Here is a 144,179-nt window from a genome sequence, read left to right as displayed (position 1 = left end):
GTGAAGTTACTACATGTAGCCTCTTTAGTGTAGCACGTTCTGTCTGTTCCGCACTGTTGTCGAAATGCTGAATCGGTTGTTCTCGGATTCCCAGTCGCATAGTCTGATGAAATGTGCTCGCAGCTTATTTGTACTTTTGGCCTCCAGCGTTGACATTCAGTTACAACGCCAGTAGCAGTTGCGGCCCAGTTATCCGTTTCTGTCGGTTCTTAACAAAATTTTATCCGTGCACTACTTACTATTCCACTGTGGAACATACCTCAAAACGGTTAAATCTTTCTTAAAGTTCTAAAAGGGAACTAAAATGGACTTACACAGAAAAAGTGGGGACTAAAAGGACTTGTTGCTACAAAATATGATTTTTAAATAGAATTTCTGATCCAATACTACGGAAGACATTCGCAAAAGAGCTTCTGTAAAGTTTGGAAGGTAGGAGACGAGGTATTGGCAGAAGTAAAGATGTGAGGACGGGGCGTGAGTCGTGCTTGGGTAGTTCAGTTGGTAGAGCACTTGCCCGCGAAAAGCAAAGGTCCCGAGTTCGAGTCTCGGTCCGGCACACAGTTTCAATCTGCCAGGAAGTTTCATATGGAGCTGCTGCTTCATGATAACGCACGTCCCCAAATCGAAAATGTCGTAATGTACAAGTTAACGCCAACGTAAGTGGGAGACACTTGAACACCCGGCCTATAGTCCTGATCTCATCCCGTTGGATTATCACGCCATCGCTCTCTTAAAATAAGACCTTGACAAATGAGCTATACCTGTCGGAGGATGTGTATCAGGTAGTTACGGACTTCGTCAACCAGCAGGACCTGTTGTTTTAGCTAACAATTATCACCAGCCTGATGCGTCGGTGGAATGATTTCCTGAATGCTCACGGCGATTTTTCCTGATCGGCATACCGAATCTGGATTTACGGCTTTTAAGCAGAAACTTTCTAATCGTTCTTTATAAAATTAGATGATTGACAGGCATATGTGATTGAGCTTAAGTTGACATTTTATATGATTACGATCTTATTTTTTTAGTTGCTGTCATCTCCTTAGTAATCGTTTGTTTAGGTAATCCGTTCTAAAAAGACATTTGCTTCAGTACCAAGCTCCACAGCTCACATTACGCGCTCCACTAGTAAGTAGAGCAAACACAGACTGAACCATTAAAGTCTCCTATGGCAAATCTTAAAGTGGACAGCTTTCATCTAGACTTGTGTGAGGATTTAGTGACATCTAATCTGCCATGGGTCGTTCTAAGGAACACAACATTTTAAGACCTTCCTGAAATACACCGGAAAAGTCGACACTGCAAAAATTAGAACTAGAATGGCTCTGTCAAAAATGTAATGACGGTTTCTATGTTAATATTGGAGTCCTTTACACTTTTAATTGGATTCCAAAAACGCTAAAATCAGTCTTACAAAAACCCAATAATGCGGGCGCTTGTCATCACCAATATTCGCTGCTTAGCATCTGTCCCAGGACAGGCTCACAACAATGAGAAAACCGCGCGACGTGACTCTGCCGTTGCTTAGCAACTGTCTGCTTCGAGAGCTCAAGTCATCCGGGCGTGTGTCGGAGTTCTTTGAGAGGAATTCAGTGATTGAAGAGTTTGCTGCCGTTCATAGCACACAGAAGCTAACTAAGGTTTTGAGAGAAGCGTAACTGTTGAAGAGAAGCAGACTTGTGACGAAAAACAATGGAGGTAAGTGACCAATCCATATTCAGCCATCGTAACAAGTCCACGCTGAAATCTGATACTGTAGGCAACAATTTCAAAAGCTGATACTGCTGAATGCTGCGTGTCCTAATGAGAGTAAGATACAGCGTGAATCCGAGCATCGCCAAAACCACTTCCAGAGTCTATACGCGTATTTCCTTAGTGTTTTGGCTTGGGAGTCTGCTGTGAATCGTGCATCACTCTGCTTCGACAGATATGCTCCGCAAACCGCTCTGTGTGTAGCACAGTGTTTCAGCACTCCTGCCTTCCCTCTTGTATTCGCACGTGGTACAGGGAAGTCTCCTGTAAACATCGTAACGACTCCAATTTTTCTGATTTCCCAGTAGTTAGCATTTCGTGAGAATATGTTGCCCATCTTTCTTCGACATGTATGCTCTTGGAATTTCTGCAGTACCTTCGTGATGTACATCATCTTGTGGCGTTTGCGAATGGAGTATGTATTTTGAGCACACCGTAACGTTCTCGCGCCTACTCGAGAATCCTTCGACGAAACGTACCGACCTTAGTTGAATCTTCTCAGTCACTTATATTAGTCAAACCAGACAAAGGCTCCAGAATGATCAGCAATTCTTAAAAATCGGTCGAACAAAAATTTGTAAGCCACTTCTCTCGTGAATGAACTACAGTAATACTGGCCTGCAATTATGTGCATTTACCCGACGACCCCTCTTGAATACGGGAATGTCTTGCACTTCTTTTCCAATCGCTTGATGCGAGTAATCTGTGTAGAATGTCGCACTCTCTCACGCATCAACAATGTGTTTCCTCTGATGAACGATTTCTGTTGATTTCCTGTTTCGTGGTCGCTTGTTTCAAAACTAGCTCTTCGGAATTTGTGCGATGATTCAAAGGAGCAATAATTGTTAAGCTTCGTGGCGTAATATTTTGCGACAGTCAAATGCAGCAATTCGACCTTTATTGTATTCTATTTTTGGGCCAGTAGGGCTACGCAGCAACTAATTAGAAAACTTTGATCGTTTAAGGGGACTTGCGATGAAATCACACATATTCAGTGGATCTACACTTACGATGAACTCAGCACGAGCCTCATGAGACTGACAAAACGAGCAGCGGATACTTCTTCGCTAAACCACGTGAAACTAGCGCAGATGCAGTAATCGAGAATGCACGCTGCTAAATTTTAACTCCAGCTCAGGTGTGTGCATGTTCCTACAAGCAGTAAATATACGTTCGAAGGAAACGGGTCTGTTAAAGGGTTCATCTGCAACCCTCAGACCCTTCGTCACCTTAGATTAATTCTTCGGGATATATGATAAGCAAAACAGATCGCCTTATATCCATTGTCAATGAAATTAAATTTTTTTGAGAATCAGGAGAGATCGATTTCGATTTGTTTTGCGTTTGTAGCGTGAATGTAAAAATGCAGTAGTAAAACAAGCATCCCAGTTAAATAACGTGTTTTGTCACTACGTACGAACCTATTTGTCTGATTACCATTAAGTCCTTTATATTCAGTATACATGAAGGTGGAAGCGAATTAAAATATGTGGTTAGATGCATCTGAAAAGAATTTTACGAATAAGTAATAAAAAACAAACCCAGATACGGAATCATTTTCACTATTGCCTCTCATTATCAGAATTTGCTGTTCCACTACTTAGAACCATTCATTATGTGGTACGGAATAGAAGTGTTTCGTACGACAGCGTTCCTACTGAATATCATTATCAGCTTAGCATTGACATTACCATTGAAGTTTCTCGAAACATTTTATAGAAGTTTGCATGTTCAGTAAAGTATGTATTACATAAGTTTTCTTAGGCATTAGAAAGTAAAGACACTGCACCGTGCATGTCGCCATGGGATGTACCTGTTAATCTTCCTCCATCCCGCAGGATTTTGCATCTAAGTACGAGATATAAGATGAAAATTTAGATTTTAACAACTTGTTTGCATGTTCCTGAAACTACGATCTTCAGTATTCTTATTCGGACACAACGATATATCAGTCACAAGAAAGGTGTAACATGAATATAATTAGTTAAACGTTCTCAAGTCCGATGCGCATGTTCATCACAAGATGGACGCTACAAAGTCACCGAATTTTCTGGTTCTGTTGCGGCTGCAAATTGGGCTGTGTTGTAACACTGGTAACTGTTTACAGTAAACGCAACTAGCAGTTAAATTGCGAATCTCAAGTGTCTGATCATGATGTATTTGCTATCGGACTATTTACTGAAATTTATGACTAATGCAATGAAAGAAACTGTTTAGCTTTGTTGGTCGCAGGAATCGTTCCCTACTTAAGAGACAACCGAGAAAGAGGGACGGATGTGGATGCTAACCATGGCCTATTTACTCCATGACGCACTGCTTCACTCTTTACTCTTCATCTCTAAACAAAATAACGAAATATTTTAGTAAGCTCCAGGAAGGAAGGAAGATAATGCAAATTTGATTACTAGGATCCAAAAATTTACCACCTGATTTCTAGAGCTGCGTTGGACCTTCGGCCTATGCTGTGAAGCTCTATATTCACAGACGTGGAGAGTTGGTTTTGACGTCTCGTCGACATTCGGATTGGGCAAAGGTATACTATTAAATGGATCATAAACATTTCAGGTGAACCAATTCCGTTTCTTAAGTGGCTAAGGAAAATGAATTAAATTTCGCGTGAGATCATTGAATGACGGTGTGAATAATTTTAGACGTATGAAACTCCAGAGCGTTAACCGCTCCGCCAACACTACAACATGGCTACAACTTTACAAGAGAAATCGTTTTGTGTGCTGGAATTTGCGTGAGGTCAGTCCATTGTTCCCGTCCAACGTCATTTCGCCGGCGATACAGCAAGAAGCCACCTCTGCACTTGTATATTTATTAGTGGTACAGAAAATCCTTGAAAGTTGGTTGTATACCCACAGGGAAGGGCATTGGCCGGCTAGGCACGTGTGATGATAACGTCTTGCATATCCGAGACGCTTTCACTCAGAGCCCTCGCAAGTCCACAAGAAGGCAAGGACAGGAATGTAAAGTTCCTCAAACAGTGGTGTGGGTGTTATGAAACAACGTCTGCGTATGAAGGGGGAGGGGGCAGGCTACAGAAGACTTCCCGGGGAGGCCACCCCGGTTAGGCTGACAAACAGATTCCAGGTGCTATCTGCAGCTGACAATGTCTCTCAGTCAGATGCAGTCACTTGTACTATTTCAAAGGAAACCTCTTAGTCTGCAACATCCGGGCACTCACAAAGGGTTGGCTCATTGGTAGCTGGGAGGTCCAATGTCAGGCGCGTTGTGGAGACCCTTAGGGATATGGCTGCCAATAGGAAGGGAAGAAAGCCCGGTGAGGCCAATCCAGATGTGGAACGGGTCCTTCCGGACGCCATGAAGAGCACAGGGTGCAGCCAACTGCAGGTGGCTAATAGAAAGTACTGATGCTCTAATCGTTATAGGTACTTAAAGTTATGCTCAGACGACATTTTTTGCGAAGAACCTAACAGAAAGGATAGGCTACATACAGCTGGCAGTCGCGTGTTTGTTGCTGTTAGAAGCAGTTTATCTTGTACCGACATGGAAGTAGATAGTTCCTGTGAGTTAGTATGGCTACATGTCATTCTGGACAACCGGAATAAAATAATAACTGGATCGTTTTACCGACCTCCCAGCTGAAATAATACACTTGCTGAAAGGTTAAAACAAAACTTCAGTCTAATTTCAGACACGTAACCGACTCATACAGTTACAGCTGGTGGTGACTTCAACTTACCCTCGATATGTTCGTGAAAATACGTGTTTAAATCCGAAGGTACCCATGAAACATCATGCGAAATTGTGCTAAACGCATTCTCTGAAAATTATTTCGAGTAATTAGTTGACCAACCTATTACAATCCTAAATGATTGTGAAAACACTGTTGATCTCTTAGCGGCAAATTATCCTGAGCCAGTAACGAGCATCAAAACGGATACAGCAATTAGTGAACACAGGGTTGTCGTAGCGAGCCTAAGTACCGTAACTAAGGAATCCACTAAAAATACTTCTATTCCAAAAACCGGATAAAAATTCGCTTACCTGTTTCCTGAGAGAAAATTTCCATTCCTCCTTAATTAACAACGTAAGTGTAGACCTGATATAGCTTGAATTCAGACAAATAGTATCGACAGCAATTGAAAGATTTATACCGAACAAATTAAAAAACGACTACACAAACCAGATCATAACATCGCTGCGGAAATAACGAAAAAGCATGCCAAACTTAAACGGACGCAAAACACCCAAAATTGCCGATCTTTTACAAAAGCTCGAAATTTAGCGCGGATATCAACATGAAATGCTTTTATTAGTTACCATAAAGGACCTTTGTCTCGAAACCTGGTAGAAAATCCAAAGAGATTTTGCTCGTATGTTAAATATGTAGCGAGAAGAGACAATCAGCGCTTTCTTGCGCGATAGCACAGGAAATACTATCGATGACAGTACTACCAATGCAGATTTGCTAAACAGAGCCCTCCGAAATTCCTTCAACAAAGAAAACGGATGAAATATTTCATAATTTGAATCAAGAACAGCTGCCAACAGGAATAACTTTGCATTAAATGTCCTCGGAGTAGTGAAGTAACTCAAATCATTTAATAAAAGCAAGTTTTCCGGTCCGTAATGTATGTGAATTAAGTTCCTATGAGAGTACGCTGATGCAATAGCTTCACAATTAACAATGTAAACAACAGCTCGCTCGTCGAAAGATCCATACACAAGGACAGGCAAATTTCACAGGTCGCACTAATTCTCAAGAAAGGCAATAGGAGTAATCCACTAAATTACAGAACCGTAGCATTAACGTCGATATGCAGTCGTATTTTGGAACATGTGTTGTGATCAAACTTTTACCTCGAAGATTTAAAAAACATCGTTCTTATGAAACAGAATTAACTGTATACTCACAGATGTGTTGAGTGGTACCTACAAAGGATTTCATATTGATTCCGTTTTTCTAGATTTCCAGAAGGCTTTTGACACCGTATTTCACAAGTGGCTTGTAATCAAATAGCGTGCTTACTTGATATGGCCTCACGTACGCAAGTGGATACGTGATTTACTGTCAGAGAAGTCACAGTTCGTAGTAGACCGAGCGAGATTGCGTAGTGGTTATTACACTGGACTCACATTCGGGTGGGGGACTGATGACCTTAGCTGTTTAGTCCCCCTTAAACATCCCAACAACCACCAACCGCCATCACATTCGGGAGGACGACAGTTCAAACTCTCGTTCGGCCATCCATATTTAGATTTCCTGTAATTTCCCTCAATCGTTTCAGGCAATTGTAGGGATGTTTCCTTTGATAGGGCACGGACAATTTCCTTCCCCATCCTTCCCTACATAGGGGGCAGAGTTTCAAGAACGTGATACGGGATTTGGGATGGCCATCATTAAATCACAAGCGTTTCTCGTAGCGGCGGGACCTTATCACGACATTTCAGTCACCAGTTTGCTCCTCCGAGTACAAAAATATTTTGTTGACGCCGACATACATCGGGAGAAAAGATCATGTTAATAAAATAAGGAACATTAGAGCTCGCACGGAAAGGTATATGTGTTCGTTTTTTCTGCGCATTGCTCCAGAGTGGAATAACAGAGGATTATTGTAAAGGTGGTTCGATGAACCCTCTGCAAGGGATTTAAGTGTGGTTTGCAGAGTATCCATGAAGATGTGGATGTAGATGTATACAACGAAAGTTTGAAAGTGAGGGTCCTAATTTAGATGCTGGAGCACCTATCTTTAACCACTTCATTGGTCCTGGTTTTCTTACCTGGTAAGCGCTTGCAGATGCTCTGACACTGTTCTAAGGAGTTCCAGCCTCGGCTTTTAGAGACTCTGGCTGGCACATCCTGCAGTATGAGCATACTGAATGATTGCCCTTGCGTTCTGAATATCTCTTCTTGCTCCACAGCACCTGGCCTTTAGGATGTGGGTACTTCTCCCTCTATGTTATAATTAGAACGCTGGATAAGTTTTGACAAGGGAAGGTGAAAAAGCTCTGTTATCTCTGTTTCCGGCCTAGACACCGAAAAGAGCATGTGGTTACAGTGTTGGCTAAAATTAAACATAACGTCAGTTCTAGACTGATCAACAGAATTAACCATCGAGCGAGCTTAGCATTGGTCAGGGAGAGAGTACGTGACATGTGTGACCGACTTGATGTGACAACCAGAGTGTTGCTGTCTCTACACTGTTTTATACCAAACCTTCTAAGCAGACAAGTCTTGGGCCGATTTGATGGCATCTTTTGGTCACTAGCGGAGTACACAAGGAAGAAATCAGCGTCCTGTCAACCAGCCAAGTTTGAACGTCTTGATGACAAGGCGCAGCCGAACGAGGACGCTCGCACGGTCGTCAACCAGAGTGAGAAGGGATTCGACACAACCACATTGAAAGTGCTCAGCAAGGGTCTTAATTTCTCAGTGACCCCCATAAATATTCCTGCGGCGGCCTCCGTTAGTGCAATGGAGCAGGTGGCCGTGAAATTTACTGCCAATGATGCTGAAGAAGTGCGAGGGGAGATTCGCAGAGCGCTCACGAAACATCTCTGGAGATGGGATGTTTTCCCTTAAACAACTCAGGGAAGATGATAGCGCTGTGGTGTTGCCAGCAGATGAAGGGGAATGCTACCGTCGTCCTACAGATGGCAGATTATGACAGTACGGTGCGACACCTTCTGGACGACCAGGTATAAAGACCAGAGGACAGCGACTTCACAAGACAAGGTGGATGAGAAGATCTGGGCTCTTCTATAGGACATCGGCCTTCCAGAAAAGATCGTTAAACAGCTAAGAGCAAAAGCACCAGTGACGCGAAGACCTTATGGTCTGCCGAAGTTGCAAAAAGAAGGCGTTGCTGTACGTCCAGTAGTCAGCAACACGGGCGCAGCTATCTACCTCACTGTTCAACACCTACAGAAGATGCTCTCGCCATATGTGGGAAAGAGTCCCCGTCACATTCGTAACTCAGAGGATTTCCTATAACGCCTGAGGCAGTTACAGGTCAAGGTAGCTGACATCACGGTCAGTTTCGACACGGTGCCCCTGTTCACCCGCGGAGCACTGAATGATTCACTTGATCTGATAGGGAAAAGTTCGACGGTTTGTCTTTCCTTAAACTATCTTCTAAGAGCGGTCATGGGGTCAGCATTGGGTTGCCTGTTATACCTTTCTAAGGAATCCTAACTAATCCTCCCAGAGGATGACTTCTACAAGCTATTCCATTCTTCTGAAAAGAATTCGCGTTAGTATTTTGCAACCACGTGTAATTAAACTGATAGTTCGGCATTGTTCGCATCCGTCAGCACTTGCTTGAGCGCGGATGCACAAAAACGTTTGACTTCCTGCTGGAATCTCGAAGTCGCCAGCACGAAGGACACGGGAGGGGACTGTAGTTAGGTGGCGCCAGACAGGAATGTGGTACTGCTGGGAGGGGCGCCGAGGTTGTCAACGCGGGTGGGGGTAGCACTGTTGTTAACGTAACTGCCTAGCGAGCAGGAGGTCCCAGTCTCGGATACCTGTCCGGCACACATTTTCACTCGTCTTCGCTGACTTGCCGGATGCAGCTGACATCAATATTTCCTTCCCTTTCAGTTAGTTTCTCCGCCTTTTTGTTTCTATAGGAGTGCCCCTTCACGCCGACACCGACGTGATGACCAAACAAAAAGTTCTACTGACACCGCCATATAACATGTTAGTCTTCGAATCAGGAGTCACAGGACGCGGGCTGTGATGTTGTCCGTGCTTCTGGGTAGTATTACTCATTGACATGTTCCATCAGGAGACAGAAAGTGGACGAAAGCGATCGAAGGGTAGCGGTTTGTAAGGGCAGAGGGCAAGAAAGTGCCAAGGCAAGCACCGAGAGAAAAAAAGCCTCTGCCACAGTAGAACTGGTAGTAAGAGCAGTAGCGGCTTTCTAGCTGTGACAGTGCATGCAAGGTGAGGTTATGTTAGTGCGAGGCATCGCGCATTGTTACCTCTGTCGTTGCGGGTGCTCGTTGTAGGGCGCGCTGCAGTAGCTGCGTCCCTGTAACAGGTCGAGGTCGTCACACATTAGTGGGCGATCGGCCATAGATCAGCTCACAGTGTAGGGGGTGTGTGTGTTTGGCTGGTTTGCGTGTTGTGTACAGTACGGCTTCCCTGCGGTTGCCTGTTTTTCGGCGGGTCGAGCATCTGGGGTTGCCAGTGGTAGCTACGTTGCAGGGGCTCGCCAGTACTGTTGTGTTAGCGTGCTATTGCCCATCGATGTTTAGTTCCTTGCCAAAAGTATCTTGGATCTATTATGTTTCCATCTATGGTTGCGGTCGTAGTTCCCCAGAGAAAGAATAAACGGGTTACGCGAGTGTCCCGTGTTTCTGTAAAGTCATGTGGAGAGTTTTTGGAATACCTGCAAGACGGTATATAGCCGATATTCCCGGTGAAGATCTGCGGCGCGTGGGTAACGCGGTGCATTGCTTATGATTCTGAGTACTTTGTTTTGTATGAGCTGCAGACGCCGCAGGCGTGTCGGTGGAGCGTATCCCAGATCGGAGCAGCATACGTCATCAGAGGTCTAATAAGTGTGGTGTACATGGATCTTGAGAACCTCCTATTCAGTGTGCTACGCCTGTTAAGCACAGGATAGAGTTGTTTGAGCGACGCGTTTGCTTTTTTGGTCCCCCCAGAGTAGTTTCCGGTACGGCTAGACAGCAAGGCATTTGATCTTCTCATGGAAACGTATTGGGAGTGCATGTAGTATTACTGGGTTGCAGCGTTGATGTTTGCGCAGTAGTTTCGGTCTTCTAGTGAACAGAACGGCTTCGCACTTGTCGACGTTTATTCTAACACCTCATTTTACCAACCGAGGCTCTGCCTCTCTGAGTGCAGTCTGTATTCGTGAGTTGATGTTGGACCGTTTCCAGTCTTGCTCGAGGATGGCAGAGTCATCCGCGTAGATTGCCACCATCGTGCTGCGTGTAGCTGGAAGGTCATTAATGTAGAGGTTAGACAGTATGGGCCCTAGGATGCTTCCTTGTGGTACTCCAGCGTGGATACCATGTCGTGTTGATTGTTTGCCCTGCACGTCGGTGTTGAAATTCCTGTCCGCGAGATATGAGTGTATGAGAAGTACGAACCCGTAGGGGAACCCTCCGTCGCTGAGTTTCCGTATGAGGCCGTTGTGCCACAGACGGTCAAAGGCCTTTTCGATGTGCAGGAACACTGCCCCAGTTGCTTTATTTGTGTTGTATCCGTGTGTTATGTATTCAACGACGCGGAGTACCTTAAAGCTTCATACCCCAGAAGGAAGAAATAGTAGTCGGCCGGTGCAACGGGTCATCCCACTTGATACTGACCAGGTGGTGAGACTGTTGAGGATTAAATAAATTCTGTATTTGCGATTCATCTCTGTAATACTTACATCTTTGAAAGGAGACGAAAATGAAGCAGTAGATACGACATGTGGTGTCCTCTCAGTTAATACATGATATGTGATTGAGAGTGTTAGTTTGTTGCCTTTGCCAGCGCGTTCTCTAGATTGAAAACGTCTGGTAGTGCGTTGTCGAACGGCTAGCACGCTAGCACTTGCCAGTCACTACAGTGGTTGGACTGTGCCAGTGAGCTGAAGCAGCTCTGGATGATGTGTCCGTATCTCCCCTCTAGGCTCAGTTCAGCACGATGGACGACCGAATTAAAATTAATATCCCTGAGTGAGGAGGCAGATCTGTGTATGTCGCACTCTGTACACCCCCAGGTCACATGCAAATTTAAACGTGTATTCTGGCTGCTCTTGCATATACACGCAATGATTAAAGCTTCGTTACTGGTTAATGTTCCTATCGTTACGATTTTAATGGCCAGAAGTGCACCTTTTTTGGGTGGTTGATTATACCATTAAAGGGATACACTAAAGCAGGGATTAGAAAGATAGCTTTAAACTCTGTAACCTCTAGATGAAAAGTGTTGCTTTTATCATTCGTGTTACGTGTTCTTAAGACTGTATCTTTGTATGTCAGAGGAACGCTTACCAATGGGCATTTAATTTCCCTTATCTCGTAATATACTTATACATGTACCAGTATTTCTGCAACATTTCCTCATAGAAAAATTAAAGACCAGGTTAAAACGTCGAGTAGATGACCATATCTTCGGAGAAATACCACAAGCACGAATTGAACAATGTTGGTTAACGGAGTGAACTGTGAACCTCTTCAGTGGGCCCCGCCAGGCATTGACCGCAGTCGATGTAAGGTACCAAACAGAAGAGCATAACGAGGGTGGTCAGACGAGTGTGTGAACCCTTGTTATCCCGAATGTGACAAAACTGTCCTCTTCGTCCCTTTTCTTGGATAATGCTGACTCATAAGTTCAACAGAAACACTCCAATTAATTAATTAATCATTCATTCTCTCTGTTATTGCGTATAGGCGCAAGTAGTAAGGCCTCGATAATTGCTAATCATCTTGCTGTTGCAATTCTAATGGCCAGCGAGGTTACGTTACTAGCCGCGATTGTGTCAGATGATCTACGTACAATTAGTCTGTGTCTCAAGTTACACAGAATGCGTTACTGCCAGTTTTTCTTCAGTTTAGAAACCATTAATCGATCACCTGGAATCAAGCATTTAATTCCCTGTTTCAAAGAATGCCTGTGAAAGTACGACATTTAGACATTACACGTGTCGACTCATTTTTCTAGCTGGCTACACAAAAGGCGCACGAGTTTTGTAAATTAGTGGGCTGCGGTGTGAGTCAGACGATCGGCAGAAGCGATGTGTTCCTGGTGTGTGGCATTAGCTAGCAACAGGTGGCTGCCAGGATCCACTGTGCTGTTTCGATTTCCTCTGCGGAACTTCTTAGACCGTACTGTCCACGTCTGACAACGCACTCACCCTGTAAGCTACCTGAAAGTAACTTGTACTCGCTCTCCCTTCAGTATTCCAACATCCTTTACATGTTAACCACTTCTACATACCAGATCCCCTTTGTTGTTACAGCTAAATCTATAAACTGTCAGGTCTTCTCATTTTACCGGCGACATTCTACCGGCCCATATTCATTCAAGCAGTTCATCCAGCTTTGATCGCTCCTATGCAGTATGAGGCAGACATGTAGTGAATGGAGCTTACTTATTTATAAATATCATTTTCCTTCTAGTACACACAGTGAGATTATTATTCACTTGCATTGAATTGCTAGTTAAAATATCCGGGCATGGTCAGCCAACTGTAAGACAGCATTAGATATTATGTCACGTGATATGATTAATGTTAGCAGGATAGGCCAACTGAAAGGTGGTGGTGGTGGTTGTTGGGATGTTTAAGGGGGATTAAACAGCTAACAACTGAAACGTTACTGACATAAAGAACAACAATATTGCATCTGTGAATATTGTTCCTTATAGGTATCTCATGTGTTTGTAGTCTGTTTAGCATGTAGTCCAATATTAATATACTGAAGATCAAACAAAACAAGATACGCGAATGATAGCGAATTTTAATCATACAAACTGAACACCTCGAAATGTCTGGGTATGTATTTATTCTAGTGTTCTATTAGTCCACTCCTCCTCCACTTCTGTGTCCACTTTCTCAAAAATGGTTCAAATGGCTCTGAGCACTATGGGACTTAACATCTATGGTCATCAGTCCCTTAGAACTACTTAAACCTAAATAACCTAAGGACAGCACACAACACCCAGTCATCACGAGGCAGAGAAAATCCCTGACCCCGCCTCCACTTTCTCTGCGCCTATCTCCGTTCATCTCAGATTCCTCCCCCCCCCCCTTTTTTTTCAACGTATCTCCTCCTTCCCCCTCTTACTGTCCACATTATTCACCCACTCACTCTTTCCGTATCCTCCTGCTTCTCTTTTCACCCGTCTCCCACGCCCCCAATCTCATCCTTTTGTCTGCCCTTCTCGTCCTCTTACTATGTCCTGGTACTCCTTACCTCTGACTGTTTCTCCATCTCCTCTTCCTCCACCCTTCTTTCTCCGTGAGCACTCCTCAAAATAGTAGGTGATTCCTAGGCCCACAATATTTTTTTTCCAGGTAGTACATAAGTAACATGTGTACCAAGTTTGGTTGACATTGGATTTAGGAGCAGTTTTTACTTGCAGCTTGCGTCACATACATTTCAAATATATTTAACATATTTCATACAAATTGGTACCCGTATTTGACTTGTACCTCTAGTGAATTTCACCCCGCAGTTTCCTTTTCACGAAGTTCAATGTTTTGACGTCTTATCTTCTGAACAATGAGTGATACTATGATATAATTCATTCAACGGTATTTGTGCGTACTGTCCGCAAAGAGTGTTGGGAGTAGAGTTGGTTCTAGAGTAGCAATAAATTAAAACGTCAATCTGTTCACGCACGTCAGTGGATATGACGTCATATGTGCCGTACATTGGTATATTTTGCAAGTGCAGTCGGTGGTATATGTGAATAGTGTATGCGATGTGTGTCACGAATAGAGTTTCTATCAAAAAAGTCATAAATTGAAATGTAATTCCTGATGTAGCTATTTACACACCACGGCGCTTCTTTCCACACAGTGCGAAGTTTGAATCAAATCGATCCAGTGGTTTAATAGCGGATGTGGAATATAGGCAACGATACAATTATCCGTTTTTATAAAATACATGGATTCATTCGGCAGTCAAGGACAGGGTATTTCATTCTGTACCAAGGAAATGTACTGTATGTGGTCACTGGGTGCGCTGCTCGTCTAGTTACACTGAGAACTTAAAATTACATGTGATTAAATTACTTAGCTTCACAGCAACTAATGAATGACTTCTGGACAGAAATTTTCATTAAATTACTGTCATATGGATAGCACACACACACACACACATGCATGCCCATAAGTGTGTGTACGTGTTCGCGTGTGTGTCGGTTTCCTTGCACCGAAAAGTGTCTACTCTAAGAAGCAAATGTCTAAACTTGACAACCAGCTCAGAACACTCGGAGTCACCTGGCGCCGAGTCATCAGATCGCCATGGAATACCGCAAGTGATCACTCATTAACTACGATTTCATAATTTCCTCCTTTGCTCCGCACTCGGCACCAACAGTTTAGAGGAAACCCCACTTCGTCAAAGCGTAAACACATCTCCATTATCCCGTCCTAATGCTATTCATCTTCGATCAAATTTGGCACGGTAGTTTAAATTATCAACTTTTTTCGTTGGGTCTTGAAGTAGCTGAGCGTTGTTGAGTGTACGTTGGCGCCACCCGGATGTCACGTCGAAGGAACTGACACCTTCTGAATCAGCCTAGTGTGGTTCACGTCATTTCATAGGGGTTGTTGCTGGATCTTGTAGCGCATCGTGCGTGGGAGAGCAGGTTTACCGTAGCTGCTTTCCTCCTTAGATATTTTGGAGCAATGTAAGATAGGACAGCTAATACGGGATGGAAGGAATGGGGTTATGGAAACATGTGATAACTGGTGAGCGAAGGAAACGGGAATAAAACCGCTGGGAAAGCTATTCACACTGGGTTGAGGGCAGTTTTAGTTTCTCTTTATTTGACCCGATACAGTTTACAAACAATGGGAAGACCGTCATTTGTATTTAGAAGGGAATACAGTGAATGATTATTTTTAGAGCAATTTAATTATCTGGCACAATCGCATTTGTTCCTAACGAAGTAACCGGTTTCGGCCGACATCGTCCTCCAGTGATACTAAAATATAGACTGTGCTTCCGTTCCACGACTGCGGAAACTATGTTGTCAGTGGTGGGACGTAACCACGCACTGTATTTTATGACCTGAGGATTGCAAATGTCAGCCGAAACAGGTTATTTTGTCAGATATAAATGTGATTATGCAGATGATTTTATTATTCTAATTCTAAAAACAAGTCTAACGTGTGAAAGAAACGTCGGAAGCAGACTGAAGTTTACGCAAAAATTTTTAATAGTAATGTGTTCCCAACTTGCAAGTGCACCATGCGACCCAACCGATTAAAGCAGCATGCTGACTTGCCTAGACGTTCGACCGGTCAGCTCTTAAATTTCAGTGCAAGAGTTAGAAAGCAGAAACTGCATATTTCAATCACGTTTCGGCCAAGGCCTGGTTTGTCACCACACCAAAAACCCTGAAAAAGTTTTATGTAGCCCAGCCACAGGTCAGCTCAGAGAGAACTGTGTGAGTTCTGCCATTGATCGACACGTGCACACATCTCTGGTCATTTTATTGCTTATACGAACTCACGGTAAGAAAGGAGTCCCAATAAGAGTAAATTTTCAGCAGTATTCAGTTTCTGCTAGATGGGCTTCTACACACTTCCAGCTCGACGTTTCTTCCATCATTTACAGCATTACTTACCACCTGCCGTCTTTCCGCTAACTTCCACACAGACATGTTTGACCGCCTGTTCGCCATATGATGGCTGTCTAAAAGGAAAGACACGAAGCACATAGTGAATTTCCGATGTTTTAGCCATACCTCTCATAGTTATTTCCATATTCAGATGTCGTACGTGAAGCTCACTCGAACGTATTAAAATTCACACTCTTCTTTCGTTAGAGACGAGCTGAGGACCATGTTTAGAACATTAAATTTGTGTTACGCTTTCTTTCTTCTCTCCTGCTCTGCATTTTCTTAAATGTCTTTTTCGAACAGTTTTGTCTTAGAAATCTTGCCAACTTTCAGTTCCGCGTGAGTATGGTCTGTATAGAAAAAGACGTTTGGATGGATTACGTGGAAGAGGCGTATGGTGTACAAGCTCACAACATCAGATTGAATTTAGAGGATGAACGGGAAGAAAATGAAGAAAAACGAAGTCCTAACATACTGAAATGTGGATTGGAGAAAGTGAATCAGGAGCTCCGGGAAAAGAAGCCATTGGGCTCTAGCAAAATAAAATCTGACACACACGAAAATCTTAGGTGTAAATTCGACAGCCAGATTTACTAAAGTAGTAAACAAAATTTATGGCATCGGAATCTAGTATCAAGATTTACTTAAGACTATTCTACTACATTTACTTAAAAAGTGCTATACAAAAGAATACAAAGAATATAAGACAATTAGTTTTATCTGTCCAGTAACAAAGGCTATAACGAGAGTCATCCTACAGAGAATCGAAAGGAAAATTGAGGAAAATAACGGGGACAACCAGGTTTGGTTCAAAAAGCGTAAAAGAACAAGAGGTGCTATAGGTTGTATAAGGATGATAAGAGAAAGAATGACAGAAATCAACAAGGTGATGTATATCTGCATTGTCGACTGGAAGAGGACTTCCGGTACTGTCAGCTGGAGTACACGACTGATATTTTTAAAAGAAGTGGAAGGTGGAAGTATGGAAGGTTAATATAGGAGACGAGTACAGAGCAAAAGGTGATAGTGTAGGCAATCTGGTGTCAGAATAGATGTGCACTGAAAGAGTTGTAAGGCAAAGATGCTCACTGTCACCGAAACTATTCGACATATGTGGAGAAAAACTGGCCATAGAGGATACAAGAGGCATTGTAATTAGAAGAGAAAGGAGAATGACTATAAAAGAAGCGGATGGGCCAGCAGTGCTGGCGGAATGAAAAGAGAAGCTACAGAAAATGTTGAAAAGTATTGCAGGAAGGAGGAAAGAGTATAGGATGAAGATAAATCCTGGAAAGAGGAAGTGCTGAGAACAGGCACGAAGGAAGCTCTAGTAAACGTATTCTCAGAGAGAAAAAAGAGAGAACAAGTAAGAGTCTTTCTACACGTGAAAGTTTTTATATCATGGAACTGAAGGTGTTGTTGTTGTTGTTGTTGTTGTTGTGGTCTTCAGTCCTGAGACTGGTTTGATGCAGCTCTCCATGCTACTCTATCCTGTGCAACCTTCTTCATCTCCCAGTACCTACTGCAACCTACATCCTTCTGAATCTGCTTGGTGTATTCATCTCTTGGTCTCCCTCTACGATTTTTACCTTCCACGCTGCCCTCCAATACTAAATTGGTGATTCCTTGATGCCTCAGAACATGTCCTACCAACCGATCCCTTCTTCTAGTCAAGTTGTGCCACAAACTCCTCTTCTCCCCAATCCTATTCAATACCTCCTCATTAGTTATGTGATCTACCCATTCAATCTTCAGCATTCTTTTGTAGCACCACATTTCAAAAGCTTCTATTCTCTTCTGGTCCAAACTATTTATCGTCCATGTTTCACTTCCATACATGGCTACGCTCCATACAAATACTTTCAGAAACGACTCCCTGGCACTTAAATCTATACTCGATGTTAACAAATTCCTCTTCTTCAGAAACGCTTTCCTTGCCATTGCCAGTCTACATTTTATATCCTCTCAACTTCGACCATCATAAGTTATTTTGCTCCCCAAATAGCAAAACTCCTTTACTACTTTAAGTGTCTCATTTCCTAATCTAATACCCTCAGCATCACCCGACTTAATTCGACTACATTCCATTATCCTCGTTTTGCTTTTGTTGATGTTCATCTTATACCCTCCTTTCAAGACACTATCCATTCCGTTCAACTGCTCTTCCAAGTCCGTTGCTGTCTCTGAGGTTCGCCAATGACATTGTAATTCTGTCAAAGTTTTTATTACTTCTCCATGGATTTTAATACCTACTCCGAATTTTTCTTTTGTTTCCTTTACTGCTTGCTCAATATACAAATTGAATAACATTGGGGAGAGGCTACAACCCTGTCTCACTCCCTTCCCAACCACTGCTTCCCTTTCATGTCTCTCAACTCTTATAACTGCCATTTGGTTTCTATACAAATTGTAAATAGCCTTTCGCTCCCTATATTTTAGCCCTGCTACCTTCAGAATTTGAAAGAGAGTATTCCAGTCAACATTGTCAAAAGCTTTCTCTAAGTCCACAAATGCTAGAAATGTAGGTTTGCCTTTCCTTAACCTAGCTTCTAAGATAAGTCGTAGGGTCAGTATTGCCTCACGTGTTCCAATATTTCTACGGAATCCAAACTGATCTTCCCCTAGGTCGGCTTCTACTAGTTTTTCCATTCGTCTGTACAGAATTTGCGTTAGTATTTTGCAGCTGTGACTTATTAAACTGATAGTTCGGTAATTTTCACATCTGTCAACACCTGCTTTCTTTGGAATTGGAATTATTATATTCTTCTTGAAGTCTGAGGGTATTTCGCCTGTCTCATACATCTTGCTCACCAGATGGTAGAGTTTTGTCAGGACTGGCTCTCCCAAGGCCGTCAGCAGTTCTAATGGAATGTTGTCTACTCTCGGGGCCTTGTTTCGACTCAGGTCTTTCAGTGCTCTGTCGAACTCTTCACACAGTATCATATCTCCCATTTCATCTTCATCTACATCCTCTTCCATTTCCATAATATTGTCCTCAAGTACATCGCCCTTGTATAGACCCTCTATATACTCCTTCCACCTTTCTGCTTTCCCTTCTTTGCTTAGAACTGGGTTTCCATCTGAGTTCTTAATATTCATACAAGTGGTTCTCTTTTCTCCAAAGGTCTCTTTAATTTTCCTGTAGGCAGTATCTATCTTACCTCTAGTGAGATAAGCCTCTACATCCTTACATTTATCCTCTAGCCATCCCTGCTTAGCCATTTTGCACTTCCTGTCGATCTCATTTTTGAGACGTTTGTATTCCTTTTTGCCTGCTTCATTTACTGCATTTTTGTATTTTCTTCTTTGATCAATTAAATTCAATATTTCTTCTGGTACCCAAGGATTTCTACTAGCCCTCGTCTTTTTACCTACTTGATCCTCTGCTGCCTTCACTACTTTATCCCTCAAAGCTACCCATTCTTCTTCTACTGTATTTCTTTCCCCCATTCCTGCCATTTGTTCCCTTACGCTTTCTCTGAAACTCTGTACAACCTCTGGTTTAGTCAGTTTATCCAGGTCCCATCTCCTTAAATTCCCACCTTTTTGCAGTTTCTTCAGTTTTAATCTACAGTTAATAACCAATAGATTTTGGTCAGAGTCCACATCTGCTCCTGGAAATGTCTTACAATTTAAAACCTGGTTCCTAAATCTCTGTCTTACCATTATATAATCTATCTGAAATCTGTCAGTTTCTCCAGGGTTCTTCCATGTATACAAACTTCTTTTATGATTCTTGACCCAAGTGTTAGCTACGATTAAGTTGTGCTCTGTGCAAAATTCTACCAGGCGGCTTCCTCTTTCATTTCTTAGCCCCAATCCATATTCACCTACTACGTTTCCTTCTCTCCCTTTTCCTACTGCCGAATTCTAGTCACCCATGACTATTAAATTTTCGTCTCCCTTCACTATCTGAATAATTTCTTTCATTTCGTCGTACATTTCTTCTATTTCTTCGTCATCTTCAGAACTGAAGTCATACGGACGAAATGAGGAGGAAAATATCTATAGGAAAAGAGAGCGTTTGTAAAAGTGAAGCAGTTAGTAATATGTAGAGGAATTCCAACGCAGTTGAGGAAAGGATTTGCTCAATTTTGTGTCTGGATTGTACTGTGTACAGCAGTGAATCATGCATGGTTAAAAGAAAGAAAAAATTTTAGAAAGTTCCGAAATGTAGCTATGGAGAAGAATTTTGAAATCGACTTTAGAATGAGGAAGTTTTGAAGAATATAGGTGATGAAAGAAAATTTATCGAAGGAATATGAAAAGAACGCATAGGAGTTGCCTGCAACAAAGAATTACGTAGGGAAAAGTGGAAGGAATTAGAGGAAGAGGTAGGAAGAGAACAGGAATGACAGATGACATTTGAAGATGACGGACGTTAGAAACAGATGATGCTCAGAACAGTACAGATTTGAAATCTGAAACAATACAGGTACTCTAAAGAAATCGTATAAGAAGCAGCACACTATCTTGTTTGCTGCACAGGAAGCTGATCCAGACTCTAATCGAATTCGCGCGGCAGAGTAACGACCTTGGGCTGGTACACGAATCAGCCTGACGGTGTGTTTTAGGTGGTTTCCACGCTCGTTTAGGCAAATGATATGCTGGTCCACAAATTACGAATTACATGATGTAACACAAAAGCTGTTCAAATACGATAACATACAGAACAAAGTTTACGCGATTCACAGACAAATGGCGCACACATTGCTTTCCTCCCTTATGTTACCGTGACAACTGTGGCATCAGGAAGAGCATTCGTCCACTGAGTTAAATAATAAAAAAAGTTACTAATTCGTCGAATAGGGGACTACGTGATAGATGGTAATAAATGCTGGGGAAATAAAAGAAAGAAAGAAGCTGTTCAGTAGTTGTTCTGTGGGTTCGTACAGAGAGTAAGCTTATAAGGTTTGTCTTCTTTTCCTAATATAGTCCGTAACTATTTCTGCATAATTGTATACTTTTGTATTACATGTTACTTTAAATGTTTTTACTTTTTGTAACACTCTTTCTTTCCATTTCCCTCATTCCTTTTTTTTCATTTATTGATTTTTAGCTCAATGTTTCTGTTGCGTATCGGCATTATGGCCAACTCAATCTTTTGTAATGGGGAGTTTTTGAACATTTGCTTTCTAGACATTTTGTAGTTATGTACGAGTTTTGTTAAGCTGATTGCTAAGTCCATCTTCGTTAATCGTATTCTGGTAACATTCTTTCTCTTCCATTGGTCCGAATACCTTCTCCTATATATCAAAATTTGCTTGTTCTTCGTGTACCCATACATGGCGCTTAATTTTTATCATAAAATTGAGAAATACAATGATAAAATTCACTAAGATATTTGTAGACATTCATGCTGCTGATTTAATTACTCCTAATTATTTTAATGTTACCTCTACGTTCGTGGAGGTACGTATGGCCTATGCAACTAAATGAAAGCGGTTTGTTTATTGCCATTCGCATTTCGCTCCTATTATTTGGGAGGCATCATCAGTGGCAGGAAATACATTTTTTGTATACATACAATAAACGTATTATATGACGGATATAATATGCTGCTATATTACATTTTGTGGTGTTTTTCTCTTGCTTTTTAGGTTAGAAATAACTTCTGCAGCACAAGTTCCGTATAGTGAATGTATCGTTCGGTGTTACTTACGATTTCCAGCTCTGTTAACACATGTGTGTGGTCCTGGAGATGTATTTGTTTGTTTTCGTACTCCAGCTGGCCGATTTCTGACGTTCCTTCATCCACATTTGTCACATCGCATGTTTCACTTTTAATTTCCGTTTGGTGATCAACATCTGTGCGGTTTTTCGTGAGTAGTGTTGCCAACTGTTGTATGTTTGTCTTTTATTTGTGTTGTGTTTCATGTTTGTATTATTGTTATATTTAATAAATATGAGTTCATGTTTCTGTGTGTGTGTGTGTGTGTGTGTGTGTGTGTGTGTGTGTGTGTGTGTGCGTGGGGGAGAGAGAGAGAGAGAGAGAGAGAGAGAGAGAGAGAGAGGTGTGAGGGTAGGATATTCATTAATTATGTACCCTGTTTACACTTCTGTTTGTTATTGTTTTGGTGGCTAGCATGATCAGAGAGTTACGGTTTATATGGATTTGGGCGCTAAGTACCTTCTCTTCCATTGGAATGGCTCATTGTATGTGATAGTTTTCTTGTAATGTCAGGAGCTTTTTGTTGTGGTTATTCACTCTGGTAACTGTCATGTCACATTCCATGTTGGATGGTTGATGTCCATGTTTTAGAAGGTGTTTAGCGAAGGTAGAATGGCTATTTTCATGTTTCCAACTTCTTATGTGTTCTTTATATCTGGCTTTGAAGTTCCTGCTTATCATCCCCAGATATACTGATTTTCGTTTTTGGCACTATAGCTGGTATATACCTGATCCTTGGTATGTATCTGGTTTGTCTGTTGTTCGTAAATATTACTGGAGTGTGTTTCGTGTTCTGTAAGCTCTTTGTAATCCCTTTTTCCTTAGTATATTTGCTATCTTGTGTGCTGCTTTTGTGATTGAATGGAAGAGTGTACCATGTTTTTTTTTATTCATGTCATGGCCATAACTCAAAGAATACATTGTATCTCATTAAGACATCAGATGTGGGCTGCTAGGCATTAGATACATTTGATGCGCCGGTTTCCATTCCCTCTTGGGGTCGTTAATCTAACGACATTCTTGTTAGTCCTCTCATATTAGCCCTCAAGTCGACTTTAATCAACTGGGGAGCAGAGGAAGTAAAGTATGGAGTTACATGAAGAAGGCATAGATAGGACAGTCAACACACACACACACACACACACACACACACACACACACACACACACACACACACACGGAGCCTTTACTTTGTTAAATTTTTATTAATTTTATTATTACTACGCTTGGGTTTACTGAGCCATACTGCAAACTGCGTGGTCCAAAAGCCAACTCATATATGCAGAGAAAACATAGTACAAATAATGGTTTTAAATTAATTTGCTGTTTCACATATGTTCAGTACTTAGAGCTAAGGAATCTTCACATATCAAATGTAGTCAGAAAACACGAAGTAGTATTCAAGAGAGAATGAAATGCATACACACAGAGATTAACAAGAGTATTCACTTATAAATAACACACCATATTTCGTACAACCACACTATTATTTCGTGAAAAGCAAATAAGGGCTTTCTTGAATGACACCTTAGGTTGGCTGCGGCATCATAAAATCAATTTCATTCAGTATTTCTGCGATCCAGCTGTTCCCCATCCTTATCAGAACCCCTGTTGCTGAGTCCTGTTGAAAACTGGTGCCAAGGTTGCAGGTCTTCGTAATACACAGGCCTCTGAGGAGACTTTCGATTCTGATTACTCCGGGAAAGCCTAAAATTTCAAACAGGAGCTTTATTTATTTTCCTCGGTTCTGAGCTTGGGTTTTGCGAACGAAAATTTTGTACTGGTCGTCAATTAAATATTCTGGGACCGAATAAGACTGAAATAACAAATTTTAAAAAATTCTTATGAATCATAAAAGTATTAGGGAAAGTAGACTCATATATGCTACATCATTCATCAAACTCGTTTTACATCCTAATGATGACATACTTTCACGGTTTATCTTTATATATTTTATTTGTAATCTGACAACTGAAATATATAAACATTTTTACGTAAGTACCGCAAAATGTTATTTAATTATAATGTCATAAAATACTATCAGAAAACTGTTCACTCCAGCGCCTTCAGAAAGTACGTTGCGCGTTGTTATGTCACACCAAGTATATTGTATTGATTGTTGCACTAAACTTCAAACAAACACAGATACGTGACAATGTTTTGCAACACAGCTCTGTAAGCAAGACTCGAAATGTTTTAACAGTCGCTCACTTTCTCGACTATAGAAACCCGCTCCTGCCCACGCAGCCATTTCAGAACAGCTGTGTGAATGTCTGTGTAAATTTGTGACTGGCGTGAATCAGCTCCTCGATACCTTCACATTGCCGTCTACGGTAGACGTACAAGCCGATGGCCTCCATTGGCGATCAGCATGACCCTCACCTGTCCGGCTTTGGTCAAACAGTTGGCAGAATTTCACTGTTGCTGAACGCGATATTGAACGTAGTCCATACAGCGTCAGAATTCACGGCTAACCTGTGTGTCAGACGTTATGCCGACAATGATCGTACTGTCCCACCTAATTCAGACTTGGAGTACGTGTCCAGCTGTCACGTGATTTCACTCTCACTTGTTATCTGTATCACTGGAGAACTGTCTCTGCAAGATACCCAGAGCATGTACTGTCTTCTGACAACGCGTCACACTTGTTGCACAAGCATGGGCCGACATGTGTCACTTATCAAGAATGAAGGCTTTCACGACCGGATGGTACTGTTGTTGATAATTCTTCTGGGTTTCTTCTGTTCCTAACGTTTCGTCCAGGGATTTAAATGCGGACGAAGGGGTAATTGTTCTTCCATCTGATAAAGGCAATGCCACTGTGGTGATGAACAAAGAGGACTACATAAGTAAGATTTTGGATCTATTAGTGGCGGGACATTATAATAAACTTAGAAGAGACCCGACGGCTGTTATTTTGAGGAAAACTAATACGATGATAAAGTCTTCTACTTGCATTTCACAGAAGGATAAAAAAGTTTTGCTAAGGAGTGAAGCTAAGTGTCCCAGACTATATGGTCTACCTAAAGTTCACAAAATAAATCTCCCTCTGAGACCCATTGTTAGTGCGATTGATTCCCCTACTTATCAAATATCTAGGTATCTAGTTACTCTTCTACAACCATACATTGGTAAGACTGATTCTTATGTGAGGAATTCACGTCATTTTATTGAGAAAATTGAAGGTCTAACCTTGGCTCCTGAAGACATTCTGCTCAGTTTTGATATTGTATATCTGTTCACTATGATTCCGGTCAATGAAGTTATGGTTTACATAACGGAAGTTTTCCCTGAAGGTTTGACCGCTCTGTTTAGACACTGTCTCACATCTGGCCAGTTTCAGTGGGATGAGGAGTTTTATGAGCAAGTGGATGGTTTGCCATGGGTAACCCGTTGAGCCCTGGGATTGCCAATTTTTACATGGAGAAATTTGAACAATTAGCGTTGAATAAAGCAAATAAGAAACCATGTTGTTGGTATCGTTATGTAGACGACACATTCGAGGTTTTGACACAAGGTAAAAAAGCCTTAGACGAATTCTTTGAATATCTTAATAGCATAAACCCTAAAATTCAGTTTACCATTGAAGTGGAAAAAGACCAGGCTATTTCGTTTCTCGATGTGTCAGTCATGAGACAGACCGATGGCAGTCTAAAACATAAAGTATTTCGGAAGAGCACACATACCGATAGATACTTACATAAGAACTCCAATCATCACCCTCAACAAAAAAGAGGTGTAATCAATAGTTTTGTGGACAGGGCAAAACGGATCTGTACGCCGGAACATCTGGATACGGAACTGAATCACCTGAAACAGGCCTTCGAAAAGAATGGGTACTCTAACAAAGAAATTAATAGAGTTTTAAGTCCTAATTACAGCAGGCCAAAGGACAAGGATGGTACACAGCAATGGAAGAAAACGGTGTCTTTACCTTTCATTAGTAAGGTTACAGATCGAATTGGCAAAATTTTGTTGAAACATAAAGTGAAACCGGTATTCAAACCTACCAGAAAAATAGGACAAGTACTACGTTCTGTTAAAGATAGAAGGCCACCATTACCATCTAGCGGTGTGTATAAAATTCCGTGTACTTGTGACAATGTCTATATTGGTACTACGAAAAGAAGTGTGAATACGAGGGTAAAGATGCCTAAAAGTCTTTGCCGACTGGGAAAAATAGATAAATCCGCCGTTGCGAAACATGCACTTCAGTCAAGTGACCATGTAGTTTAAGTTTTCTGAAACTACAGTTTTAAGTGCTACCACGAACTATTATCCACGACTGTATAGGGAGGCTATTGAAATTTATAAACATGACGATAATTTTAATAGAAAAGAAGAGGCCTTGAAATTAATCGAGATATGGGCAGTGGCGTTACAGAATCGATAAGTGATTTTTATCTATGACAGACTATTATCGATAGTTACATTTTATCTTTGACTAGTTTTCTCTCTGCTACTATGTGCAGGCTAGGCCACGCCCACTTTCCTCGGTATTTAGGCCGCTCTCCGACGCCCGACTCGTCAGTCAGTAGGACTCAGCATGACCTGCCATACCTCTGAGGATGTCCAACGTAGTATTGGACGAAACGTTAGGAATAGAAGAATTCCATGGACCACGGCCATATAAACCGGAAGAATTATCAACAACATGTGTTACTTACTTTTGCAAGTCCCTATGTAAATGGTCCTTTATACTTTTTCTTCTATTTGCTATCTCTCTCTCTCTCTCTCTCTCTCTTCATCCGAACAGGCTATGGAGGCCTACCGGTACCGACCGGCCGCCGTGTCATCCTAAGCCCAGATGCGTCACTGAATGCGGATATAGAGGGGCATGGGGTCAGCATACAGCTCTCCCGGGCGTGTGTCGGATTACAAGACCGGAGCCGCTACTTCTCAAACAAGTAGTTCTTCAGTTTGCCTCACAAGGGCTGAGTGCACCCCGCTTCCAACAGCGCACGGCAGACCGCATGGTCGCCCATCCAAGTGCTAGCCCAGCCCGACAGCGCTTGACTTCGATGATCTGACGGGAACCGGTGTCTTCACTGCGGCAAGGTCGTTGACTCTATGTGTTATGGAACTGAAAAAATAGTTCCTTCTTTCTCTTTCTCTGAAACGAAAACGTACTTTGCATTTAGTGCACTACACAAATGTGATATGAAGAACATCATTACACCAGAGGTTAAAGCTCTCCAGTATGCAGATGATTTATGCCTTTTTCTACACTTAAAGGCCAAATCTCTGTACCTGACTTCAGACAGGTATCCTTAAAACCAGGCAACGCAATCAGAATCAATTTTTACAAGTTTTATTCAACATCTCAGGTAGATGTACAATATGAAACATCCTTAATGTTCCGTTGGCATAGGCTTTGGTGTTCTGGTGCGTTACCTCTTAAGAAATGCGTAATCTTTGTCATCATATTCCGCCTTCTCTTCTTCGCTCTCTTCTACGCCTAGTATTCTCTGCGGTGAATGTGCCGAATGGATACATAGCACTACACCTATAAACAGCATCGCTGTGTTGTTTTGAGGAAATAAATGATCTCTTTCTCTATAGCGCAGGGTATATTAACATTTTGAAGCATTTTCTATAGTCAATCCAATCCAAAAATACAGAAATTACCTCTATTTCTTAAAACCATGCTAACAATGCGATAAACATGTTTCTTCAGGCAACCTACTGGGAGCTTGCAGAAACGAAAGTACGTGATGAACAGAAAACACGTGGTGTGAAGTACAAGCCACAATCGAGGACAGCGAATTTACTTACTTTTCTGAACTGGAAGAAAATAAAATTAGTATGTAGCGTAAACGCATCAGAAGGAGTGGGGACTATATTTGAGGATCCCTATGATATAACAAAACATGAGCACATGTTGGAATGAGAATCATCAATTTCACAAGGTTTTGCACTAAAGAGTTTTGATGTATTTCCAAGTACTTGTAGGTAAACAGATGGTTACTTGCGTCCCCTTCTTTCTTGTGTGTTCTGACACTCGCAGAAACGGATATCCCTGACATCTACCAAATGTAAGTAGTTAGGATGAACTTATGGTTCATACGAATAAGTACCAAGATAGAGACTTTCAGCCTATCAGGAAGCTGAAAACCAAGACAGAAGAAGAACCTTCTAATTGCTGGCTGGATCGCAGTGACGCCCACAGATGGAAATCTGAGGATGGTAGAACGACGTTCATCGCACATCCAGAACCATTGGAAATCTTCGCCAGCTTTGCGACTAAGTCTCCTAAGCCAGCCATACATGATCTGGAGCCCATTGGAACGAAATTCTCATGCCTTTTCGTTTATTTCTCAATGCTTATCGTAAAATTTCAAATACCTGAATATTCATCTTACTGTTACACTGTAGTCTGAATAGAATAGAACACTCTTTTTGATTCCTAGACTACAGCAGGTTCTGGAGCCTCACATAAATACGTAATGTCAGAGCCTCTCGAATCGCTGCCGCTTCTGCAATAAAATATGAACAAAGTGGTGGCAAACGAAGTTCTTAGGAATACCTCAGCTGCGGGAGAAGTAATACGCATCTTTCTGCTCAAGTCTCTTGAAATTAAAAGCAATCACTATAAAAGTGAACAAAGTGCGTCAGTAAAGTTTAAAGGAGGCAATGAAACTGTAACTCATTATGCCAGAGCAATTTTTCATCGTACTGTAAATAGTGACTACCGAGATTTTACATCTGATACCGGAATGGATTTCTAAGTTGGTCTATGGATGTATCTGTTTGAACCTAAATGTAGATACTGTGCACTGAGCCTAATGCTTTCACTAGCAGAGGGCAGACACTCCTCATTTCCAATGCAGACCTTGTGTGTGGAAGACACCCTCATTTGTCGCAGGAGCGTGAGTAATCTGTATTGGGCTGCTGCCCTGCTTGGCTATTAAAATATCTCTCCAAGTACTGACGTCGTCATGCAGCAGGGCTTCGACAACTTCTCCTAGTAAGACATTCTTGTAAGTTGATCGCAGTTCTCCAAGGCCCACAAGCCGGCACCCGAATTCTACCAAGTCAGACTGATGAAGCCCACCTTTCGCAACGGTGTGGTACAACGATCATCCTAATCGATGATGCAGCGGAAGAAGACAGAGTTACAGTCGTCACACCGTCAAGTTCCAGCTGCACGTCTCATTGCGTTAATGCTGCTTCTTTTCGTGGTTACACAGTGGGCTGATGACAACTGTAGACAATTTCTTAGTCAAACTGCTAGGTCGTTGGCAGTGATACAGTCATTGAAGGTGTAAATGGCTCTGCCTGACATTAGGCATAGAGATTTGGTCTTTAAGTGTAGAAGAAAAGAGATAAATCATTTGCATACTGGAGAGATTTAACCTCTGGTGTTCTTCATATCCCGTGTGTATATTATAAACAGAGTAATGCGCTGATCTGAGCGTTTAGGGAGTCCTCTTGAGTTTGTATGAGTAATTTTTTTTTATTCTTACACACTTGGTACCACGCTTTGGAAAGATATGAACACAAAACAAAATATGTCTTTCAAGAGCTCTTTTAGTAAACGCCGACAAGCCGACAACGGGATAGGTATGTAGGAAGTTGGTCTCCCAGGCACCGATTTAGATTAGGGAACTGGAACCATTATTTGAACTGTTCAGGGAAGTAGCAGACTCTAATTCAGATGTCGAGGTTCGTAGAAAAGTCGTGAAGGGACGATTTGTCACGAGAGAGAGCACGAGACAGTGTGTATAATACATTCCAAGGACTGAATTCGTAGAGGACTTCCGTATATAATTTATCTCTTTTCATCTGAGACGGGGGTCTTAGGAAATGATCATATGCGATGACTGCTGGGGAGAATTTATCCAGTTAAGAGGTTTTCACAATTTTTAAAAATGTTAGCTCGAGCATTTACATCCCAGTTTCACGGGTAATCTTCCACAGATGAGAAGATTTTACCCTTCTCACGTTCTAGACGACGTTCGGCAGTCACTGGTGAGTATTCCGTATTCCACCATACCACGGAGTTCTTAACATGTAAGTAAGTTAAATGTCGCTTTTTATACTAGAATTCTTTCGCATTTAATACTCTAAAGAATGAGTAGTAAGATACTTGCACTGAGCCGGTCTCTGGTAAACTTGCTTCAGCAACTGTATTATTACTTTTGGAAGAGTGCCAGTTTTTGTTATTTATGTTACAATGACTTTTAGGAAAGAATTCCACGTCTCTTGTTGTCGCTTCCATGGTCCAAATAACAGGAAAAGTTACCTTATCCTGATTTTTGATGAAATATCGGCCGAGTACAAATATTCACTTTTGGTTGCAAGAATTACATGAGCCACTAATGTGGCGAGAGACTCCAGGACAGGAGAGCCGTCGTTGAGGACTATGTGGTGACTGTCTTCCATTACATTAGGTGAGCTCTGTCCTGGGTCTCTTGTACAGGAATTTCCCTAAACAGAGGTGTAAGCGCTGAAATTCCCGCAGAGCACCAGCGGTTGCTCAAGTTGGAGCAACACTACTTTCCACTCTTACTTCACGTATGTCAGTTCTCGGGTGGTAAAAACCGGCTAACGGGGTGGGTAATACAGAACGTAATTTAATTCGTGCTACCGATATCTGCAGTCCTGCGGTAGGGGAACTAATGTGTATATCCGAGAAAGTAATTCCTGCCGCAGCAGGACAGCGGCACCCCTTTAGAGTCGAGTCTGCCTGACCTAGTAACAAAGTACCTTCTACAGGTGATATGCCTATTTAGTTTGGATCACGTTTCGGAAATCGAAGCAGCACACACATTTTAGATGGATTTCCTGTAGCAGGCTGTCTCTGTTGTCTACGGCTGACCGAATATGCCACTGAAGGATCATGAAAATTATGATTGGAAATAATGCTTAGAGTTAAAATTCTTACGCCTCTAGTGTCTAACTCCGCTCGGATAAGGAAATATACCTCACTTGTTAATATGAAACTCCAGATATTATCTCGGAGTTAACTGCAGCTGCCATTCGTCGTGGACGTCCTGAACACTGACACTGCGTTACGGCTTGGTAATATGGAATTCCAGTTCGCCTGGGATAAATGAAGCAGGAGGATACTGAGTGAGCCTCCATTGTATCTCATAACTCCTCACTTGATGTAACGTAAAACTAATTCGAAAACATATGCATACCCGCACTGTTCGATATTGCACTTGACCACAGTCCCACTGAACGTGAAGCATTGATTGGAGTATACAATTCATTTTTTCTCAACGTTTGGAATAAATACGTCTATCAACGCAGATTTTACAGTTTCAAGAGATTATTCCAACAAACTGAGGCAAGGGTCAAATCTTTGTCAGAGCCAGTCCACAAAAAAAACCTCAACTCTCTGATCGCTATGTAGTCCACGTTTGAGGCGGCGTCGTGGTTGTCTCAATGTATAGGCACTAGTTTACGCGTATAGTGATTTTGTTTTGGCTTCTTAGGTGCTACGCATCATACTGTGCTGTTCGTGTCTTCCCTGCAGGAAGAAAACGAAGAAAACGCAGAAAACGAAGGAAGCGACACCTTATGTGGAGCGCTACACAAGTAGAAAAGAGTAGAAGAAAGACCTTGATGCTGGAATAATGGATCTAAACATGGTGAGCAACTCCAAGACATATCAAAAACGGCACAGCGATGTTAAAGCATTACTGAAATTAGTAACAATGCTGACTCTAGTAGCAAAATCTGTTCTTTTAACTTCCCAATTTTTTTCAATATTCCAACTATTTGTTTTAGTTTTCTGGTTTATATTAAATCTTAAATTAGACCTTACAAACATACACTCATTTTCGGTGTCTACGTCTAATTCTAGAGAACTGTTGTTAGACTTTATTTGATATCTTTACGCTCTCAACGTTAATATAAAATCGATGAGATGGCTGTCATAATCACATTGACTTTCCAGGTGCAGGTTTTTATTTTATGCACTTCTAAGATTATGATTGTTGTATCATATTATGTTCATCTGAACACTCAAGGAGACGCTCTCCTTTATCGTTGGTGGTTCACTGTCCAAATCTCTTTGCCCTCAGCCATCCACGATCACTTCCCATGAAGAGTTTCAGATCTCACCTTAGATAATTTTACTCCTTTATGAAGCGACTATATTTTCATAGCTAATGAACATTTATTTAAATGAGGAGCGTAGTATTATATAGTCGAAATATTTGTCTTATAACAGGACAAATACTAACAATTAAATAAATCCGTATAAATCAAATAGTGGGTGTATTATTAATAACTGCAAATCATACAATGTCTGTTCGCTTTCATTATTAATTTCTACAGCAGTATTATCATAAACATACATTTTAACCGGATTTTGTTTTTAATTTATTTGGCTTCAGTCGCCCTTGAACTTTGCTTCATACGGGCTTTACACGTACACTGATCAGACAGAACATATGACGACCTACCTAATAGCCGGTGTGTCTACCTTTGGCACGGATAACAGCGCTGTCACGTCGTGCTAAGGAAGCGGTGACACCTTGATAGGTCGCTGGAGTTACTTGGCACCACATCTGCACACACAGGTCACCCGATTCCCGTAAATTCGGGGAAGGGGAGCGATGAGCTCTGAAGCCACGTTCGGTCACATCCCACGTGTGTTCCGTAGGGTACAGATCTGGCGGCTTGGGGTGTTCGGCAAGCCACTCCACCACACTCCTGGTCTCGTGACATGGTGCATTATCTTGCTGAAAATCCCACAGCTGTCAGGAAACGTAATCGTCATAATGGGATGTGCTTGGTCTGCGAACAGTGTACTCCCTGCCGTTAAGGTGCCTTGAACAAGCTAAACTGGACCCACGGATGCTCACGTGAATGTTCTCCAGAGCATAATGGAGCCGCCGCCATCTTGTCTCCATCCCGCAGTACAGGTGTCAAGGCGCTGTTAACCTGGAAGACGATGGATTGGCGCCCTCCCATCGGCATTATGAAGAAGGTGTTGGAAATCATCAGACCGTGAAACGCTCTGCCACTGTGCCGACTCCTGTGTCGATGGTCACGTTGCCGACGTCAGGTGCTAAAACTGGAGCACGCATGCGTCGACGCTTGTGGAGGCCAGTCGTTAGGAGTGTTCGGTGCTCTGTGTACTCAGATACACTTGTACTCTACGCAGCCTTAAAGTCTGATCTTAGACTGCAAAACCGGGACAGGTGGCGAACTGTGACGAAACTGACTTCTGTAATGAGGTGTTGCCGCCCAACCTCACGACGTAGGGACATGGTTTTACGTTGGTTTCGCTGCATCTTAAAGTCATTCACCACAGCACTTCTCGAAAACTCGGTAAGCCGTGCAGCTCCCGGCACAGTCATGCGGAGCCTCTGGGCCATCACAATCTGACCTCAGCCCAACGTAGATAGACCGCGCGCCTTCCCTGTTCTACAAACGAACAACATTGTCACTGATAGTACATGCACAAGCGTGTGTCAGACTAGCAGTCACTCCTTGCCGTGTGACGCCGCTATTGCCTGGACGTGTTTATATGTATAGTAGGTCTGTGGTCATAATGTTCTGTCTGATCAGTGTATGTGACTTCTGCTACGGTAAGAACTATATATAAAACCGTCACCTACGCAATACCATAACTCCATGATATTTTTAGGTCATCAGACTCTGCTTTTTCATACGGCTTCCTCCGGTAATATTATTGTCATCTTATTTTATTGTATGCTTTACATACACCCACACTTGTCCACTCCATATGCCTTTTAAAGATTGAACTACACAATTTTCTTTTCGCAAGAATGGAGTCATACTAACTCATCAGAATTTATGGTCGCTCTGCGCCACGTAAGTCTATTATAATCTTTTCGTTCTATGTCCACCCGTTTATCTACTTTCATTGCTCTTTTAAAATTAACTTTTAAAGAACAACGTATTTGACCTGTGCGAATTATGATTTGCTTATTTTAGTGCGATATTAGTTTAGTTTTGAGAGCCAGTTGCCGTTTCTTATATATTTATTGGCTGAGTACACGGGGGCGCCCGAGTATTTATTTCTCCCAGTTTACTATTAGAAAGGAAGAAATACACACGTTTTCTGTCTCCTCTCTTCCATCTGCTAACTCACACACTCTCCCTCTCCCATTGACCACTTCGTCACCATCTCCCTCATGCACACTTCCCGAACGCCCCTTCCCTCTGTCTGTCTACTTCTACCACTTCTCTCTGTCCATCTCCTCTTTCCACCTCACTATGCCCATTTACTAGCTCGGTCTTGCTCCGTTCACTCCCACACTATGTTCATGTACTCCTCCCCCTTTCTCTCTGTTCATCTTTTTCTCACAATATTTCCTGTCCAGTGCGCCTGTCTCTCTTCTCTCACTTCCATCTCTTCTTCCCCTCACTCTGTCCGTCTCCTCTGCCATGTCTCGATGTCCATCTCTTCCTTTCCCTCTCCGACTGCCTCTCTCCTCGTCGATCCTCTCTCTTACACCCCTGGGACACATTCTGACACACACAGAAAAGCAGCAGTGTAACCCATAACACGCGAATAACCATACCCAATGCTTTCAGTATTTGACCTGAGAATGAGACACTCAGTGTCTTGCAAATTTCTCTCGTTGACAACTCCAGCAAATGAAGAAATGAAATTAGTTTGCCGTTTCTACAGTTTCGCTGTTCGCACAGCATCAAGTTTTAATTTATTACTTCTGTACTACTGTGTACGAGACACCTCTTTGCAGGCTGTATTCACAATACCACAGAGTCTATCATCGTTGTACCACATATAATTGAGGAGGCATGATATCAAAGACTAAGAAGCGTGAAATACTGACACATCATGCATGACTTATTGATCTATTTGTCCTTTACTATCAACTCCATTCGCAACACTTGTCACAGACGTGTCCACAAATCCCGTAGAGCGTACTTAGAAAATTATTTATTTGTACGTGATACATAATTCAGGAGATTTGATGTCATAAATAGTGAGCTGTGTGGAAATGAATCTGCAGGACGAACTTCGTTAGAGATACAGGTAAAATACATCTACAGGTACACGTTAAATACAGAGTCCGCAAGAAAAATTTATACACACTTTAAGAAACGAAAAGTATTACTTATGTGTTATTTTACATTTAATAGTTATCACACATGTTTTACAACCCACAGTTTCGCACATTGTTACTTTAATGGTTCAAAATGTTACCGTTGGCGGCTATACACGTAACAGAACGACGAGCGGTCGCCGCAACTACATCAGTCGATGTTACAGTGGCGATCGTTGTACATGTCGCGGTAATGTCCTGGCGAAGTTCCTCCAGCGTGTGTGTGGCTTACGTCGATAGGCGTTACCTTTCACAGTTCCCCACAAGTAAAAGTCCATAGGTGTTAGACCTGGCGACCGTGTGGGGAACTCAATGGGCCCTCTTCGTCTAATCCAATGCTCCAGAAAATTATCATCCAGGAAAGCTCGTGTGGCTAGGTGGTAGTGTGGTGGCACCCCGTCCTGTTGGTAGAAGACCTCTTCATCAGCTCCGTAAAGAGCACATATACCTGGCAAAACTTTTGTGTGTAAAATTCCCAGGTGCGTTTCTCCAGTGACAGTAACATCAGAGAAAGAGAGTTCTACTAAGCCCCTGGTTGATAGTCCACACCACAAATGGACCCCAATTAGTTTGAGCGCTTTATCCACGTAAAACATGCGGATTTTCCGGTGTCCTGCACACTCTGTCATGCAGATTCTCAGTTCCATTAAGTTTAAATGGCGTCTCCTCACTCCACACTACCTTCGTCACAAATTGTTCGTCATCCGTTACCATTTGCTGATACCATTCGCAAAATTGCATTCGTCATAAATCGCGTTCAGTAATCGTGGAACGTAAACTTTCACCTTTGCAGCTTTCAGGATTCTTCGTACACCTGTACTGCTAACCCTCACTTCACGTGCACATTGCGTAGCAGACTTCTGAATAGAATTTACAAAATAATTTCCAACACGAGTGCCGACGATGCACGACTTGTAGCTGTACGCTGTCTTCCTGATATTCCTTTATGAATATCACAAATCGTTTTCCATGCAATTCAAACTTGTCAATGATGCATTTAATTGTTAGGCGGGTTGGCGGTTCCCTTTTCCAACTCCCGCCTGCACTGACGTTGCACTTCAACGGCATTATCAAACCTGAAGAATCACTTCACTATACATTTTCGTTGCTAGAATGTCAAGCGTGCACTGGCCATCTTGTTTTCTCAATTCCAAGATAAAAGTACTAACACCTGTTGAGCCAAAGATCCTACTACACTACACTCGTAACTCAAATCGAACGACATTATCGATATCTCGATAGAGCCTGACAAAGAGTGTATACATCTTTCTGGCGGACTCTGTATTTCAAATAAATGTGAAACATACTTGTCATGTCCATACGCTGTCAAAGACACTGCAAAAATCTCATCCTATCTATATGTTTAACATATTTGGTACACATATTCATTATGATCTAGGAAAAAACATATTGTGAGATGACAATCACAAGCCTCCTATACTTGTGGGAGTGATAACATGGACAGACAAGGGGACAGGAAGATGTGGATATACAGTGAGTGAGGGAAAAGGAGGAGATCGAAACAGATAGTGAAAGGAGGTGACAGACAAAGAGTGGTGGAGGAGGAAATGGACAGAGAGAAGGGAGAGCAGGAGATGGACAGCGAAAGGAAAGAGGAAGAGAATGACTTTGACAGGGAGAGAAAAAAAGGGTGGAGAAAGGGGAGAAGAAGATGGACAGAGAGAGGGGGAGCCAGAAATGGATTGAACAGGGGAAGAGGAGGAGACGGTCAAACAGAAGGGGGGAGGGAAGGATGGGAAGAAGGAGTAAGAGGGAGGGGGTACGAGGAAGTGAAAGTAGAGGGGGGAGCAGGAGAGCGACATAAGGGAAAGGAGTGCATAGATAGAGGGGGAGCACAGAGAAAGGATGAGCAGATGGAAGGAGAGAATGGTTCAAATGGCTCTGAGCACTGTAGGACTTCACATCTGAGGTAATCAGTCCCCTAGAACTTAGAACTACTTAAACCTAACTAACCTAAGGACATCACACACATCCATGCCCGAGGCAGGATTCGAACCTGCGACCGCAGCGGTCGCGCGGTTTCGGACTGAAGCGCCTAGAACCGCTCGGCCACAGCGGCCGGCGCAAGGACAGACTAGTGAGAAGTAGAAAGATGGAGAGAGTGGTGGGAGGAGACAGACAGAGTGAAGGGCACGAGGAGATGGACAGAGAGTTTTGAGTACACAACGTCCAACGAATAATGCGTCCAAGAAAGTGACAGCTAGACGAACTTTGATTGTAAAAGGAAGGAGAGTGCTTCTGCGATTCCATATGCTTCGTTACAAGTCCCCTATATTCTTTCTCTCAAAACCGTTATGGAGGGTAATTCCGATTACCTTAATAATAATAGCCCAAGTGACCCGTTGAGACAAGTGTGATCCGGTAAGCACATTGTTTATTTGCACAGTTTTTATGAAAACGTAGCGAACATGAACTGTATAGGATAAATCGTGAAAAATATTGTTCCGCTTCATTAGAGAGGACCAGAGGTGGCGAATGTTTCACGGTACATTTTCTTGTCAAGATATTGTGTGGACCAAACGGCATGCTACACATACTGTATTACACATAATCAGAAACTGAATCTAAGTAAAGGCACCATGATATGAACATGTTAGTGTCTGATGGCGAACTGTAACCAGATTGTGAAATTTTGTTTTTCGTCTCACGACAGCAGTAAGCTCCTTCGAGGGTGAATTCTTTAATGAACGAATAGGACATTGGGTGAATTACTTTCTGTCTCAGGTTAAACCAGACCTCATTGACGACCCTGAAATCTGCTGAAAGCGTTGCTTGCAGTAGTAGTTATTTTATCACTGTTTGAGCTGAGCTTAACGATAGAAGTGTGATTCAAGAATGGAGACAGACAGGAAATATTTTAGACCATATGCTCTTTCCTAGCCACACGTATCACATAGTGTGTTGGAAATCTCGACCCACAACATCTGAAGATAGCGAACCAGTACAATAAAAAGTTTGTCGGCTTATTCCCCTGATGAAAGCCTTACCTATGTCTCAGACAAGCATTCTGAGTTACCAGTTTCAACATAAAAAGCGTAAACCGTGCAAAAGAGTCACTGTTTCGGAATTGTCATGCTCTACTCAAAGGCAATAGACAGGATATTTCGTCACAAAAAGAACACTGTCTCTGTCAGTCAATACGTATCCCCAAATAGTCTTGTGCTATGACCATAATATCATCGTCAATTCGTCAGCATAAGTGCTGTTAAGGAGCCGTAGCACGAGTGACAGTTAAGATTACTCCCTTAAAGAATACCATTGGTGCATGGTAGAACACTGATTATTGGAAACCCTGTGGAAATCGAAAGTATTACGGAATGATGGCCCCTGGGTCCGATCCAATGGCTAATTGTTCGTCTGGTTTGCATTAGAACGCTCCTTGCATTCATTAGTAGGGAAAATTTGATTGAAAGCATTGGCGCTTACGAATGCTTGCTTGTTTTTCCATTTGATAACACTGCTACATTATTCGTTGGAGAAATACGGCCTTTGCTGCATCAAGACGGAGGTTCTGGAACTATAAACATACAAGAACAATTGCCAATGAAACTTAGATGTTACAAAAAAACTGGAAACCATTGAGGCCATTGAAAGATATTCTGCAACGGTAGATCAAGTATGTTTACTTAGGGAGGTACCTAAACGAAACAATTGCCCTATAATAAAACAATAATTAAAAAAGAATAACGATGTACATAGGGAGTAATATTATGGGGGTGAGTCATTAAAGAAAAAAAAGATATAGTAACTTTAGAGCAACTATACAATTTCAGAAACTATTACACCGTGTGATGAATCTGAATTATTACATGTGGCTAAATTTATTCCATCTAATAAGTTATCAGGACACCTAATTTATATGATATTAACAAGGTATTACATTAATTAATTTAATTCAGCAGATGATTTAGACAGTATTATTAGCATAACTTTATATTTTCGTTTCCAAGTTTCATGTTTGTATTTGCATGCAAAATTTACTATGTACTTAGTGTTCACATCTATGTATACATATGTACTGCTGTAATTAGTAAACAAAACATCATCATATACACACCCTGGGCCGAAGTTAATCAATTATGGTTATGGAACATGAGTTTCTTGACTGGTTCCATTCTTCTTCATGGGCTAATATTTTTATATCAGTAAGTTTACCACATTGCAGTGGCAAAATCTGCTTAATATCTTCTACAGTTAACACCTACACAAAAGTTTTGGTTTCAAGTGGTCGTTAACTAGTTTAGGATTTCTTAGCAGCAGTCCCATTAACCTGCGTCCAATCCTGTTGAGCATGTTCCATTAAAGGCTTACTCCACCTTTTCACTCTTGTACCTCTCATTTCTCTACTTTATTTGATTACTTAATTTATAACCACTCCCTATAACACTATGTAACACATTCTTCAGACTTTACATTTACGAACTGCCTATGTGATATAAAATCCGTTCAAGTGTGGTAAGTCGAATCTCTAGAGTATTCCTATGTGTTAGATATATGCAACACTACATGAGCCAGTAATAGCAAAAACAAAACACCCACAGTTTATGGAGTACGGACGCTTCAGAGAGAGAAGGGAGCCAGAATATCCATCCATCTTCGAGATCTTTCCCTGTCAACCGACTCCAGGACCTGCCACTCGCATCAAGAACGAAGACAATAGTAAGGACGATTCTCGGAAGGACGGACGTGCAGAGGTGAGAAAACATCAGTACTACCGGGTATACATCGCACAATCAGTCACTCTCCCAGACAGCTCTCTCATTTTTACACGTGGGACTAGGTAAGGAACTCAATTTGTTGTAATCCATTAATACAAAATAGCAGTGGTTGCAATATCCTAAAACAAATGTAACATACAACGGAATGATATTGCTCTGGAAAGTAAACTTCCGTTGTAAAATTACAAGGATACGGAATATACCATTCGTTTGAAACAGAAGCTAAACACATGTTAACAGTCGATTCAGTCTTACATGGTTTCCCATTTGCATTCGACATGCTACCTCAAGTGTCCAGTGTCCTTGCTGTACGTATACTTCTGCTACACTGTCGCAGCCAGTGAACAAAGATGTATTACAAGCATTGCACACAAAAAGGATCACAGACAATGTCTATGTTTTTCGAGTCATATATCTATTGACTTGTTTCAGCTTTCTTCATGTGTTGTGTACTACACAGTGCGCGGACAACAATGTGGTGTTGATACACATTGCACACCTTCACATTCTTCCCCTTTCAGGTGCGGGGTTCATTATTCCTAGATGCCTTATCATTATTCGTGTCAACCAACCTTTATTTTGTTAGGTGTGTCCCATTAAAACATTCTGTACCCTTTTCATTCACGTGCCTCTCAGTTCCCTATCTCTATTTGATATATTATTTTTTGACAAACGCCTATAGCATCACATTTGACATTCGTTATTAGTCACAATTATAGTCTGCTGACTTAATATACCGTCTGTTTAACAAAGCTAAGTCAGTTGTCTAACGTTTCCTTCTGTTAGACATATGGCATCCTAGCTGAATAAGCGATAGTAAAACCAAACCATCTACAGAGCCATGCTGTTGGGCGCGTCAAGAAGAGAAAGCCAGCCGAAGAAATACCACCGTCTGATGACCGCTAGCGCAAACACACTGAACAGCGTCGCCGTCGCCGCAAGAGACGTGAGAATAAACTGGTCGCCGCGTCGCAGGAGGGCCCTGCTGGGGTAAGTCAGCGTCATTACTGCCGTGGAGGGCAGGCAGAGAGAGGCGGACAGACAGGTTGAGAACTGAGAAACAACAGGTAATTCTTAAACTACACTCATTGCAGGATCAGCCACTCTGCCAGATCATGTCTATCGAGAATTTCTGATGCTCCAGAGATGCCTCCTCGACTATAAATTCCGGAAGGATAGTTTAAGGGGTTCACTTTATTACAATCAAATGATAGATTGGTTACAAGATACTGATGTAAATATTGGGTCGTACGGATAGTTATTATTGTGGGACAGTAAGGCTCGGTGTAAAATATCCACGGGTTACGATTATAACACTTGTGTGAAACACAGCAGCTTCAAACAGCTTCATGTGCACAAATTATAGATCTGCAGCTGTGCGAGTCACAACTGGCCAGTGACTACTGCCAGTCGGAGACACATCCGCCCATCAGTATCGCAGATTTGAGGTAATAATGTAGGACTAGCGAACGGCATCCAGTGTCGACGAATTCATTATAGGTGTAGTTCGAAGTGTGGAATGACTGGGAATGAAACCGTTTGACTCATTTTAAACGCAAGTATGCCGATAACGGTTTTATGTGATTTATGTAAACACGGAGAACCGCAATCCGATTGGCCGACTTGAATTTAACTGAGCACAAATACTGGCGCCAGGACCTATCACATCAAAGAGAAAACTGCCATGTACGTAAAGATACAGGTACAAGTGATATTACCCCAGACTATTAACGGAACTGAACACTTCAGTAGGAAACCCTCGTACGAAACCACAAGCTGAATATCAATTACGCCCCACACACTATCAGTGGCACTTATGAGACAGTAGGGAACCAATAAAGCACTTGGAGCCAATTACAACAGTTAGGCGATTTATGCCTACAAGAAAGTGACGACTCATCTAACGTACATGGTAGAACCGAAGTGACTACCTTAACATAGCAGAAAACTTGGTAAGAATTAGTCGAAGTTAATCAGACTTCGAGTACATTCCGACTGTATTAATGAAATCCTCTCTGACAGACACAAATGGTATACGGAGAACAACTTAAATTTCTTAAAACAGACCTGACACATGAACAGCATCAGTGCAGTCTTTTCTGGTTTATTAAAATTCCATCAACAATTGTTCACGTGATGAGATAAGCGTGAGTTTGCAACTACTTAACCTAGCCAGACTACTTATGTGAAATAGTAGTAATAACAGCACACACGACGTCAATGGCACAACTCGCAAAAATGTGTTACTGCCTCTCACTGGAGCGAATCAGAGGTGGCCCAGGAGCCTTGGTGCAGCTTCTGATAGGATTACTCCGAAGACGAAACCAGATGTATCCAATCTGTACGTCCACTTCGTCTGCGATCAGCTTAATAACTGAAGTTTTAGCACGTAAAATACTAATTAAGAGCAAGGACAATGTACACAGATATAAAGGGCTCTTATTTGAGAGGTGTGAACTGATAAAATTGTGCTGCGTTAATAATCTTAAAGCAGATATAGGGGCTCTGATACTATACAGTAACAGCGCGAAAATCTGCTACGTATCACTAAATCCTTTCAGTATAACGAGTAATGATCTATCAGGGCAACTGACATATAGGTAATTAATAACTCCGCGTGATTCACTTTTAATTGAACGTAACACTTTTCTTTGGCACAAGATTGAGCATAATAATGTAAAAATAAATTCCGTTTTCGTTAGGAAGCTCCCTTTGTGAGGTTACGACGAAGGCATCGACATACCTCTGTGGAAGTCAGAAGTATCTGTACCGAGTGACCTTACCAATTAACAAATCGCTTCCTATAGGATCACAGGAGTTTAGTTACAGGTATTGGGCAAGGCCAAAATTAATAAATTGAATTTATTTAACAAATTTTGGTCCTAGCGATGCTATGAGGGGTTTTATGATACTACTGAATGAAACAGTGGTCACTATAGGGCTGTATATATTACACTTCGGTACAGACGTCATGTTAAACATATGCACACACGAACAGAAAACTATTATGTTCATTAAGTACACTAATGGCCATTAAAATTGCTACACCACGAAGGTGACGTGCTACAGACGCGAAATTTAACCGACAGGAAGAAGATGCTGTGATATGCAAATGATTAGCTTTTCAGAGCATTCACACAAGGTTGGCGCCGGTAGCGACACCTACAACGTGCTGACATGAAGAAAGTTTCCAACCGATTTCTCTCACACAAGCAGCAGTTGACCGCCGTTGCCTGGTGAAACGTTGTGATTCCTCGTGTAAGGAGGGGAAAAGTGTACCATCACGTTTCCGACTTTGATAAAGGTCGGATTGTAGCCTATCACGATTGCGGTTTATCGTATCGCGACATTGCTGCTCGCGTTGGTCGAGATTCAATGACTGTTAGCAGAATATGGAATCGGTGGGTTCAGGAGGGTAATAGGAACGCCGTGCTGGATCCCAACGGCCTCGTATCACTAGCCGTCGAGATGACAGGGATCTTATCCGCATGGCTGTTATGGTTGTGGAGCCACGTCTCGATCCCTGTGTCAACAGATGGGGACGTTTGCAAGACAACAACCATCTGCACGAACAGTTCGACGGCGTTTGCAGCAGCATGGACTATCAGCTCGGAGACCATGGTTGCGGTTACCCTTGACGCTGCATCACAGACTGGGGCGCCTGCGATGGTGTACTCAACGACGAACCTGGGTGCACGAATGGCAAAACCTCATTTTTTCGGATGAATCCAGGTTCTGTTTACAGCATCATGATGGCCGCATCCGTGTTCGGCGACATCGCGGTGAACGCACATTGGAAGCGTGTATTCGTCATCGCCATACTGGCGTATCACCCGGCGTGATGGTATGGTGTTCCATTGGTTACACGTCTCAATCACCTCTTGTTCGCATTGACGGCACTTTGAACAGTGGACGTTACATTTCAGATGTGTTACGACCCGTGGCTCTATCCTTCATTCGATCCCTGCGAAACCCTACATTTCAGTAGGATAATGCACGACCGCATGTTGCAGGTCCCGTACGGGCCTTTCTGGATACAGAAGATGTTCGACTGCTGCCCCGGCCAGCACAGTCTCCAGATCTGTCACCAATTGAAAACGTCTGGTCAATGGTGGCCGAGCAACTGGCTCGTCACAATACGCCAGTCACTACTCTTGAAGCTGCATGGGTAGCTGTAGCTGTACACGCCATCCAATCTCTGTTTGACTCAATGCCTAGGCGTATGAAGACCGTTATTACGGCCAGCGGTGGTTGTTCTGATAACGGATTTCTCAGGATCTATGCACCCAAATTGCGTGAAAATGAAATCACATGTCAGTTCTAGTATAATATATTTGTCCAATGAATACCCGTTTATCATCTGCATTTCTTCTTGGTGTAGCAATTTTAATGGCCAGTAAGGTATTAACTTACTTTGTACTGTAACTAAAATACCCATACCTTGGCAATGATCGGTTAATTAGTTTGGGAAAACAACCACGATCGCAATAGTTCCACAGTGCTTCCCGAATATTAATCATATATGAAAGGAGGACAGAAATACTCGTGCCTGCACCCATTGTCTTGATTGAGTACATGTTGTGTTCGAGATTACCAGTAAGCTCAACTGAACGGAGGAAGACGTAATGTCAGTCGGAAATCGTTACATAGACCGTGCAGCTTAGTTAGCGAACGCCGCTGTCGCTCACCATACTTAGCGTTACCTGTGGCCGCGGGCGGCTGCCGTAGTGGCTGCAGCACTCTCAGTCATCTGATCTGTACTGAAGACTGCTCTCCTGAGAACCGAAACTCTGTGTGCCTCTCTCAACTGACGTGTCCGCTGGTGAGTCAATGATGGAAGTTTGTTCTACAGAGCTCTGCCAATAAGTATCAGAAATTTTATTTACTTTTGGGAGTGTGCGTTCAGCCAATTAGGCGTTCTCCATGTAGACACATGTGAGTTCTATTCTACCACTCCAGAATTTATTTGCATTATCCTGTGTCAGTGCTCACCCGTCTCTTAGCAGAGTCAACAAAATTTCAGTTAGCTTCGCAGCAGCCTGTCATCTCAGGGAGCCGTGCTGTTAAGCACATAAGATCCAGATGGTTTTTCGTCCCACTCCAGGCTTACATTTTCACCGTTGTGGACCTAGCAGTTCCCATAACATGGGAACACAACCTGTAGCTGATAACTCACGATATGCCCCTCTGCGCCAGTGGACACGCCAAGTTAAAACGTACACATCAGCTTTCCATCGTTTAGGATGCAGGCACGGACAGTGCCTCTGCCGTGGAGCTCACGCCACGTGCTCTGTACTGTGGCCTGACACCGACACACGCTCCCTTCTTCTGGTGGTCTGCGTTCAACACGCAGTCTGTACGATTCCCCGCTACTCATTTAAACAATCGCCCAGATTCAGGAAATAATATGGAAATCTAGTGTCAGATACGAAAATCGCTGACGTCAGTTTCAACTAAAACTCTTATTTCTTGCTGGGAATTGATTTAGATTCGTTGGATTAGTGAAGTTAACGGAGTTTGACTATGGCAACAGACAGGGTTTACGAAAACAATTGCACAACACTCTGGTTTGAGATACATGCTTACTTTACTGTGTATTTGGCATACATGAGTTTGTGCTGTACTGTGGTAAGTAGTAAAGAAAAAACCTTCACGAACATCACCTACAAAACAGGCCACGAAAAATGTCTCATTTGGTTAAATATATCACTTGAGAGGCTGGTTTCACTCCTCTGTGGGAGCTAAACTCATTATGTCAAATGATTCAAATGGCTCTGAGCACTATGAGACTTATCATCTGAGGTCATCAGTCCCCTAGAACTTGGAACTACTTAAACCTAATTAACCTAAGGACATCACATCATCCATGCCCGGGGAAGGATTCGAACCTGCGGTCGCAGCGGTCGCGCGGTTCCAGACTGAAGCGCCTACAACCGCTCGACCACGGCGGCCGGCTCTTTATGTCTTCTCGCACATTATGCACTGCTTCGGTAGTAAATTGTTTCTTATATTCCAATCTAGGCACATCGTCTCAGCGTTTCCTATCAAGTGCCTGCGTAACTATTCATGGATGAGATAGAAATAGTCGTGTCAACCTACCACTAATCGTCGACCTTTCATTCTTGTATCGCACAGTTCTCTACCTTATTTGATAAGTTAGTTTTTAACTGACGTCTTCTTATAGCCTACATTTAAGGGCTGCTAATTTAACATATAATCTGTTTAGGAATGCTAAGTGAAGTATCTAAAGCTTTATCTATGATTGATATATGTCATCCTAGCTGAGTAAGTAACTATAAGATCAAACCACCTACAGGTCCGCGTTATTGGGCGCTTCAAAGTTAATAAGGTCGTAGAAGATAATCCACCGTTTAAGGATCAAGACAGCGACCTGACAACACAAAGAGAGATTTGCCCCAAGGAACGAGATATAACACCGGTCGATGCGCCGCTGGACGGTCCCACTAAGTCGACATTGTTACTAACATTAAGAGTAAGCGTCTCTGATTGTACACACTGCAGAATTAGCAAAGTAGACAGGTGATATCAGTCGAGATAATCTCATGATTTGCACACATCTCCATGACTGCAGTTGTCCCTCAGTATTAACAGACTGATTCACGATATTAGAATCCAATAATATAGCAACCGTTGGTTCGAAGACCCAAATGTAAATATAAAGTACTACTCAGGGAATGTAAGATTGCGTTGTAAAACTGTCACGGGTATGACAAATATTACTCGTGTTACAGACGCTAGCCTACCCCGATTGTGAGTCCGCCAACTGTAGAACTCCGTCGTGACGTGTCTCAACAGTCCGATGGCTGCCACCAGTCGGAGACACATCCGTCTAGCAGTACTGCACGTACCAGGCAATGCTGTAAGATCAGCAGCTGAATTTCAGTTTGCGACAAAGTCGAAATCGAGTTAGTGCAACTTATGGAACTTTCTGTGGAATATCATTTATGACTGGCTTGTCTCTTACAGAGATGTAAGACTTCGGAAAATATCCTACTGAATCATAGCTGAAAAATTATACGGTTGCTAGTGAGGGTACGAACGTCTGGCTACAGTGCGATTGCTGCCGTTGACATTTGCTATCAAGGATAGCGGCAGTTCTTTAGATGCTGCTGTGTAATACAGATCTCGACCACAGCAACATACACTTGTCTGGTCAGTCACACCTTCAACAGTCACATTAGTGCCAAGAGATATCACAATAAAAAGAAAAACTTCCTATGTACCTATATACAAATAAGTACAAGTGGAGCAGAGCACTTCTGCGTGCTACGCAAGAGTCAGTGGATGTGAAACCAGCAGCTGAGAATAATTGACGCCAGGAAAACCACCAAAGAACATGTGAAACGGTAGAGGACGGATAACGCAGTCACAACAGTTACAACACTTAAATGATTGTTGCCTACAAGAAGGTTATTATATCCCATCTAAGACGGATGTTTGAAATAGTATAATTACTACATCTAGTACGTTCGCTTGATAACGTTACTTTTGTATGATCTCTAGAAACAACTGAGTAGGATATATTGGGCCTCATAAACATTCCATCCGTGTAAATAAATGATCGTCTCACCTAAAGAACATAGTCATCTCTCTTCCAACACTGCTCACACAATGAGAGCACAGTTCGATGCAATTTCGTGGGGTTTGCTCTGTTACGACACTTCTTCGAACATTGAAACAAACGTGATCTTTTAAAAGGATTGTCAGTGCATACTATCAATTTAACTTGATATGAAGTGCAGTGGCTCAGGTTATGAGAAAGTATTACTGCCTCTCATTGAGGCGAATAATAGGTTTCCCACGTGTCTCCATGCAGGTTCTGCTAGAGATACTATCCCCACATTAGTTTTCAACACCATAATACTTAGGTTTTGGAACCAAAAGAAACGTCTATGGTCATCAGTTCCCTAGAACTTAGAACTACTTAAACCTAATTAACCTAAGGATATCACACAACACCCAGTCATCACGCGGAAGAGAAAATCCCTGACCCCGGCGGGAATCGAACCCGGGAACACGGGCGTGGGAAGCGAGAACGCTACCGCTCGACCACGAGCTGCGGACTAGGTTTTGGAACCACAAAGATAATTAACAGGGTATTACCACATCTTTAATACATGTTAGTCTATAAAATGGAATTACTTTGTTTTTTACAGATATAGGCTGCTTTAGAATTACGATGATTAAGTTACAGCTATAACAATAGTGAGGATTATACTCTGTTCCAGACTGAGCAACAAGTTTGAGATAAAGCGTACAAATTATGATTTGATGTATTAAAAAAAATTACTTTGACTTAGCTGTCGCGGATTGACAAAAAATTTACTCATAGTAAGATGTTAACAGAGCAATGTGTGCGAGATACACAATGTGATCAGAAGTATCCCAACATCTGGCTAATAATGACTTACAAGTTCATGGCGCCCTTTATCGGTAATGCTGCAGTTCAATGTGGTGTTGGCCAACCCTTAGCCTTGATGACAGCTTCCACTCTCGCAGGCATATGTTCAGTCAGGTGCTGGAAGTTTTCTCGGGGAATGGCAGGCCAATTTTAACGGAGTGTTGCACTGAGGAGAGGTATCGATGTCGTCGGGTGAGGGCTGACATGAAGTCGGCGTTGCAAAACATCCCAAAGGTGTCCTATGGGATTCAGGTCAGGACTCTGTGCAGGCTAGACCATTACAGGGATGTTATTGTCGTGTAACCACATCGCGATAGGCCGTGCATTATGAACAGGTGCCTGATCGTGTTGAAAGATGCAATCGCCATCATCGAATAGCTCTTCAACAGTGGAAAGCAAGAAGGTGCTTAAAACATCAATGTAGACCTGTGCTGTGATAGTGCCACGCAAAACAACAAGGTGTGCAAGCCCTCTCCGTGGGAAAACCGACCACACCCTAACGCCTCCGCCTCCGAATTTTACGCTGGCAGATGACGTTCACTGGGCATTCGCCATACCCACACCCTGCCATCGGATGGCCACATTGTGTACCGAGATTCGTCGCTCCACACAACGTTTTTCCATTGTTAAATCGTCCAATGTTTACTCTCCTTACACCAAGCGAGGCGTCGTTTTGGCATTTACCGGCGTGATGTATGGCTTATGTGCAGCCGCTCGACCATGAAATCCATGTTTTCTCACCTCCCGCCTGTCAGAGTAATGGCAGTGGATCCTGATGCAGTTTGGAATTCCTGTGTGATGGTGTGAATAGTGTCAGCCTATTACACATTACGACCCTCTTCAAATGTCGGCGGTCTCTGTCAAACAGACGAGGCCAGCCTGTACCCTTTTGTGCTGTACGTGTCCCTTCACGTTTTCACTTCCATGTCGCACCGGAAATAGTGGACGTAGGAATGTTTTGGAGTGTGGAAATGTCTCGTACAGACGTATGACACAAGTGACACCCAATCACCTGACCATGTTCGAAATCCGCGAGTTCTGCGAAGCGCCCCATTCTGCTCTCTCACGATGTCTAATGACTATTGAGGTAGCTGATATGGAATACGTGACAGTAGGTGCAGCACAATGCACCTAATATGGAAAACGTATGTTCCTGGGGGTGTCTGGATGCTTCTGATTCAGGCGCTCAGTCCGGAACCGCGGGACTGCTACGGTCGCAGGTTCGAATCCTGCCTCGGGCGTGGATGTGTGTGATGTCCTTAGGTTAGTTAGGTTTAAGTAGTTCTAAGTTCTAGGGGACTGATGACCACAGATGTTAAGTCCCATAGTGCTCAGAGCCATTTGATGCTTCTGATCACACAGTGTAGGTACATTTCTCTCTGTAGCACATGCTAATTACTCAAATATGTACCCATTACCGAACATTTAAAGCGTCTTGCCATTAATTGTTCCACTTTCAAAACTTATGTTGATCTCGTTCTTCTTCTTTGGTCTTTAACTTTCAGGTTGGTTATCAGCAGCTTGCCAAGCATTGCTGTTTCCGGCTTTTTTTCTTGACTGCAGTATAGGTGGTGGAACTTGTGTCGTCCATGATACGGTTGAGGTATACTAGACTAGGTTTGTCTCTTGTGTTCTTCCTTTCTGCTGTCCTTTCAGCAACACCTTTAATGACGCCCTAATATCTCAGCATCTGGCTGACACATGTGGCGTTCAATAAGCTTTAGGTGACATAGCTGCACGTTATCTACCCTGCAGTGCTTCAGTTCGCTTAATACGTTCTTTTCACAGAAAATCTTGAGACTACTGCGACAGAACCACATCTCGAAAGCTATCAGTTTTTTTTTTTCCGCCTCCTCGATTCTCCTTATTTCACATCTGTACAGCGGCACACTCCACACAAAATCTTCATGAGGTCTTCCCTCAGGTATTGGGCTATGAAACGAGATGTGTAAAGTTCCTGCTCCAGTTAAAAGCAGCGGTTGCCTGCTTTATTTGGCTTGCAGTATCCTTCCTTGATCCGTCTGAGGGTGGTTTTACTCCATAGGAAGCAAAAGGATTCTACGGTCTCCAGTCCCTCATTGTTAAGTGAGCACTGGGCAGCGGTATTTTGTCTACTCATCAAGATTTTTGTCTAAACTTTATTAATTTGTATGTTAGGAAGAAATGGGGCTGACTTTCATCTGCATCTTGCTTCTGTAGTTCCGCACATTCACTTAAAACTGTAGTATCATCAGAAATTCTCAACATGTCTGTTATCTTACCTTCAATTTTAATTCCTACTACAAGTCCTAGTGTGTCCCTAAATTCATCTAGAGTCCTCCGGATGTATCCGCTGAATAAGATAGCAGAAATTGAACAGTTCGGCCGTACACTTTATTTAACAGTGGCTTGCTCTTGATGTTATCCGCTTCTTATCGCAGCCACCTTTTCTCTGTAAAGTTACTGCAGTACTCCTCTGTTCTGATACATTACGGCATTCCCTCTCTCAGCATCTCGAAATTCTATCGCTAGACTACACCGTCTAATACTTTCTATTTGTCGACGTAGGCAATACACAGTGTCCTGTGAGGTATGACCAGTATTCAGAGATGCGACAGGAATGGTCATTCGAAGCAAAAGAGACCAGTAAACATGAACTCTAAGACTCGTAGCTTAAGATCTGCAAGCACATGTTTTGTGGAAGAGATGTGTTTCTCAACAGTGAAAGTGAGCACTTTACAGCCCATATTTACAGGAAATATTTTTCGTGATTTGGGCCATACTTACGCCCCTCAAAATATAGAAGGCCAAGACGAGATTTTGTTACACTATCGAAGAAGTGCTCATTGCTGCATTTTAGAACCCATGTTTAATAGACGGTTAAGCTTCGAATGATCGTTCCTGTCATACACCTGAATACTGACCATTCCTCCTACGACACTCTGCTGCGTTCATGGCTCTTGCTTAGGCTTGTCTCAGGTATTAGCCGTAACCCGACTACTGCTTCCCGTGTGCCTACAGCTCCTCTAAAGCGAAATTCATCTTCCGTATCTTGTACACCAATCCTTTCAGTCTGCGTTAAAATGACAGATGTCAAGATCTGGGTGGCGTGTGTTATTAAATTGAGGGTGCAAAATTGTTCACAAATTTTTTGCAGATACATTCTTTTGTGTTGGCGCTGTAACTATTCTTCGAAGTCTGTTCGGTGTTCCCTGGTTTCGTATGTAATTTGTATGAAATGGAATAGTTCTTCATGTAGCTGTTGTCAAGCAGCCTTGACGAGTTTTGCTGGTTTATCACCATCTTCAGCGGCTTTCCCATGTTTTAGCTGCTTGACTACGAGATAAAATTGATCACACGGGGTGCAAACTCCCTCCTCTTCCGGATTGCTTGCCTCAGCGTTCTCCAGTTCCTTATCTTCACTATTTCTTGCATACGGCTTTTCAAGGCATTAGTTCCACCATTCTAGTACATCTTTATGATCATAGAACAAGAACTAGATGAGGGCGTAGCAGGTAGCTTGAAATATATTAAAGGGTTACGAAAATATAATTTTAATATTATTATTTTGAGCTTTTCCTCATTGCAGAGGCTTATCTCCAACATAATAATTTACTTGGGAATTACAATACAAACAATAAACGTGCTTTAACTATAATCTCAAAATATTTCTCCAGGTGTTTCGATCTTGTGTGTCTTCTTCCTCTGCGCCCATTCTCCTCATTATGTGCTGTACATTTTGGAGCCAGGTGGTCATAGGTCGTCTTCTTCTTCTCCCCTCCGGTTCCCACTCAATTTTGTTATTCTGGTTTTCTCCATCCGTCGTACATGCCTGTACCGCTGTAATTTCTTCCTATCCATTACGTCATATATTCTTTATTTTATTTCCATTCTCCTTATTACTTCGGTGTTCCTTATCTTTTCTTTCCTGGAGATTCTTGCCGATCTTCTCCAAACGTCCATCTCTAGAGCTTGTAATTTTTTAATGTGCTTCATGTTAATTGTCCAGGTCTCCGTTCCATACAGAACCACACTCTCTAATATGGATTTGTATATTATTACTATTAAAAACAGTCTTGATCACAATTTATTTTACAAGGTGACCGGTTTCGACCACTACTGTGGTCATCTTCAGACCATTGAGTAGGAACCCCTTTCTGTTGGAGAATGCATTCAAAAGTAATTTGTATATTAATTTTTTAGTTCTGCTCATTACATTCCTGCTCCATAAGACTGAGTTAAGCATCCCAATGACCCTCCGTCGGCTACTAATTCTTTTATTGATTTCTGACTCTGGGATCCATTTTAGAAATCGAGGGAAAATCAAATAACAGAAAGTGTTTATCTTTTTGATTTTCTTTCCTTCAATGTATAGCTCATCTGAATCATTAGTCAAGTATTCTGTTTTTTGGTAATTAATCTTCAAACCCCAAGTTTTGTATGCTACTGCTAGTTGATTGCACATATAGTTAGCATCCTCCCCATCTTGTGCTACGACTACTTGATCATCAGCAAATAATAAATGATGTAGGTAAACTCCATCTCTTATTTCTAATCCCATACTATTACATTTACGAGACCATGTTCTAAGGCAAATATCTGTATAGATTTTAAATAATGATGGTGACATGGGACAGCCCTGTAAAAGGCCTTTGCTTGTTCTACATTTCTGTGAAAGTTTATTACCAACATTCACTTGGCAAATGTTATCTTTATACATGTGTTGTATTATTTTAATCAAGGAAGGGTTTATGTTTGCCATATGTAGTGCTCTCCAAAGTAATTTTCTTGGAACAGTATCATACGCTTTTTCTAGATCTATGAAAGTTAATCCTATATTTTTTGATTTTTCCCTATGTTTCTCCAAAATCTGTCGTAATGTGAAAATATGGTCTACACATGATCTCCCAGCCGTGAATCCACATTTGGATTTACCTCTGACCATTTTTCCAGGTTTCAATCTTTCTGCAGCTTCTTCAATTTCAATTAGCCGTTTATATCCAACAAGGTATGGATATAGGCCGTAACTGCTCCTGGAAAGAAAAACGAGTTTAAAATCTGGTTTTCAAATCTCTGTCTTGTTAATGCACAATCTGAGAGGCTTTGAAAAGGTAAGGAATAAGAGCAAATGGGGAATTTTGCGTCATTTGCGAATCCCCAAACCACATAACGCTTGTAACTGAGACAGTTCTTCGTCGGGTGGTAGTATCATTTTCTGAGTCTATACTAGCACTGCTGAAGGCGAAAAGACCGACATACGTAAAATATGTATCCCGTACTTCAGTTGACGTATACAGGTCAACTGAAGTACTGGATACTGGTGCTAGCTAGACGAAAACAGCGACATGTGTAACATTGATGTGATTTACCCATATTGGTAAGATGAAGTACAGAATACACGCTATAATTGTCATTATTTCCCATTCCCCAATACTAATTAGTATCATATTCTTCAGTTGACCTACGTAGCTCAACTGAAGAATGGGTTACAATTTTGACTGCCATTGGTTTTCTTGACGTCGATAGCAAACCTATGATAAATTTCAGTCGATACTATTAGTAACGAAAACAAAAAAAAATGTATCCTATACTTCATTTGACCTACATCGGTCAACAGGTAGCCAATTTTACGCACGTAGATTTCCTCGTTTTCATCAGCAGTAGTATCTATACAGGTCAACTGAAGAATGGGATGCAAGTATCATGTATGTAGATCTTTCCGCTTTCGCTAGTAATACTATCTACGTAAGAACAGAATGTTCGTAGTAGTGGAGAGGAAAGAAACACCACCTTTAAAATTTGTATCCTGTACTTCACTTGACCTATATAGTTCAACTGAAGAATAGGACAGCAATGCTAACGAAAACGAAGAAATCGACGTACGTTAAATTCGTATCCCATACTGCAATTAACCTCTACATATAGACTGAATTTCGAGATACAGCTTGTACTTCTATCCTTTTTTTCCTTTATTTTCTACAGAAGTACCAGGACTCAAACAAGCGATATCCTTAACATTATGGTCGAAATATTACTGGACGATATATATGTGTACCACCTGTTTCTCTCGCCTGCATTCCTCAGTTTCTGAACACTTGTCTCAGCTGTTAAATCTCTGTGGTGTATCATCTCTGGAAAATTCTGACATAATTGGTCAGAGCGGACGGGTTGTATCCCGTTCTTCAGTTGCCCAAGACTTTTTAGTTACAGACATGCTGCCGGTATGAGAATCTTAGCGCTATTGTGAAATCAGTGATAATGGAAGACTCAGTGTATGGTATAGGAAACAGAGTCATCAGCTTCTAATGCCTGTGCAGTAATAATATTCGAATATCTTTCTTACTACCTGCTAAACATTACCACTACCATTCAAATTCTGAAGTTCTTTTGACTCTGCAGTAAAACAGTGCTCCATATAAACCTCTTGTTCACTGCAATGTCTGAAAATTCTTACCAATTATTATTATTTCATAATGTAAGTTCTAGTGTATAATGTTGTTTCTAGTTTAACCAAGCACCTAACACTATCTTGGTTGCCTAGGTGGACGGTGCCAAGATGGATCAAGAGGAGGAGAGAGTAGCTCAGTGTCTGCTGGATGCTGTCCAGATGGAAGAAACTTGTCAAGATTTAGAGGAGGAGGAACCCGAGAGTCACGTGGGTGCTGCCAAGATGGGTGAAGCGTGTGGAGAGATTGAGGAAGGGGAAAATGATGGTCTCGTGGATGCTGCTGAGACTGACCCAGTATGTGGAGATGAGGAGGAAGAGGCAGCTGAAAGTGTAGTGAATGCTGCTAGGATGGAAGAAGCCCATCAAGATTTAGAGGAGGAGGCAGCTGAGAGTCTCATGGGTGCTGCCAAGATGTGTGAAGCATGTAGTGACACTGAGGAAGGGGCAAATGAGGGTGTCGTGGACGTTTCTGATATTGACCCAGCATGTGGAGATGAGGAGGAAGGGGCAACTGAGAGTGTAGTGAATGCTGCTAGGATGGAAGAAGCCCGTCAAGATTTAGAGGAGGAGGCAGCTGAGAGTCTCATGAGGGCTGCCAAGATGGGTGAAGCTTGTGTAGAGATTGGGGAAGGGGAAGATGAGGGTCTCGTGTATGCTGCTGAGATTGGTGCAGCATGTGGAGATGAGGAGGAAGAGACAGCTAAGGGCCTCGTGAATCCTACCAAGATGGAACAAGCCCATCAAGATTTAGAGGAGGCGGCAGCTGAAAGTCCCAATGGTGCTGCGAAGATGGGCGAAGCATGTAGTGACACCGAGGAATGGGCAAATGATGGTGTCGTGGACGTTTCTGATATTGACCCAGAATGTGGAGATGAAGAGGCAGCTGAAAGTGTAGTGAATGCTGCTAGGATGGAAGAAGCCCATCAAGATTTAGAGGAGGAGGCAGCCGAGTGTCTCATGGGTGCTGCCAAGATGGAGGAAGTCTATGTAGTGGTGGAGGGGGCAGCTGAGAGACCTTGTAACCAACCCTCGGGTGCCGCTTGCACCCACTGAAAAAATGTTCGTTTGTTCCTAAAGTTCTTGTTTGTGTTCCAATTTTGTTCTTTCTCGTTTTGGTTTCGTTTCTCGTTAAAAGTTTCTTTTTTTGCTGTGTTCATTTAATGTTGTTTGTGTTTATTCATTTTTCAATTTTCATTAACAATCCTTGGTTTATTTAAAGAAAAAAATAAATTTTACGTATTTCACCAATTGTTCTCTTGTTTTTTTTTTTAGTGTACATCTGCACAATAGTAGTTGCCGAATTGAAAATACGTTTCATTTTCAGTTTATTCTATAGGTCACTCTCTCTCTCTGTAGTTACAATGAAATCAACAATAGACTAAACCCAGGGCTCAGGCTAAGGCATTTATGAAGCTCATTTCAGTGACATTGAAAGATCTGTGATATATACAAGATAATAGTCATCAGTAAGTGCTACATTCACTTTTGTATTGCAAACATCACAAATGCCGATTTACATAGTATGATTTTATAGTTGTTAGAGAGGGTTAGGTAACCAGCCGTAATATCGTTGGTCCGATGTCTCTAATGACTCTGGGTAGGATCATGGCCTGGACAATTATCCGCACTTGTGACCAATCTCTGTAAGTGTATTTCATGGCTGCAACACGTGTGGGAGTGCGTTGGATGAAAAATGCCGAAAGAATATTGCAGAGATTGTTGTAATCGGTTCTTCCCTATGTAGCTAACTTCTTTTTCGTAGAAGCGTACATCCTTCAATCTGAGAGTTCACAGATTTGCAACATTTTGTTTGTGATCCCCCCTGCTTCTCCACTGAGTTTCTTTGTAGCTTGATTAAAAATACTGCCATGACATGCCGGAATACACAAACTGTAGTCGAGCTGCCATAGCCGCATTATTTTCTGGCACGATTCTGCGCTAATTATACACGCGCAATAAATTGGGTTGTTTCAGTTTTCCGCTCGTTTTAACTCGGGAAAATCCCTAGAAAGGAGAAATAGAGTAGGAGTGGTGCTGTGGGGAGAAGTACAAATTAGAGCACGTATCCTTCTCTGACCAGCTTCTCACCTGCATAGCACGGTAATATGATACGCTATAACGTGAAAGAAATGTATCGTATGCCACTCAGCTTAATTATGCCACTCATTCCTATCCTCAGTGAGTATTGTTGCACTATGTGGTCATCAGTAGTTTGTAAAAGGACCCAGTTATTTACGGTTTTAATGGGCTGCGAAAGTACGTGCGCGAGCAACAAAGATTTTTTCCGTATGCTACTCAAACGTGTATTATTTGGAAGCTAGTGTGTGGTGGGAAAACAAAGCATACAACTTTGTAAGTACATACAGTAGGTGCAGGGCGTGGTGTACCATCTCAGTTACTTAGGACACTTCCATATTCATTGCACTAAATTAAATGAGGCAATGTAGCATACTAAATGGTCGGGTTTATAGCTGGGCCGTAATATAATCACTTTAAAAGTCTTAAGAAATCAATTGGGGCACCATACACCTACCAAAAATTGTGGGCAATCAGAACGGAGACTGAATATTTACAAACGGTACACAGAGAGAGCACACCTACCCACTGATTGCAGAAGTTAAGCAAGTAAGCGTAATAACAAAAAGAAGGTGAGCTCATCGATGTATCAGCGTAACAGAATCCACAACATCTCACAGGCCAAGCAAGAAGAAACCTCATCGTCTATGTAGTTGTGACCACGTGCGAGCGTAGTAGAGATATTTCATATACCTTACTCACAGCTACATCGTCCACGCATCGACTACAGCGCACACAAAAGATTTATATCAAATTCACAATAATACACTGTGATATTATTGGATTCCAGACATTTGGCATATGAGAAAAGGACAGCCATCGAGCTGTAGTTTGTAATGATACTAAGCATGACAACGCGAGAGTAAAGAAACGAAATCTGTTTATAACGTGCGCCTATACCAAGACGCGCGGCCAGCGTTTAAAAGGTACTTTTAAACACTGTAACGTCTATTAGCAAAGGACATATTTTGTAGTAAAGAGAGAACATTGTGCATCATATTCTGTTATTGTATGGAATGATGTATTTTTTTTATTTTTATTTATTTTAGATAATATCTGTGTCGGCGAGTACTGAAACCGCACAGACGATAAATATCATACAAAGATAAGAATATACCACTAGTATAAATAATACAGAACGAACATTAATTTCTCTGTCTTCTTTTTGGAGTTGTACGAGTAAGATAGCCTGTGACGCTGTAGTATATGCTAACGTAGTCTTCTTTTGTCAAGGTCGATAGATGTACGCCATTACGTACTCATTGTAAAAGGTGTGTATTAGTTAACATATTTGAATGTTTTGAATAGAGTTATTTAATGAAGCCTTGCATTATTATTTGTAGTAGCTTGCTTGGAATATTATCCCATCCTTTTGAGATATTTTCAGTTATTTAAATATTATCCGTGGTGCAGAGCTGCGCTACGAACGAACGAGCCGCTGCCGCGGCGCATTCAAACTGCATAAAAATAAATCGATCATACCGCAAAGAAGCGGGAAGGTAATAGTGAAATAAAATCATCTCTTTCAGCTTCCGGACTTGCAGAGCAGAGCAGCAGATTTTATGATGTGTTTTGCAGGTTGACGCGGGCTGCTGATAATATATTACTAACAGCACAAAAAAGATAATTTACCTTCGTAACATAATAGGAATTTCGCTGTGCTTAGTTCTTGTCTGGCAAACCTTATAGTGAAAACGTATTTTTCTCCGACAATAGTCTCATGTTCTTGTGCTAGTCGTGGTAATTATTGGTGTTTTACTCTTAACAAAAATCCACTGCAAAATTATTTTGATGATGAACAATCCTTGCGAACTGTAACATAAATATTTCATAACAAAATAATTTTTCATTTTCAATAACTATAAAGTAGGGAAGATATGTTGACTTTTATAGTGAGTTACAGTAACGAAAAATGTTCCTTTAATAGAAAGCCAGTTACAGAACAATAAGAACCCAATATATTTTCTTTTGTTGAAAATTAATGATTATGAAGAAATTCATGGCACAGCATTAATAAAAGGTATTTCGCGGCTCTTTTCGTATATACGTTGTTACGCAAATAATAATAATAAAACAAAGCAAAATAAGAGAAAAGAGTTTTTACGAAAAGTGAAACGGTCGCGAAACTGGCGCCCATAAACGCGGGGCCCGAATTTGCAGTGGCCACGAAAATAAATGTTTATGTAATTTCTTTCAGTGTCTATTGTTATATATATGTATGTATTTAGTGATAAATGTATGTATGTGTATCATGATTAATGCCATGTATTAATGAATGTACAAAAATTCTTTCATGAAAAACCGCACCACTGCAAGTGAGTCAGAGGAAACGATCCTGATAGTACTGAGAAACTGTAACGACTACATAATCCGGGGGCAGCCGAACCCTGAAATCAGATAAACTGAAGGTAAGACTAAATTGTAGTTGTCCTGTTTGTAGAAGCTTAACTCCAGTGAAGTGATCTCATATCGCTAGTGGTGTGTAGTTTGATGTTAGTGTTTATGACAGGACAAAGTTGATTGTAGATAGTAATTTTTAGTGTGCCATGTATTGTAGATAAATTACCTACTCGAACACAAGATCTGACAGTTTTTTCACTTGCACACAAAATATGTTATTTTATGAATATGGTTAAATTGCGTAGTCAACGTCCGAGCAATATGGATACTGGGGAACAGCCATTAGGTAGTGCAGGAAATGTAGAAACGGGTGCATTAAGTAGTACCAGTACTCTCTTTGAGGATATACCATGCGAAAATGTGGGGGCAGGGGCACAGGAAGTGATGCCACCGCCCACCAGTGCTCAAGGAGAGGTAGATAAAGAAATTACACCACCTCCAGAAAAGCAGGAACCAGAGAGTGGTAATCTGCCTGGTGGGTATTCACTTCAGGCGATATTAGAGCGCGTGCTGGATTACCAGGCAAAATTTGCGCAACAACAAGCTGAAAAGGACGAAAAAATTGAGATCTTTCTCGCACAGCAAGCCGAGCGAGATCGCCAGCAAGCTGAGCGAGATCGCCAGTTAGCAGAAAATTTACTTGCCCAGCAAGCTGAGCGAGATCGCAGGCTAGAGGAAAATTTACTTGCCCAGCAAGCTGAGAGGGACCAGCAACTTGTGCAATCGTTAGTAAATATGAAAAAAGAGATTGCCTGTATGAAACAGAATTATGAGTCGATACCTAAGGCCGTGCAGGAGTTGAGTGTACAGGTCAACAACCTGCAAGTAGCAAACACTAACAGGGTAGACGAGATAGGTGTCTTAGCCAACCGATTAGAAAAGCTAGAAATAGATTCCACACAGCTTGTAGAGCAGAAGTGGAACGAACAAGCAACTATAATTGAAACCGAATTCAACTCATGGCTAGAAGTGAAGGAGAGTGAGATCGAAAAAAATATTAATTCTAAGGTACAAGCAGCCACAGCAGATAGAGATTCCGAATCGTTCAGTACCGCAATAAATAGTCAGGTACAGAACGACGTGCAAACCATCAAACAAATACTCAGTGAGGATATTCCGCAGTGGCAAGTGAATATTAACAAACGGATATCCGACTTGGAAAAGGGTTTAGCACAAAGTAGCAAACATCTTGAACACGAAACTATGTCGCCAACAACCAATGTTTTTGGCAACGCACAAACTTATACGCGACGCAACAATGGTGAATCTTTAGGCGATAATACGAAGAGCTGTAGCTTCTGTTCGGAGCACACAGCTAATGTCCCAGGAACAAACCAGTACAGTCCAAAAATATTAGTTGAAGAAAGTTTGATAAAAAATAGGCAATTTCAAACGTTTACTACTGAACGGAAGTCAGTACACCCAGTAGTATTCATAAAAAGCTTTAAAAATATCTTGCCTAGTGTGTGGAACGAAGCGCAGAAGATTCAATATGTAATGTCATACATTCAGGGGGATGCAGCATTGTGGGCTACGGAAGTAGCAGACAGCTGCATGACATACGAACAGTTCGAGAGGGCCTTTTTGTCGAAATACTGGTCGCCTTGTATACAAGAGCGGCTAAGGAAGGAAGTATACAATCCCGAACCGTACTCACCCCGTCTTGGGAATCTGAGACGGTATTTCGAGAAGTACATAAACAAAACGCGTTACTGGGACGAGCCTATCTCACCAAGAGACATAATAAGACTCCTAAAATCACATTTACCCCTTCATATCAAAGAGAAATTAATACACGTACCAGAAAGCGACATGGAACATTTCCTGTCTGTCCTAGATTCAATAGACTTAATCCAGGAAGACGCAAAAGCAGCGTGTGATCACTCGCGGAATAATGGATCAGGGTGTAAACATGACAGAAATAATAGTGCACAAAACCACAACCATGGAAATGGTGGGAGTGGTAACAAGCGGCAAGAGCATTCGCAAAATTGTAATAATGGTAGAAATCAAAACGGGTATGGTCAGCTGTCTCATAATAAAAAGCGTCGATTTGACGACCGGTACGATTCCGGACTGCCAGGGACCAACCGCTGGAAAAATGCGCGAGGTCAGTGGCATAGCAATTACAATGACGGTAATCGTAATTGGAATCAGAATCAGCGACCAAGCCCAGAGCGGCAGGGTAATGACCGGTACGACAACAACAGACCACCACTGCAAAACGCGCCTATTGCGCAGTCGTGGCGGCCCACAAATCAAAACGTAAACATAGTAGAAGTCGCGGATAATAGCCGTCCAAGTACCTCGCAAGCAAGCCATCCAACAAACTAGAATCGGCCTCGATATGCTCTCCATCGCTGGCCGAGGGGTGGAGTGAGAGCAACACGAATGACAATAATATCCCTGGAATACATATGCTGCGCTACAACGACGGTATCAGTATGGATAAAGATCTACTGACCGAACCGCAAGAATGTAAGATAGATAGCAACGAAAATGTGCAAGCTATAATAGAAGCGAAAATCAATGATGTTGCAGTGAATATAATCATTGACACAGGTGCCTCAGTGAGTGTAATGAGTACAGAGTTGTTTAAAGTGCTAGGGAAGGGACGTAGCATACCGACTTTCCCGGTTAATAATTGCAAGGTGTCTGGAGCTATAAGTGCACAGAGCCAGTTAGTTAAGTACCAGGTGCAGGTGGAGATTTGTAAGGAGGGCGAAGCCATAGCGAGCTCGTTCCTCATTGTTAAAGGGTTAAAGGTGGCCTGCATTCTGGGAGTAGATTTTCTCCGTGAGAGGGACGCAGTGATCGACCTCTCCTCGGGAAAACTAAGCATAGTTAATAAAGGTAGGAGGATTGAGTTGTCTATGATGAAATCGAAGGAGGTACTTGTGCCATGTTGCAATCGAATTAACATCAAATGTAGGAACCCCTGGGTACTACACCTCAATGATTATTCACCTGTGACGGATCTCTATTATCCGAGTATAGGAGATAGAAATTTTGAACCAAATGTTGATGAATTTCAAACCAAAGTACAGGAATCTGAAAGTTTAAGCAACATACAAAAGCAACAGTTGACGCAGCTGTTATCAGAATAGAACATGGTATTTACCGACCGACCAGGAATAGTCAAAGGTTACCACTATCACATAGAGGTGATGCCCCATAAAACATACTGTCGCGCATCTTACTCCATCCCTTGGTCGAGGAGGGAAGTAGTGGCTAAAGAGATTCGGAAGATGTTAGAATGGGATATCATTGAGCCCTCACTCTCCCCATACAGTAGTTCTCTTGTAGCAGTGTTGAAAGCAAACGGAAAAATCCGGCTAGTGTTAGATGCACGGGATATCAATAAAATTATTATACCCGTCAGAACTCGCCCAGAAAATTTAGATGAGCAGATACAAAAATTCCACGGGGCGCAGTACTTGACCTCGGTCGATCTTAAAAGTTCGTACTGGCAAATCCCACTTACACCAGAATCAAGGAAGCACACAGCCTTCATATTCGGAGGGCGAAGTTACCAATTCAAGGTACTTCGCTTCGGATTGAATGTAAGCGCTGGAGTATTTATTACTGCTCTAGACACGGTACTGGGCCCAGACTTGTTAGAAAAAATCACAGTATATGTTGATGACCTTGTAATCGCTACTGCTACTTGGCACGAACATATGGAATTGCTGCATAGAGTGTTAGAGAAATTTAAGCAAGCAGGTGTGACAGCAAATTTAGAAAAGTCAAAATTCGGACGCAATAAAATTAAATTCCTAGGACACTTTATCACGCCGCTTGGTATCAGCCCAGACAACAAGAAACTAGAGGCGATCCAAGAATTTCCGAGCCCCCGAACTAAGAGACAATTGAAAGCGTTCATCGGACTTACGTCTTTTTTCAGAAGGTTCGTACCTAATCAGTTGTTAAATGACGCGTCATGGTTAAATCTACTGCGAAAAAGTGTGCAGTGGGTTTGGACTGACAAATGTCAGCAAGCTTTCGAAGCAATTAAAACCGCCCTGCTGAATGCAAATATTTTGCAGCACCCGGACCTATCAAAAAAGTTTTGTCTTGCGACGGACTCGTGTTCCTATGGCTTGGGAGCGTGCCTGTTCCAGTGGGAGGAAGGCAGCGACCCGGCAACAATAAAGATTATCGGCTTTGCCAGTAGGACTTTAACTAGCTGCGAGAGAGCCTACTCGGCAACCGAACTGGAAGCGCTCGCAGTAGTCTGGGCTGTAAAAAAGTTTAATTACTATCTATATGGGAAGGAGATTAAAGTGTATAGTGACCACCAGGCGTTAAGTTTTTTGATGTCATGCAAGCTATTCCATACCCGACTAAGGAGATGGATGCTTATCTTACAAGAATACCGAATAAAGATTATGTACATAAAAGGACAAGATAACATAGTGGCGGATGCTTTATCGCGACTGCCGGTGGGATTACCGGAGTTAGCAGAAATGCTAGAACAATCCGCCGAGTATAAAGTGCTTTTAGTACGAGACAATGCTTACAGGAAGGATTTTCTATATCTATGTCAAAATATGTCTGAACTACAGAGGTCAGATCCGATGTGGGCAAAAATCATTAACAATATTGAAAATGGTGTCAACAAGAGAGATGGGCAAGGTTTTAAAATTGTGGACAATATTTTGTATCATAAACTTAGCACGAAAGAAGACAGCTGGGCAGTATGCATACCTAACCAGTCCGTCAAAGTCATAGTATGGCACACGCACTTAGCATGGGGCCATGCAGGGATCGGGAAGTGTGCAGAAATCATGGCGAGATACTGCCACTTTCCCCGAATGAAACACCAAATTCAGGTAACAGTTAGGACTTGCGCTATGTGTCAGAAAGCAAAACACTATAATAGGTCCACCAAATTTGAACTTCATCCCATAGTTCCACTCCGGCCGCTTCAATTAGTATCTGTGGATGTAGCAGGTCCCTATCCCATGGCCAGAGGAGGTATGAAATATATACTGGCTATGTACGATATTTTTTCCAAATACTTGGCAATTTATTGTATAAAATCAGCTACTGCCAAAACCATAGTCAGACGGATCAATCAAGAATACTTGCCTCAAGTGGGGAAACCTGAAGCCATAACGACTGACAATGCCACGTATTTAACGGGTCGCACTTGGAAAAATTACCTAATGGAACAAGGTATACAGCATATTCTGGTATCCCGGTTCCATCCAGAAGCAAGTTTAGTCGAAAGAACGTTCAGAGAATTGAATAAGTTCCTTAGAATTTACATAGGGAACCGACACACAAGATGGCCTGAGTTGGTACCTAAATTTGTAGAAATACACAATTTAACACCCCACTCAAGTACAGGATACCCACCAGTAGAGATATTGAAAGGGGTTAACGAGATACAGAATGAATGGCTCACGCCTTTACCGAGACTACCAGCCAGGGCAGAAACAAGAGAGGAAAAGATAAAAAAGATATGGGACAACCTAACCGGCTGTGCTGCAAGAGAAAAAAGAAGTACGACCGAGGTGTAACTAACAAACAGAAGTACAATGTAGGGGACATGGTGCTTATTCGTAACCACCCCAAATCCTCAGCCACCCTAAAGCGAAATAGTAAGTGGCAGATGGTATATTCGGGGCCCTTTGAAGTAATAAGGGTGCCACATGAATGTAGCTATTTGTTAGCACATCCCCAGACGGGGAAAATAAAAGGACTGTATCCACGAAAAGATGTAAAAGTATTTATTTAGTGACATGTCTGATGTAAATAGTAGTAGTAAGAAGATTTCAATTGTGTTTTAGAGTATACGTATGTTAGTTTTAAGAAAGAATGTGTGTATAGTTAAAACTTTGAGGAAGTAGAATCAGTAAACTGAGCAATAACAGGCAAATTGAAGACTTTGTTTACAGACAGTTAGTGTCATTAAAATACGATATGCTCTTCAAGCAATGAATAATCTTTTTGTTGACAAAATAATGATTAATTTCTTGAATCATTTTTCATTTGTAGTAAGTAAGTACAATTAATGATGCAATCTCATATAATTATGTAACAGATGTAATTGTGTTAGAATTAAGGAACCCTGAGAGAGAGTCTCTACTAGCCAAAAATGGACTTTGTAGTACGAAATAATTATGTGATGTAATGTTTACTGCCAATAGTGATCTGAGAACGACACTGGAGCAGAATTCAATCAAAAACAAACCCGTTCCGTGTAACCTACGCTTTGTATGTATCGATGCTTCAATTGAAGCCTGTGTACTCGGTACACGTTCTTGAATATTAATTACGCGGTACGCGAATCAAGTTACGCGGAAACTACACTGTAGTCCGGTAGGACAGATCATTAAAAATAATACTAGTACTAAATGAAGTATGTGTTGAGCAACATGCCCAAGTCAAGCTGTCATGCACATGGTAAAATCTGTTTGCTAGATGGGTGATAACCTGGCAAGCTACACTAAAAAAGGAAAAGAAAGCTATGTACCAAAAATCACACACCTTTAAATAATTACAAAAAAAAAAGCCATATATGTCTAGTAATAGTATTAAAAGTGTGTAATGACAGGGTAACACAATGGACTCAATGTAAATGAGAATGATTATGCTAAGAACAGTTGTTACGCATTAAAAATAAACTGTGTGCATAAACAATCTAGGAAAGGACGGAATATTGTGTGTAGTAGGGACAGAAAATGATTGTTGTACCTGCACCAATATATACGTCGGTATAAGTTAAGTGTTGAGTGACTGTCATAGTGCAGTGCTCAACGAACAATACACTGAGTAAAAACGGTAGTTAATGATCCGTTCGGAGTCGATACAAACAAACATCGCTCAACGGAAACATTTAGTATGTGTGTGTGTGTGTGTGTGTGTGTGTGTGTGTGTGTGTGTGTGTGTGTGTGTGTGTGAACCGAAACATTTTCGCGTGTTGAGAGACGCTTTGGCAGCGAATCGACCGTGAAAACAAATGAAAATGTGTAGTACAATGTGTGTGTGACGAACCCTAAATACCAGTGTCACAAGAGACCCGTTATCACGCCAAAACAGCCTGTGCATACCAGCGAAGCGACGGCGTAATGAACAATAAACGCTTTTAACCAAAGTGCATTTTCTTCCACAGCTAATAATTTGTATCCTTAAAGACAGTACACCGTTGTGGAATATTTGTTTCATGCGTTACGACGGGGAGCCATGCGGAGAAGCAGAGACGGGTGCCGTGCCGCCAGCCAGCCGGTCGCGGAAACCACTGCAACACGCCGACATTGGGGAATGATTCGGCGCGGTTCGCGACTGCTCGGGCGCCACCTCAGCACGCCGTCGCTGGTACTGCGAGCAGGTCGTCGACCTCAGCGGCCGTCGGCACGCCGCGTTCCAGACGACGCTACGCAATAATTGCTTCGCGCCGCCCGCTCCGTACGACATTGTTGACGTTCAACCGAACATTACCAACTACGTTGTTAATGTACTAATATGAAAATGATTTATTGGACACGAAATTACGTGACAAACATTTTTTTTCTTCTTTAGTCTACTGTGTATAAACTCAAAACATTCACTTGTTCAATGATATATGTGATATGTGTTCGTCATATTAGTGAAGCAAACTGACACGAATGCCATACCATGGTAGAACATTTGTCGTGAGTAAGTGTAGAGACAATCCATTACATTACTGTAAAACTGTTGAATGATTGACTTTCATAGTGACACTGTTAAAAAATGTACCTTCTACCCTCTTTCACATTTGTGTTCTGAGAGAGTTTAACATTGGGTAATAAATAACCTTTGTTATCTGTGAACATTAGATAAAGTCCAACCTTTTTTTATGAACAATCAAACCGTGTGTCAAGACAAACCAGGTGAGATGACCATGGCTCCGGCGCAGTTTTCCCAGGTTTTCTGACCGCACGTAGCCCAAATGGGGGAGCCAGAAAACTGTAATGACCCTGGGACTAGGTTTACGGTCACCTCGCAAAGTGTGAAAAAACTATAAAGAGTGTAATTAAAACTATAATATAAAAGAGCAAAGAAGTGAACAGTGAATATTCCAAACAAGGTGATAGACAATGACAAAACGGACGTTAGTGGCAGCATATTGCCGAACATTCTTAACGTTAGTCAATTGCTGCCAGGGGGGCATTGTAACGTCTATTAGCAAAGGACATATTTTGTAGTAAAGAGAGAACATTGTGCATCATATTCTGTTATTGTATGGAATGATGTATTTTTTTTATTTTTATTTATTTTAGATAATATCTGTGTCGGCGAGTACTGAAACCGCACAGACGATAAATATCATACAAAGATAAGAATATACCACTAGTATAAATAATACAGAACGAACATTAATTTCTCTGTCTTCTTTTTGGAGTTGTACGAGTAAGATAGCCTGTGACGCTGTAGTATATGCTAACGTAGTCTTCTTTTGTCAAGGTCGATAGATGTACGCCATTACGTACTCATTGTAAAAGGTGTGTATTAGTTAACATATTTGAATGTTTTGAATAGAGTTATTTAATGAAGCCTTGCATTATTATTTGTAGTAGCTTGCTTGGAATATTATCCCATCCTTTTGAGATATTTTCAGTTATTTAAATATTATCCGTGGTGCAGAGCTGCGCTACGAACGAACGAGCCGCTGCCGCGGCGCATTCAAACTGCATAAAAATAAATCGATCATACCGCAAAGAAGCGGGAAGGTAATAGTGAAATAAAATCATCTCTTTCAGCTTCCGGACTTGCAGAGCAGAGCAGCAGATTTTATGATGTGTTTTGCAGGTTGACGCGGGCTGCTGATAATATATTACTAACAGCACAAAAAAGATAATTTACCTTCGTAACATAATAGGAATTTCGCTGTGCTTAGTTCTTGTCTGGCAAACCTTATAGTGAAAACGTATTTTTCTCCGACAATAGTCTCATGTTCTTGTGCTAGTCGTGGTAATTATTGGTGTTTTACTCTTAACAAAAATCCACTGCAAAATTATTTTGATGATGAACAATCCTTGCGAACTGTAACATAAATATTTCATAACAAAATAATTTTTCATTTTCAATAACTATAAAGTAGGGAAGATATGTTGACTTTTATAGTGAGTTACAGTAACGAAAAATGTTCCTTTAATAGAAAGCCAGTTACAGAACAATAAGAACCCAATATATTTTCTTTTGTTGAAAATTAATGATTATGAAGAAATTCATGGCACAGCATTAATAAAAGGTATTTCGCGGCTCTTTTCGTATATGCGTTGTTACGCAAATAATAATAATAATAAAACAAAGCAAAATAAGAGAAAAGAGTTTTTACGAAAAGTGAAACGGACGCGAAAACACTATGACTCGCTGGGCGCAGATATTTAAAATCATTGCCGCAGCGCTTGATAGCAAGAAGCTGCGAAACAGAAGAAAGAACAATTTATCATTTGTTAGGAAAATTCTAGAGTCTTTATAGTTAGTTGTACTTCTGGTCGCCGATACGTTAACATGTAGTTCATTACCTTTGATGTTTGGTCGCCGACTTGTTAAGACGTGTTGTGTAGCACCGCTACAAGTTATATTTCATTTAGTGTGAAAAACCACGTTACAAAAGCGTTTTTTTTTCTTGGTGATAAACCTTGTGACGATAAAAAATACTTACGCGCACGCCAGGACATTTAATTTTTACAAAATATCACACATACAAAAGCAGCGATTGTTGGACTGCTCCTTGTATGAGAAAAACATAAAAATGTAAGTTTTGTATTCATTGTAAATTTGTTGATGTTTATAGTTTAACGCCCTCATTCTTTGAGAATACATTAATGCTTCACTGTACAGAAAATCTATGCTTATTCTTTTCTTTAAATTAACCACAAATAATGTTTATGTTTCGGTTCGCTCTTTATCGCGGTGTCTCGATTGTATTTGGGAGACCATTAAATGTGTTCAATTTCCGATCTGACAACTTTTTTTTTTTTTTTTTTTACAAAATTTCACTGTTTTGCATTCATTTCCAATTTTTTTTATTATTCAAATAGGTCCCTTAGGTAATTTCATTGAAGAGTCTGATTGCGTGAAAGCAATCCGGGTTAAGAGGTCATTTGAGAAACTATTTTCGCGCAATCAATCTGTACGTCTCCTGAACACAATCGAGAACCGACGCATCGGCGATCATTCATTAATTTTTCTCTCTTTCCAAGTCGTACCAAAAAAACGGCCAAGGAGAACTGCCGTGAGCACGCAATCTAGTGTTAAAGATTGATGATGATAATTTATGGCAATGTTTGCCGACAAGATAAAGAATGCAATGTTATATTTGGTTAAATGTGAAAAGCAAAAAACCTTTTAACGCTAGATGTGGCGCCCGAACAGGGACGTGATAAAAAAACTAATTTGTTCTTTTTATTTTCATGCTATCATCTGGAGGAAATTGGAAGCCAAAACCAGGACGCATATGCAGAAAATCGCAGTAAGAATCCACAACAGCAATAAATAGCAGCGCGGAAGACAACTAATGTGAGTACGATTTTTCCATTACGTTTGAAGCTTTGCGTACCGAGCATTCAGCTCGGCTCGTGACATTCACTCTCTATGCTTTTTTCCTCAACCAATTTAATTTCCAAATTTCTGTTTCCTTTTGCTATTAGATCCGCCTCTATCACATCATTTCGCTTACAATAGTTAGAAATAGTTAGCAAGAATTTCCGTTGTTGCGCATTTTAGTGAATCACAATGGCCGCTATCTGAGCCAGTTTCAGTGCTCTATAAGTGTTTTTTCATTTATCACTCCCGTTGCCATATTGGCATTTTCATGTGTCAGAGTTTCAATTGTTTATAACGCGCAAGCAATATCTGAGAAATCAGGATGCGAAATCAGTGTAACTACTTTAAATTTACGATGGCTGATGACCAACCAAGGCAACTTAGACCACCGGCGGGTGTAACAAACCTGAATCTCGTAGTGAGGGAACAGCAGACGACGAAGCGACACGTGAGCTGTCGGCGCCACAGACCGCGCGGCAGTCACGTGAATGCTCCCTGTCAGATATACTAAAATTGTTTGCTGATATGAAAACCAGTTTTGAAGCAAACATGGCACAGCTTACAAACAAGAGTGATAACATTGAAGCTCACATGGGTAATCTTGAAACGCAAATCAGTCAGTTAGCAAATCAAAGTGACAGCAGGTTCAACAGTTTAGAATCAAGGATAGAGGACACTCAAGTGCGAATGAACAATATAAATTCTGTTATTACCGACATCCAAGCACAAATAAAAAATTCGAATGACACCATTGAGGAAAAAATTAAAGCCATTACCACTGCTTACGCAAGCGAGCTAAACGCAAGCGTACACACAAAAATTGATAGTGTTCTTTCGATGGTGGAATCCGCCGAGACCAATATTGGTAGCAAGTTCACAGATATGCAGGCCCAAATAGATGTGTGTAAATCAACTGCGAGTGACTCTTTGAAACATTACAGTGATGTTTCAAAGAGAGTAAGCCAATTGACAGAAGGTGTCAACCACGTTGGCGAGCGAGTTGAAGACCTTGCTCAGCAAATATCCGATGTCAATATTGACAAAAAGATCGCAGATGTCAACACCGGTATAAGCAATACACTTAATAAGGGAATTTGAAGAGTGGATGCAATCCAAAGAACAGTACATTGTCAGCAAGGTACACGCTGAACTAAAGGGTACGGTTAAATCTGCTACAGCAGAAATCTTAACCGCTCCCGGTCCTTCTGGTGACACTTTAACCAGTGAATTAGGTGAAATCAGACAAGCATTTAGCCACGATCTTCCGGAATGGAAACGTCAGCTAAGCAATGATATAGATCAACTGAAACGACAAGTTACGGAATTGCAAGGTGACAATCAAAGTGAGTATTCGCTACCGCCAGAACACGATAATAGTCAATATCCCGAGTGTCAGGTACAATTCTCACCAACAGTAAATAATACGTGTGACGAAACTTCTACGTCACGTAGTCATGCCGATCAACTGACACTCGTTGAACTAATGCGAGACGAGAGTGTGCTAAAACACAGAGTTTTTCAGCCTTTTATACCTGAAAAACGAAATATACATCCTATGGTATTTCTAAAATCGTTCACAGGTGCTTTTCCAGAACCATGGAACGACAGGCAGCGGATACAGTTCATCTTAGGCTATGTACACGGTGAAGGATCAATTTTGGGTACAGAAATAATAGACAAATGTCACACCTATGCAGATTTTAAAAAGCATTTTTTGAATAAATTCTGGAGTTCAGGTATACAACAAGGACTCCGAAAGGAGGTTTACAAGGCCAAACCTTTCAACACCAAAGGAGGAGGTTTGAGACGTTATTTTGAAAAATATCAACGTAAAATTCAGTATTCGGACACGCCCATTTCAACCAAAGATGTAGTCATGATCTTAAATCTTCCTGTGTCAGTAAGAGAAAAACTAGTTAATGTGAGTGAAGAAGACCTAGAAGCCTTTCTTTCTGTTCTTGACACTTTGGATATGATCTGTGAGGATGTGCGTGCGAGCGCGCGGAATAATTATAATAATGGACCGCCCGCTCCGCAGCAGCACATAAACAATTGCGTCAATGGAATGTCGTACCAACATAACACGGGACAACCAAACGCTCAGCCTTACGGAAATCATAACAGTTTCAACCGCCTTAATGGAAAACAACATAACAAATATCCACACCTGAATAGATACAATCCGATTTATCAAAACTCACAGCAACAGTACGGTAATTCAGCGATAAATCACAACGGTAATTACCAGTACCAGAACAACAAGACGAATAATGGAAATCGTCACAAGGGAAAGAAATGGAACAATTATAACAGACCACAACAGTACAGTCAGCCGAGTCACTTCACTCCCTCTCACCAAATGAATTTTTCACAGCCGAAAAATGCGACATTTTCTCACCAACCCAACCAACAGTTCAGGAACAATAGGACAATTCGTCGCATGCTTTTCCCTACACCGCCGGTCATAATAGCCAAGGAAATCCGACCATTTTATACACACAGGCGAACCAAGGATCAAACACGATGTCAAATAACACGCAATCAAGTTGTATGGGATGCGAACGCAAATTTTCGACCTGGTATGTCGCAAAATACCAGTCAAGTAAAAATAACTGACATTTCAGCTCCACCCCAGTCGGAAAACCATTAGCAGCTTCTTTATGACTCCACAGGGAAGCTGCGGAACGAAATTACAACACCCTAAAGTAACCTTACACGACAAGTTAAGACAAGCTTTCATATCTTTAATCACTCATGCCGACCTAAGAAAAAAGGCGCATGACAATCACATTAGCAAAGTCTTATCGTATCGTATAAATGAACGAGTGCTATTAAAGACCCACTTCAAACCATCTTTGATTCATCATAAGAATCGCAAGTGGCAGCACTTGTATAAAGGACCATATATTATATTAAGAAAGCCGCACATTTGTTGCTATCTATTAGCTGACCCTGTATCTGGACGAATAAAAGGAGTGTTTCATCACGCAAACTTGAAGAAATACCGAGTCAACCATTGAAAATATCTGTTAAGTTAAACTGCTAAAATAAAATATACACACACTATAAGTTGTCATACTATGTGTGAAGTACCAACGTATGTAAGAGTAATGCACAGGACTAACACCCTGTCGACCTGCCACAACAAGATAAGTAGTTTATGTGAGCACCTGAAGTAAAACACATTTATTGTAGGAGAGCAAGATTTGCCTTAGATGTAAGTTAGTTTTAAGTCAATTGAGCCATGAACGGCCACAGCCGAAAGTGCTGACAAATAAATATTATAGAATGGACAGTGGTGACACATTGGTTGTCGACGGGCTATGTTTATTCTCCGCAAATTGCGAGTTCAATTAAGTTTTGTTATGTGCAATTGCAGGACAGGGAACACCAAGCTTCCCAATTTCCCTAATGGTAGTTTGAACACTAACTGTTCATCACGTAAACGAAGCCACATTGACTGTCTTCAAACTAACGACGTAAGAGAGAGAAAATAAAAGAGCTGAACTTGAGAAAAGAGTAACTATTGTAAAAAGAAAAGAATAACAAGATTTCGAACAAAGTGTAAACCTAAAGTACCTTGGAAGCACAAACTGCGAACAAGAGACACGCTTTTCGTCAGGCCTTGTAGTCACAGAGACTAAATATTTATTTGTAAATAATTTTTAGACATTATATGTATACTAAATGTTAACTGTACTTTGTAGTAATAATGCAGTCAGTAATAAATGGACACGTATATGCTGCTGCGTGTGAACCGGCTATAGACAAGTAATTAATGGACGCGTATAAAAGTGGTGCGTGTGAACCTTAACATGACGACCAAATAAATGTGAACACGAATTAATAATAACGTGTTAACTGAAAAGGTGACAACTCCAAGGACACGTGTGAAATACCGCGTGTGAAGTAATGTTATAAGTACTTGTACCACGAAACCACGATGTGGAAATCCGAAGAGTGAATGTGAATAAATGTTGTACTTACCACAAACGGTACTGTACGCCTTTCCACGGACACATTCTTCGACACGGCTGCGGGAATCGCCGCATCTGGCTGCTTCCGTAATCCAGAGTCGATGAAAAGCTGTGTAAAATACTCACACCACGGCTAGTAGACACCAAACGCTCTGCTTCTCGCAGAATACTGCTGCTAGCGTTGTGGAACTGTCAAGTTATTATCACGTGATTGTGACCAACGGACGTAACACTGTGTACGCTGAGCGCTCAACAATCAATTTTTCTTTGCACAACGAGCGTGGATGCCAAATGTGTTTGAAATGCTTCAAAATAAAATATGATAAAGCAATGAATTAAGCACTCCAGTACCTTGTGAAATTATAAAGACACTAATCGGAAGAGTCTTAAGCTCGATTTTGACAATTGCTACCGAATTTACTGACCAGGCCGAGTAATGACGAAAACGTGTCGAACCAAATAAAACCAGAAAAATAGATATATATGAGAACTAAGCATTCCTAAGAGAAAGAGACCTTATGTACATAAACAATTGTTATCCTTACCCAATCCAATTTTCTTTTAGACTAAGTTATTAGTAAGTAAGCACATTCTAATACAGATTTTTTCTCTGTGTTTTTCATGTACGAAAACATAAATGGAAGCACGGACATGTGTCAAGTGAAATAGAGACCGCCACCATACGGCTCAGCAAGTTTCAGAACCAATCTTCCAGTTCCTGACCCACGACGTATTTCCAACGCAACATCACACCCCGACAACTACTCCAACTTCTACAGTGAAAATGATGCCCTACTTTTCCTCCACTGTGAAAGTGTAATCAATTTCCCCACTCAAGTGCAGTGCTATCATTTATACCCGAAGTCCTGCCACTCCCAGTGCAACTCATACCTACCCAAGTGTAGTGAAACATTTTTTTTGCAGGCCATGAAAGCCACAAATAACTAAAGTGCTACGTATTTACTGCAAGAAATCTTCGACGAAACAACGACAAAAATATTCCTGTAATATGTCTTTGTAAAACAAGAACGTCAATTTTTTGTAACATTTTTTCCACGAGTGCACACAGCACCCAGACTTCCTGCGAAGTCAGGTAATTTATTTCTTTGTTATTTTTTAATATTTATTATGCCATGTATAATGTATCTATGTATGTGTATCTTTATCTTAATTTCATTATCTTTTACCGAGAAATGAACATTTGTTATCCCTGTACAATACATTAGAAAGAGCACAGTTCAATTGTCTTGTAGTTACCCTATGGACAAATTACTATCAATTTCAGTCGTACGAATATACTTACCTGATACTCTGTATGTTAACCACTTTGCCTGATGTAATGTGTAAAATCTATTGTAAAGAATTTTTGCAAGTAATACTAACTTGTTTCACGAAAGCAATAATATCACGACTACGCGTGAGTCGCGATTATCCTGACGGAGTCATCGCTCCTCACGCGGGAAGCAATGTGATATTATTGGATTTCAGACATTTTGCATATGAGAAAAGGACAGTCATCGAGCTGTAGTTTGTAATGATACTAAGCATGACAACGCGAGAGTAAAGAAACGAAATCTGTTTATAACATGCGCCTATACCAAGACGCGCGGCCAGCGTTTAAAATGTACTTTTAAACACTATGACTCGCTGGGCGCAGATATTTAAAATCATTGCCGCAGCGCTTGATAGCAAGAAGCTGCGAAACAGAAGAAAGAACAATTTATCATTTGTTAGGAAAATCCTAGAGTCTTAATAGTTAGTTGTACTTCTGGTCGCCGATATGTTAACATGTAGTTCATTACCTTTGATGTTTGGTCGCCGACTTGTTAAGACGTGTTGTGTAGCACCGCTACAAGTTATATTTCATTTAGTGTGAAAAACCACGTTATCACCAAGAAAAAAAAAAACGCTTTTGTAAACCTTGTGAAGATAAAAAATACTTACGCGCACGCAAGGACATTTAATTTTTACAAAATGTCACACATACAAAAGCAGCGATTGTTGGACTGCTCCATGTATGAGAAAAACATAAAAATGTTTTGTATTCATTGTAAATTTGTTGATGTTTATAGTTGAACGCCCTTATTCTTTGAGAATATATTGATGCTTCACTGTACAGAAAATCTATGCTTATTCTTTTCTTTAAATTAACCACAAATAATGTTTATGTTTAGGTTCGCTCTTTATCGCGGTGTCTCGATTGTATTTGGGAGACCATTAATGTGTTCAATTTCCGATCTGACAACTTTTTTTTTTTTTACAAAATTTCACTGTTTTGCATTCATTTCCAATTTTTTTTTTATTCAAATAGGTCCCTTAGGTAATATCATTGAAGAGTCTGATTGCGTGAAAGCAATCCGGGTTAAGAGGTCATTTGAGAAACTATTTTCGCGCAATCAATCTGTACGTCTCCTGAATACAATCGAGAACCGACGCATCGGCGATCATTCATTAATTTTTCTCTCTTTTCAAGTCGTACCAAAAAAAAAACGGCCAAGGAGAACTCCCGTGAGTACGCAATCTAGTTAAAGGTTGCATTCTTTATCTTGTCGGCAAACATTGCCATAAATTATCATCATCAATGTTATATTTGGTTAAATGTGAAAAGCAAAAAACCTTTTAACGCTAGAACACGCACACTGCTTGATCTGAAAGCTATGCAAAAGGAGTGGTTCCCATTGTCTGTACAGTCATGTGCACACGGCTTTTTTAAGACGATGGTATGCACATTACGCACCATTTAATAGATCTTGATTCCGATAAAATTCACACAGTAATATTCTTTCTCAATGTATGTTTTCACACGCATGCTGCCTTAAATGAGAGCCATTGATGAACGATGAGAGCTCATTTTATGTGTAGCCATGGCCACGTGATACATGGAGAACAGTGGCATACAGTTTACTGACGGTGAAATCGTTCTTCATTGGAAGAACGTTCACACGATAATACTTTTATACAGTACACACGAAAACACGCAACTTATTCGGTATGAAATGTCCGAGTTAAAGTGAAAGCTAATTGTCTGTGCGGCCATCAACGACAGCCCATGGAAGGCAATGAGTGATACGTTTCACACAAAGAAATCATCAGTTGATCCTATACAAATTGATGGAAAAATAAGGAAGGATCCACTGTAATTAAATAATGACAACATCAGCAGTCCTGAAGCTAAAGTCTAAAGACTGAAGGCTGACGATTCAATGATTGCACGACGGAAATTCCACCAGACTTCGCTCTCCATATTGAATTTATCAGATATTTAGAAATTTATGTGCATTATAACACTTCGCTACTATTAACAGACTTACAAGAAAAGTGATTAATCAGTTACTTTTGTAAACAACTCATTCTCGTACCCTGGACAGCAACCTGAAGGTGACGCTTGACGGAGCGACCGTTCACTTAAAAGACGAAGATACGATGCCCATCTTGGCATACAGATGAGGCAGTATCGACTTTCTGTTCCACGGTAGAATAAATTGAATCATTTCAGTGACCAACCATGGCACAAGACTTTTCAGACTACTGTATATCTCCTATTTTGTTTGATTTCTTTCCCGGAAACATAGGTAGTTAACAACTTCACATTACACATGCATTTATGGATGCATCAGCAAACATGCATGCTCTTGACTCACTCCACGCTATCTACATGGTAATAAAATGCAGACACATAATGGAAAAAGAGGGTATGTGCTCTAATTAATAACTAAACCTGTTATCTACTATCTTCCTCAAGAGTTTACTGGTTCACTGGATAGGTAAAGTTATTAAAAATATAGTAGTACCGATACAATTAAAAAATGAAGTAGCACTTGTATAATGCAAGTAATACCAAAAGCCGTAGTAATGTAACGGTACAGCATTAATGTAATATTGTAACTATCATCTTATACAGACCCCAAATAATTGGGTCAATTAATGTTTTGACTAAATGAACCTCCTTCTTCCATGATCATGGCCAAATGGTGATTTTTATCCACTGTACACGAACTCACTATTACCGAGATACAGAATTGAGTCGGAGTTCGATACCGACTGATGTATAGAGATATTATGGTTCTGCTAGATCTTATTTATTCGTTGAGTATACCAACTGTGCAGATTTCGCCTTGCTAATCGTTTAAAATTAGAGTGAGGTTGCCTGCGTACGCCTAACCTGCACTCTTCATCAGTAGGAATGTAAGGGGGTTTAAGGGTCAAGTGTGCACACCGTTCCTTCCTCCGAAGACGGTAGGTAGAGACTCCGACTGTGGCAGGTGGAGGTCATGTCCCTGCCTAAGCCGTGCCTACTTCTGTCATTTCATAATGCCTCTGCGCTCCAGTCTCACGCAAGTAACTTACCAGCCATGAAAACTGAAACAGCCAGTCAGAGTAAAGTATTAAACTTGCCTTTAAAACGAAACCGCCAGTCGCTCTCCTTGTTATCTGTACCTTCTAATAGCCAACAATTCTCCAAATTAAGTATTACCTGTATTTTTCAATGGACTGTGTTAAGATATTGATAATATTGGTGTACCTTACAGTACTTTAGCGTCTAAAATATATTTATTATCTATCGAAATGCACATTTCACTATAACTGATTAAATAGCAAAATTGGTTATTGTACACATCTCCTAATTGTCTGTGGTAATTAACAAATTACGAAAGGATATATGCATTGCTATTTTAGATCTTCTTGAGGCAATTAACTCTCTGTACAAAAATCGAATGTTCATCGCCTGACATATTGTTAATCACTTTTATAGAGGGGGAGGGGATGGAAGTTTTACGCTTAAATGTAATCGATGTTACTGAGCGCTAATACTGTTTGTATTACTTTAGAATTTTAACATACATGTGGTAACGTGTGTAACCATCAATGTTTTATTTTTATGGTGCTTAACTACACATGCTACAATAGGAATGATACTTCTTGACGAGATATCTAATGCCTTGTATCACTTGCACTACATATTATCTTAATCTACAAAGGACGTTTCATGTTCCCAATACAATACGCAAACACCCAACATGTCAAAGGATGAGATCGTGTATCTCCCACCTGAGGCCTAAAACCCTAAACGCGTATTCTCAAATTAACAGAAACAGTCATAATACATCTACATCTATAATTGTGATATAACACGTGATGTTCTAAAATAACTTGCTAAGCTCGCAGCTCATAGCTTTTGTTAGCTATACAAGAGACTGTGGGCAAAAATCAAACTGATCAAGCATCATTTTAGGGGAGAAGATTACCGTCTCATGACAAGACCTTTAATGCACTTTATCGCTAAAACTACGTATTTGAGTATTACCGAAGTGTAACTTTGCACTGCAGTATTATGACGTGTAAAGAAACGAAATTATGAAAGGAAATGGTGATGTACTTTACGGATAAATAAATTTTTAAAGTCAACATTTTGATCACTGAAGCACTTTTGCAAGGCACAATGGATCCTAAAATTTGATATTTCCACGTGTATTTGTCTGTATTATTCTTCACAGTACTTCTGGCTGATATGTTGGCATCAGTGATATAACATGCATGTTTATCAACGATTTCATGCCGGCTTTTGTAAAGAAAGCAAGAGTTGTATATATTATTTATCAAAATACGTAGAACTGTTTCCTAGAAGAATACAAAGCACACATGACACATGATCTGACTCAGAGCTTAAAGTGCACTTGTCAGTGGGAATATGTTGATGTTTCTATGCAAGTAAACATTTTAGTCCCACAGGTAAATCGTGTGCATTACTTTCCAAAACATATCAACCAAAACCAATATCAAAGTCAACTAAATGTGTTAGTAAGCCCCAAACAAAGGAATCAGCTGTATCTCCCAATTGACAATTATAACAAATTGCCTCATGTATGACTACGTTTCAGCAAATTTGTAATAGATTACCCCACGTCACAGCAAAACTGTAAGAAGTTGCCCCTTACATCGCCTTATTCACAGCAAAGTTGTTACAAAGTGCTCCAAAAATTAAGTCATTACAGCAAAATTGTAAGATATTATCACAAAATCCGCTCTCCCACAGCAAAATTGTAAGAAAACTATGCTATATTACAACAAAGTTGTAACAAATTGCTCAATATATATAAGAAAATACCATATACTTCAACGTGTTATAACGAATCGTAACAAGTTACACCAAATTGTAACAAACTGCTCTACAAAACACATGCTCCACATAAATTGTAATAACTTGTGGCATACTTCAATGCGCTACTCGAAAACTATCGTAAAATACCCTACACATCCCCATGTTGGATTAAATTGTCCGTCATTTTACAGAAACCTATCGTAAATGGTGTTGACTTCATGGTACAATAAATAGTAAATGATTCTAAGTATGGTGTGAGAAATGTCTTGTAGTCTCCACTGTGCCATGACATGTCACCATTATCACCAAAGGATGGCAAATGTTTTGTACTGCAAGATAATGTTGACTCCCCATCTTGGGGGTCACTATAACGTTTGGATGACCTTCATATTGAGATGAGAAAAAGACCAGTTTTGAAAAATAAAGAATTTTGAAGTGAGAATAACGTTGTTTAGTTTAGCGAAAAAAAATAAAAAAAGTTTTGTACACTAGTGCACTCTAACAGTAACTTAGATCAGTAGTTGTGTCATGTATGTTTATGATGCTATAGAACAATTTTCTACATACTTCGACAAATAATACAAACTCGCCTGACTTCCTCGATACATGGTACAAAGATCGAACTAAGATCATTCGTTACCATGTAACTTATACAGGGTGTTACAGAAACGTACGGCCAAGCTTTCAGGAAGCATTCTTCACACACAAAGAAAATATGTTACGTGGACATGAGCTCTAACATGAAAAGTAAGCGTTTCCAGACACATTTTATTACTTCTCTTCAAATCACATTAATCATGGAATGGAAACACACAGCAACAGAACGTACGAGCGTGACTTCAAACACTTTGTTACAGGAAATGTTCAAAATGTCCTCCGTTAGCGAGGATACATGCATCCACCCTCCGTCGCATGGAATCCCTGATGCGCTGATGCAGCCCTGGAGAATGGCGTATTGTATCACAGTCGTCCACAATACGAGCACGAAGAGTCTCTACATTTGGTACCGGGGTTGCGCAGACAAGAGCTTTCAAATGCCCCCATAAATGAAAGTCAAGAGGGTGGAGGTCAGGAGAGCGTGGAGTCCATGAAATTGGTCCGCCTCTACCAATCCATCGGTCACCGAATCTGTTGTTGAGAAGCGTACGAACACTTCGACTGAAATGTGCAGCAGCTCCATCGTGCATGAACCACATGTTGTGTCGTACTTGTAAAGGCACATGTTCTAGCAGCACAGGTAGAGAATCCCGTATGAAATCATGATAACGTGCTCCATTGAGCGTAGGTGGAAGAACCTAGGGCCCAATCAAGACATCACCAACAATGCCTGCCCAAACGTTCACAGAAAATCTGTGTTGATGACGTGATTGCACAATTGCGTGCGGATTCTCGTCAGCCCACACATGCTGAATGTGAAAATTTACAATTTGATCACGTTGGAATGAAGCCTCATCCGTAAAGAGAACATTTACACTGAAATGAGGATTGACACATTGTTGGATGAACCATTCGTAGAAGTGTACCCGTGGAGGCCAATCAGCTGCTGACAGTGCCTGCACACGCTGTACATGGTACGGAAACAACCGGTTCTCCCGCAGCACTCTCCATACAGTGAGGTGGTCAACGTTACCTTGTACACCAGCAACTTCTCTGACGCTGACATTAGGGTTATCGTCAACTGCACGAAGAATTGCCTCGTCCATTGCACGTGTCCTCTTCGTTCTAGGTCTTCCCCAGTCACGAGTCATAGGCTGCAATGTTCCGTGCTCCCCAAGACGCCAATCAATTGCTTCGAACGTCTTCCTGTCGGGACACCTTCGTTCTGGAAATCTGTCTCGATACAGACGTACCGCGCCACGGCTATTGCCCCGTGCTAATCCATAAATCAAATGGGCATCTGCCAACTCCGCATTTGTAAACATTGCACTGATTGCAAAACCACGTTCGTGATGAACACTAACCTGTTGATGCTACGTACTGATGTGCTTGATGACATGCGACTCATTGCTCTACAGTACTAGCAACACAAGCACCGAAGTCAACATTACCTTCCTTCACTTGGGCCAACTGGCGGTGAATCGAGGAAGTACAGTACATACTAACGAAACTAAAATGAGCTCTAACATGGAAGTTAAGCGTTTCCGGACACATGTCCACACAACATCTTTTCTTTATTTGTGTGTGAGCAATGTTTCCTGAAAGTTTGGCCGTACCTTTTTGTAACACCCTGTATTAACAGTGCCAAATGGAAGGCGTGTATACGCCACAGCTGCCAGAAGCTACCAAACTTGGTTGCCCTCAGTACGGCTCCAGACACGGCTGTCCCACCTACACACGCGCAGTACTCTGCCAGCCCAGCAGTCAGTAGGTTTACTTCTGGGGACTGTGGCGGAGAAGTGCTGTGATTACTCGTGAGGCCAGCCTGTAGCATCTGGTGCGCCGCATTCTGCCTCTTCTCTTTGTATGCTGCACTTGTTCACGCTTATTATTTCTAAGAACTGTGAAGTGGCAGATTCACTGGTTACAATCACATCTGAAACTATACCATTTATGAAACTTCAAATTATGATTAGTGATGACTAAAGCTTGGGGGTTCGTTTTGCAGTGGAGGGCCGGCCGGAGTGGCCGAGCGGTTCTAGGCGCTACTGTCTGGAGCCGCGCGACCACTATTGTCGCAGATTCGAATCCTGCCTCGGGCATGGATGTGTGTGATGTCCTTAGGTTAGTTGGGTTTAAGTAGCTCTAAGTTCTAGGGGACTGATGACCTCAGAAATTTAAGTACCATATTGCTCAGATCCATTTAATCGCAGTGGAGAGAGGAGTCAAACAGGGAAACTGCATCGGTCTAATGCCTAGGTACTTAATTGATGTGACTCTGTCAAGCGCCATTCTACCACTGCTCGAATTTAAATCACTGTTTTCTATACTCGGTATTAACTTATATTTTTCTACGTTTACAGCAAGATGTCACTCATCAAAAAAATTAGAAGTATTGTCTACGTCACCTTGTATCCTCCTAAAGTCACTCAACTTTGACACCCTCCTATATACCACAACATCATCAGAAAACAGCCATACACAGCTTCTATCGAAGACTGCCAGACCATTTATAAGTAAATGTCTAGAGGATACGAGCGTTCCTACCACACTTGAGTGGAGCATTAGTGACGATAGCCTTGTCGCTGATGAACACTGGCCGTTGTCGAGAACGTGCTGCGTTCTTTACTTAACAAGTCTTCGAGCCACTATTGTGCATGCTCATACCTTCATTAACAGTTTTCAGTTGACACCATTTCAAACATATTCCGAAATACTCTGAATATGGGAACTGCATGTTGCCCTTTACCCACGGAACGTAGGACTTCACGCAAGAAAAGGACAGGTTTCGTATTAGCGACGCTTCCGAAATGTGTCTATTTGTGGACAGAAGCTTTTCCGTCTCAAGAAAATTTACATTCCAACTCAGAATTTGTTCAAGAATTCTGCATAAAACCCATGTTAGAGATGCTGGTGTGTAATTTTGTGGGTGGGTCCTTCTGGCCATCTTGCATACAGGAGTCACCTGTCTTAACTTGTAGGCGTTCGGGGCCCTGCACTGGGCGAGCGAATTGCTATAAAAGAGAGCAAAGTAAGTGCCTAATACTACACAGTACTGTCCCTAAAACTAAACTGGACTTGCTTCTGGAACTGCCGACTTACTTTTTTATGTTCTTTGTTCAGTACGCCAAGGATGCCTGTTTCTTGCCAGAGGGACGTTAGTACCACGGTCGAACCACAGTAAGTTTGTATGATTCTCATTGCTCAATGATTTCTTATATGCCTATTTGATTTAGTATTCAAAAGTTCCTAAGAAGAGCGTCGTCGATTGCTAGAGGTGTAAATGTAGATGGATGAGTCTGTGGTTGTAACAGAGGTGCAAGGGGAATTGTAAGAAGAAGAAGAAGAAGAAGAGTGGAAAAAATAAATGAACGCGCTGTTTATTGAACCAAATTTGATTCACGTAATAAACGGGAGAAGAATTTAAATACTGAAACATGAATCAAGTAAAAGAAAAAATTGGTGAAGGAAGAGCAACAAGGGAAATTTCGAAGTAGACCAAAACTGAGGTGGGTCGCTGATCAAAGAGGACCTGGAGACCATGGCAGCCCAGACGTACAGTCGTACTCAATAGTGTCCGAACGACCTGAATTGCATTTCGCCTGATTCGCATGCAACCCGCATAACGCAGCTGTCTAGCAGGTGCTCTAATCGCTCCTCGGTATAGTCGTTTGACTATTGAAAGTGGTTCCAACAAGCCACCACTAGGAAACATCGCCCTGTATCGCAATAACTCAAGATGTAAAGTAATACCACGATACTACAAATCTCAGGGAACACCATATCACAGATAAGACTGTCCTTAAGGCTTGTAAGCTCAAATTTATTACGATAAATGACATACCTGAAATGTTACCACTCTCATTATTATGTCAGATACGTAATGCACGTAGTAAGATCGTCGTATTCATGATTTGCTCTTCAAAGTAACATACCGTACTTATTATTTAATACAAAATGACATTAAAAATTTAAGTTATTCACCAGCAGCTAATTGAGAATATGTATGAACTTCAAATGACACGACAAACCATCTCGTTCTGCATATGGATTCAAACCCAGGTCACGGAGACTAAGCAAAGATTTTCTGACTGACGGAAACTAACAGTCATTCCTGACTGGGCACACAGAGAGTGATATACCTCGTTTTTAGACAGTATCAGTTAGGAAATATCAACTTTAAATTACATAACGTAAACATTTGTAACGTACGCTAATTGCCACCCAGCATCTATTGTCCCTGTTAACGAATTACGAGAGATGTTAAATATTGCTTCTTCACAAGTAACTTACTTGAAATGCCGTGAGGTAAAGCATGTTTGAACTAGAAATAATATGACGAAGAGTTCAGTGCTGACTGGTAATCGAACTACACACGTATCGTTGTTGACTACACACAAAGAGACGTCAGCTACCGAATTTTTCTCCACCAGCAGCTCGGAATAACATCCTTGAACTTACAGTGATCTCGCAAATAGTTCTGTGTCTCTCTGGGAGTCAAAAGCGCCAGATATCGTTAGTGTTGACAACGAATGAAAATACATTAAAAATCAAAATTATTATCCACCAGCAGATTGGTGTTCTCATTTTAGAGCTTGATAATACATAATGAAAACTTAAGTGACGGGCCAGTATTCGAACCCATTCACGCGCAGTATGTGGAGATGCTGAAGAAGCTGCAGTTTTGAACAAACAACAAATTGTAGTCGAGCTGTATTGTCACGAAGAGGTCAAATTACGCGTTGAGGGCGGTCTGAGCTGCATTCCCAGTTCAGAACCAATTTTATCGACGTACAGAAGCTCAAATGAAAGATGGAATAGGTGTCCTGTGATCCTACATAGCGTTTGTATCGACACTAGAAATAAATAAGTAGTATAAGAAAGTTACTGGTGATAGAGTTTCTATATGTCACCACTCCTGACTTTTTGTGGTTCAACCTAACGTTTACTTGGTAGAGAAGGAATATCATGTTTACTGTGAATTTCAGACCACAATTTCACTTGGCGTAGCCAGAAGAGAATAGAATCAGTCTCTCCCTATCAAAAATCATCGGCAGAATATGGAATCAAACCCAGACCATAAGTATATGAACCTACTATCAATGCAACAGACCACCAACTCCTCTTCTCAGTGACTCATTTTTCTATCGTAACGCTATTGCATCACACTTGATTAGAATTCTGACACACAGGCTCCCTGTAGTGGTTTGCAGCATGTTCGGTACATTCATTTACTTGATTGACCGAATCGCCATGAACTAGATGCCTCGGCTACCCAGTGCATACATCCGACTCTGTCTTGTAATCGCCGAAATAAAATCAGGTAACTGCCACCTACACAGAACTGCCAACACTGTAGGATGCAGAAATTTAAATGGGAAGTGTTCCTTTCCACTTGAACTACTCTATTACGCTATCTGTTTGTTGAAAACGTCGTGCAGTGAATAAGAAAAGGTGTAGCTGTCTGTCTCTCAAAAGTCTAGATCCGTCCATATGCATTATCTCACAGCAGTGTGGAATGCAGAAGTTCTGGAGGAATTGTTGTTGACTTCTGGAGCTGCTGTAGCTATGTGTCAGCTGTTAGCTTCATGGTAAGTGCCACGAGTTTGAATACATTCACTGCTGCATTTTTTAAAACGCAATTCTGCTGTCTGCTGAAGTTATCAATGTAATGGAACTTTGAACATAATTCCCCTCACTTCTAAACCCAAAATAGCCGCATGTGGATAAAGGGCCAACTTCTGCGACATTTTGTTCTTCTCAGGTTTAATAGACTGTCAGGCGGCAGATGCATCTCGAAACTTTTGTATTAAGTATGGAGAGAGCGCATCGTGCGAAAATGTGTCAGAAAAGTATTTCCTGCTTTAGCTGTCGTGTGGTAGTGGCATTTTATTCTTCTTCGAATCTTGTTTGACTCCTTTAACTCCGAACAAGTTTTCTACATGCATGTAATCAATAAACTGCTTGTGCATTGTCAGACTGTTATAGATAACATCAGAGAAATCGCATATATCGTTGATGATTAATTTGTCTCTCATGTTTTACTATCGTTTATTATCTTTCACGATGCGTTATGAGGCTGAGCGACCAATATCGTGATGAGAGAAGGGTGCTGGCAGCTGTGTGTCAATAGCCCCATGGTACCGCCCGTTTCTCGTGTCACAACGCTTCAATTAGTCGTCAGTTCTAACCGTGGTAGGGGCCAGCATGTGCAAGCTTTCTTTCTGATTTATTTAATGGAGCTGCGAATTTACAGAAAAAATTCTGTTAGGTTGATAATCATTTTGAATATTTAGCAGTACTGTACGCATTGGTGTTAAACTCGTTTGCAACCAATGATTCCCACAGCTACAGGAACACTACTTGTGATGTCTCTTAGACAAAATACTAATGCAGTGCTATCAGACGAAAAGACCAACCTGACCCCAAACTGTGGGAAGTTTGTTTTACAGCCTTCGTACCTGGATAAAGAGCTTTTCCTATTTGAGATATCTGTGAGCGTTGCTGCATAAGGCGATTTAAGAAGAAACTAAATTCCTTCAGCTACGACAATGTTTAAAGAAATGGTCTAAACGGCACTAAATCATGGTTTGTGAATCGTTTACCCGCCTTACTGTGCCGCATTTTGTTGGTTGGAAGGCAAAAAGCTTACTGACAAATTTCACGGAAGGAAAAGGGGGACGAAAAGTTTCCCACTAGGTCATGTTGTTTTATTTAAATGATTACAAAATCAGGTAAAACGAACAAGGCGGTTGTGAGTATAAGCACATTACTGTTGTCAGTATGATGTTGCACTGATCAGTGCCTTAATGATAAAGGGCCCGTTTAGGTCAGGCATATTGTATACAGAAGTGGAAGAGAGAGCACCACTAAATTCTACAATCCGTATGCATTGCATACACACAGAAATTACTGTTACAGTGTACTTATGGAGCCCAATGAGTGAACTGCCTATTTTCCGGTGAGAAAGAGCACTGGCAGTCTTCGCTACATTAGGTTACTTAAACTGGTGTCAAACTGAGCTGGAATTTATGGTCAGCGACTAAGTGTCAGGTCAATGAGTCGGATGCGGGTTTTGAAACTGTAAAATACTTTCCTACATTATAGAAGCGAATATTAAATTTGAACTAATATTGCGAAAAGTTTGAACTTGAATAGCTTAGAATGAAAATCTTTCTGTTTATTGCAAAGGAAAGCAATTGATTTTCTAAAGCATTCTCTACCACACACAACTTGAAACTGGTCACGTAGACCAAACCATATGGAAGAACTGACAGCGACGTATATCGGAAGGCTGTAAGAACCCTTGGCTTTCGGTTTGGCAGTATTCGACAGCCATTTCTAGGCGCAAGTAAATGAAGAAAGGCAGCGCGTTTTGTTATCAAGTAACGTCTTCATCAATTACTTTAGTTTTAATGTAACCTACGAGTAATTGCTGATGTTTGATATTAACATGAAAAGGGTTCCGTAGACAGAGAAAGAACCTGTTCTTGGGCAACTGCTTCTATAATCACCAAAAGGCATTAAATGACCTTCAAGCACATGTGTTACAGCAGCGGTATGAAGAAAATGGTAGCAATAATGACGGTAATAATCGAATTATCCGGTAACTTGACATTTCACAGTGGATTTTCTCGAACTAAGAAATTTGCTGAATTAGTGAAAATTTCAAAATGGTTTCACATCGGGGCTGTGATGCCTAGAAGAGTCTTTACATCCTGAAAATGAGAATAGTATAATCTCCGCGTCAGAATCTTGCTTCTACTTAACCATTTAATAGACTCACATTTTTTCCACCGTGACTAATTTTGTAAGCTAAGCAGATCATCTGTTACAGCACACTCCTGGGGCTGGGAAATGTTGCCACGATGATCTGGTGGAACGAACTATCACAGGTGCAACGCGTGGGTTCAGGCTTTTACTTATGAGACGCACAAACAGATTTACTTTACCTCTGGTAACCTCAAGAGAAAGACGTTATAATCCAGAACCCGCATTAAACACCACGTTCCTTCGTTACCAACTAGGCAGAGCCGGTTTCCGTTGGGAAACGACATAGGCGGAAGTCATGGTAAACAGAACTACTGTCGAAAGTAAACATGCTTACAATTGGAAAATTTTATTTTATTTGATGAACCGATAGCCATTTAAAGCAACAGGGCTCTTATCATATTTGTACTTGATTGAACTAGAGACGTTGAAAAATCTGGTGCTGGACTGTGATTCGAATTCGTATCTCCTCCTTTGAGGATCTGAATCTTTTGGAACAGCATAGTTCAATTATTTCATTTCTTTCCCCAAGACTGCAGCCTTCTTTAGGTCTCCTCCAAAGGTAAGTATGTGGATCCGAATCCTGATCCAGTACAAAAATGTTCATAATTTCATTTTCACGTACACACCAGCCTGCTAGTGAAAATTAACGTGCATTTTTAATGTCTGTTCATGTGTTGTCAACAATCGCAATAGGCGTCGTTATTTCTGGTCAAACACGCACACATCTTACTGTTGGTGACTAAGCAATTGATACTTACGCTATATTCGTGGATGATAAATGAGGACGGTAGGTGTGCGGTTCGATTGTCGTTCAGGCACAAAAATTTGTATCCTTATTGTAGATTCAAACACCTAGCAGCTGGTAAGAAAAACCGATATGTAACATTTCATTTTACTTAATTAAAAATCCGATTATGACTTGGGTTCGTATCTCCATCACAGAACTTCTCATCATGCACTTCATCTTAAAAAGCATGCACACTTTATAACTTCTGAATAGAAGTATATCAGACATCTTTCGTGGTTAGTTAACAGGAACGAAAGGGTCTTGATAGGAGTCCCGGTTATTACAAAAACTGTCGTCTTTTATTTTCAAGCCGGCCGTGCTGGCAGAGCGGTTCTAGGCGCTACAGTCTGGAACCGCGTGACTGCTACAGTCGCAGGTTCGAATCCTGCCTCGGGCATGGATGTGTGTGATGTCCTTATGTTAGTTAGGTTTAAATAGTTCTAAGTTATAGGGGACTGATGACCTCAGATGTTAAGTCCCATAGTGCTCAGAGAATTTTTATTCTCAAGCTTAGATATGGTTACTGATATTGGCGAAAATTTCGGTAATTCCTGACTCTTCATGGCTAGTCAGCAATATGATATGATTAAATTAGATTAATACTTGTGCCATAGGTCATGAATAGGACATTTCGTAATGATGTGGAACATGTCATTTTAATGAAAGGTTTTTTTTTTTATATATATTTATGTCTCTCTCTCTCTCGTCACACACACACACACACACACACACACACACACACACACACACACACATTCTTTTTATTATTATTATTATTATTATTATTATTATTATTATTATTATTGTTATTATTATTATTATTTGTTTGTTGTGCTCGACTATCGGCCAGGCACGAAAACGTCCTTGAATGAGTTTCTTAGTTTTGAGTACACTTTCGAAAGGAATATAAAAACAACTGTGAGAGTTACTGATTTATGATGCTTAGTTTGCAGTCAGTTCTGAATATTATTAGTAACTACGCTCCAGTCCCTAAACCTAGTTAGAGTAAGCGAGTCAGACGCATTACGTATTCCAGGCCGAGGCAGCTGCATCTTTGAGACGCCAACTACAGTCACTTCCAAGCCCACTGTAGGAACACATCTGTTCGTCCTCTTGCTGCTGGTACTGTAACTGAGATTTAGCAAAACAAGGCAAGGTATCCAGAATGAGAATTTCACTCTGCAGCGGCGTGTGCGCTGATATGAAACTTCCTGGCAGATTAAAACTGTGTGACCGACCGAGACTCGAACTCGGGACCTTTGCCTTTCGCGGGCAAGTGCTCTACCATCTGAGCTACCGATGCACGACTCACGCCCGGTACTCACAGCTTTACTTCTGCCAGTTCGAGTCTAGGTCGGGAACACAGTTTTAATCTGCCAGGAAGTTTCAAGGCAAGGTATGTTTGGCGACTCTGTGATCGAAGAGTTACTTCCTGGTGTGCACGGAATTAAGCCTCAAATTTCACTTGATTTTTCCTGTCATATTAATTGAATAATCTGAGTTATTATCGCTTTAGGTGTAACAAAATATTGTAAATTTACGGTTTTTAGCCCACGAATGTGGTTGCACGTGGAAATCGCAACCAATCTCGTCCTTTAAATAGCGGTTTACGAGTGCTAGACACTATTGGCATCGTAAGAGGAAGCTAAGACACATACCTGTTCGCTAGCTCTGTGTTAACATACTGACCTCTGAGGAACCACCTGTTATGGTTCGGATTTCCAGTCACACTGATTGTAACGATTTTATCCATTCTGTGAAAGATCTACAAGCAGGCAGGTCAAACATTGGTAAGGAAATCGTAAGAAAATAGTTTCGTCTCATAGTGCAATGATGAAAAACTTACAATGCTGCACAACAGGTAACGCCTCTTTCCACTGCTGACAAGCAAATTTTGGGTTTCTGGGAATACTTAACTTTGTTTATGAAATGCCACATTTGCATACCTCTAGCATGGGACACAGCATACCAAATAAACATAGATGCAGTCGAAATCTAAGTGAGTAGTATTTTACTAATTCGTGCTGATAGAGGCACGCTTGTGTACAAATACTCAGTTTTATTAAAACAGTCTTTCGTCGTAAGCTTATCGTGGGTAGTTTTATTTCATTTCTTATAATACAGTGCACAATTTTCGTAATGTTTCTTTTAGCGTTGTTAAAATAATAGTAAACATGAGAGAAATTAACATCAGAGAATTCGCATATATCGTTGATGATTATCTATAACAGTCTGACAATGCACATGTAGTTTATTGATTACACACATGTAGAAAACTTGTTCTGAGTGAAGGCTGTCAAACAAGGTATGAAGAAGAATAAAATGCCACTACCACACGACAGCCAAAGTAGGAAGCACTTTTCTGGTGCTGCCTGACCGTCTATTAAAACTGAGAAGAACAAAATGTCGCAGAAGTTGGCCCTTTATCCACATGCGGCTATTTTGGGTTTAGAAGTGAGGGGAATTATGTTCAAAGTTCCATTACATTGATAACTTCAGCAGACAGCAGAATTGCGTTTTAAAAAATGCAGCAGTGAATGTATTCAAACTCGTGGCACTTACCATGAAGCTAACAGCTGACACATAGCTACAGCAGCTCCAGAAGTCAACAACAATTCCTCCAGAACTTCTGCATTCCACACTGCTGTGAGATAATGCATATGGACGGATCTAGACTTTTGAGAGACAGACAGCTACACCTTTTCTTATTCACTGCACGACGTTTTCAACAAACAGATAGCGTAATAGAGTAGTTCAAGTGGAAAGGAACACTTCCCATTTAAATTTCTGCATCCTACAGTGTTGGCAGTTCTGTGTAGGTGGCAGTTACCTGATTTTATTTCGGCGATTACAAGACAGAGTCGGATGTATGCACTGGGTAGCCGAGGCATCTAGTTCATGGCGATTCGGTCAATCAAGTAAATGAATGTACCGAACATGCTGCAAACCACTACAGGGAGCCTGTGTGTCAGAATTCTAATCAAGTGTGATGCAATAGCGTTACGATAGAAAAATGAGTCACTGAGAAGAGGAGTTGGTGGTCTGTTGCATTGATAGTAGGTTCATATACTTATGGTCTGGGTTTGATTCCATATTCTGCCGATGATTTTTGATAGGGAGAGACTGATTCTATTCTCTTCTGGCTACGCCAAGTGAAATTGTGGTCTGAAATTCACAGTAAACATGATATTCCTTCTCTACCAAGTAAACGTTAGGTTGAACCACAAAAAGTCAGGAGTGGTGACATATAGAAACTCTATCACCAGTAACTTTCTTATACTACTTATTTATTTCTAGTGTCGATACAAACGCTATGTAGGATCACAGGACACCTATTCCATCTTTCATTTGAGCTTCTGTACGTCGATAAAATTGGTTCTGAACTGGGAATGCAGCTCAGACCGCCCTCAACGCGTAATTTGACCTCTTCGTGACAATACAGCTCGACTACAATTTGTTGTTTGTTCAAAACTGCAGCTTCTTCAGCATCTCCACATACTGCGCGTGAATGGGTTCGAATACTGGCCCGTCACTTAAGTTTTCATTATGTATTATCAAGCTCTAAAATGAGAACACCAATCTGCTGGTGGATAATAATTTTGATTTTTAATGTATTTTCATTCGTTGTCAACACTAACGATATCTGGCGCTTTTGACTCCCAGAGAGACACAGAACTATTTGCGAGATCACTGTAAGTTCAAGGATGTTATTCCGAGCTGCTGGTGGAGAAAAATTCGGTAGCTGACGTCTCTTTGTGTGTAGTCAACAACGATACGTGTGTAGTTCGATTACCAGTCAGCACTGAACTCTTCGTCATATTATTTCTAGTTCAAACATGCTTTACCTCACGGCATTTCAAGTAAGTTACTTGTGAAGAAGCAATATTTAACATCTCTCGTAATTCGTTAACAGGGACAATAGATGCTGGGTGGCAATTAGCGTACGTTACAAATGTTTACGTTATGTAATTTAAAGTTGATATTTCCTAACTGATACTGTCTAAAAACGAGGTATATCACTCTCTGTGTGCCCAGTCAGGAATGACTGTTAGTTTCCGTCAGTCAGAAAATCTTTGCTTAGTCTCCGTGACCTGGGTTTGAATCCATATGCAGAACGAGATGGTTTGTCGTGTCATTTGAAGTTCATACATATTCTCAATTAGCTGCTGGTGAATAACTTAAATTTTTAATGTCATTTTGTATTAAATAATAAGTACGGTATGTTACTTTGAAGAGCAAATCATGAATACGACGATCTTACTACGTGCATTACGTATCTGACATAATAATGAGAGTGGTAACATTTCAGGTATGTCATTTATCGTAATAAATTTGAGCTTACAAGCCTTAAGGACAGTCTTATCTGTGATATGGTGTTCCCTGAGATTTGTAGTATCGTGGTATTACTTTACATCTTGAGTTATTGCGATACAGGGCGATGTTTCCTAGTGGTGGCTTGTTGGAACCACTTTCAATAGTCAAACGACTATACCGAGGAGCGATTAGAGCACCTGCTAGACAGCTGCGTTATGCGGGTTGCATGCGAATCAGGCGAAATGCAATTCAGGTCGTTCGGATACTTTTGACCACGACTGTACACCGATCATGGGGACAGAAGCTGGTTAGTACTCCATGGTTCCATATCGTCCTCAGAGAGATCACTTGACGTAATGTTAAGAGTTCTCAAAGAGTTACGCAGTAGCCATGTAGCCTTCTTAATTGCGTGTACAGTCTCCAGCCTAAACTCAAAATCTGAACTCACGAAACCTGGGACTCAACATTAGGGATGGCATATATGGCTGAAACAACCGGTTCCGGTTATATCGTTTTTTTTTTTGTCCTCACCAGTTTTACCTGACTTAATATCGCCCAAAATAACCTGTTTCTGGAATAACTGATTTTCGGTTGTTTTGTTCCTATTATTTCCTGTAATAAACGTAGAAATCGGTCAACGAAAAGTGCTAAGTGGTTGAATACTTGACAAAAAATCACCAGTATTCTCGTTCTGATTCGAATTTTTTGAAACTCTTCTCAGAAGCCAAGCTGTAATCAGGGATCATATTTGGCCATTATGAATAGTTAGTGGTAAACGATGAAAACTGAAGTCCTAGAAGTCTTCTTTCGTGTTAATTTGTCTGTTTTCAAAGGCTACACGCAGATAAAGGCACGCTTTGTGCACAGCAACAGCGGAGCAGCTACGTTCTATTTTTATTGTGCATTATAAATGAATAGTTGTTAAGTTTTTAATTTAATACTGTTACCATGATCTTCCTCTTCTATTATCTCAGAGAAATGGCAGACAAATCTTTAGTCCTTCAAAGCAATGTTACGTCACTTAGTAAAACTATTTGCAGTGCCGTTCTGCAATGCAGCGGATGCCCGGCGACGACATCGACGAACTGCCGTACAGACCAGGTGATGGCAAGTCTTGCGCACTGGGGGTGATACCACACAGGACAAGGGGGACGTTATTGTTTCGTCAGCGCTGTAGCATATGCCATGTGTTTGTTGCTCGTTTCTGTCGGTATTGTTAATAACAGCACCAAGCGATTTCCCTATTTTCCGTAATAACACAATATTTCAAAACAACACGAATTTTACGTATAAAAATTACTTATTTTTAAGAAAGGTTAGTTTAAAAACGAAAAATTTTGCAGTGTTGCTGTGGCTAATTGATATTTCATTTTTTTACTGGGATATTATTAAAAAACACTTATCTACCCGTGACCAAACTAATAGTGAAATATACTGGTAAATGAGACCGAAAATATGCCGGCCGGAGTGGCCGTGCGGTTCTAGGCGCTACAGTCTGGAGCCGAGCGACCGCTACGGTCACAGGTACGAATCCTGCCTCGGGCATGGATGTGTGTGATGTCCTTAGGTTAGTTAGGTTTAATTAGTTCTAAGTTCTAGGCGACTGATGACCTCAGAAGTTAAGTCGCATAGTGTTCAGAGCCATTTGAACCATTTTGAACCTAAAATATCGGTGTCGGTTTTCCCATCCACACTCAATACCAAATGCACACTCCATTGCTTGATGAGCATGAGAAAGCCTTTAATAAAAAAAATTCATTTTTCTCATCATCAGTGGCTTTACATTGCGATTAGGGTCGCATAAAGTTTTCCATTCTGTGTTCTGAGAAGTGGTTTAACTTGTGGGATATTTAGAGTCCCGTCAGTCATCTTATTTCATAATGCTAAATTTGCAGAAATGTTAGCGTCAGTAAACCTTCCTATTCAATCCACGTCTGTAGAAGTAAATTTGTTAAAACCATTTATAATGGATCAAATCAGACAAGTAAATTTGTAATGAAGATCAGAAATAGGCATTAAGTTTCCAGAGAAATGCTGTCCATAAATGAAGAAAGCGGATAACAGAGGATTTCCAAGGGTCAGGAAGTGTGCTGTCGACACCTCCAAGACAGCTGGAGAACTGTCGTATCCTTTCAGAGCTGGCGTGCTGTGTCGTACGAGTAATGCAGGGACCTGTTTCTCTGCTCCTCCATGGCGCTGATGTGTGCACAAATTTATCGGCCGACAAACTGACCAATTTCGTTGCAGCCCTGACGACACACATCGCGACCGACTGTACTTACACAAGCAAAGAACTGAGAGTTGCCTTGGCTGTTGTAGAACTAACAAGGCCAAAAAGGCCAAGAAAAAGCTGCGGGTAAAGAAGTGGATAGTACAATGGAAGAAATTTACCTACGCTCTCTTACTTACGAAACTGAGATCCGATGGTTTTTGAAACTATTTAACAAAAGATGAAACATTCTTTTCGGAGATTCAGAGTGTCAACAAACTATATTTGACGAAATGTACTACAGTCGCGAGATAAGCTGTAACTTGGGAGGAGAGAGTGTTTAGCTACATTACAGGTTCTAGGCACTGACAGGAGTTGTAAGGATGTCGAATTCAGCGCAGTCGTATCCCCACAATTATCTAAAATGATTCCGGAAGCTACAACGTGATTTATAGTTGCGTGAGAAAATACATCATGATAAAACAAAGGAAATAAAATACGTATGATGAGCATGTAAACTTTATGAACTTTGTATGTGTAGAGTCTTGTACCGCAAGGAAGCAAGGGAGAGGATGTTGTGATGGATGGCCGATATCCTCTTTCTGCAACTCGAAAACAAACTTACATCGATACGTTTCTTTATTTACTTGAACATTTACTTAATTGGAATAGAGTCCATGAGTTGTGGTACACGCTCATCAGTAAAAGTCCTCTTGCAGACAATATCGGTAATTTTGCTATTACAAACTTTAGTCTCTCTCTGGTCTACATTGAAGAGCCAAAGCAACTGGTACACCTGCCTAATACCGTGTAGGGCCCCACGAGGACACAGAAGTGCGCAACACGACTTAGCATGGATTCGACTAATGTCTGAAGTAGTGTTGGAGGGAACTGACGCCATGAATCCTGCAGGGCTATCCATACATCCGTAAGACTACAAGGGTTGGAGATCTCATCTGAACCGCACTTTGCAAGTCATCCCAGATTGCTCAAGAATATTCATGTCTGGGGAGTATCGTGGCCAACGGAAGTGTTTAAACTCAGAACAGCGTTGCTGGAGCCACTCTGTAGCAATTCTGGACGTGTGGACTGTCGCATTGTCCTGCTGGAATTGCCTAAGTCCGTCGTAATGCACAATAGACATGAATGGATGCTTACATACGTGTCACTTGTCTGAGTCGAATCTAGACGTATCAGGGGTCCAGTATCACTCCAACTGCACATGCCCCACACCATTACACACTCTTCACGAGCTTGAACAGTCCCCTGCTGACATGCAGGGTCCATGGGTTCATGAGGTTGTCTCCATACCAGTACACGTCCATCCACTCGTACAATTTGAAACGGGACTCGTCTGACTGGGCAACATGTTTCCAATCATTAACAGTCGAATGTCGGTATTGACAGACCCAGGCGAGGCGAAAAGCTTTGTGCAGTCGTGCAGCTCCGAAAGCCCATATCGATGATGTTTCATTGAATGGTTCGCACGCTGACACTTGTTGACGGCCCAGCATTGAAACCTATAGCAGTTTGCCGAAGGGCTACACTTCTGTCACGGTGAACGATTCTCTTCAGTCGTCGTTGGTCCCGTTCTTGCAGGATCTTTTTCCGGCCGCAGCGATGTCGGAGATTTGATGTTTTACCGGATACCTGATATTCACGGTACACTCGTGAAATGGTCGTATGGGGAAATCCCCACTTCATCGCTACCTCGGAGACGCTGTGTCCCATCGCTCGTGCGCCAACTATAAAACCACTATAAGGGATTAGTTTGTGTTGTTGTCCCGGATGATGACTTCACGAACATTTTGTCAGGATTTGTAAGCAGTGGGTCCTTGAGGCACGGCAATACGCGAACCCGAGGAGTAAGTTTAAACAGTTTTATTAACAAAGGCGGATTATAAAACACGAACGCTACGCGCACCCATCATGACTGTGTCTGACATCCTAACACCGGCTAATTACGTTAGCATCGAAAGGCTCCACGGTGACCTAAGAAAAGAGGCGTATTCGCGCCCGAGGCCGCGCCAGTTAACACCGCCCGCTGCGGGCGGCAGCCTGTCACGTACTCTCCGTTGCAGTGCGGTCGGACGCGCGTCTGCTGACCAAGCGAATCGTCAGCATTCCAGGCAGGTCGGCTAGCGATTGCGTGTTAACGTACCGTATGGCTATGTGCAGTCCGTAGGCCCTTACACCACGTTCAAAGTAATTTAAATCTTGATAACGTGCCATTGTAGCAGCAGTAACCGACCTTACTACGCTGCTCTTCAGCCACAAGTTTGACAATGAAAATACAAGTAAGACATAAGATACTGAACAAAGTGGCGGGCAAAAAACAGTAGACACAGAAACAAATAACACGAAGCCGTTCACACTAGACGAAAAACAGACTAAAAAACTGTCGGCACTGTGCACAAACACTGACGACGTAGATGGTACAGGTGAACGAAGGAGCGTGACGGCGAAGAACACTAAACCACAAACACGTTGTCACACACACGAGAAACTGATGGCGACGATCTCCGGCGCGCAAATGTCCACTTAACCTGTGCCAAACTGGGGGCCTGCCGAGAGGGGAAGAAGGGTGTTGGGGGAGAGGGGAGAACAAAGATGCCAATGGCAGAGGAGATGGTAGGAGGAATGGAGTTATGGGGGTAGGGGAAGCCCAGGGGAGGGGTCTGGAGAAAGGGAGGAGGGCGGGAAGGGGGAGAGAAGGGAGAGAGGGTACCCTAAGGAAAAAAAAACACAGGAAGTGGGAGGGGAGGATCAAAGTTGATAGGAGTGGTAGATGGAGGGGAGGAGGGCATCATCAGGGAGGGGGAGCTGGCAGAAGCCACCTTGGGAGAGGGTGTGGAGAGTGATGGAGAGCAGGTGGCACGTGGAAATACAGGTGCGGCAGCGGACGGGGGTGGGAGAGGATGTGAGAGACAAGTGGGTGAGGGGGATCTAGTTTACGGGAGGTGTATAGGATCCGTATCCATTCGAGGAAGCGGAGGTAGTGGGGGAACGGAATAAGATAGTACAGGATCTGCGTGGGGGAGGGGAGACGGATATGATAGGCGAGGCTGAGAGCATGGCGTTCAAGGATTTGAAGGGATTTGTAAAAGAAAGGAGGGGCGGAGATCCAGGCAGGATGGGCGTAGCAGAGGATAGGGCGGATGAGGGATTTATAGGTGTGGAGGATGGTGGAGGGGTCCAGACCCCATGTACGGCCAGAAAGGAGCTTGAGGAGATGGAGCCGGGAGCGTGCAAAACAACTGAGCCAGACACTTGTCTTATATAGGCAGCACCGTATTCTTCCTGTTTACATATCTGTGTATTTGAATACGCATGCCTAAACTAGTTTCTTTGGCGCTTCAGTGTATTTTACGTGTTGTTGTTGTTATTTGTTATGTGGTACTGAACAATGTCAGAAGGAAGTTCGTCGAAAGTTTTGAGTGGAAAAGACTTTGAGACTGGGAAACTTAATGGTAGCCTGTTGCCTGATACCACTGCGGCAGATCTGAGTATAAACAAAAGCACTTGTGAAGAGTGGCAATTAAATGTTCGAGAAAGTAAAGCAAGCTGGAAAAATATTAAACCTCGAATCTCTGGGGGGAAAGGGGCTGGGAGCCTTGTATGGATAAGCGGATTATCAATATAGATTCAGTTGCTGACGATGCGATGTGTCCTAGCGGAAAGTAGCATTTGTCACTCAGCAAGTTGCTGATCATGATCAAGGAGTCTTTTTTTTCCCTTCCTTCAGGTTTTCCTAGTTTCAGGCGACCTAGCATGTCCTATTGCCATTTCTGTGGCCGTAATGTGTTGGTGGAGAGGGAGGATGTACTGCAACGCGATCTCACGAGACAGGAACAACGCCGACCAACATACGTAAGCATCATGGAGAGTGTGTGGCAGAATGAAGCCATTTTGGAAAATTTAGTGCAGGAGATGACTGTTTCGTCAAAAATACCAACAGTGATAGTTACAGTGATACTTCGAGCATCTGTCATAGCATCGAGAGTGAGGTCAGTAGAGTTCCATTGTCACGTTAGAAATGAAGTACAGTGTAAGGGGATTCAGATGAATTTTTGAAGTACGCAGTTTGGAATGGGAAGTAGCTACGTAACAAAACTGGATTTTCTTAAGGTTCCACATATTACACAGCAGCTAACTTCTCATGAAGAACGTCTCAGTATTTCAGTCTGTATTACATATAATAAATATTACTATTTATAACGTAATTGCTATAATTCTGAATTTCTTTTTTATGTACTATTGTTCTTTCTCCCAATAACGTTTGTATTTATGATACATCTCAGTCTTAACCTTTTGCTATGTTAGAAATAACCAGTCGGAGACGTTAGTATTTGACGCGCGAGCAGACCACTGAGCATCAAGTTTAACTGAAATTATCTCGTGTTACGAAAGTCTGACACAGTACCGGTTTGGTGTAGATGAAAATAAAATCTATTCATAAGATCTAATGCCTTAATGTCATCACCTAAACCTCAATAGCAAAAAAATTTCCCGCTTGTCAAAAATTCGCTTATGTCGTCAGAAAATGCATTTTCGTTAAAAGGTACGTATATCGCCTTGCTAATTTGTTGCCGCAAATAAAAGTAAAGTGAAAACAAAGTGCACCTCTTACAGAATACACTGATGCAAGTTGCATGTTTAGATAGTGGAAAATAAGGCTGGGCGAACTGTAGTCGCGTTCGAACGTGCTTGACATCTGTCGACACGCCGCATCTTTCGATACAGTTTCGAGCCTCTTCGAACAATCACGTGACATTCGGCTCAAGCGGCCCAAGTTCAAGGGAGGTGAGAGAAACAACGAACTAGCCGTAACATCAAGCTATGACTCTGTTTCAAATTGACAGTTTCATGAAACTCGGAAGGAAATAGTGTTAAATCTTACCAGAGAACAAATTCCTGTTGTATTTGAATAAATTTGGAGTAAGAGTTCTCATACAGTACCGCAATATACTTAGATAATTTTTAAGTAAAGGTAACCTGGAAAGACGAAAATGTTGTCCTCCAGAAATATTACGACACTGAACCCAGTACAATATTCCATTTGTTTGTGAGAGACTATTGATTTTTCATACAAAGACTGAAATGCTGTTTTGCAATCCACTTGGTAAATATCATAATAGCAGGTGAAAATTTTACAAATTAGTTTGAAAACAAGATGGCAACATTCAACTGAAACAAGGTAGAAAATTAATCAAGAATTAAATGTCCGAATATATGAAGTATATTGCGTGATATTCTATTGACTGTTTTGTTCAGAATTACGATGGAGTGTCCCTTTGGAAACGCATGCACCCATATATCGTAATTCTGAAAAACACAGGCACTGTAATATCGTATTTACTAGCCAACACCCGGCAGGCGACTTGCAATTAAAATGCCTCCCCAGTCCGGGAATGTACGTAATGAACGTACGAGTCCAGGTTAAAAACATATTGGGGTTTGGGTCCCACCGCGGGGCGTGCTCGGATCGCCTGATGGTACAATGTCACACATGAGCAGACAACTTAGAAATTAGCAGCTACAGAAATGAACCATTTGTACTTACCACTTCTTGATTTTGTCTTGCCAGTATTTAATAAGTTAAATAAGCAAACGCAGAGTGGACGTAGAGGTATTCAAATTAAGATGTCTAGATTTCTACATTGAGGCCATAGTTCAGATACGACAGCTCTGAAATGCGAAACAGTCGCTAACGTAAATATTTCCGATTGCTGCTAACCAGTGCCCTCCTACGTGTTGTGTTGGCCGTTGTTAATTATTGTTCTGCTTTCAGATTTCGTCCCCAGTTGTATTGGGAAGCCAGCAGAAAGTGTCCGTCTACAAACTTACACACAACGCTTAGTTGGAACTCCAAGTCAGTGTCAACATTCACACATTTCACGTTTACGTACAACACCCGATACTTTAGCAGAAGAAGCCATCCTAAAAAATGACGTGTTTTGGACAAATGTTTAGTGCGGTATATCACTGTTTCCGCATTTGTACTTGCGTATTACGAAAATACGTAGTTTTAATCTTATATGGCATGTTAATTTTGCACAAAGATGAATGAAAATGTGATTAGTGGTCCGAGAACCTGTTACAAAGGCAAAGATGAAAAAAATAGACAGCAGCACGCGAACCATCGTCCATTGACTCCACACGCTTCTTATATGTAGTCGGCAACATTATAAAGGCAAAGATGAAAAAAATAGAGAGCAGCACGCGAACCATCGTCCATTGACTCCACACGCTTCTTATATGTAGTCGGCAACATTATTATTATTCATCTCTAGAGTTCCCGGAAGGCTTTTAACGCCAGTGCTTTATTAATTATTGGCAGTCAATCATAAGAAATCGTACTACGGGTGACGTGTGTACAATAAATCTCCAGTGCGCCGAAAACAACGTTTCAGGCACCAATTTATGGGCCGACCGACCGATTTCGTGTCGGCCTACACACTAGCCGACGGCCGCACTCAGCGACTGCAGAGCTGCCCTCTTGTTATTTGTTTCTCTCAGTTTACGTTCTACGAGATCCCGCTTGGTTTTACACAGAAACAAAACCAGGGGTCTGTCTTGATTGTGTTAGTGGTAACAAAGCCAAAGAAAACCGAGAGAAACCTGTGAGCAAAGAAGTGGCTAATGGGAGAAAAGAAAAATTCACCCACCTTCTGTTATTTCAACAGCTGGGAGCCGATGATTTTCGTAATAACTTAAGAATGGGCGAATCATAGATATCGGAGCTGCTGAACTTCTGCCACGATGCATTACTTTTCGTTAAGAATGGTTGGATGAAGCTGTAGGCTCTCACTAGAGGCTGTTAGCTACGATTTCTAGCCACTTGCAGAAGTTTAAGAGGGCCTTAGATTCAGTGCTGTTGTATCCCCGCAATTATTAACTAGAATTATTCCTGAGACCTTCTTACGTGATTTATAGCTGACTGAGGAAATGCTACATGGTGAAAAAAAATAATAAAAGCCGGCCGGAGTGGCCGAGCGGTTCTAGGCGCTACAGTCTGGAATCGCGCGACCGCTACGGTCGCAGGTTCGAATTCTGCCTCTGGCATGGATGTGTGTGATGTCTTTAGGTTAGTTAGGTTTAAGTAGTTCTAAGTTCTAAGGGACTGATGACCTCCGAAGTTAAGTCCCATAGTGCTCAGAGCCATTTGAAAAAATAAATAAAACAAATCACGTTCATGGTAATGTTATTATGAATTTATTTATGATTGTAGCATGAAAGATGGCTTGTTAATTTAAGAAACTCATTTCATATTCGAAGAAGAAAGACTACATATGGTGATGGCATACATCATCTAATAAATGTAACAACAGATTGTAACATTATGTGATTGCCTTATCATTTTAAATCATTCACTAATCGAGCAGTCGCTCGGCAACAGCCACAGTTAGCAAATAATGTTGCGAGAATGTAAAAGGTGAACGACCTGTGACGTAACTTGTTTATTGTCGAAGCGCCGTCAGAGATGCTGTGAGTTACTGACTTTGAAAACCGCGGCGCGAAAAACGGACAGAAGAAGAACACTTTTAGACATTTTTTTTTGATGTACGAGATATTCTCGATGAACAGTTACTCATTCTTCTCTTGTCTCTTGTAACTTGTGTCGGACGCTCATGTCTTGCCGCCGTATTATTATCGTTAAAAATAATATTGTTTTAGTGTAAAGTAAATGCGTAGTACTAAAAGTGCCTAGCAGTAGATTTATTGTGCGACGTGTATGTGAAAACGTCAAAGGAATTGTTTTCATTACGAGAAGTGCCAGTCAAAACGGCATCCATGTTAAATCCTTCATTGCAGTATAAGTTCATCTATTAATTACCATAAATTCAGCGTTGAATGGAACTGGTGTATGGACTATTTATTTATTTATTATAGAATCTATGTCTCACTCTTTCATGAATTTATTTAATTTTGTTTATGTTTCTGCTAAACAGAGTACACAGTCACGAATTCTTTCGTCGAAATCGGACGGAAGATGCAAACGGCAAAATTTTTTCTTCGCGCCATATTCCACTGGTAAATACATGATAAACTACGGTCCCTTAGGAAATTCATGTTGAGCTATCCAAAAATAATTATATTTTGAGCAGGCATTTACTCTTCTCTGCAATGCAACTTCCGACTGATCAGACGATCCGACAAGAAACAGCCGCACACGGTCGGCGTTCGCAAATATATTTCCACCGCTGATTATAGCTTTATGTTACAGCACGAAAGTAAACATATTGTTATAATTAGCGACTACGAACGGGTACATTTATAACTGTATGTTTATGTATACACATTACGTAAACATATCGTTATAAGATGGATAAGAAGTGGCACATTAAGCAGCTGTTAGAATTGAAAACACACATACACACACACTTTGTTCTTCATAACAGAGGGTTTGGATATATGTTGGACTATTTAACACTCACTACAATGAAGCAAGTAGATTTTATGAATTAACGTCCATGCAATGTCGGTTTTTGCTTTTCAGACATCATTTCGACTAGTATCGGAAATAAAATATCTAAAAAGAGAAATACAGAAGGTCGACAGACTTTTCATCTATGTGCCGGGCCCCGCGTATTAGGGAGGGGGTCCACCGCCTGAGCGCGAAAACTCTTGTGAAGTTAGAGTTTGTTTGGACTCTGCAACTCACTCCAAGTGCCATCTAGTGGCAGCTTCCAAACCGGGCAGGTCAGACTGTGCAGTATAGTCTGCTCGCTGTTGGGAGACCTTGTAACCAACGTGCAGAAGTGGATCTCCCAGGTCCTTCGTGTGCACAGGTAAGATTAGCAGTTGTAACGGCCGAGCAGGTAGCTTCGAGACTCCGTAGCGGGCGGGCGTGTATGTCTCTCAGCCAAGCCAGCATCTGCAGTTGGCGCGCTGCCTGTGCACATCGTAAAGGTTACTAGAGTAAACATTTATACCAGGTACAGTGCTCCGTCTAATTATTGCGAGTGAAAATAAGGTGAGGACAGTGAGTCCTCTCGCACTATACGCTCAAAATCAAATGTACCAACATGGGGGGAAGAGCCCGTGGCTACATTTTTTGGTCCTCCGCCGGGCCGGATATAGTGACCACGCGGAATTTACGTTCGCCCGGATTTTTTTCCGGTACGTGTGAGCTGCGCACGTCATCGGTTTCCTTGGTGACCGCTATCGAGTGTCCCAAGGCCTGTTCGGGACTTCAACAATAACAGCCTTAACAACGGCGGTCGGGGACATATTTTGGAACGTTTAATGTGTCTCGAAGTCAATCGCGAGAAGCACAGAAACGCGTCGGTGCCAGAATCATCGGTGACGTCACCCCCTGCTCCAGCCGACACTTCGCGCCGCTGGAGACTGCCGCGCCTGCCTGCCACGCCGGCTGCCAGCGGCCCTGTGACGCCGCTGCTGTTCCAGTCCGCACTGCCTCGTATTGCCGCTGCAGCCTGCTATCATCTTGCCAGTCCTAAAATGGAGCCCTCAGAGAAAACGAATTTAGTCAAGCAGAGAGGTGTAGCAATAAAAGGGAACAGTTTATAAAGGATCAGTATGGGAAAATATTGACCAACAAAAGTGACATACAAAACAGAACTTCTCAACTGCACACTCTTACTTTAAATTGGAAGAACCTGATACATTTGATACAGCTGATACAGTTACTACCCATCAGTAAATGAAATACAGCAAGCAATAAAGAAATTAAAGAATAACAAGGCTTGTGGCGAGGACAAGATATACGCTCAGTTATTAAAGAATGGAGCCCCACAACTGGAATTAGAAATACAGGCGTTAATAGAAACTATTTGGGAGACGGAAACCATTCCTGCAGATTGAAAACCGCAATTGTGTGCCCCATGTTTAAGAAGAGTGATCCACTAGTTTGCGACAACTACAGACGAATTGCCTTACTGGATGTCACCTACAAAATCTTATCAAGCTGCCTATTAAACAGGCTGATACCAATAACAGAAGAACTTATTGGGGACTACCAGTGCGGTTTACGCGGAAACAGGGTGAATAAGTGATCTAATGTGGATCTAAGACAAGTAACAGAGAAGGCGTGGGAATTCAGTGTAGATGTCCACATATTATTCGTAGATTTTAAAAAGGCCTATGATAGCATACACCGACAGACACTCCTAAATATAATGAAGGAATTTAAAATTCCATCAAAATTAACCAGATTAGTTAAAATGTGTATCGATGAAACTTTATGTCGCATAAAGACACCGGTAGGAGAAACTGAAGATTTTAAGGTGTACACTAAACTGAGACAAGGGGATGCCATTTCAGCTATTTTATTTAACTTTGTCCTAGTGAAGATTGATAGAGAATTTTCTAAAACCAGTCCACAAGGGATCCAGCTACAGGATGTGAACATTATACAAGACTTGCCTATGCAGATGATGTAGCACCAATAAGTAGTTCCAAAAGAGAATTAATCAGAATGATGCAAAATTACTACAAAATTTCTGAGAAAACAGGATTAAATGTTAATGAAGAAAAGACAGAATACCTGCCCATAAGTAAGAAAACCAGAAAAGATGCACCTCTGACTGTAGATGGATTCAGTTTCAACACTGTTGACCACTTCAAGTACCTAGGAAGTATTTTTAGTAATAACAACAGAACAGATATAGAAATAGATGCCCGTTTATCAACAGCAAACAAGACACTTTTTAGTTTCATCAAAATTCTAAGAAAAAGATCACTTAGCAGTAACTTCAAAATCCGCGTATATCAATCGACCATTAAACCTGTGATGTTATATGGATGTGAAACATTAATATTTAGAAAGAAAGCTGAAGAAAAACTGTTAATATTCTAAAGAAAAGTACTAAGGAAAATTTTTGGACCTGTATACGACGAAAATAACATGCAATGGAGAATAAGAAGAAATGAAGAATTAAGAGGGCTGTACAAACACCGTAACATCGTCGAAGTGCTCAAGAGGAGAAGGTTGAATTGGGCAGGCCATATAGCAAGAATGACAGAGAATAGACTACCTAGAATGGCATTCAGCAGAACAATAGAAGGAATGAGAAAAAGAGGGAGACCCAGAATCAGATGGCGGGATAACATTCGGGAGGACACAATGAGAATGAACAGCAGCGGCAACTGGACAAACAGCGCATTGGACAGGCAGAAGAGGAAGAGGCTCATAGAGCAGCCGTATGCTCGATAAGGCCCTTGCCACACGTAAAGTAAGTAATGTAAGAAAGGTGTAGCAAAGGCCGCTCTCGCGCGCATAGTGACCTTTGTGCAGTCTGCGGACAGTGCCAGCATCGAAATGCTGCAATCAAAATTAATTCGATTGACTCGGATTCAGACTGATTATCAGTCGTCTCAAACACTGCTGGAAACTGAAGACGATTCAGTAGATCGTAGTAAGGACAGGGCAGAATTCGAGGATCCGTGGGACTTCGTTGAATCCACTATCAAGGGTTCAATGAAGAGGTACACCAAGATTTGTCAGCCTTTGGGCTCGAATCCGTCAGGCAGGGTCAGTTCTTTGAAACTACCCACTATTAACTTGCCAAATTCTGAAGGCGACTACATTAAGTGGTCATCATACAGGGATACATTTTTGAGTATCATTATGAATAACAATTCAATTGATGACGTTCAAAAACTTCAGCACCTTAATTCGTCTTTGCGAGGTGAAGCTAAAGACCCATTGAAACATATACCTGCCACAGCAGGAAGCCTATCGATAGTCTGGGGACTTACTACGCAGAGGTGTAGTAACCCAAAAAATAATTGCAGCCAGACATGCTAAGGCTTTGTTGTTGTTGTCGTCTTCAGTCCTGAGACTGGTTTGATGCAGCTCTCCATGCTACTCTATCCTGTGCAAGCTTCTTCATTTCCCAGTACCTACGGCAACCTACATCCTTCTGAATCTGTTTGGTGTATTCATCTGTTGGTCTCCCTCTATGATTTTTACCCTCCACGCTGCCCTCCAATGCTAAATTTGTGATCCCTTGATGCCTCAGAACATGTCCTACCAATCGATCCCTTCTTCTAGTCAAGTTGTGCCACAAATTTCTCTTCTCCCCAATCCTATTCAATACTTCCTCATTAGTTATGTGATCTACCCATTTAATCTTCAGCATTCTTTTGTAGCACCACATTTCAAAAGCTTCTATTCTCTTCTAGTCCAAACTATTTATCGTCCATGTTTCACGTCCATACATGGCTACACTCCATACAAAGACTTTCAGAAACGACTTCCTGACACTTAAATCTATACTCGATGTTAACAAATTTCTCTTCTTCAGAAACGCTTTCCTTGCCACTGCCAGTATACATTTTATATCCTACTTCGACCATCATCAGTTATTTTGCTCCCCAAATAACAAAACTCCTTTACTACTTTAAGTGTCTCATTTCCTAATCTAATTCCCTCAGCATCACCCGACTTAATTCGACTACATTCCATTATCCTCGTTTTGCTTTTGTTGATGTTCATCTTATATCCTCCTTTCAAGACACTGCCCATTCCGTTCAACTGCTCTTCCAAGTCCTTTGCTGTCTCTGACAGAATTACAATGTCATCGGCGAACCTCAAAGTTTTTATTTCTTCTCCATGGATTTTAATACCTACTCCGAATTTTTCTTTTGTTTCCTTTACCGCTTGCTCAATATACAGATTGAATAACATCGGGGAGAGGCTACAACCCTGTCTCACTCCTTTCCCAACCACTGCTTCCCTTTCATGTCCCTCGACTCTTATAACTGCCATCTGGTTTCTGTACAAATTGTAAATAGCCTTCTGCTCCCTGTATTTTACCCCTGCCACCTTTAGAATTTGAAAGAGAGTATTCCAGTCAACATCGTCAAAAGCTTTCTCTAAGTCCACAATTGCTAGAAATGTAGGTTTGCCTTTCCTTAATCTATTTTCTAAGATAAGTCGTAGGGTCAGTATTGCCTCACGTGTTCCAACATTTCTACGGAATCCAATCTGATCTTCGCCGAGGTCGGCTTCTACCAGTTTTTCCATTCGTCTGTAAAGAATCCGCGTTAGTATTTTGCAGCTGTGTCTTATTAAACTGATAGTTCGGTAATTTTCAAATCTGTCAACACCTGCTTTCTTTGGGATTGGAATTATTATATTCTTCTTGAAGTCTGAGGGTATTTCGCCTGTCTCATACATCTTGCTCACCAGATGGTAGAGTTTTGTCAGGACTGGCTCTCCCAAGGCCGTCAGTAGTTCCAATGGAATATTGTCTACTCCGGGGGCCTTGTTTCGACTCAGGTCTTTCAGTGCTCTGTCAAATTCTTCACGCAGTATCATATCTCCCATTTCATCCTCATCTACATTCTCTTCCATTTACATAATATTGTCCTCAAGTACATCGCCCTTGTATAGACCCTCTATATACTCCTTCCGCCTTTCTGCTTTCCCTTCTTTGCTTAGAACTGGGTTTCCATCTGAGCTCTTGATATTCATACAAGTGGCTGTCTTTTCTCCAAAGGTCTCTATAATTTTCCCGTAGGCAGTATCTATCTTACCCCTACTGAGATGAGCCTCTAAGCAGGGATGGCTAGAGGACAAATGTAAGGACGTAGTCATTTTGCACTTCCTGTCGATCTCATTTTTGAGACGTTTATATTCAATTTTGCCGGCTTCATTTACTGCATTTTTGTATTTTCTCCTTTCATCAACTAAATTCAGTATCTCTTCTGTTACCCAAGGATATCTACTAGCCCTCGTCTTTTTACCTACTTGATCGTCTGCTGCCTTCACTATTTCATTCCTCAAAGCTACCCATTCTTCTTCTACAGTATTTCTTTCCCCCATTCGTGTCAATTGTTCCCTTATGCTCTCCCTGAAACTCTGTACAACCTCTGGTTTAGTCAGTTTATCCAGGTCCCATCTCCTTAAATTCCCACCTTTTTGCAGTTTCTTCAGTTTTAATCTACAGTTCATAACCAATAGATTGTGGTCAGAGCCTACATCTGCCCCTGAAAATGTCTTACAATTTAAAACCTGGTTCATAAATCTGTGTCTTACCATTATATAATCTATCTGAAACCTGTCAGTATCTCCAGGCTTCTTCCATGTATACAACCTGATGGCCTTAGAACCTCTCAAACCTGATGTTCCACTTCATAAAGTTATTCTTTTGGAAGAGATTTCGTCTAGTATGTGGCCCACGGATCTTCATAAGTGGGAGGTAAAGATGTCTGGGTCGACATTCACCACATTAAATCAACTGATAGATTTTTTGGAAAACAAAATGTTAGGGCTTCGAGTTGATAGAATTGATCGGATTCAGGGATATAACCTCGAGGGATCCACAAGGAAATGCCAATAATTCAAATCAAACGAGAGTTGTGAGGAGGGCTCATCTGGCTAATGCTGATACTGAGGAGTCATGTAATTCTTGTAGCGAACCTCGTGCTATCACTAAACGCAAGGGGGTTTCAATCACTAAATGCCGATGAGGGGCGGGCATATGTGACAAAAGATAAGCTTTGTTTTTCGTTCATCCGCTCTGGTCATTTCTCGACTAAATGCAAGATTTCTCCTTGTAAGATCTGTGAGGGAAGCCACAACGAACTGCTCCACACGCCTGCTGATCCAAGGAATGGGCAGAATACTGAATCTGGAGACCATTCCTTGGCCCATACAGATACTAACGGGAAAGCAAACATCAATTGTTCAAAATGGTTCAAATGGCTCTGAGCACTATGGGACTCAACTGCTGAGGTCATTAGTCCCCTCGAACTTAGAACTAGTTAAACCTAACTAACCTAAGGACATCACAAACATCCATGCCCGAGGCAGGATTCGAACCTGCGACCGTAGCGGTCTTGCGGTTCCAGACTGCAGCGCCTTTAACGGCACGGCCACTTCGGCCGGCTCATCAATTGTAATGTTTTGTTGGCAACAGCCGTTGTTAACACTGAGGACAGCATGAGTAGACAGCAGGTTTTCAGAGGTTTGCTAGATAGTGTGAGTCAGCTATGCTTTGTATCTAAGGGCATGGCAGATAAATTGAAACTGAAATGAAGTAAACATTCGTTTCCTGTTAAGGGCGTAAACAGTGCCTTTGCAGCCTCACTGTCTTATACCTGTAATGTTGAACTGCCACCTAGGCTCAACGACTTCCATGTTAGAACCACTTGTGCTATCATAGACAATGTCACCAGTGACCTACCAGTGACCTACCAGTGAGCTATATAGACACAAGGTCCTGGAGGGTCCCATGTAATCTTCCGCTCGCTGATCCACAATTCAACATGCCTGCCACAGTAGATTTAACTCTTGGTGCTGAAGTTTTCTTTGATTTTGTATGTAAGGAAAGACTGGTGAAGCCAAGTCATCCTTCACTGCTCGAAACAAAATTTGGCTGGATGCCTTCAGCTGCATGCAACATGCCTCATTCTACAGTGACATCGTGTCTTGCTAGAGGTGACAATTTAGATGCCAAACTGCAAAGGTTTTGGGAGCTAGAGGAACTGTCTGTGAGAATAATGAGTAAGCAGGATAAAATATGTGAGGCTCACTTTCAGCGTCACACGGCTAGAGATGAAGAAGGGAGATTTGTGGTTCGACTGCCAGTGAAACCTGACTGTAAACCCTTAGGTGAATCACGACAGCAAGACTCTCGGAGACTGGCGCATCTTCAGAGGAGATTTAAAAGACAACCGAATTGCAGAAATAATATGCTGCATTCATGCATGAATATGTTGGACACATGGAGGTCTCTAATTCTCAAGGTATTGTTGGTCCAAGATGTTACCTTCCACATCACGCTGTCTTCAAGGAATGCAGCTCCACTACTAAGTTGAGGGTAGTATTTGATGGCTCTGCTGCCACTTCTAATGGAGTATCTGTCAGTGAAATCTTGATGGCTGATCCCACCGTCCAGACAGATTTATTTTCCATTGTTATAAAATTTCGCTCCTTTAATGTGGCTCTGTCAGCTGAAATAGCAACACATAGTAACTGTCAGCGGATATAGAAAAATGTATCGCCAAGTGTCTCTCCATCCTGATGATAGGAACCTCCAGAGAATTATTTGGCGGGAATCGCCGTCTGAACCGATGCAAGAATATACACTGTGTGCACTCACTTACGGAACCGCTCCTGCTGCCTTTCTTTCTACCAAATGTCTTCAGCAGTTGGCTTTGGAAAATCAAAACAGGTTTCCAATGGCATCGCAAGCGTTGATGTCTAGCTTTCATGTGGTCGACTTCTTAGGTGCATCAGCTACAGAAGCTGAATCTCAGGAACTTTCCCCAGAAGCAAGTAGTTGAGTTAGCTGGGCTTAGTTTCCACTGAGGAAATGGTGTTCCAATTGTCACAAGGTCATAGAAAAATTCCTGTGTAGGACACAGAAACGTCTTTCCCTTGTCATCTTACTGGTGAACAAGCCATAAAAACGTTACGAATATTATGGCACCCTGGCTCTGACAGATTACAGTGCCATGTGCAGCTGAAGAGTCATCGGATCTCAAAAGCTACCAAGCGCAATGTCCTGTCTACAATAGCATCAATCTATGATGCAACGGGGCTTCTAGGTCCAGCATTCATAAAATGTAAATTGTTCTTGCACTGCTTGTGGCAACTAAGCCTTGATTGGGATGAAATGCTTCCATCCAACCTGACTGATGAATGGAATGCCGTTTGTGTGTAACGGTCTTCCGTAAATGGTATTTTGATTAACAGGAAGATCAATCCTTGACCTCAATATGTTCAGCTAGAAATTCATGATGCTTCACAGTTGGAATATGGTGCATGTGTATACGTCATATGTGCTCCTCCCAATAACAATGTGTTAGTCTCATTGGCTGCAGCCAAATCTCGGGTTGCCCTGTAAAACAATAGTCTCTTCCACGACTAGAATTATGTGGTGCTCGACTAATTCACAAGATGGCCAATGTCTTAGACGTCATAGCTAGTGGCGACAATAGTTCTCTGTTGACTGCATCATAGTCCTGGTCATTGGAAAACTTTTGTTGCCAATACAGTCTCTGAAATTCAGGAACTGAGTTCAGTTCCTGTTCATGTCAAATCAGAGGATAATCCTGCTGACCACTTATCACGTGGTATTAATCCAGTTGCTTTGAGTTCACTTGTTCAGTGGTGGTCTGGCCCATCATGGCTATCCACTTGCGACCTCAACTGCATCACCTGTACTTCCCTTAGCACAGAGGATGCGCCCAACAGAAGGTGTATACAAGTATCCTTGGTGTTGATCATTAAACTTGATGATGAACTGCTGTGTATATATTCATCATTCAAGAAAACTTACAGAGTTTTGGCCCGTGCACTGAGGTTTGCTAATAATACTAGGGTTCAGCAGTCAGACAGGATAACTGGGCCACTCACTCCATAAGAATGCCAAAACGCTATCAAAACGCTACTGAATGTGGTAATGAGATCGCTTTGTTGAAGGCCAGTTCCCTATTCCACATAACAGCAGATTAAGGGATTTGCGCCTATTTGTTGATGCCAAAGGTATTTTACGAGTGGGAGGGAGATTATTGAATGCTGATGTACCATATCATGAGCGCCATCTATTACTGTACCACCTAAACATCATTTGACAAAACTTCTCGTAATATATGAACATGAAAATCTGTTGCAAGCTGGGCCACAACTTTTGTTGGCTATGTTGAATAGAAAGTTTTGGATCCCAAATGGGCGTAACACAATCAAAGCAGTTATCAGGAAATGTTTAAAATGCTGCAGGTTGAAGTCCAAGACAGCAGTTCAACTCATGGGTCAGCCATCTGCAGGCAGAGTAAACCAGTCTCGTCCAATCCAACACCGAGGAGTAGATTATGCAGTCACTATTTTCTTGTTATTCCAGTTATATCCTTCCCTACTTAGAGCACTGTCAACTACTTTGCAATCAAATAGTGACACATAGACTTCTACATCTACATTTATACTTCGCAAGCCACCCAACGGTGTGTGGCGGAGTGCACTTTACGTGCCACTGTCATTACCTCCCTTTCCCGTTCCTATCGCGTATGGTTCGCGGGAAGAACGACTGTCTGAAAGCCTCCGTGCGCGAACGAATCTCTCTAATTTTACGTTCGTGATATCCTCGGGAGGTATAAGTCAGAGGAAGCAATATATTCGATACCTCGCCCAGAAACACACCCTCTCGAAACCTGGACAGCAAGCTACACTGCGATGCATAGCGCCTCTCTTGCAGAGTCTACCACTAAAGTTTGCTAAACATCTCCGTAACGCTATCACGCTTACCAAAAACCCCTGTGACGAGACGCGCCGCTCTTCTTTGGATCTTCTCTACCTCCTCTGTCAACCCGATCTGGTACGGATCCCACACTGATGAGCAATACTCCAGTATAGCTCGAACGAGTGTATTGTAAGCCACCTCCTTTGTTGATGGACTACATTTTCTAAGGACTCTCCCAATGAATCTCAACCTGGTACCCGCCTTACAAACAATTTTATATGATCATTCCACTTCAAATCGTTCCGTACGCAACTCCCAGATATTTTACAGAAGAAACTGCTACCAGTGTTTGTTCCGCTAACATATAATCATACAATAAAAGATCCTTCTTTCTATGTATTCATAATACATTACATTTGTCTATGTTAAGAGTCAGTTGCCACTCCCTGCACCAAGTGCCTATCCGCTGCAGATTTTCCTGCATTTCTCTACAATTTTCTACTGCTGCAACTTCTCTGTATACTACAGCATCATCCGCGAAAAGCCGCATGGAACTTCCGACACTATCTACTAGGTCATTTATATATATTGTGAAAAGAAATGGTCCGATAACACTCCTCTGTGGCACGCCAGAGGTTACTTTAACGTCTGTAGACGTCTCTCCATTGAGAACAACATGCTGTGTTCTGTTTGCTAAAAACTCTTCGATTCAGCCACACAGCTGGTCTGATATTCCGTAGGGTCTTACTTTATCAGGCGACAGTGCGGAGCTGTATCGAATTCCTCCCGGAAGTCAAGGAAAATGGCATCTACCTGGGATCCTGTATCCAATATTTTATGGGTCTCATGAACAAATAAAGCGAGTTAGGTCTCACACGATAGCTGTTTTCGGAATCCATGTCGATTCCTAGAGAGTAGATTCTGGGTTCCCAGAAATGTCATGATACGCGAGCAAAAAACATGTTCTAAAATTCTACAACAGATCGGTGTCAGAGATATAGGCCTATAGTTTTGCGCATCTGCTCGACGCCCCTTCTTGAAAACTGGGACTGCCTGTGCTCTTTTCTAATCATTTGGCACCTTCCGTTCCTCTAGAGACTTGCGGTACACGGATGTTAGAAGGGGGCCAAGTTCTTTCGCGTACTCTGTGTAGAATCGAACTGGTATCCCGTCAAGTCCAGTGGACTTTCCTCTGTTGAGTGATTTCAGTTGCTTTTCTATTCCTTTGACACTTATTTCGATGTCAGCCATTTTTTCGTTCGTGCTGTGACTTAGAGAAGAAACTGCAGTGCGGTCTTCCTCTGTGAAACAGATCTAGGAAAAGGTGTTTAGTATTTCAGCTTTACGCGTGTCATCCTCTGTTTCAATGCCATCATCATCCCAGAGTGTCTGGATATGCTGTTTCGATCCACTTACTGATTTAACGTAAGACCAGAACTTCCTAGGATTTTCTGTCAAGTCGGTACATAGAATTTTACTTTCGAATTCACTGAACGCTTCACGCATAACCCTCCTTACGCTAACTTTGACATCGTTTAGCTTCTGTTTGTTTTAGAGGTTTTGGCTGCGTTTAAACTTGCAGTGACGCTCCCTTTGCTTTTGCAGTAGTTTCCTAATTTTGTTGTTGGACCACGGTGGGTCTTTCCCGTCCCTCACAGTTTTACTCGGCACGTACCTGTTTAAAATGCATTTCACGATTGCCTTGAACTTTTTCCATATACTCTCAACATTGTCAGTGTCGAAACAGGATGCAGATTTCAGACCACCTAACAGATCAAAACGAAAATTTCTATTAATCTTGCTAAACATATAAACCTTCCTTCCTTTTTTACATTCCTATTTACTTCCATATTCAGGGATGCCGCAACGGCCTTATGATCACTGATTCCCTGTTCTGCGCTTACAGAGTCGAAAAGTTCGTATGTTTATCAGTAGGTCCAAGATGTTATCTCCACGACTCGGTTCTCTGTTTAATAATTCGAAGTAATTTTCGGACAGTGCACTCAGTATAATGTCACTCGATGCTCTGTCCCTACCACCCGTCCTAAACATCTGAGTGCCCAGTCTATATCTGGTAAATTGAAATCTCCACCTAAGAGTATAACATGCTGAGAAAATTTATGTGAAATGTATTCCAAATTTTCTCTCAGTTGTTCTGCCACTAATGCTGCTGAGTCGGGAGGTCGGTAAAAGGAGCCAATTATTAACCTAGCTCGGTTGTTGAGTGTAACCTCCACCCATAATAATTCACAGGAACTATCCACTTCTATTTCACTACAGGATAAACTACCATTAACAGCGACAAACACGCCACCACCGGTTGCATGCAGTCTATCCTTTCTAAACACCGTCTGTGCCTTTGTAAAAATTTCCGCAGAATTTATCTCTGGCTTCAGCCAGCTTTCCGTACCTATAACGATTTCGCTTCGGTGCTTTCTATCAGCGCTTGAAGTTCCAGTACTTCACCACCGCAGCTTCCACAGTTTACAATTACAATACCGATTGCTGCTTTGTCCCCGCATGTCCTGACTTTGTCCCGCACCCGTTGAGGCTGTTGCCCTTTCTGTACTTGCCCGAGGCCATCTAACGTAAAAAACCGCCCAGTCCACGCCACACAACCCCTGCAACCTGTGTAGCCGCCTGCTGTGTGTAGTGGACTCCTGACCTATCCAGCGGAACCCGAAACCCCACCACCCTATGGCGCGAGGAATCTGTAACCCACACGGTCGCAGAACCGTCTCAGCCTCTGATTCAGATCCTCCACTCGGCTCTGTACCAAAGGTCCGCAGTCAGTCCTGTCGACGATGCTGCAGATGGTGAGCTCTGCTTTCATCCCGCTAGCGAGACTGGCGGTCTTCACCAAATCAGATAGTCGCTGGAAGCCAGAGAGGATTTCCTCCGATCCATAGCGACACACATCATTGGTGCCGACATGAGCTACCACCTGCAGATGGGTGCACCCTGTACCCTTCATGGCATCCGGAAGGGCCCTTTCCACATCTGGAATGACTCCCCCGGTATGCACACAGAGTGCACATTGGTTTTCTTCCTCTCCCTTGCAGCCATATCCCTAAGGGGCTCCATTACGCGCCTGACGTTGGAGCTTCCAACTACCAGTAAGCCCACCCTCTGCAACCTCCCGGATCTTTTACACTGAGGGGCAACCTCTGGAACAGGACAAGCAGCCATGTCCGGCCGAAGATCAGTATCAGCCGGAGACAGAGCCTGAAACTGGTTTGTCAGACAAACTGGAGAGGCCTTCCGTTGAGCCCTTTAAAACGTCTTTCGCCCCCTGCCACACCTCGAGACGACCTCCCACTCCACCACGGGTGAGGAGTCAGCGTCAATGTGGGCAGTATCCCGGGCAGCCACAGCCGAAGTCCGGTCGGGGGGATGCGTGGGACGAACTGGCAGTCCCCGAAAAACCCCCGTCCGGACTCCCACAGTGATGCCCGTTGGCAACAGCCTCACGCTGTGTGACCGAAGCCAACACTGCCTGAAGCTGGGAGCAAAGGGATGCCAACTCAACCTGCATCAGAACACAGCAGTCGCAGTCCCTATCCATGCTAAATATTGTTGCGCAAAGAACGACTGAACTAATCTACAGAGATCACAAAGAATTCGACACAAAATTTAAATGGTTATAAAAATACAAGATTGCCTAATTAATGCAGTAATGCTGCTACTTGCGCACTGCTGACACACTGCTCGGCGGCAGAAGGAGACTACGCGATTTTACACTATTTAGGTACTAAAATGCGATGCTGCAACTCTCAAATACTATAATATACCCGAAATTTATGAATTAAACTATGCAAGTACCTAAAACACGCAAAGAAATTAAGAATTAAACTATGTAACAAATAAGTGAGCTAAGAGTATACGACTTGGTGCTGGCAGCTGCTTATCCAACGGCGGCAGGGAGCACACTCATCTGGGATTCTAATTTTTTCACCTTATTTAGATAAAATTTCATTGCCCTTGTGTTTTGTTGATACTAATGGACTTGCCAAGACGCTATCCACTGGATTAAACTGATCTTCAAAGTCTGTCTCAAACAGAATTGCATGTTATCATGTAACTTAATGTTGTTTCTTCTCCCTTCACTGTAATTCTTACGAAATCCCTCATTGCGTTCCTTCATAGCTAGCTCGATACACAGCTCAAATAACAGGGACAGGCTGCAAACCTGATTCACTGGTTTCTTTACCACTTCACACTATCGTCGGCTGTTGTCCACTGATAATGGCGTAAGGCTTTAAGGGAAAGTTGTGATTACAGGTATGTGTACTGGGGGGGGGGGGGGGGGGGGCGCGAGGCGTAGCGCAGCGCAGCAGCCGTTGGAGCTGGCGAAGTACTTCGCTCCGGAAGAGATAGGTGCGGCGGCCAGCAAAAGCGACGGCATGGCGTCAATGTTGGAGTCGCAGGAGGAAGTCGTCTTGCACCGGTCGCGAACTGCCGGAGGTGGAGGCTGCAGTCTTACGGAGGTTGTGCGCCGGCTAAAACTAGTTAGTTTTACTGTGCCCCTCTGCCGGTTGTACGGTTACGGGCTGCTGAAATACGCCAGCGTGTCCAGTGTGCGCCCGCAGGTGGATCTCGAGTCTTCGAAGAGGCCGCTGCTTCGCATTCCCGTTAGGCTGCTGCGTGTGCTGCCGTGTAGTCTACGCTGCCCCTGCGTGGAGGCCAGTTCTGTGAAAGCAAGCCTGCGACTGCCTCTGGCGTGGCCACCGTTACATACAGGCCCAAGCACACGTCTGTGAGATGTCAGCAGTGTGTTAACTTTCGGCCGACACAGACGCGTGCTTTGTCAAAGAATTAAAGCTTCTTCGATGAACTTATTTCAGTGGATCTATTACACGATCGTAAAATTTTTATAAGTGTTCGGTAATGGATGCCAAAGAGTAAACAGCATATGTTGGTGGCGAGTGCACTGCTCGAAAAGAAATGCAAACGATAGTGGGTGAAACAGAACATAGGGAGGCAGCAGCTCGAAATGTTCACAAGAATCAGCTTCGTGAGCTACAATGCAAGGACACTGATAATAGGGAAATAAATGGTTTCTATTTAACTTGACGAGTGCCACCCCACCACCCCCAATATTCTCATACACAACTCATTTAGGAAATGCCATTTATTTCGTGCATCATAATCGACGTCTCTGGAAAGCTAGCAATTGTTATTCATGATTTAAATAATAAACCACTGCACTAGTTAAGTATTTCTTCATTATTAATATGACGCTTATCGCGAACCTACCGTCAAAACGAAACACGTAGGTATTTCGTGGTTTTTGTATGTCTGTTCTGCATGTTGCCCTGCAGTTTTATGCTTTACTGCAATCAGATTTTGTCGCATTTCCAAAACCTCACACAAGTTATATAGGTAACTATTTGTACTTGATAGAGAACAAATCTAGCAAAGCATCATGCAAAAATACGTAATTAGTCCCGTGTTTGATTGTTTAAATCATGATTGCTATTTCTGCTGAGGATCGTCTCGTGGCGAAGACTTTTAGCAACAGGCTAATGCTATTCCAGCTGGCAATATAGTACTTGAATCCCCCTGTATCATTTTATGTATTCCAGAAATAAATGAATACATATATCTAATGAGGAATTTATGAACGTTAAATTAGGTTATTTACATTACAAGTAAATACACTTTGCACTTAAGTGCACTTCGAACACGATTGGCTGTTCACATCTCATTCTACATCCTTTTTATATGTAAGCCTTAAATCAGTCACAGGGCAGCAACTTGGAATGCAATTTATTGTCGCAGCTATTTATTTGTAAGAGTCCAATGGTTTTTGTAGTCAGCGTGCTTTGTGTTACGAAGAATTTTGTATTCTTCAGACTTTGCAATGATCAATGTGGTGGTAGTCAGGGACCAAACATACTCTGCTCTGAAGGTTACATGGTCTTAAGCGAGCTAAGCGACATGTTAACGGCACTCGCTCTAGATATTATCAGAGAGCTTTGCCAAAAGCTTTCCTACTACAGTCTCAAAAATTTGACCAAAGGACTTTTATTTATTGCCAGCCACCAACGCTACATTGCTGACGTTACAGGCGTGCGCTCAGGACTATTTGTCGGTGGTCACGGCCTCTGCTAGTGACGTCACAGCTTCAGTTCTATTAGCCACCTTAGCTGAGTGGTTCGTGCGGCTCACTGCCATGCGGGGAGTCTAGGTTCCATTCCTGGCTGGGTCGGAATTTGTATGTGCTCAAGGACTGGGTTTCAACATTTCATCCCTGACACTTAAGTCGGCGAATTGGCTTCAAAGAGACTTTGACTGCCGCCTCAATTCGGGTATCATGTCTGTGACTGTCCCCTACTTATTGATAATTGGGAACGGTGCCACTCTTTAAATTTTGGGACTTCCTCCATAAGTCCTATCTGGTAAGGGTCCCATACTGTATAACACAGTAGCAGAGGACGGACAAGGGTAGAGTAGGTTGTCTTCATTAGACCTGCTGCATCTTCTAAGTGTTCTGCCAACAAATCGCAGTATTTGATTAGTTTACAAAACATCGACTTTGGTTGTTCCAATTTGGCTTGATTGTGATACGTATTTATAATTCACAGCCTCGAGCTCTGTGTTATCTATCGTGTAACTGAAATTTATCGGATTTCTTTTAGTACTCCTTGGATGACTCAAGACTCCACATTATTCTGGGTCTGTTGCCTCTTTACGCATCATATAGATAACTTGGCTAAATTATTTGGTAACTGGCTTTGATCTGACGAGTTTACTAGACGATAAATGGCACCATCGTCTGCAAACAAGCAAAGACGGCTGCTCCGTTTCTCCTAAATCGTTTATGTAGACAAGGAAGAGAGTTCGTAGTAAGCGCCGGAAAATCTGAGTAGGAAGTGATATCTCGCATTCCTGAAGTTATTGTTGTAGGTCCTGTGACCTTTGTTACAGTGTATGACGAATTTACTCGCACAACTAAATTTGCACTCGTCAGACAATTTTCTGAGAAATCAGTTGTGAGAAACGATGTAGGAAGCTCTCTGGAAACCTAGATACATGGAATGGAAGTGATACTTCGTCCATAACACTCATTACCGCGTCACGGCTGCCAAAAATCACTGAACCCCGCCATATTTCACTGTTGCGACCTAAACTGGACCAAAAGCTGGAAACAACGTGCAAGAAGACTGTCCATCAAATGACTTTCTCCCATTGCGCAGGTTTCATGGCTCCAGTGCGAGATTTTCATGTTAGGGCGTTTGCATAGTGATGAGCAGTCTTACGATTCCAGCTCGGCCTTCAGCACCCTGTTTACGGAGTTCCATTCGTATTTAGATGCTGACTGTTCGCGGATGCGACATTGTTCTGCAGCGACGTGAAGAGGTGCCACCCTGGTGGATTTCGTCACATTACTGTTCAGTGTCCAAATGTCCCGTCCGCATCGTAATTTAGCGGATGGTGCTTTTTCCGCTTTCCCTGTGAGTGGTGTGAATCTTCTAGTGCCTCTTGAAACACCAAACACTATGGCTATCTTGGTTGCGGAGACAGCCACCATACGACACCACTAGTTACACTTTACAATTGTTACCTCTGGCATAACGCACTTACAGCTCCACATAACACCGTTGCGACCTCGACTGACACTTGCCGCTTACTGAGGACATTGCACAGGTGTCGTGGGATTGATGCCCTCGCCGTTTAGTCCCATAAACCCTCTCAGTCATCAGCAGCGAGGGCATTGTACTTTCCCATACATAAGGCGCTTGTGAGAGTTCTGCGAAATTGTAACGGTACTGCTGCATCATACTGTACTGTAAGGTCTCTGAATAGTACTGAGTAACGAATGGGTTTGTCGTTGATTCATAGCACGTTCTGCTACGGGACAGTGCACATACGACAACGCCACCTTATGGACAAATAAACAAAACCTGCATAATGACTTCCTAGTGATCAGGCCCATCCTCATTGTTTCCTTGCATTAAATAATGTACATGTTAATAAACGGCACACTGTGTGTAAACCAGTACGCATGTTAGTTGTAAATAATCTGGAAAACAGTAATGCTAGACTAAGCAGTAGACAAGTTTGCTTCCATACCTCCTTAAGCTGGCTTCGGACTTCCAGGTTCCCTATTTCAAATCGTTCAGTGGAGTATTCTGAAATGGTTGGAACGGTTTTACTGGACAGCTGTTTTGTTTAAAGTTTAAATCTAAAGGGGGTTAAGATTTATTAGCTACCCAAAACAATCTGATAAAATTTGACGGGCGCCACTCGGGCAAGATTATTTAAGAGACGTTCATTACGTATAAGCAAGTTATTTATTAACAAACAACTCTAGTTAAGACACATTAAGACCCTTTCGGTTTTAATAAATACGTTTTAAGCTTTCGTGATAAACTTGGGCGATCTTGCAGAGTGAATCAGGAAATTATTCAAATGCCCGTTGATTTGTAAGATGGACTTTTAGGGCATAGGACGTTAAAACCTTGTACAATGATAAATGTATAACAGAAGCAAGGTCCAAGCTTGTAAGGCCGGAGTTTAACCACAAACGGTGGAACCGACTGAGAGACGTAACACTTAACTTCGAACCAAGATTTGGCTCCGTTTGCAACCCCACGTTGAGGAGACCACCAAAATGTGAACCAAGCAAACCCTATCGAAGAGGAGCAATCAAGCTCAGGCAGAGACCACCGCCCGTAAGCCACTGTTGTAATCTAAAGGGAAGCCCTGCGCTTCGATTGCCCGCTGCCTCAGCTCACTGAAACACAGACCACACGCGACAACAGAAGGCAGAAAAACCTTTCCTCACCTTAAGATTTAAGACTGACCAAAAAAAGAACTCTATAAAATCAAGGCTAAACAACAAGTAATTTGACTAGGAAGTGCTTCCTTTAATTGAAACAGTACTTGATAAACAAACTAAGAGTGGGAAATCAACTGGCTCTTGGCAACTGACACTCACTAGAACTTAATGACACACATTCGCAAATACATCAATATTATGCGGAAGCAGAGGCTTCAAATGATATCGAACAAGCATCACATCGCACGTCGTGCAACGTCCTACTGTACCAAGAGCGATCACAAAGTTGACTACGCGCTCTTAGCAATTGGCGTACTTAACTGGGTGTCTTGATGCTGAGGCGATTTTTGCGAAGATGCCAGACCATCACTTCGCAAGACCATAACAGCGTGTCCCTCCAAGGAAGCAGGCACATCCACAGCTCGCGAGGTTGCCAGAGAATGCACAGCGCCTGCCAACTCCCGCCGACTCCAGCACAACCACGCGACAACCGCCGCCCGGCCTCAGACACGCCGTCTTCGCTTCTGCCCGCCAGCCAATCGCAGACTCCCGCACCGCCGCCTTCCGTTCTCAAGCGTTGTGTCCTCCCCCTACTCGCGGTCGGCACTCCCTTATATCTCGAGCCGGCCCAAGCCCAAAGACAAACCTCTGCGCTGGGAAATCGATGGTACTCACGTCAGAGATACTACTGGTGCCAGTCCCGCCACGGCTCACATTCTGTAGTGCTAAATTTTTGCACACTCTTAAGAAACTACCCCATATATCTCGAACCACTTGTTGAACGATGTTAGTGTACGTACATTCGGCTACAGACGTGAATATTATGCGAAATTTATTGCGAATAGGTAGCACAGAAGTAATAAATTTTTCGTGCGTGATCCGGAATGTCAGGCATCTCATTGTTTGACGTCACATTTCCTGAGTTGAGAAGCTGATAATTCTTACTGCTTGACAGTGAGAGAGGTTTACTAATTTTGGCTGAAATATGGTCAGTGGTTTAGGAGGATATGTGGGACATATTCACATAAATACCTAAATTTCTGTAATCTGTGTATGGATGTCTAATAGTGTGGCTCAGTGGTCAGGTGACCCACTACAAACCCAAGTCTCGAGTTCGATGTCTGGTCAGCGCTTGATTTCGTCTTCTCACCACTGGCAATGTTAGCTGGTGTGACATATTCCGAGGTGCATTGTGGTTCGGATTCCACGTTGAACTGTAGATACCTGAACAACTAGCCAGGTAAGTCGCTGCAAAGGTTGGAGCAACACAAAGACGTATCGCCTCCACTAGGACCAAAGCACACACTTCAGCTTGATGATTGCTTTGCTTGCTTCAATGTCTAACAATCTTTCGTCAAGATCTCTTTCCTGTTTTAAAGAAGCAGGCCAATGGAATCTTCATTTACAAATGCTGCATTTACTGCATTGTCATGTAGCTTGTACACTGATACGCTAGAACATTTAGACTACCTGCCTAGTAGCATGTATGTCTACCTATGGCGCGGATAACAGCGGCGATGCGTCGTGGCATGGAAGCAGTGAGGCGTCGGTAGGTCGCGGCACCATATCTGCTCACACGAAATCCAAGTCCCGTAAATACTGGGGAGGAGGTCGATGAGATCTGACGTCACGTTAAACCATATCACAGATGTGGTCGGTCGGGTTCGAATTTGATGAGTTGGGGGGCCACCACATAAACTCCAACTAGCCAGTGCTAGACGAACCACTCCATCACACTCCCGGCCTTGATATCGCCCATTGTCTTGATGAAAAACCCCACTGCCATTGATAAACATGGTTACCATGAAGGCGTGCATGTGGTCCGCAACCAGTGTACGATACTCCATGACCCTCCACTGAACCCTTGGATCCCCATGTCAATGCTCCACAGAGCATAATGGAGCCATCGCCATTTTGTCTCTGTCCCGCAGTATTGTTGTCAAAGTGCTGTTCCCCTGAAGACTCAATCCCCTGAGGAACAGGGAGTTAGAATAGGCGCAAGGTATTCCTGCCTGTGGTAAGAGGAGACTAAAAGGAATCGCATGTGTTTCAGCCTTTGTGATGGTCCCCTGTAGGGTTTGATCTTCAATTTTCAAAATTTTCCCGAAGAGCGAGCCAATTGGGGAAGGGCACCTTACATAGTGCCACATGGCCATCACGCTCTGAAACCTATTGCATCCTTCATCAACGTGGATCTGCATTTCCGCTCGTTCTCCAACTGTTAGGCGTATTTTTCCATCAACTCTGCAGTATTGTTTTCTATGCTGACAATTATAGTGGATCTGTTTGCTTGGTTGCACCTGATACACAGAACGGTAGCCGGTTCGTTGTGGTGGGGCCGCCAGGTACCCTGTTGGTTGTAGCCCCCTGACCACACAGGGCTTGCTCTGCTGATGCCTGCACCGTTAACTTCCCACATTGCTGAGGAGTAGATGTCCGTCATCCTGAGTCATCAGGACTCCTGGCAATGGCCATCCTGCCAGGTGGCCTTTGCTCCAGCTGGGTGGCTCCCGTGGAGTGTGCCCCTGGTCGGTGTAGGTCGCATAAGGGTGGATGACATGTGATGAAGTGTAGTACATCATCTCTTGCTGGTGGTCAAACACCAGCAGTCTCTAAGCATTCATGGGCTCAATTCAGTGCACAGAAATATGACCCCAAATCGTTCCCCTTCCTGGCCACACCATGGGAAGAATGTCAGGCTAAGGATGGCAGCAAACCTTATTTACCACGATACCTTGTATGTTAGAGAGCTGATGGGGAATCTTTCATGGCAATGAAGCCTCAGTTTTTTGTAGAGCATTTAGAGGACAAGTTGGGGGAGGTGGAGGGCTTGTCCAAAATGCGGTACCCTCTGTCCAGTCATGGGCATTACTCGCTTGTGACACACTGGGGATGTTTCCATCACGCCACATAAGAGCTTAAATGTGGTCCAGGGTAGTATATTCCACAGGGACCTTTTTTAGCAGTCTGACGATGAGTTGCACGCCAACATAGAGCCGAGGTGTTAATTTCGTCTGGCACTTTCATAGAGGTTGCCACCAGTGCCTTCATCTTAGCCCTCAAGGGTGACACACTGGTTGAGGTCAAGGTGATGGTCTATTGCTCTGATGGCAAGCCACTCATCCCTCCCCCAATGCAATGTTGCAAGTGCTGGAAGTTCGGCCATATGTCGTCCTGCTCTACTTCCAGCGTCACATGTCGAGATTGTGGATATGCTTCGCATCCCAAAACTCCATGTGCCCTGCCTCCCATCTGCGTCAATTGCGGAGAGCAGTATTTGCCTTGCTCTCCTGACTTCAGGAGTCTCCAGAAAGAAAGGAAAATCAGAGTAAAAAACCCTGGACAGACTCACCTACACTGAGGCTAAGAGGAAATTTGAACACCTACATCTTGTACATGTGACATATTATGCTGCTGCTACCCTAGCCCCATCAGCTCCACGAACCCCATTCACCTCTGAGCTAGAAGACTACATCACCCCTTGATGGTGGGGGCATTTCACTTCCTGTTGGTCCCACACCACCTACTTCACAAGCAATACCGCCCAGCCATCGGGGATATCAGTCCCCACTTCTGCACCAGAGAAACGTATGTCTTCTTCGGCTCCTCACGCTAGGAAGGGGTCCTTGGGGTCACTCCCTTCCCAGGTTGTGCTACTAGGAAATATGACACCCACGCAGTGGCTGAAGAGCCCAAAAGGAGCTGGTCGCAGGGCTTCACGCTCATCCTCAGTCCCAGAGACTGCTCCTTGGGTTTCCCTGTTTGGGAGGACTTCACAGATTCAGTGATAAATCCAAAAACACCATGGGAATTGCAGTGGCACCCATACTGCAGCTACCTGCAAGCTCTGCATCTGTAGTTAAGGTGGAGTGTGACGTCCACTGAGGACCTAGATCTCGCTGGATCCTCAGACACAATGGATATTGACTGTTCAGGCAATAAGTCGGCGGCAGCAGGTGACCCTCAGGCGTAAATTGCCTCATTGAATGTTCAATGGCTCCCCAGTCTCACGAGATCAACCTCCAGTGGAATTGCGGTTTTTTCCACCGCCTGGCTGAGCTACAACTACTGTTAAGCTTTACACCTGCCATCTGCATTGCCCCCCAAGAAACATGGTTCTCGGCAATGCAGACCCCAGACGCCCACGGCTATAACAGGTATTACAGGAACTCTGGAGTCTAGAATAGTGTCAGGTGGAGTTTGTCACTACAGACTGGATTTAGGAAATAAGAAGCACTGTGCCCCTTAATGCCCCTCTTGAAGTTGTGGCTGTCAGAATAAGGACGATGCACGAACGGTCTGCAATGTAAATCTTCTTCCAGATGGTGCAGTACCCCTGAATGTGTTAGCTGCACTGAATGATGGGTTCCCTTAACCTTTCCTACTCTTGAGAGATTTTAATGCTCACAACCCCTTGTGGGGTGGCACTGTGCTTACTGGGCAAGGCAAAGATGTCGAAACTATACTGGTTTAAAGAATTGTCTACTTTTGATCGTTGACTTCAAACCTGTCGGTCATCAGAGGACTTCCATCTCATGTATGATGAAACTTAACACAGTCCACCAAACGAACTTTGATTTAGGCGATCCCCCAGCCGCATCTTGGTTGTAAAATCGAGAATTCAGCATCATAACTAAGTTCGCGATAGGAGCTTGTGAGGCTATGTGATAGGAGCCTGTTAGGCAAATGTGTACAAGGGGATTGCAACGCCTGACAGATGTGCTGTTTACAGAGTTAGTGATTGTGTGAGTTGTAATTTTCACATGTCGGACACGGCTGCTATGCGTTTGTTTCGTTGTAGGATGTATACCCCGCTACTAACGATCATTTTATATAGGTCTGATGCAGGCATGGTATAATTTCTGAACTGTGTTCGGATTTGAAGAGTGGACACTGTAAGTCTCTGGAAAGCTATATTGTGGTCGTATCATGCAGGGTGTTTTACGGTTCGATAACCTAGTTTTTCGTAGAGAAACCGGGAAGGAGGATGTATGTCATGTGGCCTGAAATATATTTCTCACAAAGGAATATTAACAACGCTACATTCCATACGTCTGATAGGTCGGAAGCGCAGGTGATCTAACATTATAGCCCGTTTTAAGTGCAGAACGTTGTAGCCTTAGGAGTGCGTGTGTGTATGCTCTCTCTTACCAGTATCTTCCACGCATTTTTACGTAAATCAACCAAGCTATCAACTATAAAGTACTGTTCTAGAGTCTAGGATCGGTACCTGGAACTCAATCCGTCTGAAGCTCCATCGCCTATAAAAATCATTCCATTCTTGTTCTTCTTAACTGTCCGCTATTACATCACGGAACTTCTAAATATGTTACTATACATCGATAAGGAGTGCTAAGCTCCTCGACATGTTCGCTTCTCGAGAAATCTCGTTCACTTGGACGGGTTAGGACTCGGAAAGCTCAATTAATTCACGAGAAGTGGAGTGCAGCCATCTTCTTCTGGTCGGTTGCAGATTAATTCGCTAACGGTGTTGCAGAGCTCGTTGGTCAATGACAGTGTGGAGGGTCTTTCACACTCTAATTTTACCCTAAGACAGCGAGAATGCTCTGTGACACCGATACACAGAGAGATAGATCGTAAATTAAACACTATGCTCTAGGTGATGGATAGATGACTGTGCAGTACGTCCATTCAGTGTTAATTCTCGAACACACAAATCTTCAAATGATACCCGACAGCGCTCCACATTTTTCTATGTTCGCAATGATACTCGCAGAGTGGAGGGGGGCTGGTTTAGCTATGATATTGAAATTGTGGAAACTTGCTATAACGTGTTCGGCCAGTGTTGAAGGTATTGTAAAATTCTTTGCGCTATCAAATGTGATGTTTATTATTAGAGTACATCGATGGTGTCTTTTCCATCCCATCCGTGCACTGCGTACCACATAATGATTGACTGATATCGCTTGTTTGAGTTGGGGAACAAGTTTTGGTGGATGGGTAGCAACTTCTTGGGGGTTGCTAGCAGCGAAACAGTGACCGCGTACATGAGTGCAATATGAGGAATCAGTCGAAAGGGAACGCAAAGTCGTCAGCTGCTCCGTAAGTGTGAGAGACGAGTCTAAACGTACAGCTCCTGAATCAACTTTGGATCATTTTAAATAAAAGACATTTACAACATAAGCAAACTGCAACAGTTTTACGGCGTTGGCGTAGGTCACCAAACTACAGCCCAGTGTTATGCTATCCGCCGTAAGAATTATTTACACCGTGCAAGGTCTAGTTTCCTTCAAGAGGCCGTGGATAAGACCTTCTAAATGTCAGTTTAGAATCTGGCCCAGGTCTCTAAGTCGTGGCAGAAAAAAGGAAATCTTTGACGTTGTTTTCTAACACGCCTTTGTACAGAGTTTGAACCAGGACCAGAGGGAGCGTCTCTTGCTACTTAATATAGTTTGTGGGATACGATCATTCGACTAGAGCATAGGTGATCAAAGTTTAAAGTGGCGTCTGCGGTTCCTGTATATTTAATAGGCGGCAGTAGCAGTACAGTTTGAGGTGATGGACTTGGCAAAAGGTTAGGAATGCATGGGTGGCTGCACGCTGCGGTATTCTGGGGGAACATCGCGAAATATCTTTCTCGACGCTGGAGCCTCACCGCAGCTTGGCGTAATTGCGTCAGCATCGGTGTCTAGGTGACTTATATATGGGATGAATTTAGTAGAAGTTCTATAGTTCGTAATCTTTTTATGTTGGGCGTAGAGAATAAGGATGATTGATTTGAATGGACGCGGATCTGTAGTACTTGTGCGCAATGTGCTACGTCCCCAAACTGCATACATTTCCGTCGAATGGTCAAAACACGATCCTGTTGCACTAAGGTCGTTCTGTTTCTACACGGGATGCAGAAGGTGGTGGATCTGTCTTTCTCCGACTTCTGCTCAGTTCCAACTTAAAATAGAACGATCACATGCGTGAAGCTGTAGAAACGGGATCAGGTGCAAGATGCGTAGGGGGTGGCTAAAAGGAGGTTGGAATTTTACTGTAGCATCTAGGTTCGAGGAAGGTGGCTCGTTTTGAGATATGAGAGTGTGAGAAATATGATTCACTTGTGGGTGTGATCGGATGCAGGTATGTGATTGAATGGAAAGACCCTATTCCATCTGATGAACATCATTTCTAGCGGATAGCGTAAGACTAGAGATCTGAAAAAGTTAGTGTACATTTCATACGACCTCAATTGGCACATCATCTACTTCTACAACTGTTTGTGTTCCTTCTCAATCAGTCACCGCCTAAAACTCAGTGGATATATAGCAGAACCTATGACAGAATGGGATAGAAATAGTATGTAATTATCAGTTTGAGAGAGTGTCAAATACCGCTTACATACTACGTTCCTTAGCAGAATCACTTTCAAAATGTGGTAATTTTACCCCGAGGCTGCATCTTAGGCTTACACACTCCTAAGATCACCGTCACGGTATTTGATCGGAAAAAATTATCTCATTCAGAATTTGGATGGAATTTTTTAGTGAAGGCAGGTCAATAATAATAAATAATAATAATAAGTGAATTCCAACAGGATAATGCAAGCAATGACTGTACTTCTCTTTATTATTATCATTTATTAACATTCATTATTTATTATTATTATCAAACTTCCTTAGGTTAGTGGACGTAGCACAATTGGCCTACTTTCCAGGCAAACTTCAAACTTCCCGCCATTTTTTCTTGAGGTTAGGTTAGTGGACGTAGCACAATTGGCTTATTTTCCTGCGAAAAGCCACCCTATTGGATGACGTCATCGCCGCCATCTTGAATAAATTTGGCAACAATGGAGAGTGGGGTGACGCCGGCCTTGTCCCTCCACTGCCGATATCCAGTCCATAGTCAGTGGTACTTAACAATGTTATGTGCAATTAGGACATTGGGTGGTTTTGACCTTCTTGTCGGTGATCTGACGATAGAGACATACGCGGGAGGCCCCAAACAGTGGCGACCACACCACACTTCTTTCCATTTGTGATCTTTACACCACTTTTGCAGGGTTTACAACTGTGAGTACAATATGACCGTATGTCTTTCTCGAGCTGTACCAAGCAGTTTGCTGCTGAAATATTCGTAATTTGTGCGTCTGCAGAAAGTGGCGGGCAGTGTTCTCACACTAGCAGCCGCAATTTTTCGGAAAAATTCAGCAAGAACCAATCAGAACGCTCCATTCATTCACAGGAAGTTCCACGACATCAGAGAGTGACAAGACAGCCTTTGTGGGAGGCATAGGAGTCTGTATAAACTGGTTCGAAGAAAATGAGAGGCGGAGCAATGTATCCACAGAAAGTTCCGTGACGTCAGAAGTCATATTACGTCATCTTTGTTCGAGTGTTCAGAGAGAAGTCCAAGCAGTTCTTCCATACAGAGTCTTGTATCCAATAAATTTGATAAAGAAACAATATTCAATAATTGTCTAAAATCTTTAAACAATGTTACATACATCGTAATCGATTTTCCACGAAATGGTTATTCAACTGAGTATTTTTTCCCCGATAGTTTCCAGTTGGTGGAGGGGATGCAGAGGACTGGGGGATTTTTCAGAGGGCAATTATTCAATCAAATTGATATTAAAAGTGTGCTTCTATCGGCGAGGGAAGTTCCGAGAGGGGTGATTGAGAAAGATGAGGAGAGGGATTGGTAGGTGGAGGGAGGAGGGTGTGGGGGTTTCTTGGAAGGACAGATTATCCCCAGGGGGTCATAATCCAATTAGCAGAACATTGTCAAGGATCTGTCAATCAAAGGAGAATAATAGGTTTGCCCCTGAATGTAGGCAGCCTGTACTAACAAATGTGTTCTTGCCACCAGTGCCCTGCTACTGACAGGACATTATTATGTCACAGTACTCAGGTCAAGTTTTCTTGTGTTGATAGTTCCACTAGCATGGATCTTCTGGTGAATGCAAAAGTGGTCTACACAAATGTTTGAGGTTTCATTCTTCCAACCGAGGTAGATGAAAGTATTATGAGGTGTACCCTGCTTCCTTTTGTGGATATACGACATATTCACAGGGACCGCTGGTCTGCTGAGAAGGTCTTACATCTCTATACTGGCGTTCAATAGGTAGAAATGGTGATAAAAAATATTCCTTCTCACTTGCAGGTCTATGGTTATGTTATCAGTTTTACTGATGCTTATGCCGTAGCCGTCACATTTGGTTATGTGAAGCGGCCAGTAAAATTTTATCGTCTTCCCTGGATGCTCAATATAGCCTACTACAAGGCCATTCCTATGTTGTTATTCAGGAAGCATGGGTGCCTTAACGCCGACAGACGTATTACGTCAACTGTACTATCGCTAGATAAGGTCCTCTACGGATTATGGATTGGCGGCTAATTAAAGGCAAACTGCTGCGGTTGAAAAAATTTCAGTTGGAAGGACTCTGGATAAAATCTTAACCACGCTCCATTTTTCAAAATGAACTGATTTCACTACTGATTTGGAAGGAAGGTCAGCGTTGGCCGTAATATTGATATTTCACTATACCGTCTTACACGTATGCGGGAGGACTGTAAACGTCTTTGATATTCAACCATCGGCGTTAGCAAGGGGCGCAATGCAACGTCCCAGCGAGACATTGTCAATTTAATTTTTAACTACTTTACTGAATTGTATGATCCGCACGTTAAGGTTGAAAATAGTACTGAAAACTTTTTCCGTTTGCTAGATTGCGTCGTCACCCCTGAATTGAATGACGTTTTTTGAGTGATTTTCACAAGGGCGATATACATGATGATGTTACCGGGTTTCAGCGATGCAAGTCACCTAGATTGGATGATATTTCCAAAGAATTTGACATTCATTTTTAGCCTCCCACAGGCGACACAATACCGTTGATGGTTAATGAAATGATATGGGGTATCTGGCTCCACGTTCATTTGAAGGGGTGTAAAACAGGCCTCATTCCAAAAACCAACTGTCGACCTCATCTTGACTCACTACTTCCGATTACTTTCCTGAGCTTCGACTATAAAACTATCGCTCGAGCTACAAACGCCCGTCCCTCTAGGTCGCTCTACAAACTCATTGCCATTCACCGAAGCGTGTGCCTGAATGTGTGACACTAACTTCATTTACCTAATGGGAAAATGTAGTTTTCGTGGTTGAGGCCACTAACGTATTAGGAGCCTTGTTTTTTCTTGACTTTCGCAAGGCATTTGACTATGTCACAGTTTTTTAATGACAGCTTTGGGTTTTACTCACGATACATGCCAAGTCCTAGCGAATCTTTTCACTATTAACCATGCCTCAGTTATTGTGAATGGTCACCCCTCTCTCTCTCTCTCTCTCTCTCTCTCTCTCTCTCTCTCTCTCTCTCTCTCTCTCTCTCTCTCTCTTTCCCCCCCCCCCCCCCCCCCCCGTCAGGATTTCGCTCCGATGGGGGTCAACCCCAGGGAAGCAGCTTACCTATGTTGTCACCCTTTGATTTGCACTTAGAATTCTTGCTTGGGCGTACTGATACACTGATGATCACTACGTGATTGGACAATATTGGAACAACTATTCTCGGTCTGCGCCGACGACGATGACGTCATGGTCTTAGAACGAAATGCCGGCGACATTTATGGGCTCAAGGACACCTTGGATTCCTTTTGCCGCCTTGCCGGTGCCCACATTAATGATCTCAAACGCACGTTCGAGCCGTTGCAGGGATTTAACCAAGTGGTAATTCGTTGGGCGACGGTAGTCAATCGCCACAAGACTTTGGGAATCACAGCAGATCGCAACCCGAACGAAATGGCGGAACTTAACTGTCGAGAGGTTACGACGCGTGTTCAGGGAGCGATTCTCGAACACGAATGTCGTTCCCTTAGTCTCCTTCACCAAGTGGGGGTTTAGACACCTATATTTTCAGTGAAGTGTATTCCATTGTACAGATATTTCCATTTCCCGCGATGGTGGCCTCCAGACTCAGACGTCTAAAAGGCCGATTCTTGCCACGACGACACATCTTTATGGAGTTCACTCCGAAGGGATGGCTAGGCCTCGCAAGCGCGGAGAACTAGGACGCCTTCGCATTAATATCGGAAGACCATCTAGCCTGTACGATGCAACATCTTAACATGCGCACACACATTGTCTATACGTAAAACTACCGACGTTTCGGTCACTGTAGCAAGTGACTCATCAGGGTGATCTTGTCTACTGCCGAATGAGAAAACTTGGTTTCTTATACGCCTGCATATGTTCAACGTGTGACTGAACGCGTGGGCAAAATTCTCCACCGAACAGGCATCAAGTCGATTTTCCGAAGCAGTAAGAGAATAAAAGATGTTTTTCGCCCACCGAAAGATCCAGTTGACAAGCTACATGTTGCTAGAGTTTACGGAATCAGGTGCAAATGTGGTTTAGTGTATGTAGGCTAGACGAGACGGCGCGACCCATCATCACTCGGATATCTGAACATGAGAGATATATCCGACTAAGACAACACGGTCAGCGGTGGCAGAACGCCAGTAGGAGTGCAGCAAACAGACGGATTTTGTGAAGCTCGCGTACTGGCGACAAAGCTTCTTACTTTCAGGAGGAAGATCAGAGAGGCAATGGAAATAGCCAAGTGACCCGCCAACATTAACAGAGAAGATGGGTAGCAACTTCGGACGTCTTGGACGGCAGCTCACGTAAGCAACACACGCGGGAGACCGCAGTGGCCGCACGTACACAGAGTACTGGCGCGTCCCAGCCGCCGCTAAAAAGCAGGAAAACAACGCCACGTCACAACTGCCGCCTGGTTTTCCATTCGCCCATTTCCACCAATCTCAAGCTCTAATGCAAACACCAACCAAAACGGGTTTCCACTGTAAAGACATTGCTTTCCCCAAAAGTCCATTATATTTTTTTTTCTTTCGTGCATTACCTTGTCATAGTACGTATGTATCATTTATTTTAACTATTATTTATTTGTTAATACGTCACATTGTTTCTTCATTCATTTTGCTACTGTTTTATATTTTATATTGTACGAATATGAATGTTCTGGTTTTACATTTTTTGTAAATCTTTGGTTAGGCTAGGAGAAGTACTGTGTCAGAGAGAGAGCGAACGACTATCGATAGAGAGCGTGCGAGTTGTTGTGGTATCGTGGCCGGCTCGCGGGTGGAGAAACGTTGCAAAGTTCGGCGTGAAAGACGGTGATACGCGGAGGAACAATTAATTACAGTGCACCTCTGTGTTAATAGGAGATCGCGCATTATTAAGTCAACAGTAAAGCCTGAAAAGTATATCGAGTTTTTGCGGTTACGATTTTACATACTGTGTGAACTAGTGACAATTAGCCGCGAACCAGACACCATTGTCATGTGGAGACACTAACTGTTAACATTTTGGTTTGTTCCACTTCCACGCAATTCTAAGTAAAAGACCAGTGCTGTGTTTGGATAATATAATAAATGTTTCTTGATCAAAACTGTCTTAAAGACGACGACGTAAATTGAACTGATGTTTAACGGACTGTTATAGTGATAAACACATGTGACTGTTGCTGTGGCAACACGGTGAAAGAACTGTGCGAGGCATTGGCATTAACCGGCTATATATCGTAAATACTAAAGACATTGCATAATTCCGACCTACCCGCACCGCGTGATTAATAAACTGTTAACAATAAAACGTCGCGCGCTTAACGACAACGGACATACTGTTATTATCGCGTCAGTGCTGCCAGCTGATTCGACTACAACGGAGACGTGAACCAACTCCGTAACTGGAATATTAATGAAATAGGAGGATCCATCATTATTTTCACGCCACGAATCAGGATTAACTTCACACATCATCCGCGCGGACCACCGCTGACGTCATCGCACTGCCTGCAGCAACAGTTAAGACATTAATTTTGAAATGAGAGAGAGCGTAATAATTTTCTTTTAAAGAAAATTGCAGTTAAATTATCTATTTTAAAAATACTGTCATAATATCAAGGTTCAATTTTGTTTAGTTGCAATCAGTATTCTTTCCATTATTTCTTCTTGTTGACAGTGTTGAAAACCCGCCAAATTAAAGTTCAATTAATAATTTACTTTCAAAATTCTTCTCAGACATTTTGCTGCTCATCATAATTTTATTTCAATGTTTGTGTGAAAATATGTCCTCCCTCCAAAAGAATTTATTTTTTTGTGCAGTAAAATTAGCTACCATAAAATTACGTATATTACCAGCTGATGCTGTCCGCCATCACTGCTTGAAGACTGACCAACAGTACCCAGGATGAGGTAGGAGACGAGATACTGGCAGAAGTAAAGCTGTGAGGACGGGGCGTCAGTCGTGCATGGGTAGCACAGATGGTAGAGCACTTGCCCGCGAAAGGCAAATGTCCCGAGTTCGAGTCTCGGTGCAGCACACAGGTGCAAAAATACTATTGGTCAGAAACTTCCTGGCAGATTAAAACTATTTTCCCCATTGGCTGTCAGCTTCAAAAGAAAATTACGTATTTCGTGGGCATCTAGCAGATGCGCAATGTCTATGTAGGCCCCTACAATAATTTTTTTTTTTTACTTTTGCATGTTTACTGGAATTGTATTGACTTTAATTGTTCATTTGACCCCCGTTAAAGTGGTTTATCGCATCTACAGGGTGTAACAAAAAGGTACGGCCAAACTTTCAGGAAACATTCCTCACACACAAATAATGAAAAGATGCTGTGTGGACATGTGTCCGGAAACGCTTAATTTCCATGTTAGAGTTCATTTTAGTTTCGTCAGTATCTGTACTTCCTCGATTCACCGTCAGTTGACCCAATTGAAGGAAGGTAATGTTGACTTCGGTGCTTGTGTTGACATGAGACTCATTACTCTACAGCATCAAGCACATCAGTACGTAGCATCAATAGGTTAGTGTTCATCACGAACGTGGTTTTGCAGTCAGTACAATGTTTACAATGCGGAATTGGCAGATGCCCATTTGATGTATGGATTAGCACGGGGCAATAGCCTGGCGCGGTACGTTTGTATCGAGGCAGATTTCCAGAACGAAGGTGTCCCGACAGGAAGACGTTCGAAGCAATTGATCGGCGTCTTAGGGAGCACGGAACATTCCAGCCTATGACTCGCGACTGGCGAAGACCTAGAACGACGAGGACACCTGCAATGGATGAGGCAATTCTTCGTGCAGTTGACGATAACCCTAATGTCAGCGTCAGAGAAGTTGCTGCTGTACAAGGTAACGTTGACCACGTCACTGTATGGAGAGTGCTAAGGGAGAACCAGTTGTTTCTGTACCATGTACAGGCACTATCAGCAGCTGATTGGCCTCCACGGGTACACTTCTGCGAATGGTTCATCCAACAATGTGTCAATCCTCATTTCAGTGCAAATGTTCTCTTTACGGATGAGGCTTCATTCGAACGTGATCAAATTGTAAATTTTCACAATCAACATGTGTGGGCTGACGAGAATCTTCACGCAATTGTGCAATCACGTCATCAACACAGATTTTCTGTGAACGTTTGGGCAGGCATTGTTGGTGATGTCTTGATTGGGCTCAATGTTCTTCCACCTACGCCCAATGGAGCACGTTATCATGATTTCATAAGGGATACTCTACCTGTGCTGCTAGAACATGTGCCTTTATAAGTACGACACAACATGTGGTTCATGCACGATGAAGCTGCTGCACATTTCAGTCGAAGTGTTCGTACGCTTCTCAACAACAGATTCGGTGACCGATGGATTGGTAGAGGCGGACCAATTCCATAGCCTCCACGCTCTCCTGACCTCAACCCTCTTGCTTTCATTTATGGGGGCATTTGAGAGCTCTTGTCTACGCAACCCCGGTACCAAACGCTCGTATTGTGGACGGCTGTGATACAGTACTGCATTCTCCAGCGCTGCATCAGGGATTACATGCGACGGAGGGTGGATGCATGTATCCTCGCTAACGGAGGAATTTTGAACATTTCCTGTAACAAAATGTTTGAAGTCACGCTGGTACGTTCTGTTGCTGTGTGTTTCCATTCCATGATTAATGTGATTTGAAGAGAAGTAATAAAATGAGCTCTAATATGGAAAGTAAGCGTTTCCGGACACATGTCCACATAACATATTTTTATTATTTGTGTGTGAGTAATGTTTCCTGAAAGTTTGGCCGTACCTTTTTGTAACACCCTGTATATAATAATTGTACTGAATTACCTAATTTATTTTTTTATTATGTAAACATTTGCATACCATATTTAGATTAAAATTGACGTCTTATTGGCCCCACGTAAGATTCTTGATGTTCTGACAAAGACATTGCCAAATTATTTTTGTCCATGACTAACAGGGGTAGTCAGATTCCTTGTATAGGTCATGTTTTATTATTTAAAAGGTTTTTTTTTCAGAAGTAGAGAACCAGTTTCTTTACACCAACAATTAAAACAAATAATAAAAACACTAATAACGAACTTCTAACATGCCTCCCATTCATCCTTACCAGCCTTTCACAATTAGATAACATACGTGTCTGTAGGTATATAATAAAAAAGGTTCTCTCATTCAGCGCCATGTGTGCCCGTCCTGCCCACCTCTCCCACACTGTCGCCTACCTTGGACTCACCATTGACTGCACCACACCTGGATCCTTCATCTCCACTTTATCCAATCAAAAACCCACAACTGCCTTTGTCTCCTTAAACTCGTCTCTGGCTGGACATGGGAGATGAACCCCTCTACCATCCTCCACACCTAAGAGTCCTTCATCTGTTCCATCATCTGTTATGCCAGTCCCACCTGGATATCCTCCCCAACCTCCCCTCCCCCCCCCATATTCTATAAGTCCCTCCAGATCCTCGAGCGCCATGCACGCCACCTCACCTTCTGTGTACACCTCCCATCCCCCATGCAGATCTATGACCTGATTCCGTTCCCCCACCTGCTCCTTTTCCTCAAGCATATCTAAGGCCTCTACACCTCCCACAGACTTGATACCCCCCACCCACTGGTTGCTCCGCTCCTTTCCAACCCCCACCTGGTGCTGACCCTTCACAATTGCATCCCACCTACCCTCCACCTCTACACCCTTTCCCAAGGTGGCTTCTGTGAACTCCCCCTCCCAGATGGTGCCCTCTCTCCCTCTGTTTGTCCCTCCTATCAACTCTGATCCTCACCTCCCCCTCTCTACCTCTGTTCTTTTCCTGGGATCCCTTCCTCTCCCCCTCCCCTTCCATCGTGTTTTTCCCCACCTACCCTCTCTTTGCCTCCACTTTCTCCTCCCCTCCCCCCCCCCCCGAGTCTTTTTGCTTTTCCCTCCTCTGCCTTCCCCACTCCTGCCCACCTCTGTTCTGCCCCCCCCCCCACCTTTTTCATGTGTCCTCTCCCTCCATGGACTCCCCCCCCTTCGCTTTTTCCTCTCCTCCCCAATTTTCCTCCTCATTTGTCGCCCCCCCCCATCTGCTTTAGGCTCTGGTGTGTCATCTTCATGTCTACTCTACAGTGCAGTGTTTATGTGAGTGTTCAGTGTTGTGCATCCCCTTTTTTAGGTGTTGTGAACAGAAAAGTGGCATACGCTGTGTTTTTTAATTGTGCCAGTCTACTTACTGTGTATCTTCATTAGCATCCTCAACCTTATGTTTTTATATTTTAACTTCCACTACCTCTGCCATTTTACAATTTTTAAAAAGTCACTGTTTTATCGCCTGTTTTTGTTGTTTGTCTTATCATTATGTTTTTTAACTCTTCTGCAGGCTGCAGAGCGGCCTATTAAGCTGCTGCCAGCTCTCTCCAATAAAGGAAAAACAAACTCATTCAGCAGTAAACAAAAACACCCTGATTTTGATCACTTGTGAGAGTGACCGACATGTCAATAGTTTTATATATTGGCAATGGGGTCACATACCAGGAAAAATTTCACTGACTGTGACACTGACCACGGAAGGCTACGTCTATATCTATTAAATCTCGTTATTTTACTGTCTCCAGCCGGCCAGTCTGACACCTGCCTTTGATTGTGAACGAATTAACCCTAAATTGCGACTTATTTACGAATATTTGAAAGGATATCAAGAAACTGACAATTATTAGAGATGCATCCCACTATTGGAGACTTATTATCCAACTGGGGTCAACCGTCCTGTTGGAATAGCTTCCACGTCAACATCCTGGAAAACTGTCTGGAGTCACATTAGTCTTCCTGTAAGACCGATGGAGATTGCTTCGTCGTGGTATAAGGTCAGCAATCGTTTTACAGCATCTAGCGACTGTCTCTTCCACATTGACCTTCGCCCGACGGATCAGTATGACGAATATCGTCAAACTGATACCTTACTTCACAGGCTGGTCTCTTGCCTCTGGATTCGTTGATAGTTGGCTTTCCTTTCCCAAGGGCCTGAATCCACTTTTTCGGATGAATTTCTTATTCGGCCCCGTGTATATAATTTTCCTCAGATGAAAACGAGCACGATCGTCTGGCTGCTGGATCACTACGTTCGTTAGGTTGTTGAAGCAGTGTACGATACTGATCCTCTTCTCTTTCAGCAGTATCTGGAGACCGCGCGGTGGAAGTGGTCGCGGTTTCCGCGTTATCGAGAGCTTTTTGCAAATATGCTTCTTCTTGTTTCTAGTCCAAGAGGGTGTTGCTTAAGTTTACATGTGTTCTTTGATTCCTCCCTGTTTCTGGTGCTCAGTCACGTAAAGCCTTCTATAGTGAAGCCTTGGTTTTTTTTCATTTTTCATCCTTATAGCCATAAAAAAGAATAAAAAACGAAGAAAAGAAAATAAACATGTAAAATTAAAGAAGTATAGAGAATAAGTCGTGAGTTAGTTTCCTGGTTACTCAGAATCATTTTCTATTCGTTTGTCACTAATAATTATTTCCTCCATTTGCAACTCATACAACATGATTTTCACAATGTTCATGAAAGTACCAATAATAATAAACAAGAGTCGCTAACGCATGCTTGTGCGGTGGCGCTCGACCCGCAGACAAGCCAGTTCGAATCCTGGTAGCGGAAAATATTTCACTGTCAGCATTTGGCCGGCGGGGGAAGGGAAGTTGGTGGTGTGAAGTTCCTGATCACCAGACATTGCATAGTTTAAATACCAAACCTCTTCGCATTGTCTCATTAAGTGAGGGCACGTGACGCTGTTGACGGAGGTCCCTGCGCCGCCCCCATTGCTACACAGCGGTCGGGCGCCAGAGGTCCGCCATTGAGTCACGTGTCGCGCGTCGCGTTTGCTTCGGTTGCTGCTAAGTGCCGTCTCCCTTATAGACCAACACGGCGATCAGCTATCGCAAAACGACTTTACGTTGTATCCTTCTGTTCAGGCTTCACCTGTCTCAAAGCGCTTGACATCAAACTACTACTTTGCGACGACGTAAAAATACCAGCACAGGATTTCATTGGAATTCTCCTGTTCAGAGTTGTTAGTACCGTGTAGGTCAAGATGATTAACAATGCAGCGTGCAACACAATTCTGCAGGAGGTCAAAGGCGGACTGATGTGATCGACGGTGACAGGCCCTACGCTGCATTCGGAATGGCAGAAACGTAGTCTCGGCGTACGAACGATACGGATGTTCGGAATGGCTTTCGAAATAGCCGCCGACGCCGTCTTTGCGGCACTCTGATCCTACGGCAACGACCTGGAAAATGTCGCCGATCGACGAGTGTAATTCCGAACCTATGCCCCTTAAATGATGTCACACTGGTTCGTATCGATCTGAAGAGTCGCGTGCCCTCCTACCTTTGTATCAGAGGCTACCGTGCCGTCATAATATCTGACGGTCAGCCCCACACCGGTTCTAATTCCGAGAGGAACTATTTGCGGCCTGACTGTGTCCGACGAAGTGTCGCGCAGCCCCCATTGTCAGAAGCATCAATGCCATCCATGCAGCGACCTACGCCAAACCTGTCACGTGGTCTCTCGGATCGGCACGTCGCGCCATCCCACCACTCTTGAGACGGTGCAGGCGCTCCACCGGCGATATGGCCGCCACCCAGACTCGTGCAACGCACGCCACGGAGAAGGGTACCTCTCCACAACACCCACTTCACTCCTTCATTGCACCGACCGAGGTCTTCGAACCAGGTCGCCGCTCTTCGTTGACGTCCTCCGACACAAACAACGCTCATAGCGGTGACAAACACGTTTTGCTGGATGGGGTACTAGTGGAGGCTGCCATAAATGTAGGACTGATTCTGTAAATGGTGAGATGTGTGTCTCCCTGCCGACACCTCATGATCTCTCACACCAAAACGACGTTCTCATGTTCATTTATGCCACGTTCACACCTCTGTGTCCAGGGGCTATTGAATGTCTTCTCCACAGAACTCTTTACCTCCTCCCTCCCCCCCAACCAGGTAACTCGTTAATATTGGAATCTCCCCCTCTCTGTGGTCCCTGCCCTATACTGCCCACAGCGGCGGTAGACATGTTTATCATGTTTATACCACTGCTATAACAGATGTACCAGTTTGCCACACTAAACATCAAAATAATCAACACCAAACATAACTGCAGCTCTTCTGTGATATGCTTCGAGCCTTTGACGTAGACGTCATCTTTCTTCAGGAAGTTGGTGTTCCTACGCCACAACTAGTTCATAGCCATGACTCACGCATCTCTGTATGAAATAACTTGGGGTCGCGACTGGCCTTTTACTCGTACATAAGAAAAGGGATCAAGATCACGAACGTAGCACTTCTCCTCTATGGCCAGGACGTTGTTGTAACTATCTTTTACACATACATCATCAATATCTGCACCTCATCTAGTTCCACGACTCGTCGACAACAGTCCATATTCTTTGTAGACGACGTGGCCCTTTGTTTTCCGGATGCTATCATCACTCATTTGTTGGTGACGATTTCAGCTGCCTCCTCCACAGAAAGAACCAGTGATCGGTTTGTTCTCCATGCCCTATGCTGCGTACCTTGGTCAAAGATTTTCATTTCGTTGACACTGGGGGGAATATTGATGGTGATGCCCTCAGTTATACCCGTTACACAGTACATTCTGCGAGCAGACTTATCATTTTCAGATAATAGAGACGTAAAATCGGTTCTCTTCCAAGCAGAAAAATGGCCCCTTGTGTTTTCAAACGACTGTGCCATCGTCCCCACAGTCACTCTACCACCTCAGCCCGTCTGGCGCAGCAAATATTTCTGGAAGCTTAACACTTCCCCATTTGGAGACCCACACCGTTGACAACATATTGCCACTACATAGGCATCCTGCAAAATGTGTTTCCCGCAGTATGTGTCTGTGATTTGAAGTTTTACACATTTGAGCCTGCGGTAGAAGACAAAGATCTGCATACAGTGTGGCAAGGAGGCAGCAGCACAGCATCGGGAAACCATTAACTTTCAGTACAACGTCCTCCCCAAGCTCGATAAGGTCTCCCCATCACATGATGTCTATAGGGAACGCCAGTATACGAAAGCCTATCTTCTCACTCTCAAACGCGATACATTGTGTAGTGTCGTGGTGTGTTGTGTTCGCGACGACAGAACCTTCTACGGGAGGTATCGCCGTCCACAGTCCACGCTGCATCTGACGATCGTCGTCGACATGAACTCTTCGTCTATAGCCTTACCAGTTCCGATGGTACTCGCCACACATTACAGAATTTGGCGGTGTCTGCCTTCTCCTACCACTACTGAAACTTTTATGACGACGATCTGATAGCAGTGCCAGTTCCTGACGATTTCCGCCCCACTCCTGATCAGATCCCCAGCATTGCAGAGTCGATACCAATGAGGCCTGAACTCGCTGTGGATGAAGTGGCGGACGCAATCAACAGGGAACAAGTCACCAGGACAAGATGGTCTTCCAGTGGAGTTTTACTGGAAGTTCACCACATTAATTCTCTCACTGGACAGAGATGCTATGGGAACTCTTTACTCCATCCTTCCCAATACCAGCCGAATTTGTCACTGGTGTTCTTTAACCGGTGCGTATGCCATTGGGAGGGACAAACGTCTCTGCACCCTTACATTAATGAACATGGGCTATAAAATTTATGCACTCCTCCCAGCAGGGTGCATATGCATGGTCTTACCTACAATACTGTCCCCAGAACATGTACATGGCTGTGGAGCTACCCTTCAAACATGTTTGAAGGAATACTGTGACCTCATCACAATGGCTGTGGTTTATAAGTGGTACTGGTCGCCATTGATTTTACAAGTGCCTTCGATTGAACTCAACACTCATTTCTCCACATGGTGACGAATTGTATGAGGTTCCCGCCACTGTTTGTGGATGCCATTCACCGGTTACTGCTTCCTGCGGTCTCCATGGTCCAGGACAATGGGAGACTTGTCGCGCCAGTCCCTGTATGCTGCTCTTTGCCTGAAGGATGCCATTCCACTGGAGCCCCTCACCACCAGTCTTACAACTCGCCTACAGTGTCTCAACCTGCTTGATCATACCTAATGCTGCAGAGCCCACATTGATGACCTCCAGCTTCTCGTTTGGTTCTCACTGGAACTCACTGAAGCCATCCACTAGATCCAGCAATACAGACATATTTCGCATAGCATCCTTAGTGTCTGCCAGTCCACGATGCTGCATGTCAGATGCGACTCCAGGCTGTGGTGCCAGACCTGCTCCCCATTGGTACCATCCTTCATTACCAGGAATCGACTGTATGGGCTCCACACAATGCACCACAGCATTGGCTTAGCACCAGCTTTTACAGTCCGCATAGCACCATGTCCATTGTCTTGCCCACTGTAGTTTGAACCAACTATAACGTGTGTCCTCTGTCAACATGTATTTGGCCCCTACACTTGTACATTTGCCTAGATTCTCCATATGCCATTACTTCTTGGTCGCCAACTTCAGTTGGCATTCTGGTGCTTCGTGTTGGCAGTGGCCCTTTTCGAAGCCCACTGCAACATTCTAACACTGCCCCCTCGGACTCGTCAAAGTGTGGGCACGATCCGCTGCGCTCTTCGTGCGTGCCATGCTGCAGCACTGGTTTGGGTCCTCTGTCTTTAATATGCGGTCTCTTGGTTATCCTCCAACCAGCTTCTCTCCGACCACCGATCGATATAGCACTTATCTCCCCATTATTGAACCACATCATAGCTTGTATCTCCTGGTCTCCCATCCTCCCCACGTGAAGAACTTCTATCCATTGTTTACAATGTTCACCTCTTGCAAAAATGGTTCAAATGGCTCTGAGCACTATGGGACTTA

The sequence above is a fragment of the Schistocerca serialis genome, chromosome 8 (genome assembly GCF_023864345.2).
Source record: "Schistocerca serialis cubense isolate TAMUIC-IGC-003099 chromosome 8, iqSchSeri2.2, whole genome shotgun sequence".
In the NCBI taxonomy this organism is placed as follows: domain Eukaryota; kingdom Metazoa; phylum Arthropoda; class Insecta; order Orthoptera; family Acrididae; genus Schistocerca; species Schistocerca serialis.
This window is presented reverse-complemented; position numbering follows the sequence as displayed.